This window comes from Coregonus clupeaformis, chromosome 35, assembly GCF_020615455.1.
Source record: "Coregonus clupeaformis isolate EN_2021a chromosome 35, ASM2061545v1, whole genome shotgun sequence".
In the NCBI taxonomy this organism is placed as follows: domain Eukaryota; kingdom Metazoa; phylum Chordata; class Actinopteri; order Salmoniformes; family Salmonidae; genus Coregonus; species Coregonus clupeaformis.
In genome coordinates, this window is record NC_059226.1 from 21,333,708 (window position 1) to 21,477,886 (window position 144,179).

The 144,179-nt window shown below is 45.0% G+C and overlaps 3 protein-coding genes and 1 pseudogene across 3 annotated transcripts; 1 reads left to right on the forward strand and 3 right to left on the reverse strand.

Annotated features, from left to right (window-relative positions):
• The first annotated feature begins 9,233 nt into the window (after positions 1-9,233).
• On the forward strand, positions 9,234-10,207 carry LOC123482678. The gene is made up of 2 exons (XM_045211159.1): positions 9,234-9,341; positions 9,555-10,207. Exon 2 carries the CDS (start codon positions 9,572-9,574, stop codon positions 10,205-10,207), a length of 636 nt encoding a protein of 211 aa, XP_045067094.1. The 5' UTR covers positions 9,234-9,341; positions 9,555-9,571.
• Positions 10,208-10,720: 513 nt separating this feature from the next.
• LOC121551793 lies at positions 10,721-12,392 on the reverse strand (annotated as a pseudogene).
• Positions 12,393-19,960: 7,568 nt separating this feature from the next.
• Positions 19,961-87,051, reverse strand: LOC121551148 (phospholipid-transporting ATPase ABCA3-like). Its single transcript, XM_045210921.1, has 31 exons — positions 86,824-87,051; positions 82,895-82,989; positions 78,863-79,124; positions 76,154-76,281; positions 67,822-67,987; positions 64,949-65,208; positions 64,752-64,868; positions 64,199-64,319; positions 53,559-53,732; positions 53,186-53,367; positions 49,911-50,048; positions 48,314-48,443; positions 47,966-48,120; positions 47,141-47,296; positions 44,840-45,050; positions 44,370-44,520; positions 43,754-43,852; positions 31,518-31,716; positions 30,982-31,288; positions 30,484-30,757; positions 29,163-29,367; positions 28,769-28,988; positions 28,021-28,179; positions 27,260-27,432; positions 26,796-26,930; positions 25,208-25,402; positions 24,532-24,719; positions 23,926-24,096; positions 23,488-23,684; positions 21,639-21,712; positions 19,961-21,070 (listed from the first exon to the last, which is right to left on the reverse strand). Exons 2-31 carry the CDS (start codon positions 82,946-82,948, stop codon positions 20,948-20,950), a joined length of 5,124 nt encoding a protein of 1,707 aa, XP_045066856.1. The 5' UTR covers positions 82,949-82,989; positions 86,824-87,051; the 3' UTR covers positions 19,961-20,947.
• A 682-nt stretch (positions 87,052-87,733) lies between these two features.
• On the reverse strand, positions 87,734-112,906 carry LOC121551794 (cyclin-F-like). Its single transcript, XM_045210922.1, has 17 exons — positions 112,643-112,906; positions 111,506-111,660; positions 110,961-111,067; positions 110,761-110,828; positions 110,438-110,634; positions 109,507-109,560; positions 108,993-109,097; positions 107,243-107,320; positions 106,662-106,816; positions 103,582-103,746; positions 103,044-103,167; positions 102,642-102,822; positions 101,511-101,598; positions 95,428-95,527; positions 93,944-94,077; positions 91,651-91,832; positions 87,734-90,659 (listed from the first exon to the last, which is right to left on the reverse strand). The coding sequence occupies exons 1-17, from the start codon at positions 112,653-112,655 to the stop codon at positions 90,178-90,180; spliced, it is 2,388 nt and encodes a 795-aa protein (XP_045066857.1). The 5' UTR covers positions 112,656-112,906; the 3' UTR covers positions 87,734-90,177.
• Positions 112,907-144,179: the final 31,273 nt, after the last annotated feature.

Genomic DNA, 144,179 nt, shown 5'->3' on the forward strand with positions numbered 1-144,179 from the left:
TTAATGTACTCGTTTCCACTGAAAGTAGAACTGTAACTGAGTAATCAGTGGATTTGTCATGTGTCATCCCAGTACTTGGGAGGTGAAGCTGTGTTAACTATTTCTAAATGTCCTTTTGACACAAAGATCCTGATCAAATGTGGGATGATTCAGTTCTCAGTAAGTGGGGGTCTGACTCTTGTAGTTTAAAAACGTTTCTGTGGATAGGAACCATGGAGAGCAAATTAGGCAGCTTGGGAGATTTCATAAAGATTAGAACATAAAGGAAAATATTCCATTGAGAGCAAGCATGGAGAGCAAATTAGGCAGTTTGGGAGATTTCAAAAAGATTAGAACATAAAGGAAAAGATTCCATTCCCACTGAAAGGTGACTTCCGAGCTGTGTGATATTACATGAAGTAATACAAAAATCAGCTGTTTTTATAAAGGCATTTTAACCTCGGCAGTTGTCACTAACTGCTTTACAGATACCCAGCCTAAAAGCAAGCAATGCGGTATCAGAAACTCACTAGACAGAAGGAACCTACACAGCAAATTAGCAAGTGTTAAAATCCTGGTGTTAATGTAAAAAGTGTTATATCTGAGTGTTGGTTGTAGTGGGGTTAACACCAGTGGGATTGATATTGACACCACATGTGGTGAATAAATTAACTGTTATTTGAATCACAGTGTAATCAACACATTTTTACATTTCAGTCATTTAGCAGACGCTCTCATCCAGAGCGACTTACAGTTGGTGAGTGCATACATAAAAACATTTTTATTTTATTTTTAATACTGGCCCCCCGTGGGAAATGAACCCACAACCTTGGCGTTGCAAACGCCATGCTCTACCAACTGAGCCAAATCCCTGCCGGCCATTCCCTCCCCTACCCTGGACGACGCTGGACCAATTGTGCGCCGCCCCATGGGTCTCCCGGTTGCTGCCGGCTACGACAGAGCCTGGATTCAAACCAGGATCTCTAGTGGCACAGCTAGCACTGCGATGCAGTGCCTTAGACCACTGCAAATCAAAATATATTTTATATTTAAAGTAGCCCCCCTTTGCACACTCTTGGCATTCTCTCAACCACCTTCACCTGGAATGCTTTTCCAACAGTCTTGAAGGAGTTCCCACATTTGCTGAGCCCTTGTTGGCTGCTTTTCCTTCACTCTGCGGCCCAACTCATCCCAAACCATCTCAATTGGGTTGAGGTCGGGTGATTGTGGAGGCCAGGTCATCTGATGCAGCACTCCATCACTCTCCTTCTTGGTCAAATAGCCCTTACACAGCCTGGAGGTGTGTTGGGTCGTTGTCCTGTTGAAAAACAAATGATAGTCCCACTAAGCGCAAACCAGATGGGATGGCGTATCGCTGCAGAATGCTGTGGTAGCCATGCTGGATAAGTGTGCCTTGAATTCTAAATAAATCACTGACAGTGTCACCAGCAAAGCACCCCCACACCATCACACCTCCTCCTCCATGCTTCACGGTGGGAACCACACACCCTACTCTGCATCTCACAAAGACATGGCGGTTGGAACCAAAAATCTCAAATTTGGACTCATCAGACCAAAGGACATATTTCCACCGGTCTAATGGCCATTGCTCGTGTTTCTTGGTCCAAGCAAGTCTCTTCTTCTTATTGGTGTTCTTTAGTAGTGGTTTCTTTGCAGCAATTCGACCATGAAGGCCTGATTCACGCAGTCTCCTCTGAACAGTTGATGTTGAGATGTGTCTGTTACTTGAACTCTGTGAAGCATTTTTTTGGGCTGCAATTTCTTAGGCTGGTAACTCTAATGAACTTATCCTCTGCAGCAGAAGTAACTCTGGGTCTTCCTTTCCTGTGGCGGTCCTCATGAGAGCCAGTTTCATCATAGCGCCTGGTGTTTTTTGCGACTGCACTGGAAGAAACGTTCAAAGTTCTTGAAATTTACCGGATTGACTGACCTTCATGTCTTAAAGTAATGATGGACTGTCGTTTCTCTTTGCTTATTTGAGCTGTTTTTGCCATAATATGGACTTGGTATTTTACCAAATAGGGCTATCTTCTGTATACCACCCCTACCTTGTCACAACACAACTGATTTGCACAAACACATTAAGGAAAGAAATTCCACAAATTACCTTTTAACAAGGCACACCTGTTAATTGTAATGCATTCCAGGTGACTACCTCGTGAAGCTGGTTGAGAGAATGCCAAGAGTGTGCAAAGCTGTCATCAAGGCAAAGGGTGGCTGTTTAAAGAATCACAAATATAAAATATATTTTGATTTATTTAACACTTTTTATGGTTACTACATGATTCCATATGTGTTATTTCATAGTTTTGATGTCTTCACTATTATTCTACAATGTAGAAAATAGTAAAAATAAAGACAAAAACTTGAATGATTAATTGTGTCCGAACTTTTGACTGGAACTGTATTTTAAAAGTAATCTGGGTTGATAAATTACTTCATTTTTGTAATCTGATTACGTAATACCTGTAACATGTAATCCATTACTACCCAACCCTGCAGTTTCCTGTGCATCGTGGTTACTGTCATATATAAGTCCCAGACTCACTGGACGGCTGTCAAATTGAGACAGTGGTAGACCATGGAGATATCTGGGGACAATGTTTATCTCAATGAAGACGGTATGGGAAAACAATCACCAGGAGCGAAACACTCTGGTAATGTATAAAGCTATACCGCTATTTATATATACACACACACACACACACAACAAACAAACACACACACACACTTATTATCCATGCTTGTATCACTTGTGTCATGCACATTATTTGGTGTGTTTGCACTCAGATGTTTAGGCAGTTAATGCAAAAATGATTGTAGGTTATAGAAACACCTTCTCTTTTCAGAATCTAAGAGCCCGGGGAGAAGATCCCCCGTAGCTGCTGTAGTGTGTCTGGGGCTGCTGTGTGCTTTCCTGCTGGCTGGGATCATACGCCTGTGTGTCCACTGTAAGTTTAATTTGGTATTTGAAAAACAACAAAGCAGTCACCCCGCCACATTCGTAAAACCATTTTATAAATCGAATCTTATACTCAAAGTTTGAAATCTAAGTACATTTTAATAAAAGAGGCCCCAGGTACTCTATAATAATTTTCCCACTTAATTTTTGATGCTTACTGTCGCTTTACGTCACAAAACAGAATAATTTTGCATTCTGATTATTTAATATCTTTCTAGTCTATCTGATATAATGTCTTTTTATACAGTATTTGTTAATGTCTTTGATCTTATGAGCTGCATGGGATTGAGAGGATAAGGACATTCCATGTAGTTATTTCTGTCACTGATGGGTGCCAGAAGGTCTGCGTGCCAAGGTGGTCCTCTGTAGCTCAGCTGGTAGAGCACGGCGCTTGTAACGCCAAGGTAGTGGGTTCGATCCCCAGGACCACCCATACACACAAAAAAAAATGTCGGGTGATTGTGGAGGCCTGACTGTAAGTCGCTTTGGATAAAAGCGTCTGCTAAATGGCATGTTATTATAGCTTGGGGGCCACTTGTGTTAATCTTAGAATGAGTACGTGATGGAATATCCTTATTAGGGTGCAAAATGGAATTAGCTTGCAAAGCCGTATATAAACAGAGAGATTTTGTATGCCTATCATTCAGATGACAATAGGCTACACCCGTACCACTTGTCATGTGAATCCAGTACTGTAATATTAAATAACTCTGAACCAACTCTCCATCTAAGTGTTTAACTATTCTCTTACATCCTGAAGTACTAGATACCAGAGAAACTCATCATAAAACTATCCAACTGAAAGAATTATAGCGAAATCTTTACGTTTCGGAGAAAGTTACTGTTGATCTAACCACATAACATTTTATTTTTACATCAGAAATACTGCTCAATCTAACTGTCTCTGTTGTCTGGGTAAGGGATTCCGCTATAGAATGTAAGTTACAGCCCCAGAGCCCAGGAGCCAAAACCCAGGAGCTGCAAAGAAATCAGAGGCAACAATGGTGAGTATTAAATGTATGATTAGTCTGTTGGAAAAAACCAGTGAAACTGACGTACGATGACTAATATGATGTCCTCATACACACCCAGGCAACTGTGGCATGCCACTGGTTTATAAAATCTGAGTCTACTCTAGGGCTAAATCATATTTAACAATCTACATTTGATAAACCTGACTATCTGACTCCATTACATATTATAGTTAAAATGTGCAATCAAGTATTATGAGTTTAGCTGACTAAGATCAAGGAATGGTCATGAGAAGCGAATTCACATAAAAGTTACAGGGCAATACTGATATTAGCATAGCCAGCGGTGTAAAGTACCTAAGTAAAAATACTTTAAAGTACTACTTAAGTAATCTTTTGGGTATCTGTACTTGACTATTTCTATTTTTTACTAGTTTTACTCCACTACATTCCTAAAGAAAATAATGTACTTTTTACTCCATGCTCATGTTCCAATTATTTCTGATGAGTTCAAGTCCATATGTGAAGAGGAGTTTTCTATAGTAGAGATTAGAGATGCTCTTAAATCTATGAAGAAGGGCAAAGCACCTGGAACAGATGGTCTTTCTGTGGAATTCTATTTACACTTTTGGGAACATTTAGAGCGACCAGTATTCAACATGTTCCAAGAATGCCTAGCTAAGGCTGAGATGATTACTACCATGAAACAAGGGGTTATTTCCTTAATACCAAAACCTGATAAAGATCCCCTTTTCATATATAATTGGAGACCTATTACATGATTAAATACAGATTACAGATTACAAAAAGATTAGCATATGCTAATAGACTTAAAATGGGCCTAAACCACCTTATTAATGAAACCCAAACTGGTTTCAAGAAAGGTCGCCATATCATCTGTAACATTAGGTTAGTTTTAGACTTGATTGATTACGCCGATTCAGTTGACTCCGAGGCTATTATTTTATTCTTTGACTTTTGTAAAGCATTTGATACAATTGAACACTAGTCCCTAATACGTTCGTTGTACACTTTTGGTTTCGGGACTAGCTTTGTCTCTGTTATCAATATGTTTTATAAAGATATTAATAGTTATATTATGATTAATCGTAACACATCTAAAATATTTAATATTCACCGTAGTGTACACCAGGGTTGCCCTATGTCAGCTTTCTTATCCCTTTTAGTTGTAGAATTCCTATCTATTAGCATTTTAAACAACCCTGTATTAAAAGGTATTTCAATATTTGGAAAATATATACAAATATCTTAATTAGCAGACGATACAGCTCTGTTTCTAAAAGACAAGGATCAAGTTGTTATTGCACTTAATATGATCAAATCATTCTCTTCTGCTTCTGGTCTGGAACTTAACTTAAATAAATGCTAAATATTGTCCCTGCATAACTCAAATGACCAATCTGTTGAGAATATTCCAGTGAAAGATAATCTGAAATATTTAGGGGTGCACATGGCGAAAAACCATATTGTCTGTCAACATCTCAATTTCTCTCAGAGTTTAAAGGAAACAATATCCACAATAACTGGCTCCAGCGTGACCTCTATATTATTGGAAGGGTTTTATTGTCCAAAGCAGAGGGTCTGTCACGTTTTGTCTACCCTGCTCTATCCCTATTTGTAGCTGATCAAACCAGCAAGGATATCAACAAAACTTTCCTAGACTTTATATGGAAAAATAAACAACGCAAACTGAATTAGTCTGTAATATCAAACCAAAGAGCTGATAGTGGGCTTCGGGTACTAGATTTCAACAATGCCTTTAAAGTAAACTGGATAAAAAATATGTATGCTTAGCTCTGAATCTATATGGTACTTCATTCCCTGTCATATTTTTATGAAATTGGGTGTTCTTCAATTTTTGTGGAAGTGCAACTATTCTCTGGCAAAATTACCCATCAAACTGTCAAAATTTCATGAACAAGCCCTTTCAGCCTGGAAACTATGTTATGTCCACAACTTCTCCCACACAAGGCACTTCTGTGGAACAACAACAATATTGTTGTTAAAAACAAGTATTTGTTCTTCCCTAAGTGGTTTGAAATAAATATTATTTACATTTACATTTAAGTCATTTAGCAGACGCTCTTATCCAGAGCGACTTACAGGAGCAATTAGGGTTAAGTGCCTTGCTTAAGGGCACATCGACAGATTTTTCACCTTGTGCTTGATTTATTTGATAAAGAAGGAAATATACTTTCTTCTAGAAAGTTCTTAGAAACATATAACTTCCCAATACATTATAAATAATGTAATTCTATATGCAAAGCATTACTCAATTAATGAAATCTCATCTGTGTTTTGGAGAACATGTCAAGCTAGATGCACAATTTATGTTAGGAGGTTGCCCCCTGCTGGATAAGAAATGTAATAATACATTCATAAGATAACTTTAACTCCAAGAACAAGATCTCTTCTAGAGGGAAATTCTTCTGAAATGCATATATTACTGAAATTGAATGGAAGAAAGCTTGGTTGCTCCCTCACACATTTTGTATATAAAACAAGGTGGAAGAAATTCGCTTTAAAATCTTGCACAAAATATACCCTTGCAATAACTTGTCTAAATTCATGGACTTAGAAGACATATGCCTTTTGTGACAAAGAAGGGGAAACTATTATACGATTTTTTTTATGTGTGACTCTGTGAAGTTATTTTGGAGCGAGTTAAGCATTTACATTTTTTTATTTCATCAATAAGACCCATGTATTTACAATGAAAGATGTAATATGTTGTTATTCAAATGAAAACAAAACTACTGAATTAGTCGTTAATTTTTTCATTCGCTCTGATAAATGTTATATACACAAAAACAAATATTTGAAATCTGTCCCCAAATGCAATATATATTTTACTTGAAATCCAATATTTAATAAAATCTCTAGAATTAGTCAATAACAGAAAAAAACACTGTATTCTTACAACTATCATAGGTTTGTACAACTCTAACCCCTGACCTTATTTCATTTATTTTATTTTAGATACTTTAAATCTTTTGAAAGTCAATTCTTTTTTTGCTTTAATGTTATTTTATGTTTCTTCAGAGAAAATATACGTGTAGTGATGTCCTAGGGTTTTTTGTTATTGGTATTGTAATTAGAAATTGTATATATATTTTTTTTAAGTCATCATTATGAATCAAGTCGACAATCTACTGGCAAATACTTTTTAATCCTAGTGATATAAAGATAAATAATAAAGAGAAATTATAGATAAAATGTATCGATGCTCATCGGCCATTGGACATAAACATTACACAACAAGTTGGAAATTGCAAATTCAACAATGGAATCAGTGGCTAACTGCAAGCATTGCAAAGCAATCACTAGCCTGCTATTCAGTGGAGTGGGTGTGTGGTCCCAAGTCTGGATTTAAGGGTCTCTTTTCCAAGTTTAAAATGATAAACATTCAGCATTAGCCATGCTGTCAATCAAGCATGATTTCTGCTGCGCTCAAAACAACTGAACTTGGAACTGGGAAATCTGATTTCAGTGAGTTCAAGACAACTGGGAACTCGGGAAAAAACGAGCTCCGACTGGGAAAATACGTTTTGAACGGTCATCCAACTCGGAATTGTAAATCGGGAATTCGGGCCTCTTTCTTGAGCTACGACCTGAAGATCACTGACGTCATCATGATTCGACCTTATTTTTTTCAGAGTTCCCAGTTGTCTTGAAAGCACCATAAATCCAGAGAACACCAGACTTTGATGACAAAGTTTTATGACAAAATTTGTTCAGGAAGGACCGCCGCGCCACCTTCCTGTTCAAGTGAGCACAGCACAACAAGGTGAGTCCAAAAATGTATTGTATGCTGCTGCATAAATTATGTAATATGCCAGGGAGATATGTATACTGTAGCTAAGAAAGTAATACTAAGTGTATGTTGTGTAGTAAGCTGTTAGTAGCCCATGTGCCTCATTTGGTCTATTTTCCCCTCTTTAATTTCGCCTACTGTTCTGACTTGGTGGTGCACATGTAGCCTATAACCTGTTTTAGAGAAATGTAATCATTAAATATTGTAAGAGCTTACATTGTCTGCTTATATGTGCCCTTTATTTATCCTACGGTTCTGACTTGGTGTACAGGGAGAATACTGTAAGAACGGCCCATGTTCAGAATTCTGTCGCTGTACATTTCAAAAGTGTTATATTGACTACGTCTATCCTAGCTCGCTCATTAATGTTTTAATCGAAATTACGGATTTCCTCTTATCCGCTTGTCGTCCCCTTATGCCATAGTTTGTACATCTCAATTGTCAGTAGGAACCACATTTGTTTAAGCAAGTCAGCCATATCAGCTATATATTTTTTAAAGGTAGTAAATGAGGCTGAATGAACTGTTTCGCTGCCAGACAAGGCTCCGCTGATAGCCAGGTGTAGCAGTGGTAAGGAGTTGGGACTGCTGTTTGGACTCTGCTGTTGGGACAGCTTCAGGCCCGAACAGTTTGTGGGCACAATTTGTCACCATTATAGTGCAATTAATGTATTGTTTAGTGTTGTGTTGTGTAGTGGCTTTGCTGGCATGCATATATTTTTTGCCCCACCAAGATTGACATGCTAAAATTGCCACTGGATAGGATAGTGTGTAAAATAATGAATTTGAATAATTTATCTGCTCTGTATTATTGTTAGCTAGCTAGCCAGCCAGTTTTAGTGGAAGAATTCCATACATTTTTCAAATTAACTGCCAATATGAAATTCCATTCAAACAATGCAGTCAATCCACAGCCATACAATGGGTGAAATCAGTTGATGATATTAATTGGACTAGTTGTAAATGCAACAAGTACTGATATTGTATCATATAATAGCACTCAAAGCATTCCAATAAAACAATAAGACATTTATGGTCTGTTTACATATACTGTATTTTAAAGGCTATTTATACAGAAAATTGATATAAAATCTGTATGAACAGTATTTGTAATTATATGACAACACTTCAGGTTGACAATTCTATTACACATTTTGTGATATATCAAGCCTTAATGTTATTTTCCTGCAGAAGTAAAATCAGGATTATGCCTCTACTGCCATTTATTCCAATTAGACTGGTAGGATTTCTCCCTGACCAATATGGCTGCCATTATCAACACATTCTGGAATGTTGAGGGTTTATGACATAGGCCCTCTAGTAATTGAATATTGTAATTTGGAATGTTCTATCAACTAATGCTGGATTTCCATGGGAACATAGAATGTTCATTCAAATGATGCAGAGTAAAGCACAGCAGCTCATGCCATAGAATAGAATGCATTGTTTGTAATGTCAACATTACAGTAAAGCACAACATTTTATACTGAGTTTCCTGCGCTTATCTTCCTTGTTTACTCCGGTGGGTACGCTCAATATTGTCCACCGGGCCACACATCACATTTCCCTATCAGGTGAGGATTTTGATTGTATCCATTTAGGCCTAGTTAGTATTTGGTTAACTACTGGTTTTACTTCATTTCGACCTCGAGTTCTTACTAATGCTATATAAGCTGTCTCATACAGCAGCACTGAGATAGAATAGTAATAACTTCCACACTTCATTTGTAAAAAAACAGGTGAAACTCAATTGTTTGCTTATACTGTTGCCATGGTGTCTCTTTCAGAAGGGACAACAGGAAGTATGCTGAGGGTTTTGAAAGAATCAAATCTCTATCAAAATTGGCACAAGATCATTGGTGACAAATATGCGTATGCACTATCTTACAACACTGAATGGGTCCATGAATGCTCCCCGTCCTCCCCACTTATTAGTAGTGGAAGCTTCAACACTGGAGGCTCAGGAGTAGAGTCCTCTGACCAATGGGACCAGTGGGAACCAATTGTCCATGGGGTCTCATCGGCCTACCAACACCTCATGGTGGACCAACTCATAGAGGACCTTGACTCCACCACAGGAGATATTCCAGTCACTGTCACCCCACAGACTGGCAAACATGGTGGAAGCTTCCTCTGTAAAAGCCCAGAGGGAAAGCTCCCTGACTCCAACAAATGGCAACCCCTGGCGCGCAGATATTTAACTGCCACCATCCAACTCCTCCTGGCCAGGGAGGATGTCAACATCCCTACCTCAGAGATTGAGCCAAACAGTGATGCCCACTCTACTGATATTAATTTAGCGGTCACCAAGGACTGCAGCAAAGTTTTGACTGAACCTGATAATGATGACAAGCACTCTATGGCCCTTGATCAAGTGCAGATCCATATTACTGAGGTGTCGTCCAATGACAAGGAATTCTCAACATTCAATTACATTTAATACACTTTATTTGTCCCCATGGGGCATTTTCTTAAAAGTAAATGTCTTGTTTTTCCTTATAATTATTGTAATCCCCAATAAGGGCATCACAGGAAGTAGAACTAGCAACCACAATAGAAATGCTGTGCAGATGAACGGTTAAAAGCACTATATTGCCTCTGACCTGATCATCAGCTGAACGGTTAAAGCACTATATTGCCTCTGACCTGATCATCAGCTGTAATGTTCTGTTAATTTCTTAATGATTCAACATGTTAAAATCGTCAACATTCATCAACACCCAACAGGTGAACTACTACACATTATCGATATTTATTATAATAATAATAATATGCCATTTAGCAGACGCTTTTATCCAAAGCGACTTACAGTCATGCGTGCATAAATTTTTGTGTATGGGTGGTCCCGGGGATCAAACCCACTACCTTGGCGTTACAAGCGCCGTGCTCTACCAGCTGAGCTACAGAGTCCTTTATGTGCATTGGGCCGAGATTCACTCCTCAAATTCTCTCCTCAGACCCGGCTGACAGCACACAGCTGGTGAGGTGAAGGATTGAGGGTGAACCCCACGGATGGTGTGAGGTCCAGATCATCCTCTGTTACTCCAGGGGGAGGAGAGAAACTAAAGTGCTGCAGGAGGGAGGTGAAGAAGAGGAAGAGCTCCATCCTGGCCAGACCCTCCCCCAGACACACCCTATGACCTGGAAGAGAAAGAGATGGGAGATAACATAAAGTCTGTCCAATAGATTATTCTAGAACTACTTCCTGCCTCGTGCTACAAAGGTACATTGAAGGAGTTATTAATACCTGCAGAAAAGGCCATGAAGGTGGCCCTCTTGATGAATCGCCCCTGCTCATCCAGAAAGTGGGCGGGGTTAAAGGTGAGGGGGCTCTCCCATTCGCTTTTGTCCTGCAGGACGGAGGTCAGCAGAGGAAACACAGACGACCCTTACAATCAATAGAATTAGAGACAAATCCAGAGTATAAGAGATGATTGACATCAACATTACAACACTTGCTAAAAGATGGGTTTACTTACAGAGCAATTCAATGATCTCTAATTGTATAAATGTTTTAAACATTACAGATTCAAATCAGATATCTGGTATGACAGTGCAGTTAGTATGACATCTAGTATGACAGTGCAGTTTCAGTGTAAGAGATTTGTCTCTACAATAACCAATACATTATAGTCATGGAAATGTACATGCAAATGTATGATGAAAACCAGGTATCTAACCTTTTTGATTAAGTATCCCTGGAAGGTGACGTCTCAGCTGGTGGTGTAAGTGATGGACATGGGTACAACGTTGGCCAGTCTCTGGATCTCATGGATCACTGCATCAGTGTAGGGCAGGTTCTTCCTGTCCTCTACCAAGGGCTGATGACTTCCTATAACCCTGCTGATCTCCTCCTGGACCCGGTCTGAGACAGAAAGAAGGGAGGACCAAAGTTACTATAAAGTTAAACCTCAACCTCAAGGGACCTTCAAACAAGAACTAGGAAGGTCTGTGAAATTCTAAAGCAGAACAACATAGGTAAAGCTACACAGAAATGTGTTTTGTTGTATGTGACAGAAATGTTATTTGTCGTAGTTACGCATGATCATCAGTCTGTATCTGTATCTGGCTGTATCTATTGGTCCTTACACTGTATGTGGGTCATGAGCAGCAGCGCCCATCGAAGGGTTGTCTCTGTGGTGCCGGTACCAGCAGCAAACAGATTCATCACAGAATACATGAGGTTATCGTTGTGGTAGAAGGAGTCCATGGGGCCTGCATCCTGACAGACACAGACCCACAAATAACATATAGAAGTCACATGGCTGATTCAAAGAACACACATGATGATGACAACTCCAAGGTTATTATAGTAAACTAAAACTAGCTAGTAAACGGAAATAATTATAAAAACTGAAACTGAAATCTTTGGCTCTGAAACTAAAATATGAAACTAAAAGTGAAACTAGGCAATATGTGATGCCACTGATGAAAGTTACTGCGTTAACTCTCCATACCTCCGGGGTCTGCTTTCGGACAAGGAACAAGTCCACAAAGCCACTACACATCTCAGGGTTGCGAGTCTCATTCAGGCCCTTGATCAACTCTTTTATCTCCTTCTTGTTGATGTCAACATAAGTTTCCACTTTTTCAGCTCCATCTCCCGATACAGAAAAGAAAAGCATGAGCTTACACTGCCTTCAAAAGGATTCAGACCCCTTGACTTTTTCCACATTTTGTTAGGTTACAGCCTTATTCTAAAATTGATTAAATTTTTTTTTTTTCTCATCAATCTACACACAATACCCCATAATGACAAAGCAAAAACAGTATTACATAAGTATTCAGACCCTTTACTCAGTACTTTGTTGAAGCACCTTTGGCAGCAATTACAGCCTTGAGTCTTCTTGGGTATGACTCTACAAGCGTGGCACACCTGTATTTAGGGAGTTTCTCCCATTCTTCTCTGCAGATCCTCTCAAGCTCTGTCAGGTGGATGGGGAACGTCACTGCACAGCTACAGTTGAAGTCGGAAGTTTACATACACCTTAGCCAAATACATTTAAACTCAGTTTTTCACAATTCCTGACATTTAATCAAAGTAAAAATTCCCTGTTTTAGGTCAGTTAGGATCACCACTTTATTTTAAGAATATGAAATGTCATAATAATAGTAGAGAGTGATTTATTTCAGCTTTTATTTATTTCATCACATTCCCAGTGGGTCAGAAGTTTACATACACTCAATTAGTATTTGGTAGCATTGTCTTTAAATTGTTTAACTTGGGTCAAACGTTTAGGGTAGCCTTCCACAAGCTTCCCACAATAAGTTGGGTGAATTTTGGCCCATTCCTCCTGACAGAGCTGGTGTAACTGAGTCAGGTTTGTAGGCCTCCTTGCTCGCACACGCTTTTTCAGTTCTGCCCACACATTTTCTATAGGATTGAGGTCAGGGCTTATTGACGGCCACTCCAATACCTTGACTTTGTTGTCCTTAAGCCATTTTGCCACAACTCTGGAAGTATGCTTGGGGTCATTGTCCGTTTGGAAGACCCATTGCGACCAAGCTTTAACATCCTGACTGATGTCTTGAGATGTTGCTTCAATATAGCCACATAATTTTCCTTCCTCATGATGCCATCTATTTTGTGAAGTGCACAGTCCCTCCTGCAGCAAAGCACCCCCACAGCATGATGCTGCCACCCCCGTGCTTCACGGTTGGGATGGTGTTCTTCGGTTCGCAAGCCCCCCCCTTTCCTCCAAACATAACGATGGTCATTATGGCCAAACTGTTCTATTTTTGTTTCATCAGACCAGAGGACATTTCTCCAAAAAGTATGATCTTTGTCCCCATGTGCAGATGCAAACCGTAGCCTTGCTGAGCGGCCTTTCAGGTTATGTCGATATAGGACTCGTTTTACTGTGGATATAGATACTTTTGTACCCGTTTCCTCCAGCATCTTCACAAGGTCCTTTGCTGTTGTTCTGGGATTGATTTGCACTTTTCGCACCAAAGTACGTTCATCTCTAGGAGACAGAATGCGTCTCCTTCCTGAGCGTTATGACAGCTGCGTTGTCCCATGGTGTTTATACTTGCGTACTATTGTTTGTTCAGATGAACGTGGTACCTTCAGGCGTTTGGAATTTGCTCCCAAGGATGAACCAGACTTGTGGAGGTCTAAAAAAAAAATTCTGAGGTCTCTGCTGATTTCTTTTGATTTTCCCATGATGTCAAGCAAATATGCACTGAGTTTGAAGGTAGGCCTTGAAATACATCCACAGGTACACCTCCAGTTGACTCAAATGATGTCAATTAGCCTATCAGAAACTTCTAAAGCCATGACATAATTTTCTGGAATTTTCCAAGCTGTTTAAAGGCACAGTCAACTTAGTGAATGTAAACTTCTGACCCACTGGAATTGTGATACAGTAAATTATAAGTGAAATAATCTGTCTGTAAACAATTGTTGGAAAAATTACTTGTCATGCACAAAGTAGATGTCCTAACCGACTTGCCAAAACTATAGTTTGTTAACAAGAAATTTGTGGAGAGCTTGAAAAACGAGTTTTAATGACTCCAACCTAAATGTATGTAAACTTCCGACTTCAACTGTATTTTCAGGTCTCTCCAGAGATGTTCGACCAGGTTCAAGTCTGAGCTCTGGCTGGGCCACTCAAGGACATTCAGAGACTTGTCCCGAAGCCACTTCTGCGTTGTCTTGGCTGTGTGCTTATGGTCGTTGTCTGAGGTCCTGAGCAGGTTTTCATCAAGGATCTCTCTGTACTTTGCTCCATTCATCTTTCCCTCATTCCTGACTAGTCTCTCAGTTCCTGCCGCTGAAAAACATCCCCACAGCATGATGCTGCCACCACCATGCTTCACCGTAGGGATGGTGCCAGGTTTCCTCCGGACGTGAAGCTTGGGATTCAGGCCAAAGAGTTGAATCTTGGTTTCATCAGACCAGAGAATCTTGTTTCTCATGGACTGAGAGTATTTAGGTGCCTTTTGGCAAACTCCAAGTGGGCTGTCATGTGCCTTTTACTGAGGAGTGGCTTCCGTCTGGTCACTCTACCATAAAGGCCTGATTGGTGGTGCTACAGAGATGGTTGTCCTTCTGGAAGGAACTCCCATCTCCACAGAGGAACTCTAGAGGACCATCAGATTATTGGTCACCTCCCTGACCAAGGCCCTTCTCCCCCGATTGCTCAGTTTGGCTGGGCGGCCAACTCTAGGAAGAGTCTTGGTGGTTCCAAACTGCTTCCATTTAAGAATGATTGAGGCCACTGTGTTCTTGGGGACCTTCAATGCTGCAGGAATTTTTTGGTACCCTTCCCCAGATCTGTGCTTCGACACAATCCTGTCATCTCGGAGCTCTACGTACAATTCCTTTCGACCTCATGGCTTGTTTTTTGCTCTGACGTGTACTGTCAACTGTGGGACCTTATCTAGACAGGTGTCTCTCTGTGTGCCTTTCCAAATCATGTCCAATCAATTTAATTTACCACAGGTGGACACCAATCAAGTTGTAGAAACATCTCAAGGATGATCAATTGAAACAGGATGCACCGGAGCTCAATTTCGAGTCTCATAGCAAAGGGTTTTAATACGTTTGCAAAAATTCTAAAAAACAGTTTTTGCTTTTTCATTCTGGTGTATTGTGTGTAGACAGACTGCTGAGGATTTTTATTAATTTAATCCATTTTAGAATAAGGCTGTAACATAACAAAATGTGGGAAAGAGTCAAGGGGTCTGAATACTTTCCGAAGGCACTGTATATGCTGACCATATTGCTCAACATAACGGAACAGCCTCTCAACAGAATTTAGAACATGGATATCACGTCGATATCATTATCTGTCATTATCTCATTTAGTTATCCGTCTATACTGAGAAACAGAGAACACACTGATTAAATGTAATCACAAAACGGAATAAGAGGAAGTAGCAATACAGGTTCATCTTGATTGTCTTTTAGGTCTGAATGTGTTTCACACTTTCTGAAGAAGCAATTAGCAGATTGTGAGAAAGGCACGTCACGACAACATGAACAAAGAACTGACACAATTCCCTCTCACAACTATTAAATACTTTTCTCCACGCTTCCTGGTAATACGAATGTCTTTGACCAACCCCTACTTTTCTATTCAGGGGAGTGAAATAATAACCCAAGCCCAATAAAGGTTGTAGGACATAGGTCGGTTTCCCAGACACAGATTTAGCATAGTCCTAGACAAAAAATTATCCATTAGACATGCTATTAAGTCCAGGACTAGGCTTAACCTGTGTCTGGGAAACCGGCCCATAGGTTCCAGGTTGTATGACATACGCTAATCTGGCAATACAGCAAGGAATAGGGAGGTCAGATAACTGGTCCTGCAAGATTTCTTTCCCTAGTCAAAGTTTCTGTGCCTTCCCCTCTGAAAACACCAGAGAAATAAATGGGTTGTAACTACTGAGGGTATATAGACGGGTCATGTTCTGATTAGCAAACCAAGCATATAGGTGTTAACATAGTATATATGACCACAGTGTACTCCTGGCTGAGTCCAGCTGGTCCAGTTTTATAAGGTTATAGAACCGCTGTCTTAAAATGAGAAATACCTCATCATTGATCATGTATAATGGGAGTATGGTGTTTCTAAAGTAAAGGAATACTTGTTTTTGCTTCTATTTGCATAGAGCAAATTTAATTAAAAAATAATAGCAGTAATTATACAGTAGACAAGGTTAGTTCCATGATACAGTACATACGATTTCAATGATGAAGATTCCCTTTTTTAAATATGATACATTGTATTTTATCCTAATCATTTGCATCATCATCACAATGTTTTCAAGTTCTCTTTAACTTAACTCAAAATGTGACATTTGGGTTGATTCTCAAGAAGTAGCTGTAAGACATGTCCATATAGGTGAACTGTGCATCTATATGATATGTAGAAACGTAACAAAAACATCATTTGTCAGGACAGAGCCCTGTATAATCAATAAGCCCTATTTTTTTGTCTTCCAAGCATGAACGTCTGCCTCTAGTTAAGTGTTGTCTGTAACCACTTGCCTATCAGTTAGTCAACTATCAGTTTGTCAACTATCCTACGCAGTGCTTAAGTTTAACCATCCCAGAAACAGCTACTGTTGCAGAGGTTCACTTCAAGAGTGCTTTTAAAAAATACATAGAGTCAACTCGTTAGATTGAGTGAGCTATGAGTAGGAATGTCACCTTCAGCAATACATAGGTGTTTGTTAACAATAACATCAGTTCAGAAAGCAATACAAGACCATGGTCGTTTCTTCACATGTTACAATGACCCTCACATGTGTGAGGCTGTTTTACAGTCAGTTGCATTGATAAGTTAACCATTATCAGAAACATTATTTTAAAGGGACAGTTCACTTTTTTAAAAGTTAAAACGTCAACAAAAAAAAGTCAACTGACGTTTACACTATTCTCCCATGATTACTGTTGATAGTTCAGATACATAACCACATCGACCAGTGTAGCATTGGGAGAACATAGGAGAGTTAGCATGTCTAGGCACAAGAGGAGTAAATATTGGACTAGGCCTAATCATTTTTCACAAAGCAAAAAAATTAAATAAATGGAATGCTGGGACAAGAAGAAGCAGGAATTCTCTGTCTGGACAGAAATACTTTCATTCCAGTGGAAGCTACTGTCTTTAAACCTCGCATTCGCTTCATTCAATTACATTAAGAAAGGCTTTGCAAATGAAAAGAACAACAGCCAATGGACGGAAAAAGGTGACTGGTTTGTTGAGTGGACGGTGTGTTATTTTACTCTATAGTAAAGTACTCTAAGCTCTATATTAAGAGGATGTAACAGTGCATTGGTCCATAGCTGTAATGCATCTACACATTCATAAGCAAAAACGTCATTTTGTTTCAGCCTTCAGGAATAACATTGTAGTACTGTAGTAGTATAATTGACAGCAGTCAAGGGACAGCACACAAACAAATAAAGTTAACATGGAATGCTTAAGCTGCAGTTAAATTTGTGTGGGTAAACAAACCAAAATATGCCTCACTTTAAGGGATAGTTCAGCGATTTCACATTTTACAAAGTCGTTGACCTATCCCTTAAAGTCAAATAATTACCGTAACTGTTATAGGTCAGGAATGACAACATGTTCACCAATATAACATATATGGAACTCAACAGGTGGATTTAGTGATTCTGTATCTATGTCCACTGCTATAGTCAGTGGACAGACCCAATGCTAAGCATTGGAACCAAACAGTCCAACATGCCCAAATCCTTCGAGATACTTTTTTTCCTTTGTGAATCTTGCAATTAGGAATTTTGATGATGGTTTGAGGGCATCTCAATACCTAGCACGGTTTTTTTGTGCAATGCAATGCAGTGCAGAGAGGTTGTTGTTATTTCAGATATGCATTTGTTAGCTAACGTTCCTGCAACGTTTCTGCAAACCAATCTAATGATTTCCTACAGGAAGTGGCTTCAGTACCATGAATCTATTACATACAGTGGGGAAAAAAGGATTTAGTCAGCCACCAATTGTGCAAGTTCTCCCACTTAAAAAGATGAGAGAGGCCTGTAATTTTCATCATAGGTACACGTCAACTATGACAGACAAATTGAGAATTTTTTTTCCTGAAAATCACATTGTAGGATTTTTTATTAATTTATTTGCAAATTATGGTGGAAAATAAGTATTTGGTCACCTACAAACAAGCAAGATTTCTGGCTCTCACAGACCTGTAACTTCTTCTTTAAGAGGCTCCTCTGTCCTCCACTCGTTACCTGTATTAATGGCACCTGTTTGAACTTGTTATCAGTATAAAAGACACCTGTCCACAACCTCAAACAGTCACACTCCAAACTCCACTATGGCCAAGACCAAAGAGCTGTCAAAGGACACCAGAAACAAAATTGTAGACCTGCACCAGGCTGGGAAGACTGAATCTGCAATAGGTAAGCAACTTGGTTTGAAGAAATCAACTGTGGGAGCAATTATTAGGAAATGGAAGACATACAAGACCACTGATAATCTCCCTCGATCTGGGGCTCCACGCAAGATCTCACCCCGTGGGGTCAAAATGATCACAAGAACGGTGAGCAAAAATCCTAGAACCACACGGGGGACCTAGTGAATGACCTGCAGAGAGCTGGGACCAAAGTAACAAAGCCTACCATCAGTAACACACTACGCCGCCAGGGACTCAAATCCTGCAGTGCCAGACGTGTCCCCCTGCTTAAGCCAGTACATGTCCAGGCCCGTCTGAAGTTTGCTAGAGTGCATTTGGATGATCCAGAAGAGGATTGGGAGAATGTCATATGGTCAGATGAAACCAAAATATAACTTTTTGGTAAAAACTCAACTCGTCGTGTTTGGAGGACAAAGAATGCTGAGTTGCATCCAAAGAACACCATACCTACTGTGAAGCATGGGGGTGGAAACATCATGCTTTGGGGCTGTTTTTTCTGCAAAGGGACCAGGACGACTGATCCGTGTAAAGGAAAGAATGAATGGGGCCATGTATCGTGAGATTTTGAGTGAAAACCTCCTTCCATTAGCAAGGGCATTGAAGATGAAACGTGGCTGGGTCTTTCGGCATGACAATGATCCCAAACACACCGCCCGGGCAACGAAGGAGTGGCTTCGTAAGAAGCATTTCAAGGTCCTGGAGTGGCCTAGCCAGTCTCCAGATCTCAACCCCATAGAAAATCTTTGGAGGGAGTTGAAAGTCTGTGTTGCCCAGCGACAGCCCCAAAACATCACTGCTCTAGAAAAGATCTGCATGGAGGAATGGGCCAAAATACCAGCAACAGTGTGTGAAAACCTTGTGAAGACTTACAGAAAACGTTTGACCTGTGTCATTGCCAACAAAGGGTATATAACAAAGTATTGAGAAACTTTTGTTATTGACCAAATACTTATTTTCCACCATAATTTGCAAATAAATTCATTAAAAATCCTACAATGTGATTTTATGGATTTTTTTTTCTCATTTTGTCTGTCATAGTTGACGTGTACCTATGATGAAAATTACAGGCCTCTCTCATCTTTTTAAGTGGGAGAACTTGCACAATTGGTGGCTGACTAAATACTTTTTTCCCCCACTGTAATTTACATCCGACCAAAAAGGATGAGCAAGCGTTAGCGCATGGCATTAGCATGGCATTTAACCCAGTAAAAAAAAAAAAAAGTCCACCCTTTCAATCGTTTCTGATAAGGCTATAAGGGCTACTACCATTGTGTTGATTTGTTTTACAATTGCCTCACTTGAAGTGCTTCATTGTATATTTCAATCATATCAGTGACAAACAATACCCACTGGGCACAATTCTTTAGGACCAAAGAAAGAATCATATGAGGAGACCAAAATCATAAATAACACAAAGAATGCTGCATACACATGCACAAAAGGAGGCAACCCTGTCTGTCACACATTCACAACCCTGTCTGTCACACAGTAGCCTCGCAGTAGACCACAGAGTCACAGTAGACTCGCAGTAGACCACAGAGTCACAGTAGACTCTCAGTAGACCACAGAGTCACAGTAGACTCGCAGTAGACCACAGAGTCACAGTAGACTCTCAGTAGACCACAGAGTCACAGTAGACTCGCAGTAGACCACAGAGTCACAGTAGACTCTCAGTAGACCACAGAGTCACAGTAGACTCTCAGTAGACCACAGAGTCACAGTAGACTCGCAGTAGACCACAGAGTCACAGTAGACTCGCAGTAGACCACTCATATCCAGTGGTATCCAGTGGTAAACATGGTCTTTAAACGTCAAAGACAAGAAATATGTAACATCTAAGATTGGTTACTTGGTCATATAGCAGACCCCCCCCCCCTAAACCAAACTCCCTAACCTTCCCTCTGGACTGGCCTAAATGTCCAACACACACAAACTGATTGAACAGAAGAGAAAGGAGTGGTTGATGGTTAAGACCCAGGCTTGGATCAACGTGTCCAGTCTCTGTGGCGGTCCAAGAACACGGCCACGTTGAAGTCCAGGGGTCCAGGGATTCAACCTCTGCTCCATCACTGCACAGTGTCTGTCTGTCTGTGTATATGTATGTAAGTGTGTGTAGATCAAGAGCTGAGCATAGCTCAGTGGCGCGTCACATAGTCGAGTCCATGTACACAGGTCATCCACACAGAGTGGAGAGATGCACACGACGGATGGACAGAGAGAAAGAGAGAGAAACAGAGAGATGGAGCTCCCCCCCTCTTCTTCCTCCTCGCTCCATCTATTTCCTGCTGCAGTGCTGGAACTGGGCGAAGCTGAGGAACACCTGTTCCAGGGAGATCTGGCTCACAGCATAGTCGTCGATGTTGTACTTCTCTTTGGCTGCCTCCAGGGTGCCAAACACCTGGGGGAGAATGGGGGGGATAAAGAGAGGGGAGAGAAAGAGGGGGAACATGGGGGAGTAACATACGGTGAGTCACATAGGGTGAGTCACATAGGGTGAGTCACATAGGGTGAGTCACATAGGGTGAGTCAGTGCTTAGACTGAAATCACAAGCTGTTTCTGACAACTTCAATAGTCTGGAGTAGTCAGACACAAATCAATTGCAAATACACTTAGTGCCAAGAGTCATTACACTCTTCGTATTTTTTAAACTTTTATTTAACAAGGCAATTCAGTTAAGAACTAATTCTTATTTACAATGACGGCCTACACCAGCCAAACCCGGACAACGCTGGGCCAATTGTGCGCCGCCCTATGGGACTCCCAATCACGGCCGGTTGTGATACAGCCTGGAATCGAACCAGGGGGTCTGTAGTGACGCCTCAAGCACTGAGATGCAGTGCCTTAGACCGCTGTGCCACTCGGGAGCCCTATCTAAAATCTAAAAAGGCAGTTTGGCTGACATGTTAGGGCCAAGGAGAAGGGTTAAGGAGTGAATAGGGACCGGCTGAGAAAGAGAGATAGTTACCTGTGCCCAGGTGAGAGTCTTGTCAGTCAAGTGGTAGTGCACCATACCCTGGTGTTCATCTGCCAGTAGACTTCCTGTGGAGAGAAGGAAGTGATGTCATGTTAGACCAACCCCCTAAACCATTGACAGTCATACATCTTGGATCGCCTCGGGGGGTGGGGTGAGTGCGTGCGTGCGTGCGTGTAGTGCCTTCGGAAAGTATTCAGTCCCCTTGACTTTTTCCACATTTTGTTACGTTACAGCCTTATTCTAAAATTGATTAAATACGTTTTTCCCCTCATCAATCTACACACAATACCCCATAATGACAAAGCAAAAACTGTTTTTTAGAAATATTTGCAAATGTAAAAAAAACAAACAAAAAAAACAGAAATACCTTTTAATAAGTATTCAGATCCTTTGCTACGAGACTCGAAATTGAGCTCAGGTGCATCGTGTTTTCATTAGTTATCCTTGCGATGTTTCTACAACTTGATTGGAGTCCACATGTGGTCAATTCAATTGATTGGACAGGATTTGGAAAGGCACACACCTGTCTATATAAGGTCCCACAGTTGACAGTGCATGTCAGAGCAAAAACCAAGTCATGAGGTCGAAGGAATTGTCCGTAGAGCTCCGAGACAGAATTGTGTTGAGGCACAGATCTGGGGAAGGGTACCAAAAAATTTCTGCAGCATTGAATGTCCCCAAGAACACATTGGCCTCCATCATTCTTAAATGGAAGAAGTTTGGTACCACCAAGACTCTTCCTAGAGTTGGCCGCCAAGCCAAACTGAGCAATCAGGGGAGAAGGGCCTTGGTCAGGGAAGTGACCAAGAACCCGATGGTCACTCTAACAGAGCTCTAGAGTTCCTCTGTAGAGAAGGACAACCATCTCTGCAGCACTCCACCAATCAGGCTTTTATGGTAGTGGCCAGACGGAAGCCACTCTTCAGTAAAAGGCACATGACAGCATGCTTGGAGTTTGCCAAAAGGCGCCTAAAGACTCTCAGACCATGAGAAACAAGATTCTTGGGTCTGATGTGCCTCCCGAGTTGCGCAGTGGTCTAAGGCACTGCATCGCAGTGCTAGCTGTGCCACTAGAGATAATGTATGCACTCAATAACTAAGTCGCTCTGGATAAGAGCGTCTGCTAAATGACTAAAATGTAAATGTAAATGATGTAACCAAGATTGAACTCTTTGTTCTGTTTGGAGGAAACCTGGCACCATCCCTACGGTGAAGCATGGTGGTGGCAACATCATGCTGTGGGGATGTTTTTCAGCGGCAGGTACTGGGAGACTAGTCAGGATCGAGGGAAAGATGAACGGAACAAAGTACAGAGAGATCCTTGATGAAAACCTGCTCCAGAGCGCTTAGGACCTCAGACTGGGGTGAAGGTTCACCTTCCAACAGGACAACGACCCTAAGCACACAGCCAAGACAACGCAGGAGTGGCTTCAGGACAAGTCTCTGAATGTCCTTGAGTGGCCCAGCCAGAGCCCGGACTTGAACCAGATCTCTGGAGAGGCCTGGAAATAGCTGTGCAGCAACGCTCCCCATCCAACCTGACAGAGCTTGAAAGGATCTGCAGAGAAGAATGGGAGAAACTCCCCAAATACAGGTGTGCCAAGCTTGTAGAGTCATACCCAAGAAGACTTGATGCTGTAATCGCTGCCAAAGGTGCTTCAACAAATTACTGAGTAAAGGGTCTGAATACTTTCATAAAAAAAAAAAATGTTTGTTAGCAAACATCATGGGGTATTGTGTGTAGATTGATGAGGGGAAAAAACTATGTAATACATTTTAGAATAAGGCTGTAACGTAACTAAATGTGGAAAAAGTGTGTGTGTGTGTGTTTGTCTCTGACCTGGGAAGGTGCTCTCGATGAAGTCCTTGAAGAGTTGCAGGTCGCTGTCCTCCACCTCCTTGTCGACTCGTACTTTAGCCAGCAGTGTGTAGCCGCTGCCAAACTTACTCTTCAGGTGCTGGGGACTGCCCAGACACTTAAACTGACCGTTCACCATCACAGCCAGCCTGGTGCACAGGGCCTCGCATTCCTCCATACTACAGCAGAGAGAGCAAGACAGAAGGGGAAGAACAGTGGGAAAAAGAGAGGAGAGGGAGAAAGATTGAGAGAGATAAAAAGAAGATACCAAGCATGACAACATCTATTTCAATCTCTGAGTCTCTCTGTTCCTTCCTGAAACAAAGTAATGGCTGTACTGGAAGGTGGAAGATGATGAAGAAATGAGGATGATCATGTTAGCGATGAAGAGGACGGTGTGTGTGTGCGCGCTATGTTCACCTGTGAGAAGTGATGATGATGGCCTTTCCAGACTCTCGGGTGCGCGTCACGGCGTCCCACAGCAGACGCCTAGCAACCGGGTCCATGCCGGTGGATGGCTCGTCCAGGAAGATGACCGGGGGTCCACCAATCAGAGCCACAGCCGCACTCAGCTTCCTCTTATTGCCCCCACTGCAGGGAGAGAGAAAGAGGTGAAGGAGGGAAAAAGAGAGAGGGATAGGAAGGGATGGGGAGGGGGAGGGAGAGGGAGAGGGAGGGGGGCAAGATGGAGAGATGTATGTAGGAGGGAGGAAGGAAGGAGGAAAGGGAGTGTGTTTGTACTCAGCAATCTCTTGACATTCGTGAGCTATGTCTAGAGGAACAGAAGGAGTAGTGTACACTATAGGACAAGCTATGTCTAGAGGAACAGAAGGAGTAGTGTACACTATAGGACAAGCTATGTCTAGAGGGACAGAAGGAGCACAACAAATATAGAGCAAGAAAAGGACTCTGTGACCAGCAACTGCCCCACACACACTCACACACACACACTCTGTCCCCCACCTCCAAGCCAACACACACACACACCCAACCCCTTCCCCCCTACTCTCTCCCCTGAATGCTTACCTGTAGCTGCGGCACAGTTTGTCAGCATGGGGATCTAGTAGTAAGGACCGTAGCACGTTCTCCACGCAGCCCGACACGTATTTCTCTGGTATCCCCCGGAGCCTAGCGTACATGCACAGCGTTTCTCTTCCTGTCATGTGATCCAGGACAGCGTCGAACTGCGGGCAGTAGCCAATCCTCTGCTGTACCTACGACACATGGGAGAGAGGGTGGTGTCATGCAAGGTGATTTTGTGAGTTTCATTGTATATTAGAACTGGTTCGTGTTCAGGAGGCACAAAGCGTAAGAAAACAGCCCCTATTGAGAATGTCCTATCTGTATGTGTTCAAAAGGAAATGCTAGTTTTTGTTTTCTGTTGCAAAATGCTTTGCTACGGTGTGCCCTAATGAACTTTCAAGTAAGGGCGGCAGTTAGCTTAGAGGTTTGAGTATTCCCGAGCCGACAAGATGAAAAATCTGCAGATGTGCCCTTGAGCAAGGTAGTTATCCCTAATTTGCTCAAGGGATGCCATACTACTATGGCTGACCCTGTAAAACAACACATTTCACTGCACCTATCCGGTGTATGTGACAAAAACAATTTTAATAATTTTTCAAAAGTGCTAATTTCCCCCTCCCTCTCTCCCTCCCTCCCTCCCCCCTCTCTCCCTCTCCTTACCTCCCTCTCGCTCTCCTACCTTCTTGACATCCCTCAGGATGCTGTAGCCGTCAATGTAGGCATCACCAGAGGTGACGGTCTCGTCCCCTGTGAGCATCTTGAAGGTGGTGGTCTTCCCTGCTCCATTGAAACCCAGCAGGCCAAAACACTCTCCTTTCCCCACTGCTAGAGAGAGTCTGTCTACCGCCAATACTGTTTCACCACTGCTGTAGACCTGGGGGGAGGGAGAGGAGAGGGTGGGAGATCACTGCTGTAGACCTGGGGGGAGGGAGAGGAGAGGGTGGGAGATCACTGCTGTAGACCTGGGGGGAGGGAGAGGAGAGGGTGGGAGATCACTGCTGTAGACCTGGGGGGAGGAGAGGAGAGGGTGGGAGATCACTGCTGTAGACCTGGGGGGAGGGAGAGGAGAGGGTGGGAGATCACTGCTGTAGACCTGGGGGGGGGGAGAGGAGAGGGTGGGAGATCACTGCTGTAGACCTGGAGGGAGGGAGAGGAGAGGGTGGGAGATCACTGCTGTAGACCTGGGGGAGGGAGAGGAGAGGGTGGGAGATCACTGCTGTAGACCTGGGGGGGAGGAGAGGAGAGGGTGGGAGATCACTGCTGTAGACCTGGGGGAGGGAGAGGAGAGGGTGGGAGATCACTGCTGTAGACCTGGGGGAGGGAGAGGAGAGGGGTGGGAGATCACTGCTGTAGACCTGGGGGGAGGGAGAGGAGAGGGTGGGAGATCACTGCTGTAGACCTGGGGGGAGGGAGAGGAGAGGGTGGGAGATCACTGCTGTAGACCTGGGGGAGGGAGAGGAGAGGGTGGGAGATCACTGCTGTAGACCTGGGGGAGGAGAGGAGAGGGTGGGAGATCACTGCTGTAGACCTGGGGGAGGGAGAGGGAGAGGGTGGGAGATCACTGCTGTAGACCTGGGGGAGGGAGAGGAGAGGGTGGGAGATCACTGCTGTAGACCTGGGGGAGGGAGAGGAGAGGGTGGGAGATCACTGCTGTAGACCTGGGGGGAGGAGAGGAGAGGGTGGGAGATCACTGCTGTAGACCTGGGGGAGGGAGAGGGAGAGGGTGGGAGATCACTGCTGTAGACCTGGGGGAGGGGAGAGGAGAGGGTGGGGAGATCACTGCTGTAGACCTGGGGGAGGGAGAGGAGAGGGTGGGAGATCACTGCTGTAGACCTGGAGGGAGGGAGAGGAGAGGGTGGGAGATCACTGCTGTAGACCTGGGGGGAGGGAGAGGAGAGGGTGGGAGATCACTGCTGTAGACCTGGGGGGAGGGAGAGGAGAGGGTGGGAGATCACTGCTGTAGACCTGGAGGGAGGGAGAGGGTGGGAGATCACTGCTGTAGACCTGGGGGGAGGGAGAGGAGAGGGTGGGAGATCACTGCTGTAGACCTGGGGGGAGGGAGAGGAGAGGGTGGGAGATCACTGCTGTAGACCTGGGGGAGGAGAGGAGAGGGTGGGAGATCACTGCTGTAGACCTGGAGGGAGAGGAGAGAAAGAGACACAGAGAGAACGACAGAGAGAGAGACAGACAGACAGAGAGAGAGAGACCCTCACCACTACTGAATGCCTCTGGGAGGGAGAACAGACTAACAGACACGTGTGCTGTACCTTGCTGAGGTCCTGCAGTATGAGAGGGCTCCCCACCATAGACTCTACTATGGGCTGACACTCCAGAACCCTCTTCCTCTCCTCCGCTACGTCCCTGTCCTCCGGCAGTAGGGCCACATCCCCTATCAGAGGCAGCTAGGAGACACATACAGACTATTACTATCAATGGGCTCTTTTTATACTACTGGCATAATACAGCTGTAAGAATTTGCAACAGGGAACATTATGTTGAATTTTGTACCCAACCACAGAAATCAGAAATTCTTCAAAGAAATGTGTATAATTTCCTCTTGTATACAGCACTACAGAAACAAAGGGGGCATTAGTTTCATCTCGCTCAGGGCACCAGGTTGGCGGAGTATGCACATTTTCGACAATTCCATAGGTCATAAAGTGAAAACTCCACCCACCTGGGGCATGAGGCAGCACCCTATGGTCAATTCTCTGGCCCCTCCCCTGCTGACCTGTTTACGTCTCCTGGCGAGGTGGGTGAGGAAGCGGCAGAGGGTTTTGACACACTGCATCTCGATGATGAAGAGGAGGGTGATGAAGACTACACCCTGCAGGGACAGGGCCACGAGGAAACGGCCCACCCCCGGCTCCGACATGGAGAAGTAGTTCTCCTGGTACGTGATGTCTGGAGGAGGGAGGAGCAACAAGACCAGTCAGGGCTACAAAGGGTTAACTAGAAAATGGCAGGACAGGTTCTTCATCATACTCATTACCATCGTCGTAGTCAGAATCATTCTCATCAACATTATTGTGATCATCATCATCAACACAATATTCCTACAACTACATATCATGTAACACAGTGGTACTCAAACTTTTTCAGCGGGGACCCCATTATTTATTTTTTACGCAGGAATTTCTGGAGACTCCTTTTTTTTTTTTTTTTTTTTTTGTGGCGACCCCACCCCACCCCAAATCTATTTTCACATCAACAAATATCAACAAACAACCTTTTACTCATTACATTTGTATCTCTCCTATCAAAATTAAGAGAACCAATACATATATTTACACAATAACATTACATTTTCCAAATTATCTTTCTCAATAACATTTGTATATTGTTCCATAAAATAATACTCTACATTTTTGGTCCCCACCCCACTCCCCAAAAAACGACTAATACGATAGGTAGTCCTACTGAACTACGGACACAGTGATACAGCTACGGTTTCTCTCTCCCTGCTGTAGCAGAGAATCGTGCACTACTCACTCAAGAAACGGCAGAAGCCCGTGGCCATGGGGTTGGAGGTGCAGAAGGTGATGAACTGGTAGTTCTGGTAGAACTGGCTGAAGGACATGCCCAGGCAGTAGTTAGGGAAGAGCAGGAACACTTTGTCCAGGATACGAGACAGGTCCTGTAGCTTTAGCTCTGAGAGGGGGAGAAGAGAGGAGGAGAGGAGGGAGAAGGGGAGAGGGAGAGGAGGGGAAACAGGAGGAGAGGAGAGGGAGAGGAAGGGAAACAGGAGGAGGAGAGGGAGAGGAAGAGGAGGGGAAACAGGAGGAGGAGAGGAGGGAAGGAGGGGAGAGGGAGAGGAGGGGAAACAGGAGGAGAGGAGGGAGGAGGGGAGAGGAGAGAGGGAGAGGAGGAGAAACAGGAGGAGGAGAGGAGGGGAGAGGGAGAGGAGGGGAAACAGGAGGAGGAGAGGGAGAGGGAGAGGAGGGGAAACAGGAGTAGGAGAGGAGAGAGGGAGAGGAGAGGGGAAACAGGAGGAGGAGAAGGAGGAGAGGTAATGAGAAAAGATAATCAAGGTAAGGGAAATTCATCAAATGTATTTCCACAGCGTATTTTGCCAGCCTAATCCCCAGTTGTGAAGCAAATAAGAGCACCAGGCTGGCACTGGCTACGCATCCCCACAGTAGCTGGCCCATCCTGAAAATATCAGAGCCGGCACAGTTTGGTTTGGGTCGGCACGATAGTGTGAAACGCTAGTATCTAGTATCCTGGCCTTGGCTCTCACCTGGGATGGTCATGATGGTGACGGTGAGGAAGGTGGCGGTGCCGCTGATGATGTTGAAAATGGTGAGGCGGGTGTAAGCGGAGGCGGCAGTGGAGAACAGGAAGCTGAGCAGGTACATGAGGGGGACGACGGCCCAGCCGTATAGCAGCAGGAGTAACAACACGTCAACCAGGTGGTTGTCCGCTACGAAGGCCTTGACCGCAAACACCCGGAACACCACCTGTTGGGAGGGAGGGATGTTTGGGGGGGATAGCCGATATTTTTCAGTTTCCTTTTGAGCATTTTCATTTGAAACAATCACAGTAATGTACTTAATTGTTACCCAGAAATGATTTGATATTGATATAAAAACAGCTGCATTGTGCCTTTAAGTAAATCCAGATGGTATACTGACCAGCATGAGCACGCAGGGCAGGAAGAAGTTGACCAGGTCCCAGAGCAGTGCAGAGAACCAGAAGTTGGAGAGGTAGACGCCGCTGACCTGCTGCACGTGCTTGGATTTGATTGAGCGCTCGGTGACCAGGAGCAGGGCGAAGGTGCTGGACAGGGACGCCATACCGTACATCAGGTTGATGGCGATGGCGAATCCCGTCTGACCTCTGTGTCGAGGAGGGAAGGAGTGAGAGAGAGAGAGGGGGGGGATTACTATTTATTATTAAAACTGTCCCTAAAGCAAAAAAGCAATTTGAATTGAATTGAGAGAGTGAGGGGGAGAGAGGGAGAGAAAGAGAGAGCGAGCGAAAGAGAGAGCGCAATGAAAGAGAGAGGAGGGTAAACAAGTGTGAAAGAGACGGGAGGAAAAGAAAGAAGGGGATGGAGCTGGGAGGAGTGACAGAAAAAGAGAAAGAAAAGTAAGGGAGGAAGCAAATTATTTATTGAGTGGTGAGGTAGGCAGACAGAGGGGAAAAGGAGAGAGAGATGGAGGAGTATTATGAAACTAGAAATATTCATCTTCATCAGACCTCTATCCTCTCATCCTTCTCTCACTCAGTCCTTCCTCCCATCAATATAACTTCGCTGACCGAACCACTACCACTCTCTCTTTATCCTCTCACCTCTAAAAAACCTCCTGATGAATGATGTTGGTCAATATCTCCCCCTCAGACCCTAACTTATCATCAACCTCTGTTGCTTCCCCATCGATCCAGCCAGCAGGGCCGGGAGCTCATTGACTGGGCCTACATCCCAAATGGCACCCTATTCCCTACATAGTGCACTACGTTTGACCAGAGCCCTATGGACCATGGTGAAAAGTAGTGCACTCTATAAGGAATAGGGTGCCATTTGGGACGTAGCCTGGTTTAATTGGGATTTAGTGGCTGTAACGGATGTGTGGACCGCAGGTGTTTAAAGGAGAGACCATAATAGGGACCCAAAACAAGGTGGTTGATGGAAAAGTCAACTTCTATCTAACAACAATAAGGAAGATAAATCGACTGAGTCAGAGTGACTCATGCAGAGTACCCAACTAAACATTCACCCCTCTTCTCAAATGTGTTAAAGATAACACCTGTGTTCCTTCCATACCCTCTTTTCCGTCCCTACAACTTCTCTCCTTTTTTTTTCATCCATTCTCCCTTCCTTTCCCATCCCCTCTCCTCTTTTCATAACAGCCGCTCCACTTCCATTCCCCCATCCCTCCCTCCCTCCCCCCTTCCTCTCTCCCTTCCTCCCCTATATCCCTGCCATCCTCCCCATTCCCCACCTCCACTCACTCTGTCAGCTGACTCTGAGCGCTCTCGGAGACGTTGCGGGGCATTGGCATGTTTCCCGTCATAATCGAGGCGTTGGGCCCGGCCAGCATCTTGAACAGGGTATTGTCCACCATCATCAGGGCCGTGGCGGCCGTGTGGTAGCCCTGGTTATTGAAGTAGGCCGTGACCTCGGCGAACTTCCCCGTGCCGCCACAGAACGATGCACCCACCACGCAGCGCTCGTTGAATGCCCCGCCCTCCTCCTCGGTCTTGGTGAGCACGTACTCAGTGAAGTCTAAGGAAAAGGAGCAGGGGATAGGGTGGATCAGTAAAGATAAGCTTTTTCCATGGGTGCATCTCTATGGTCTAAAGCCTGAAGTAGATTCCACCATGCGTGTTTGAGATTGACTAGATTGCAGACAGGCTGCACAGAATCACTGATCTACAAATGACCTTGCATCTCAAATAACTACTCATTATGTGATCATCCGATCCCTTCCAACATGCTGACACGCTTACCGCTAATACTGACATCCTGGGCTTTCTGGCCGGCCAATTGCGAGGAATACACCTGTGCCAGGGCGATTGCCAGAGGTCCCTTGCCGGGCTCCAGGGCCACGGGTACGGTGGTGGGCCCGTAGCGGCCCAGTGCCAGCCTCAACTGCGGTGAGTCGTGGCGCCCGGGGAAGGTCTTCGCCACCACCAGGGCCAGCACGGTGAACACCAGGGGCACCAGGAACTGGGCAACAATCACCTTCCAGTTCCTCCAGCTATAGAGCGCCCGCTTCAGGAACATGGCATAGAACTGCTGCATGTACAGTCTGGCCTAGAGAGACAGAGACAGAGACACAGACAGAGACACAGACAGACAGACATTATTTTCATATCATCTGTGATTTAATACAGTATGTTCCTATATTTTGTAAGCTCCTAAACTTTCCTATTAATAAACCATATTGATGACAGAAAGAGAAGATGTGTTAACAGGCAACCTTCTATATTGACATTCAGCTTACTTTCTGCCTGAATCCACACCAAAAACTATCCTCTCTCACCCCTGTGTTGAGCTTGATGTTGGAGCAGTCCTCGGAGATGAGCGTGCCGCTGTCAGTGAAGTCGGTAACGTCGGTCATGGCGCTGTAGCTGCTGGCGTCGTCCAAGGTCCAGTCGTGGGAGCGTCTCTCGTGTTGGTACTGCAGCGCCGGCAGCTGGATGGCCTGGATGTCCAGGCTAGAATCCACCAGCTTCCCCACTCTGGGAATACACAGGAATGTACAGCTTAGTACAGTAGCATTATATCTAACCCTAACCCTGGATGTCCAGGCTAGAGACCAACAGCTTCCCCACTCTGAGGACACACACAAGGAAATACAAACATTATAATATGGTTGATGTTGTATCTATTACTTATCTTCACCATTCTGACAGTACACAGGGACATATGCAACTCAGTGCACTTCTCTAGCCTGACAGTACACAGGGACATATGCAACTCAGTGCACTTCTCTAGCCTGACAGTACACAGGGACATATGCAACTCAGTGCACTTCTCTAGCCTGACAGTACACAGGGACATATGCAACTCAGTGCACTTCTCTAGCCTGACAGTACACAGGGACATATGCAACTCAGTGCACTTCTCTAGCCTGACAGTACACAGGGACATATGCAACTCAGTGCACTTCTCTAGCCTGACAGTACACAGGGACATATGCAACTCAGTGCACTTCTCTAGCCTGACAGTACACAGGGACATATGCAACTCAGTGCACTTCTCTAGCCTGACAGTACACAGGGACATATGCAACTCAGTGCACTTCTCTAGCCTGACAGTACAAAGGGACATACAGTAACTTTGGAAAGTATTCAGACCACTTGACTATTTCCACATTTTGTTACGTTACAGCCTTATTCTAAAATGGATTAAATTGTTTTATTCCCTCATCAATCTCCACACAATACCCCATAATGACAAAGCAAAAACATGTTTTTTTAAATGTTGGCTAATTTAGTAAAAATGAAAAAATGAAATATCACATTTACATAAGTATTCAGATCGTTTACTTTTATTTTATTTCACCTTTATTTAACCAGGTAAACCAGTTGAGAATAAGTTCTCATTTACAACTGCGACCTGGCCAAGATAAAGCAAAGCAGTGCGATAAAAACAACAACACAGAGTTACATATGGGGTAAAACAAAACAAAGTCAAAAATACAACAGAAATAAATATATATACAGTGTGTGCAAATGTAGCATGTTATGGAGGTAAGGCAATAAATAGGCTATAGTGCAAAATAATTACAATTAGTATTAACACTGGAATGATAGATGTGCAAGAGATGATGTGCAAATAGAGATACTGGGGTACAAATTAGCAAAATAAATAACATATATAGGGATGAGGTAGTTGGGCGGAGCTAATTTCAGATGGGCATGTGTACAGGTGCAGTGATCGGTAAGGTGCTCTGACAACTGATGCTTAAAGTTAGTGAGGGAGATAAGTGTCTCCAGCTTCAGAGATTTTTGCAATTTGTTCCAGTCATTGGCAGCAGAGAACTGGAAGGAATGGCGGCCAAAAGGAGGTGTTGGCTTTGGGGATGACCAGTGAGATATACCTGCTGGGAGCGCAGACTACGGGTGGGTGTTGCTATGGTGACCAATGAGCTAAGATAAGGCGGGGATTTGCTAGCAGTGATTTATAGATGGCCTGGAGCCAGTGGGTTTTGGCGACGAATATGTAGTGAGGACCAGCCAACAAGAGCGTACAGGTCACAGTGGTGGGTAGTATATGGGGCTTTGGAGACAAAACGGATGGCACTGTGATAGACTACATCCAATTTGCTGAGTAGAGTGTTGGAGGCTATTTTGTAAATGACATCGCCTGAAGTCAAGGATCGATGAGATAGTCGGTTTTTACGAGGGCATGTTTGGCAGCATGAGTGAAGGAGGCTTTGTTGCGAAATAGGAAACCGATTCTAGATTTAACTTTGGATTGGAGATCCTTAATGTGAGTCTGGAAGGAGAGTTTACAGTCTAACCAGACACCTAGATATTTGTAGTTGTCCACATACTGCAGGTCAGACCCGTCAGAGTAGTGATTCTAGTCGGGTGGGCGGGTGCAAGCAGCGTTCGGTTGAAGAGCATGCATTTAGTTTTACTAGTGTTTAAGAGCAGTTGGAGGCTACTGAAGGAGTGTTGTATGGCATTGAAGCTTCGTTTGGAGGTTTGTTAACACAGTGTCCAATGAAGGGCCAGATGTATACAAAAATGGTGTCGTCTGCGTAGAGGTGGATCTGAGAGTCACCAGCAGCAAGAGCTGACGTCATTGATATACACAGAGAAAAGAGTCGGCCCAAGAATTGAACCTGTGGCACCCCCCATAGAGACTGCCATAGGTCCAGACAACAGGCCCTCCGATTTGACACATTGAACTCTATCTGAGAAGTAGTTGGTGAACCAGGCGAGGCAGTCATTTGAGAAACCAAGGCTATTTAGTCTGCCAATAAGAATGCGGTGGTTGACAGAGTCGAAAGCCTTGGCCAGGTCAATGAAAACGGCTGCACAGTACTGTCTATTATCGATCGCGGTTATAATATCGTTTAGGACCTTGAGCGTGGCTGAAGTGCACCCACGACCAGCTCGAAACCGGATTGCATAGCGGAGAAGGTACGGTGGGATTCGAAATGGTCGGTGATCTGTTTGTTGACTTGGCTTTCAAAAACTTTTGAAAGGCAGGGCAGGATGGATATGGGTCTGTAACAGTTTGGATCTAGAGTGTCACCCCCTTTGAATCCGTAAACAGCTAGCTAGCTGCAACCTGTTGTTGGCTAATTACCATTGCCCTATAGCAAGCACCAGTTAGCCTTGAGCTAGCCTCAGGCCCATCTCCCGGCTATCTACCTCTCTGTCAACCGGACGGGACCTCCTAGTGTTGACACTGAGCCCCGCCGATCCAACACGACTGGTTTGCCGACGAAATCGTCTGATGTGGTTTCAACAGGCTTCCCATTGCGACGACTCACGAAGATCCATCTGCCAGCCCCGGCCCGCTAGCACACGCCAAACTACAACTCTGCTCCCTGCTAGCTGTGCTGAAGCACCAATTTGAACTGCTCTCGGACTCACATATTGCTGTTCACTGGACCTTACGATCACTCAGCTGCACAGCTGATGCCTGCTGGACTGTTCCTTTACACGGTACCCTGTCCTGTTTATTCTGTTTAGCCTTAGCCCAAACGTTATCGCTATTACCAGTTGTTGTCTTAGCTCTCTCTAATAACACCTGTGACTGCTTTATGCCTCTCTCCCATGTCAATTATGCCTTGCCTATTGCTGTTTGGGTTAGTTCTTATTATAAAATTTCACTGTAGAACCCCTAGTCCCTCTCAAACTGCCTCAAATAGTTTCTTTGTTCCACCCCCCCTCATACACGCCGAGACCGGCTCAATCGGGTGCCTCAGTGATGATCTCTTTCATTGTTACCCAACGATTAGGGTTACCTGAACTGTACTCATATCCTTCCATATCCTTTTCTGTACATAATGCCCTGAATCTCTTCTACAACGCCCGGAGAACTGCCCCCTTTATTCTATGTACCCAACGCACTAGAAGACCAGTTCTTAAAGCCTTTAGTCGTATCCTTATTCTAGTCCTCCTCTGTTCCTCTGGTGATGTAGAGGCTAACCCAGGCCCTGCAGCCCCCAGTATCACTCCTACTCCCCAGGAGCTATCATTTGTTGACTTCTGTAACCGTAAAAGTCTTGGTTTTCTGCACGTAAATATCAGAAGCCTCCTTCCTAAGTTTGAGTTATTCACTGCGTTAGCACACTCCGCCAACCCTGATGTTCTAGCAGTGTCTGAATCCTGGCTTAGGAAGGCCACCAAAAATTCTGAAATTTCCATCCCCAACTATAACATTTTCCGTCTAGATAGAACTGCCAAAGGGGGTGGAGTTGCAATCTACTGTAGAGATAGCCTGCAGAGGTCTATCACACTATCCAGGTCTGTGCCCAAACAGTTTGAGCTTCTACTTCAAAAATCCACCTTTCCAGAAATAAATCTCTCACTGTTGCCGCTTGCTACAGACCCCCCTCAGCCCCCAGCTGTGCCCTGGACACCATATGTGAATTGATTGCCCCCCATCTATCCTCAGAGTTCGTACTGCTTGGTGACCTAAATTGGGATATGCTTAACACCCCGGCCATCCTACAATCTAAACTAGATGCCCTCAATCTCACACAAATTATCAACGAACCTACCAGGTTTTTTATTTTTTTATTTTTTTTCACCTTTTATTTAACCAGGTAAACCAGTTGAGAACAAGTTCTCATTTACAACTGCGACCTGGCCAAGATAAAGCAAAGCAGTGCGATAAAAACAACAACACAGAGTTACATATGGGGTAAAACAAAACAAAGTCAAAAATACAACAGAAATACATATAATATACAGTGTGCAAATTTAGCAAGTTATGGAGGTAAGGCAATAAAATAGGCTTTCCGGCAGAAAATCCAATAAGCTCTGGGTCGATAGCACGCTGTGCAGACTGGCCGACGAATTGTCCAGGCTAGAGCTAGAGCTGGCTGGTGGATAGTGTAGGCCACGGACAATGGTGAAGACGCGAACGGTGACTAATAGCAAGTAGCCATTCAGTTGCAGCTACACTAGTTTCAGCTTAAGGTTCTTGATGAAAGTTATAAAGAAATAATATAATCCTTTCCACGTTGGGTGAGGAGGGTGGCAGGAAAGTATATTAAGTTAAAGAATTAAAAGTAAAAATTGAGAAATATATACAAAATAGACAAAAAAAACAAGAAACGGGATATTTACACAAGGACAATGAATAAAAGCGACCGCACTACTACGCCATCTTGGATACTTTGTTGAAGCACCTTTGGCAGCGATTACAGCATTGAGTCTTCTTGGGTATGATGCTACAAGCTTGGCACACCTGTATTTGGGGAGTTTCTTCCATTCTTCTCTGCAGATCCTCTCAAGCTCTGTCAGGTTGGATGGGGAGCGTTGCTGCACAGCTATTTTCAGGTCTCTCCAGAAATCTTCGATCGGGTTCAAGTCCGGGCTCTGGCTGGGCCACTCAAGGACATTCAGAGACTTGTCCCGAAGCCACTCCTGCGTTGTCTTGGCTGTGTGCTTAGGGTCGTTGTCCTGTTGGAAGGTGAACCTTCACCCCAGTCTGAGGTCCTAAGCGCTCTGGAGCAGGTTTTCATCAAGGATCTCTCTGTACTTTGTTCTGTTCATCTTTGCCTCGATCCTGACTAGTCTCCCAGTCCCTGCCGCTGAAAAACATCCCCACAGCATGACACTGCCACCACCATGCTTCACCGTAGGAATGGTGCCAGGTTTCCTCCAGACATGACGCTTGGCATTCAGGCCAAAGAGTTCAATCTTGTTTTCATCAGACCAGAGAATCTTGTTTCTCATGGTCTGAGAGTCTTTAGGTGCATTTTGGCAAACTCCAAGCGGGCTGTCATGTGCCTTTTACTGAGGACTGGCTTCTATCTGGCCACTCTACCATAAAGGCCTGATTGGTGGAGTGCTGCAGAGATGGTTGTCCTTCTGGAAAATTCTCCCATCTCCACAGAGGAACTCTAGAGCTCTGTCAGAGTGAACATCGGGTTCTTGGTCACCTCCCTGACCAAGGCCCTTCTCCCCTTATTGCTCAGTTTGGCCGGGCGGCCAGCTCTAGGAAGAGTCTTGGTGGTTCCAAACTTCTTCCATTTAAGAATGATGGAGGCCACTGTGTTCTTGGGGACCTTTATTTAATCCATTTTAGAATAAGGCTGTAACGTAACAAAATGTGGAAACAGTCAAGGGGTCAGAATACTTTCCCAAGGCACTGTATGCAACTTAGTGCACTTCTCTAGTCTGACAGTACACAGGGACGAATACAACTTAGTTATAACAATTTTACTGAGCTACCCTACAGAACTGAGCTTTATCATGACAACATATAAGGAAATATACAATTTAGAGTAGTTAGATACCTAGTGTTAAATTATGAGATTATGACAATTTAATTCAGCTGTAAATTAAATTAACTATGCTGAGTTTTTCCAGAACATGTGATCTGACCAGGAAACTAGTTTTTCCTAATCATGTCAGGTGGTCCGGAAGAACGTAGGACCCTTTCTTTGTACTGTATGACATCTTGACAGTTTGTACAAAACGTATTTATAGACATGAAACATTAATTCATAATTGGATGAATCATCGTGTTCAGGAAGTGGCTTGTGGAGAGAGCACTCTGTGCGAATCAGATGGGATTTTGATGCTGAAATCTCTTCACAGGACTCAGGAACACACCCCAGGGGGGTGTCTATTGTACACAAAACAAAGGAGCACATCGGAGAGTACTTAATAAGTGTGTGTTATTGGTGATGGTGAGCATTTTATGTAATTCCAGCCCTGCTAACTCTCTTGCCTTCTCCCTCTCAGAGGGGATGGACAGGAGCTTGGACAACCACAATAGCCAGAACACAATTTCTGTTCGTTACAAATCTATGATGAATTCAGCCAGCCAATCTCCACTCCCACAATGCCTGACAGACATCTGTCTGTTTCAACAGGCAGACAAAGAAGACAGGTAGAGGAGAGAGACGGAGCGGCAACATTTGATTCCATCTACAGCTAAATTCTCAAGGAGCTTCATCTAACAGTTCTATAAGAGATCAGCAATGAAAATGGACTAGGGGCCTCTGCAGTAGCTCTATGAAATTGATAATGGCCATGAGACCACATATGTAGTAAGATGAAAAGAAGCAGAAATTACTAAGCCAAGGTAAGAACAGTCTGAACAGGTGTTAAATTAGGTAGCTTTCAGCATATGTGAACAGAAACTGAAATGACAGGACTAATGTAGATGGTCCACCCCTTCAAAGAGCAGGGTGGGAATAAAGCTGAATGAAATTAATAATGGAAAGAGGCTGTATGTTGTAGGGCTAAGGCTTTAGCTACAGCATGTACAAGCCAGGGTATGTACAGACTGAACACGTGTTAAGATGGCGGCTTTTAGTGTAGTTAAAAATAAACACTAATGATAGGATTAATTTAGATGGTGTTACACCTTCAGCTACAGTATGTACCAGTGTGAACAGATTGAACATGTGTTAAGATGGTGGCTTTTAGTGTAGTTGAAAACAAATAGACTAATGAGGCTTTTGTATACGGTTAATGACTGAGACACTCACTGATAGACCCACAGCATTATGTAAAAATAATGACGCCTGAAATTAGACATTTTGGAGGTAATTGCTACATCCTGTTTAGAGCCTTTACAGCTGTGTCCTACTGAAAGAACACGTGCCTACAAGAACGTGTGCACGCACACAAACTGTACTAACAGACAGTAACACAAACTGTACTAAACCCCCCCCCCAAAACACACACAGACAAACAGGCTTTAAACACACAGGCAGAAATAATTGCTCAGAAGTAGGCTGAAGCAGCTGGCTGGTGATGCGGAGTAATTGAGCGGAAGATGAGAACTGGAATAAGTGTGGGTGTCAGTGGAGGCTCTTCAGAGGAGGAAGGGGAGGACCATCCTCCTCTGTGAATTTCATACAAATAAACATTGTAAAACATAAAAAAAGTTATCCTTTTTAGATGCAAATACACAAAGTATATTCACGTCACCAAATAATTGATAAAAACACTTTTTTGCAATGAAGGTCTACAGTAGCCTCAACAGCACTCTGTAGGGTAGCACCATGGTGGAGCCAGAGGACAGCTAGCTTCCGTCCTCCTCTGGGTCCATTGACTTCAATACAAAACCTAGGAGGCTCATGGTTCTCACCCCTTTCCACAGACTTACACAGTAATTATGACAACTTCCGGAGGATGTCCTCTAATCTATCAGAGCTTTCGCAGCATGAACTGACATGTTGTCCACCCAATCAAAGGATCAGAGAATGAATCTAGTACTGAAAGCATAAGCTACAGCTAGCTAGCACTGCAGTGCATAAAATGTGGTGAGTAGTTGACTCAAAGAGAGAGAAAGATGAAGGAGAAGCAAGAGAGAGATAGAGATTGTCATTTTGTTTTTTTACTTTCAGTTTCACTTACTTAGCTAGCAAATGCAGCTAGCTAGTTAAGCCTACTCAAACACCCTGCTCAAATAGAGGGATGATATGTTAGCTAGCTGGCTATGACTATCCAAAACAACACTGGAACTCTTCCAAGTCAAGGTAAGCTTTTGGTTTTACTAATTTATTGCCACCGGGGCCCGCCGGTGCAAGTACTAAACTGCTTACTGACTGTACACTGTAACGTTACTGCATGATTGTAGCTACAGTTGAGGTCGGAAGTTTACATACACTTAGGTTGGAGTCATTAAAACTCGTTTTTCAACCACTCCTCAAATTTCTTGTTAACAAACTATATTTACATTTACATTTTAGTCATTTAGCAGACTATATTTTAGGATAGTCGGTTAGGACATCTACTTTGTGCATGACACAAGTAATTTTTCCAACAATTGTTTACAGACAGATTATTTCACTTACAATTCACTGTATCACAATTCCAGTGGGTCAGAAGTTTACATACACTAAGTTGACTGTGCCTTTAAACTGCTTGGAAAATTCCAGAAAATGATGTCATGGCTTTAGGCTAATTGACATCATTTGAGTCAATTGGAGGTGTACCTGTGGATGTATTTCAAGGCCTACCTTCAAACTCAGTGCCTCTTTGCTTGACATCATGGGAAAATGAAACGAAATCAGCCAAGACCTCGGAAAAAAATGTGTAGACCTCCACAAGTCTGGTTCATCCTTGGGAGCAATTGCCAAACGCCTGAAGGTACCACGTTCATCTGTACAAACAATAGTATGCAAGTATAAACACCATGGGACCACGCAGCCGTCATACCGCTCAGGAAGGAGACGCGTTCTATCTCCTAGAGATGAACGTACTTTGGTGCGAAAAGTGCAAATCAATCCCAGAACAACAGCAAAGGACCTTGTGAAGATGCTGGAGGAAACACGTACAAAAGTATCTATATCCACAGTAAAATGAGTCCTATATCGACATAACCTGAAAGGCCGCTCAGCAAGGAAGAAGCCACTGCTCCAAAACCGCCCCAAAAAAAACAGACTACGGTTTGCAACTGCACATGGGGACAAAGATCGTACTTTTTGGAGAAATGTCCTCTGGTCTGATGAAACAAAAATAGAACTGTTTGGCCATCATTATGTTTGGAGGAAAAAGGGGAGACTTGCAAGCCGAAGAACACAATCCCAACCGTGAAGCACGGGGGTGACAGCATCATGCTGTTGGGGTGCTTTGCTGCCGGCGGGACTGGTGCACTTCACAAAATAGATGGCATCATGAGGAAGGAAAATTATGTGGATATATTGAAGCAACATCTCAATACATGAGTCAGGAAGTTAAAGCTTGGTCGCAAATGGGTCTTCCAAATGGACAATGACCCCAAGCATACTTCCAAAGTTGTGGCAAAATGGCTTAAGGACATACCTGAATTTGTTCAATAGAAACTCTTGTTTGCAACTGTTAGACTAATGATTACACCCTAGATCAGCTAGATGCAGGCAAGAGTGTGCAAGGCGGTATTGAATGTGTCACTGTCTGTCACCTTAAATGTTTCTCTCGACCTGCGTGCATCTATGTTGTAAACGTTCATTCATAAGCTAGGTTGTAGCAAACTCATGATGGGTATAGGGACATTTTTTGTATCACGTAGTAGCCTAAACCTATCGCTGTTACATTGAACTGGGTGAATGGAATATGAATGACAGTCATCCAATATGCTGTAATAGAAATAATCATCCACCCTCATCTTAGACGGCACCGACCGCCACTGGTGTGTGTGTGTATGTTTGTGTGTGTGTGTCCACTTAAAAGCCTGCAGGTACATACAGTGGGGAGAACAAGTATTTGATACACTGCCGATTTTGCAGGTTTTCCTACTTACAAAGCATGTAGAGGTCTGTAATTTTTATCATAGGTACACTTCAACTGTGAGAGACGGAATCTAAAACAAAAATCCAGAAAATCACATTGTATGATTTTTAAGTAATTAATTTGCATTTTATTGCATGACATAAGTATTTGATCACCTACCAACCAGTAAGAATTCCGGCTCTCACAGACCTGTTAGTTTTTCTTTAAGGCCCTCCTGTTCTCCACTCATTACCTGTATTAACTGCACCTGTTTGAACTCGTTACCTGTACAAAAGACACCTGTCCACACACTCAATCAAACAGACTCCAACCTCTCCACAATGGCCAAGACCAGAGAGCTGTGTAAGGACATCAGGGATAAAATTGTAGACCTGCACAAGGCTGGGATGGGCTACAGGACAATAGGCAAGCAGCTTGGTGAGAAGGCAACAACTGTTGGCGCAATTATTAGAAAATGGAAGAAGTTCAAGATTACGGTCAATCACCCTCGGTCTGGGGCTCCATGCAAGATCTCACCTCGTGGGGGCATCAATGATCATGAGGAAGGTGAGGGATCAGCCCAGAACTACACGGCAGGACCTGGTCAATGACCTGAAGAGAGCTGGGACCACAGTCTCAAAGAAAACCATTAGTAACACACTACGACGTCATGGATTAAAATCCTGCAGCGCACGCAAGGTCCCCCTGCTCCGAGCCAGCGCATGTCCAGGCCCGTCTGAAGTTTGCCAATTACCATCTGGATGATCCAGAGGAGGAATGGGAGAAGGTCATGTGGTCTGATGAGACAAAAATAGAGCTTTTTGGTCTAAACTCCACTCGCCGTGTTTGGAGGAAGAAGAAGGATGAGTACAACCCCAAGAACACCATCCCAACCGTGAAGCATGGAGGTGGAAACATCATTCTTTGGGGATGCTTTTCTGCAAAGGGGACAGGACGACTGCACCGTATTGAGGGGAGGATGGATGGGGCCATGTATCGCGAGATCTTGGCCAACAACCTCCTTCCCTCAGTAAGAGCATTGAAGATGGGTCGTGGCTGGGTCTTCCAGCATGACAACGACCCAAAACACACAGCCAGGGCAACTAAGGAGTGGCTCCGTAAGAAGCATCTCAAGGTCCTGGAGTGGCCTAGCCAGTCTCCAGACTTGAACCCATTAGAAAATCTTTGGAGGGAGCTGAAAGTCCGTATTGCCCAGCGACAGCCCCGAAACCTGAAGGATCTGGAGAAGGTCTGTATGGAGGAGTGGGACAAAATCCCTGCTGCAGTGTATGCAAACCTGGTCAAGACCTACAGGAAACGTATGATCTCTGTAATTGCAAACAAAGGTTTCTGTCCCAAATATTAAGTTCTGCTTTTCTGATGTATCAAATACTTATGTCATGCAATAAAATGCAAATGAATTACTTAAAAATCATACAATGTGATTTTCTGGATTTTTGTTTTAGATTCCGTCTCTCACAGTTGAAGTGTACCTATGATCAAAATGACAGACCTCTACATGCTTTGTAAGTAGGAAAACCTGCAAAATCGGCAGTGTATCAAATACTTGTTCTCCCCACTGTACATTGAGGGAAAAAAGTATTTGATCCCCTGCTGATTTTGTACGTTTGCCCACTGACAAAGAAATGATCAGTCTATAATTGTAATGGTAGGTTTATTTGAACAGTGAGAGACAGAATAACAACAAAATAATCCAGAAAAACGCATGTCAAAAATGTTATAAATTGATTTGCATTTTAATGAGGGAAATAAGTATTTGACCCCTCTGCAAAACATGACTTAGTACTTGGTGGCAAAACCCTTGTTGGCAATCACAGAGGTCAGACGTAGCTGGTACTCTCCCTGGGAGCTGTGGTGAGAGATCCAGACATAGCTGGTACTCTCCCTGGGAGCTGTGGTGAGAGATCCAGACATAGCTGGTACTCTCCCTGGGAGCTGTGGTGAGAGATCCAGACATAGCTGGTACTCTCCCTGGGAGCTGTGGTGAGAGATCCAGACATAGCTCGTACTCTCCCCTGGGAGCTGTGGTGAGAGATCCAGACATAGCTGGTACTCTCCCTGGGGAGCTGTGGTGAGAGATCCAGACACAGCTGGTACTCTCCCTGGGGAGCTGTGGTGAGAGATCCAGACATAGCTGGTACTCTCCCTGTGAGCTGTGGTGAGAGATCCAGACATAGCTGGTACTCTCCCTGGGAGCTGTGGTGAGAGATCCAGACTTAGCTGGTATTCTCCCTGGGAGCTGTGGTGAGAGATCCAGACATAGCTGGTACTCTCCCTGGGAGCTGTGTTGAGAGATCCAGACTTAGCTGGTATTCTCCCTGGGAGCTGTGATGAGTGTGTGGTCCCATACCTGAGGAAGACCTCCTCCATGGTGGTGACAGAGGCTCCATAGCTGGCGATGCCTAGCTCCTCTCTGTTCATCTCCAGCTCTGCAAACAGCAGCTCAAACCTGGAGAGGTAAACACATTGATCCATCAGAGATCAATCAGACCCGGGTCTAAAACAGTCTTGTGTAATGGGGGAGCTATGGATACATCTCAGGCCGTTAAACCACCTCTTAACAGTCACTCAATACAGATAAAACCAACAACTATGGCTGTGACCAAAATGGCACCCTATTCCCTTTTCAGTGCACTACTTTTCACCAGGTCAAAAGTGATCAAAAGTAGTGCACTAAATAGGGAATAGGGTGCCATTTGGGACGTCAGCTATATATATCTACTTGAAATATCACCCTCACCTCTAGAAGTAGAGGTCTCTGTAATCATACTGTAGCAAGTAGCAACACCCTCAGATTGGACCCAACTTGGGCTCATCAAAATAGACTGACAGAAATAGTATGTCACACTAAACTCAGAGCTGTGGCCATCGGCACTGATAGCCTGTGTGAGATTGGGTATTGATTTTAGGTTGGGAGGGAATGAGAGACATACAGGTGTGTGTGTGTGTGTGTGTGTATGTCTTACCTGTTGGTGCTCTCTTTGGGCAGTATGTATGAGAGCTCAGCCCCGGCACTGCTCTCCAGCGTGGCATTGGGAACGTACATGTGGACCAGCCGTGTGATCTCAGACACGTTGCACAGCGTGTCCTTCACGATCACCATGTGGTAGCCAGCACCTGAGACGCAGGAGAAGGAAGATGAAGTTAGATCTCTGAAACATTCTCTTATCACCTCAAGACATTCTACAACTACTAGTTATTCACACTATTCACATTCAGCACGTTCTGTATTGTATTCTTCACTCCGCACTCTTCCACTTCTCACCCATTCTGTCCAACCCATTTCCTTTCACCACTCCATTCCACCTCTTTTCTCTTCTCTCACTTTCTACAACCTCTCCATCACACCTGTTCATTTTACCTTCCCTCCTCTCTTCCCTTTGCCCCATCCTTTATCCTCTCTACCATGCCTCTTTTTCTCACTCTTTTCTCTCACCGTATTTGTTCTTGAGAAACAGCGGCGACCCGCAGCACTGCAGCTCTCCCCCAGCCATGATGGCTATTCGGTCCCCCAGCAGGTCGGCCTCGTCCATGAAGTGCGTAGTCAGCAGGATGGTGCGCCCGCGTTTCTCGCCCTGGAGCAGGTCCCAGGTGGCCCGTCGCGCCGACGGGTCCATGCCCGACGTGGGCTCATCCAGCATCACCACCTGGAGGGGAGGGGTCGTGAGATGGAGGGATGGATGGACAGAGATTGAGAGAGGGAGGGGGTGGAAGGGAAGGGACAGAAAAAGTGCCAGAGGGGTAAAATGTGTTGAAATAGCCTTGTGTGTTGCACATACAGTGTCTTCAGAAAGTATTCATATCCCTTGACTTATCCCACATTCTGTTGTGTTACAGCCCAAATTCAAAATGGATTACATAGATTTCTCACCCATCTACACACAATACCCTATACTGACAAAGTGAAAACATGTTTTTAGAAATGTTTGCAAATGTATTGAAAATGAAATACAGAAAAGTATAATTTACATAAGTATTCACACCCGAGTCAATACCTTGTAGAAGCACAATTGGCAGCGATTACAGCTGTGAGTCTTTCTGGGTAAGTCTCTAAGAGCTTTCTACACCTGGATTGTGCAACATTTGCCCAATATTCTTTTCAAAATTCTTCAAGCTCTGTCAAATTGGTTGTTGATCATTGCGAGACAAACATTTTCAGGTCTTGCCATAGATTTTCAAGCAGATTTAATTCAAAACTGTAACTCGGACACTCAGGAACATTCACTTCTTCTTGGTAAGCAACTCCAGTGTAGATTTGGCCTTGTGTTTTAGGTTATTGTCCTGCTGAAAGGTGAATTCATCTCCTAGTTTCTGGTAGAAAGCAGACTGAACCAGGTTTTCCTCTAGGATTTTGCCTGTGCTTAGCTCCATAACGTTTCCTTTTTATCCTGAAAAACTCCTCAGTCCTTAACGATTACAAGCATACCCATAACATGATGCAGCCACCTCTGTGCTTGAAAATATGAGAGTGGTACTCAGTAATGTGTTGTATTGGATTTGCCCCAAACATGACACTTGATATTCAGGACAAAAGGTTAATTTCTTTGCCAGATTTTTTGCAATATCACTTTAGTACCTTGTTGCAAACAGGATGCCTGTTTTGGAATATTTTTATTCTGTATAGGTTTCCTTCTTTTCACTCTGTCAATTAGGTTAGTATTGTGGACTAACTACATTGTTGTTGATCCATTCTCAGTTTTCTCATATCACAGCCATTAAACACTGTAACTGTTTTAAAGTCACCATTGGCCTTGTGGTGAAATCCGATAAGTTTCCTTTCTCTCCGGCAACTGAGTTAGAAAGGATTAATTTTTAATTTAAATTTAATATGCCATTTAGCAGACGCTTTTATCCAAAGCGACTTACATTGTGTGCATATTTTTTTTTATTTTTTTGTGTATGGGTGGTCCCGGGGATCGAACCCACTACCTTGGCGTTACAAGCGCCGTGCTCTACCAGCTGAGCTACAGAGGACCACGGATGCAAAGGATGCCTGTATATTTGTAGTGACTGGGTGTATTAATACACCATCCAAAGTGTAATTAATAACCTCACCATGCTCCAAGGGATATTCAATGTCTGCTTTTTTTTTTTACCCATCTACCAATAGGTGCCCTTCTTTGTGAGGCATTGGAAAACCTCCCTGGTCTTTGTGGTTGAATCTGTGTTTGAAATTCACTGCTCGACCGAGGGACCTTACAGATAATTGTATGTGTTGGGTACAGAGATGAGGTAGTCATTCAAAAATCCCGTTAAACACTATTATTGTACACCGAGTGAATCCATGCAACTTATTATGTGACTTGTTAAGCACATTTTTTCTCCTGAACGTATTTAGGCTTGCCATAACAAAGGGGTTGAACACTTATTGACTCAAGATATTTCAGCTTTGAGTTTTTATTAATTTGTACAGATTTTTAAAAAAAACATAATTCCACTGACATTATGGTGTATAATGTGTAGGCCAGTGACAAACATTTCAATTGAATCCATTTTAAATTCTGGCAAAATGTGGAAAAAGTCAAGGGGTGTGAATACTTTCTGAAGGCACTGTGCATGTGTATATGTATTTATTCATGGAATTATTGTATGCTTGTACACTGACAATGCCATGCTACCTACCCCTCTGGGATAAATAAAGTCATTTTGAATTGAGTGACGAGACAATACCTTTGGGTCAATAGTAGTGCACTGAATAGGGAAATGGGTGCCATTTGGGACGCAGACCAATACTGACCTTGGAGTCTCCGATGAGGCCGATGCCGATGGATAGTTTCCTCTTCATCCCACCTGACAGCGTCTTGGAGTGGGAATGCCGTTTGTCCTCCAGGTTCAGGATCCTGATGATCCGGTCCACTTCCGCCGGAATCTTCTCCTGGGAATACCCCTTCAGCTGGGGACGAGAGAGAGAGACATAAGGAACACCCCTTCAGCTGAAGACGAGAGAGAGAGACATAAGGAATACCCCTTCAGCTGAAGAAGAGAGAGAGAGACATAAGGAATACCCCTTCAGCTGAAGAAGAGAGAGAGAGACATAAGGAATACCCCTTCAGCTGGAGACGCACAAGAGAGAGCGCATAAGAGAGAGAGCGCAAGAGTGGTACTCAGTAATGTAGTCCCCTGTAGCTCAGTTGGTAGAGCATGGCGCTTGCAACGCCAGGGTTGTGGGTTCATTTCCCACGGGGGGCCAGTATGAAAATATATGCACTCACTAACTGTAAGTCGCTCTGGATAAGAGCGTTTGCTAAAATGACCAAAAAAAAGAGCGCAAGAGCGCAAGAGAGAGGGAAGAAGGGAAGTATGGAATGTGAGGAAAAGTTAAAGCGTGGGGAAGTGAAAATGAGAAAGTAAACTTAGAAGGAACGATAAGAGGACAGAAGATAAGGAACGTAGAGGGGAAAGGAATGGTGTCTGTCTGACTGTCTCTGTGCCTGTCTGTCTCTGCGCCTGTCTGTCTCTGCGCCTGTCTGTCTCTGTGCCTGTTTGTCTCTGCCCCTGTCTGTCTCTGTGCCTGTCTGTCTCTGCGCCTGTCTGTGCCTGCGTGCGTGTTTGCATGTCTTACCTGTGCGTAGAAAAGCAGGTGCTCCCGGACAGTGAGGTTGTCAAAGAGCACGTCGTGCTGCGGACACAGGCCCAGGCTGTGGCGAATCAGAGCCATGTCCTGACAGATGTCATAGCCGTTAATGTAGGCCCTGCCACTGCTGGGAGGAAACAGACCTGGAGGATACAGAGAGAAACATAAGGAGTGAGTTATACAATACAAAGCCTATTGTGAGTTTGGTTTGAGAGTGAAAACACTGGACTGTCTATGCTTTTGGTTCTGTTAGCATCATCACTGTTTTCAATTCCGTCTGTAGATTGTACAAGGGAAAAGTAGCAATGTGTATGGCTGTGTGTGCGTGTGTCCCACCTGTCAGCATGGACAGTGTTGTGGTCTTTCCGGCTCCATTGTGCCCCAGCAGAACCGTGATCTGGCCCTCGAACATGTTCACCGTCAGGTCCTTGACAGCCTGCCGCGTCTTGTTACCCACTTTGAACTCCTGGCAGGATTAAAATCATTACATATAAATGACTACAATGGCCTACCTATCCCTGGATTCAAGTCATTACATATAAATGATTACAATGGCCAGCCTATCCCTGGATTAAAGTCATTACATATAAATGATTACAATGACCAACCTATCCCTGGATTAAAAGCATTACATATAAATGATTACAATGACCACCTATCCCTGGATTAAGCATTACATATAAATATTACAATGGCCATCCTATCCCTGGATTAAAAGCATTACATATAAATGATTACAATGGCCAGCCTATCCCTGGATTAAAATCATTACATATAAATGATTACAATGGCCAACCTATCCCTGGATTAAAAGCATTACATATAAATGATTACAATGGCCATCCTATCCCTGGATTAAAATCATTACATATAAATGATTACAATGGCCAACCTATCCCTGGATTAAAAGCATTACATATAAATGATTACAATGGCCAACCTATCCCTGGATTAAAATCATTACATATAAATGATTACAATGGCCAACCTATCCCTGGATTAAAAGCATTACATATAAATGATTACAATGGCCAACCTATCCCTGGATTAAAAGCATTACATATAAATGATTACAATGGCCAACCTATCCCTGGATTAAAAGCATTACATATAAATGATTACAATGACCAACCTATCCCTGGATTAAAATCATTACATATAAATGATTACAATGGCCAACCTATCCCTGGATTAAAAGCATTACATATAAATGATTACAATGACCAACCTATCCCTGGATTAAAAGCATTACATATAAATGATTACAATGACCAACCTATCCCTGGATTAAAAGCATTACATATAAATGATTACAATGACCAACCTATCCCTGGATTAAAAGCATTACATATAAATGATTACAATGACCAACCTATCCCTGGGGGAAGTCATTATTATGGTCTTTATTGTCCATCTCCACCCCTGGGTCTAAGGGCCCAGCATCATAATCACCTTCTCCTCATCTCCTTCTCCCAAATGTAGCCACGTTTTTTATCCACCCAGCCCTGGGTTGTGTTCATTAATCTTCAAACGGAAGAAAATTTACTAAAAATTTACTAAAAATCTCCTCCTGCCTAGTTCAAAATTATCATTACATAACAATATGAAATGAGATGCTCTTTTACATGTTGAGGACCACTTTGAAATAAACACACACTCCCATAATGGTAAAGCTACAAGGGGGTTTCTTTCTTTATTTTTTTAACGTGTTCTACCACTTGATGTCTCAGTCCCAATGCGCTCCCAACTCCTTGGCCCTAACCTTCTATACTTAGGGAACTGAAGGGTCTGGACAGTATAAGCAGTGTAGTGGAGGAGCTGCCACCGTGTTGCTTCCACCTTACAGATCTAAAGACATCATAGGGTTACAGCCAAGGGGAGGGGTAGGGATCGATTTTGGGACTGGGTGGACAGTTTGCATTTAAGACCTTGCCTTGTTCAGGTGTTTGATCTTGACTCCTGAGACCAGGCCGGCTGGCTCCTCCTCGATGAACTCTCCCTTCAGTGCCTTCTCCACGTCCTCCTCTTCCTTCTCCATGGCCATGCGGGGGCTACTGCACCAGTAGGATGGCTGGGGGGAGAGGGAGGAGGGAGGAGAGAGAGAGAGAGAGAGAGAGAGAGAGAGAGAGAGAGAGAGAGAGAGAGAGAGAGAGAGAGAGAGAGAGAGAGAGAGAGAGAGAGAGAGAGAGAGAGAGAGAGAGAGAGAGAGAGAGAGAGAGAGAGAGAGAGAGAGAGAGAGAGAGAGAGAGAGAGAGAGAGAGAGAGAGAGAGAGAGAGAGAGAGAGAGAGAGAGAGAGAGAGAGAGAGAGAGAGAGAGAGAGAGAGAGAGAGAGAGAGAGAGAGAGAGAGAGAGAGAGAGAGAGAGAGAGAGAGAGAGAGAGAGAGAGAGAGAGAGAGAGAGAGAGAGAGAGAGAGAGAGAGAGAGAGAGAGAGAGAGAGAGAGAGAGAGAGAGAGAGAGAGAGAGAGAGAGAGAGAGAGAGAGAGAGAGAGAGAGAGAGAGAGAGAGAGAGAGAGAGAGAGAGAGAGAGAGAGAGAGAGAGAGAGAGAGAGAGAGAGAGAGAGAGAGAGAGAGAGAGAGAGAGAGAGAGAGAGAGAGAGAGAGAGAGAGAGAGAGAGAGAGAGAGAGAGAGAGAGAGAGAGAGAGAGAGAGAGAGAGAGAGAGAGAGAGAGAGAGAGAGAGAGAGAGAGAGAGAGAGAGAGAGAGAGAGAGAGAGAGAGAGAGAGAGAGAGAGAGAGAGAGAGAGAGAGAGAGAGAGAGAGAGAGAGAGAGAGAATCAGTGGAATGCTTCTCTTTCCTCAGCTCGTACCCTTATGGTCAGTATCAGAAAGATGCCTCTATCAAAGGTCTTGTCTATGGAGTAAACCTTGACCTAGTCAGGGATGGGTAACTCCAGTCCTCGGGGGCCGGAGTGGTGTCACACTTTTTCCACATCCCTAGCAAACACAGCTGATTAAACTAATTGCATTCTAAACTGAAGATCATGATTAGTTGGTTATTGGAGTCAGGTGTGATAGCAGGGACTTTGGATCGAAAACAATTCAGTGAGACCCAAACTAAGGTCAATGGCAATGCATCCAAAACAAAACAAAACCACCCTATACAGCCGCTAATGGGGAAGTAATTGAGTTGTTAGAAAAACTGTCTGTCTGTCTCTTTGCTCCTTATCAAGACACTACACCAGCGTTTCCCAAACTCGGTCCTCGGGACCCCAAGGGGTGCACGTTTTGGTTTTTGCCCTAACACTACACAGCGGATTCCAATTATCAAAGCTGGATGATTTGTTTATTATTTGAATCAGCTGTGTAGTGTTAGGGCAAAAAAATAAATGTGCACCCCTTGGGGTCCCGAAGACCGAGTTTGGAAACACACACACACACCAAACTAAATCAACAAAAAGTCCCTCTTGAAAGAGAACAACAGCTGTGACTGTAAATTAAGGTTGGGATGTGGGTGGGCTGTTTTATGCTTAATTAATTAGTTATCCATCCCATTCTTGTTAAGCAGTTCGCATATCAATTACAATAATCTAAAGGACTCTATGGAATGGTTAATTGAGTAGGGAGGGAATAAGCACTATTGCTGCAAAGTATTGCTGACCTCACAAAATGAATTTCCATGGAAATGGACAATACAAGCATTGCATTGTATAGTTGTCTAGAGTCATTTCCTTGTCTATTCTCGTCTCTCTCTCTCTATCAAGCCAACTCATGCTGACTAAGACTATTGTTCATTACTGGATGCAACGTCAGCAAATTAAATACGTTTCCCTTCCAGCAGAGAGTCAATGAAAATGTGATCATCTTAGTCTATTTTACTGGTAGTCAATCTAAGTCATCCTAGTCTGGCCTGTTTAATGCTAAGTGGCTATTAAGAACATCTCCCTCCCCTCTTAAAGGAACCATCAGACATTCTCCTAACTCTAGTGGACCTTAAAGGAACCATCAGACATTCTCCTAACTCTAGTGGACCTTAAAGAAACCATCAGACATTCTCCTAACTCTAGTGGACCTTAAAGGAACCATCAAAGTCATCCATCTAACCATAGCCCTACTTTTGTATACTTTTTAGCCAGTAGTTCTGAAAGTAGCACTCATGGTCCCTGAAAATTGCATTCTACGTCACATATGAGCAGATATGTGCACCATGTCATTGCTCTCTCTCTCTCACTCTGCTGTGTGTGCGCCTCTTGCTAGCTGTCACTCTGAAGCTCATTGGTTGAACTCAAATTGCTAGGGGGCTGGCCCACGTCGGGGAAAATGTAGGGAAAATGGCGCAGCACAGCTTCTAGAAAAACAGTTTCTTTCAAACTAGGGATTTCACGGCTAATTGAGGTAAGACAGTAATTCTGTGCATAGATTATGCATGTATGAACTACACATTGACACCTCCAGCCCAAAGCGGGAGGTTTAAAAAATACTTAGTAGTCGCCAAAGTACTGGAGCATGTCTTTAAAGGAACCATCAAATATATCTGTCTAACCCTAACCCTAGTGGAACTTAAAGGAACCATCAAAGACATCCGCCTAACCCTAATGCAGGGGTTCTCAAACTTTATTGGGCTGAGGACCCCTTTTGTGATAGCAAATTCATTGCAAAACATTTTGGGTTTCCAGTCCTCATACACAGCCAGCCAGTCAGCCTGACTCACTCTCACTGTCTGACACAACATACACTTCCTGATACTTCTTGCTAATAAAAATACTTGGGTCATTCTGCATTCCTCTCAGACTACGGGTCAACGGCCAAAGCTCTAATGCGCATGTGTCAAACTCATTGCACAGAGGGCCGAGTGTCTGCAGGTTTTCACTTCTCCCTTGAACTTGATTGATGAACTAAGGTCACTAATCAGTTAGGAATTCCCACACCTGTTTCTTTAGGGCTTAATTTAAAAGGGGGGGAAAAAAACCCGCAGACACTCAGCGCTCCATGGAATGAGTTTGACACCCCTGCTCTAATGGCTCTAGTAAATAAATTCAGAGCATGCAGGTCATAAAACACTATTTCTGGCCCAGTAGTCCTTTTGATTGTTATTGTATGTGAATATAATTGAAAAGAGATAAGTTCTCTTCTCATGTCTTAAGTAGATATTACTCCCCTGGGAACACTGCCTTCCTGTACACACACACACACACACACACACACACACACACACCAATCCCCCCACCCCCACCCAGACCCAGACCAAACCTACACCCACCCCTACGTACCAGTAGGAAGAAGTAGCAGGGCAGGGGGACTCCGTACTCCCCTGGGAACACAGCCTCCACGTACCAGGCCACCAGACCATAGAGCAGGGCATCCAGCAGCAGCAGCCCCAGCACCTGGGCCAGGGAGAAGTCATCGTCCACTGTCACCGGCTCAAACAGGTTACACCACTGGATCCCCGTGCCTGAGGGAAGGGGGGAGATGGACGGGAGGGGAGAGAGTGAATAAAGTTGGGTAGAGAAAAGTGAAATGCATAAACTGTGAAGACTCATAATTGGAGTGTTGGTATTTAAACACAACATTGGTATGAGGGAATTGGTGTGTCTCTCTGTGTGTATGTGGCTGCATGTGTGTTAACATGTAACCATGGCTCACCTTTGCCCTCAAACATGCCCAGTAGCTGCGCTCCCATGGCCATGGCCACATTGGAGATGAGGCAGGCGGACACCTTCTGGGCGTGGCTAAGCAGGTCGTAGCGAGGCCACAGGAACAGGTACGGCAGGTAGGACAGGAAGTAGATGAAGCCTCCCGCCGCCGCCGCCACGTTGGCTGGAGAGGGAGAGAGACGGAGTGTGCTTGAGATAGATTATAGCAGTCGGACTGCACAGAATCACTGATCTACAAATCACCTTGCATACCAAATAACTACTCATTATGTGATAAAGATTAGTGATTTTGCAGCTGGCCTTGATCAAACTGATCTCCTTAAACAAGCTGAGAGGGAAAGGTCAGGAGGGGGGGGGGAAACAGTGTAGATGCAAAATGGATGCCAAATCAATAGACAGTCTGTGGGAAATGCTCAACACTTTATGAATAACAAAAGTATGTGGTACTTGTGGCTTTTATACAGTGGGGAAAAAAAGTATTTAGTCAGCCACCAATTGTGCAAGTTCTCCCACTTAAAAAGATGAGAGAGGCCTGTAATAAAAAATCCAGAAAATCACATTGTAGGATTTTTAATGAATTTATTTGCAAATTATGGTGGAAAATAAGTATTTGGTCAATAACAAAAGTTTCTCAATACTTTGTTATATACCTTTTGTTGGCAATGACACAGGTCAAACATTTTCTGTAAGTCTTCACAAGGTTTTCACACACTGTTGCTGGTATTTTGGCCCATTCCTCCATGCAGATCTCCTCTAGAGTAGTGATGTTTTGGGGCTGTCGCTGGGCAACACGGACTTTCAACTCCCTCCAAAGATTTTCTATGGGGTTGAGATCTGGAGACTGGCTAGGCCACTCCAGGACCTTGAAATGCTTCTTACGAAGCCACTCCTTCGTTGCCCGGGCGGTGTGTTTGGGATCATTGTCATGCTGAAAGACCCAGCCACGTTTCATCTTCAATGCCCTTGCTGATGGAAGGAGGTTTTCACTCAAAATCTCACGATACATGGCCCCATTCATTCTTTCCTTTTCACGGATCAGTCGTCCTGGTCCCTTTGCAGAAAAACAGCCCCAAAGCATGATGTTTCCACCCCCATGCTTCACAGTAGGTATGGTGTTCTCTGGATGCAACTCAGCATTCTTTGTCCTCCAAACACGACGAGTTGAGTTTTTACCAAAAAGTTATATTTTGGTTTCTTCTGACCATATGACATTCTCCCAATCCTCTTCTGGATCATCCAAATGCACTCTAGCAAACTTCAGACGGGCCTGGACATGTACTGGCTTAAGCAGGGGGACACGTCTGGCACTGCAGAATTTGAGTCCCTGGTGTCGTAGTGTGTTACTGATGGTAGACTTTGTTACTTTGGTCCCAGCTCTCTGCCGGTCATTCACTAGGTCCCCCCGTGTGGTTCTGGGATTTTTGCTCACCGTTCTTGTGATGATTTTGACCCCACGGGGTGAGATCTTGCGTGGAGCCCCAGATCGAGGGAGATTATCAGTGGTCTTGTATGTCTTCCATTTCCTAATAATTGCTCCCACAGTTGATTTCTTCAAACCAAGCTGCTTACCTATTGCAGATTCAGTCTTCCCAGCCTGGTGCAGGTCTACAATTTTGTTTCTGGTGTCCTTTGACAGCTCTTTGGTCTTGGCCATAGTGGAGTTTGGAGTGTGACTGTTTGAGGTTGTGGACAGGTGTCTTTTATACTGATAACAAGTTCAAACAGGTGCCATTAATACAGGTAACAAGTGGAGGACAGAGGAGCCTCTTAAAGAAGAAGTTACAGGTCTGTGAGAGCCAGAAATCTTGCTTGTTTGTAGGTGACCAAATACTTATTTTCCACCATAATTTGCAAATAAATTCATTAAAAATCCTACAATGTGATTTTCTGGATTTTCTTTTCTCAATTTGTCTGTCATAGTTGACGTGTACCTATGATGAAAATTACAGGCCTCTCTCATCTTTTTAAGTGGGAGAACTTGCACAATTGGTGGCTGACTAAATACTTTTTTCCCCCACTGTAGCTCCTGTCGTCACACTAGTCATCCATGTCAGAGGCAACATCTCGGCAGGCACACATCAACCACACACACACACACACACACACAAAGAGGTGTGAGAAGCATGAGGATGTGTGATGACGGGTACATAAAGTGTGAATTAACACTTCTCTTCAGCTTCACCGACATCCAGGCAATTACTCTAATGACCCCACAGGCACAGCCTTGAGAAGGTCTGTATACGAATGGTCTGCATGCTTAGAAAAGTCTGTATGATAATAGTCTACACCGATAGGATTCTCGAAAAGTTGTGACACGCCGCAACGTCGGGAGAGCTATAGTCACAACGCATGGGTCCACTGCACCATCAGTGTTTTCTAAAGCTACTGTCAAACTTTTTTGTCGTTGGCTCGTCAGCTTCTACAGAACCTTCAGACAAGAAGACAGTAAAGGACGGGGGAAACGGTTGGAGAAAGGGAGGAGAGAAAACAGAGAGGAGAGATGCATTGTGCAAGAAGAGAAATCACTCAACACGTTCATCTTGCTCCTCATTGTTCATGTGAAAGATGGGCCCTGTGAAAACCCACTGGCGGCTGACAATGTGCTGCTTTAGGCCTGAATGGAGCCAACCTACAGAGAAACTATTACGTCTCCATTATCTGTTCCTTTGGAGAACGAGAAAGAGAGAGAAGAGAAAAATAACCTCCTCCATCCTTTCAGATTAGATGTGAAGGCAGTATTTAGCCTCTGTTCACCCATCAACTCCTTTCATCTCTATCTAGTCTGGCACCTAACCTCAACCCATTACTATCTAGTTTGGCACCTAACCTCAACCCATTACTATCTAGTCTGGCACCTAATCCCAACCCATAACTATCTAGTCTGGCACCTAATCCACACCCATAACTATCTAGTCTGGCACCTAACCTCAACCCATTACTATCTAGTCTGGCACCTAACCTCAACCCATTACTATCTAGTCTGGCACCTAATCCCAACCCATAACTATCTAGTCTGGCACCTAATCCCAACCCATAACTATCTAGTCTGGCACCTAATCCCAACCCATAACTATCTAGTCTGGCACCTAATCCACACCCATAACTATCTAGTCTGGCACCTAATCCCAACCCATAACTATCTAGTCTGGCACCTAATCCCAACCCATAACTATCTAGTCTGGCACCTAATCCCAACCCATAACTATCTAGTCTGGCACCTAATCCCAACCCATAACTATCTAGTCTGGCACCTAATCCACACCCATAACTATCTAGTCTGGCACCTAATCCCAACCCATAACTATCTAGTCTGGCACCTAATCCCAACCCATAACTATCTAGTCTGGCACCTAATCCCAACCCATAACTATCTAGTCTGGCACCTAATCCACACCCATAACTATCTAGTCTGGCACCTAATCCCAACCCATAACTATCTAGTCTGGCACCTAATCCCAACCCATAACTTCACTGTACCGTAAAACTTAAATTAAACGCTGAGTCTCAAATATCCGCCTGTCCCTTTTAATAGCCGGGCACCGGCACATGTCAGCAAATAAACGTCTGTTTCAAATAAATGCCGGGTCTAAATTAATTGTTTACACGGTTACCATGGACATAGCTCATATTCCCACGGTCATTTTTTATTTTTTTATTCTGTCAACGTTGCTAGCCATGGTACCATCAATAAGAAAACACGACATCAAAATCAAGCTAGCAGTGATCAAATTCGCAGAGCAAAATTCGGCCCAGGCAACAGCCAGGCATTTTGGGATTGATCCAAAACGAGAGACAGAATGGCAAAGTCAAAAAGTTGAACTTCAAGGTTTGTCTGAGGTGGATCAGAAGAAGATTGGGGGAGGAAAAGGGTTAGTAAGGAAATAGACGCCTGGCTTAAATAGAAGCCTGTCTAGTAAGCGCTTGTTGTGTTTAGTTATTGAAGCAAATAAACACTGGACTATTAATTAATCTTTATAATATGGCGCCGACAGATATGGCAGCTCTGCTTCTAGCTCCTAAGCAACTTTGCAGTATTTTGTTTTTTTGTGTGTTATTTCTTCCATTTTTAGCCCAGGAATTTGTTTGTGTTATTACATACAGCTGGAAATAACTTTTGGATAACAGAGCGGTGCTAACTCACCAGCATTTCGACCAGGAATACGACTTTCCCGAATTGGATCCTTTGTTCGTACCCTCCAGGGCAATTGAACTTATTCCAGAGGCTGCTCCAAAAGGTATTCGGAGTGGACTTCTAGTCCGACTCAGGAGGCGTGCACACCATCCACCGCTTCCGAGTATATTACTCGTTAATGTTCAGTCTCTGGATAATAAAGTAGATGAGCTCAGGGCGAGGATCTCCTTCCAGAGAGACATCAGGGATTGTTACATACTCTGTTTCACGGAAACATGGCTCTCTCGGGATATACTGTCCCCGTCCATACAGCCAGCTGGTTTCTCAGTACATCACACAGACAGGAATAAAGAACTCTCCGGGAAGAAGAAAGGCGGGGGTGTATGTTTCAAGATTAACTACTCATGGTGTGATTGTGATAACATACAGAAACTCAAATCCTTTTGTTCACCCGACCTAGAATACCTCACAATCAAATGACGACCGTATTACCTCCCAAGAGAATTCTCTTCGGTTGTAGTCACAGCCATGTATATTCCCCCTCAAGCCGATACCACGACAGCCCTCAAAGAACTACACTGGACTTTATGCAAACTGAAAACCACATATCCTGAGGCCGCATTTATTGTACAGTAGAAGTCGGAATTCTACATACACCTTAGCCAAATACATTTAAACTCAGTTTTTCACAATTCCTGACATTTAATCCTAGTAAAAATTCCATGTCTTAAGTCAGTTAGGATCACCACTTTATTTTAAGAATGTGAAATGTCAGAATAATAGTAGCGAGAATGAATTATTTCAGCTTTTCTTTCTTTCATCACATTCCCAGTGGGTCAGAAGTTTACATACACTCAATTAGTATTTGGTAGCATTGCCTTTAAATTGTTTAACTTGGGTCAAACTTTTTGGGTAGCCTTCCACAAGCTTGCCACAATAAGTTGGGTGAATTTTGGCCCATTCCTCCTGACAGAGCTGGCGTAACTGAGTCAGGTTTGTAGGCCTCCTTGCTCGCACACACTTTTTCAGTTCTGCCCACACATTTTCTATAGGATTGAGGTCAGGGCTTCGTGATGACCACTCCAATACCTTGACTTTGTTGTCCTTAAGCCATTTTGCCACAACTTTGGAAGTATGCTTGGGGTCATTGTCCATTTGGAAGACCCATTTGCGACCAAGCTGTAACTTCCTGACTGATGTCTTGAGATGTTGCTTCAATATATCCACATAATTTTCCTTCCGCATGATGCCATCTATTTTGTGAAGTGCACCAGTCCCTCCTGCAGCAAAGCACCCCCACAGCATGATGCTGCCACCCCCATGCTTCACGGTTGGGATGGTGTTCTTCGGCTTGCAAGCCACCCCCTTTTTCCTCCAAACATAACAATGTCATTATAGCCAAACAGTTCTATTTTTGTTTCATCAGACCAGAGGACATTTCTCAAAAAAGTACAATCTTTGTCCCCATGTGCAGTTGCAAACCGTAGTCTGGCTTTTATGGCGGTTTTGGAGCAGTGGCTTCTTCCTTGCTGAGCGGCCTTTCAGGTTATGTCGATATAGGACACATTTTACTGTGGATATAGATACTTTTGTACCTGTTTCCTCCAGCATCTTCACAAGGTCCTTTGCTGTTGTTCTGGGATTGATTTGCACTTTTCGCACCAAAGTACATTCATCTCTAGGAGACAGAACACGTCTCCTTCCTGAGCGGTATGACGGCAGCGTGGTCCATGGTGTTTATACTTGCGTACTATTGTTTGCACAGATGAACGTGGTACCTTCAGGCGCTTGGAAATTGCTCACAAGGATGAACCAGACTTGTGGCGATCTACCATTTTTTTTCTGAGGTCTTGGCTGATTTCTTTTGATTTTCCCATGATGTCAAGCAAAGAGGCACTGAGTTTGAAGGTAGGCCTTGAAATACATCCACAGGTACACCTCCAATTGACTCAAATGATGTCAATTAGCCTATTAGAAGCTTCTAAAGCCATGACATCATTTTCTAGAATTTTCCAAGCTGTTTAAAGGCACAGTCAACTTAGTGTATGTAAACAGTGAAATAATCTGTCTGTAAACAATGTCCTAACGACTTGCCAAAACTATAGTTTGTTAACAAGAAATTTGTGGAGTGGTTGAAAACCGAGTTTTAATGACTCCAACCTAAGTGTATGTAAACTTACGACTTCAACTATAGCTGGGGATTTTAACAAAGCAAATTTGAGGAAAACGCTACCGAAGTTCTACCAACACATTGACTGTAGCACTCGCTCTGGGAAAACATTGGACCACTGCTACTCAACTTTTCGAATTGCCTACAAGGCCCTCCCCCGCCCTCACTTCAGCAAATCTGATCAAGACTCCATTTTGCTCCTCCCTTCCGATAGGCAGAAACTCAAACAGGAAGTACCCGTGCTAAGGTCTATTCAACACTGGTCTGACCAATTGGAATCCATGCTTCAAGATTGTTTTGATCATGTGGACTGGAATATGTTCTGGGTAGCCTCTGAGAATAACATTGACGAATACACGGATACGGTGACTGAGTTCATCAGACATATTCAATCTCTCCCTATCCCAGTCTGTGTCCCCACTTGCTTCAATATGTCCACCATTGTTCCTGTATCCAAGAAAGCAAAGGTAACTGAACTAAATGACTATCGCCCCGTAGCACTCACTTCTGTCATCATGAAGTGCTTTGAGAGGCTAGTTAAGGATCATATCACCTCCACCTTACCTGACACCCTAGACCCACATCAATTAACTTACCGCCCCAATAGAGCCACAGACGATGCAATCGCCATCATACTGCAAACTACCCTATCCCACCTGGACAAGAGGAATACCTATGTAAGAATGCTGTTCATTGACTATAGCTCAGCATTCAACACCATAGTACCCTCCAAGCTTATCATTAAGCTCAGGGCCCTGGGTCTGAACCCCGCCCTATGCAACTGGGTCCTGGACTTCCTGACGGGCCGCCCCCAGGTGGTGAAGGTAGGAAACACCACCTCCACTTCATTGATCCTCAACACAGGGGCCCCACAAGGGTGCGTGCTCAGCCCCCTCCTGTACTCCCTGTTCAGCCATGACTGCGTGGCCACGCACACCTCCAACTCAATCATCAAGTTTGCAGACGACACAACAGTAGTAGGCCTGATTACCAACAACAAACGAGACAGCCTACAGGGAGGAGGTGAGGGCCCTGGGAGAGTGGTGCCAGGAAAATAACCTCTCACTCAACGTCAACAAAACAAGGAGCTGATCGTGGACTTCAGGAAACAGCAGAGGGAGCACGCCCCTATCCACATCGATGGGACCACAGTGGAGAAGGTGGAAAGCTTCAAGTCCCTCGGCGTACACATCACTGACGATCTAAAATGGTCCACCCACACAGACAGTGTGGTGAAGAAGGCGCAACAGAGCCTCTTCAACCTCAGGAGGCTGAATAATATTGTCTTGGCCCCTAAAACCCTCACAATCTTTTACAGATGCACAATTGAGAGCATCATTTTGGGCTGTATCACCGCCTGGTACGGTAACTGCACCGCCCGCAACCGCAGGGCTCTCCAGAGGGTGGTGCGGTCTGCCCAATGCATCACCGGGGGCAAACTACCAAGACACCTACAGCACCCGATGTCACAGGAAGGCCAAAAAGATCAACCACCCAAGCCACGGCCTGTTCACCCCACTATCATCCAGAAGGTGAGGTCAGTACAGGTGCATCAAAGCTGGGACAGAGAGACTGAAAAACAGCTTCTATCTCAAAGCCATCAGACTGTTAAATAGCCATCACTAGCCAGCTTCCACCCAGTTACGCAACCCTGCACCTTAGAGGCTGCTGCCCTATATACATAGACTTGGAATCACTGGCCACTTTAATAATGGCTCACTAGTCACTTTAATAATGTTTACATACTGCTTTACTCATCTCATATGTATATACTGTATTCTATTCTACTGTATTTTAGTCAATGCCACTCCGACATTGCTCAATCTAATATTTATATATTTCTTAATTCCATTCTTTTACTTTTAGATGTGTGTATTGTTGTGAATTGTTAGATACTACTGCACTGTTGGGAACACAAGTATTTCGCTACACCCGCAATAACATCTGCTAAATATGTGTATGTGACCAATCAAATTAGATTTGATTTGATAATTGAAGTTTTACAAAATTACATAGAAGACAACTCTGGGCCAGGGAGAGGTAGTTAGAACAGGGGATTCATTGGTCCTCTGTGTGCAATGCCAGGGTCGAAGATTCATCTTAAGATAACTGGATATATTTATTCTGTGCCCGTCTGCTGAACAAGAGCTAGGCTATCTGTATTTGTTATCTGTGATTCTTTCAACCTTTATTTATCAAGGTTAGCCTTGTTGAGATAAAATATCTTCTTCAAGAGAGACCGAGAGAAAGTTTCACAGTCTGACACAAAAGACACTTCCTGATAATATACAAGGCCTTCGTCATTCTGCATTCCTTTCAGACTAGCACTCACGGACACACACATTCAGAGAGAGACAGAGAGAGAGAGTGAGTGAGCGAGCGAGTGAGAGAGAGACAGAGCGAGAGTGAGTGAGTGAGAGAGAGAGAGAGAAAGAGAGAAACATTACTCACAGAAAACATTCATCATCTTGAATCCTATTCCACCTGCTTTCCCACCTAGGGACATGAATAATTCAGTCCCCAGAGAGCCCAGGGTGCCTACCTGACAGTAGGAGAGGGAGAAAGAGAGAGGAGAGGTGGAGAGAGAAGGGGATATGAGCTACTCTACCTTTTCCTGACAAATGGGGGAGAGTGGTAGCAAATATAAATAAATTAGGCGAGAGCGAGTGCGGAGACAGAGACAGGGAGAAAGAAAGACAAAGGAAGAAATGCCTCATCTCTAAACGCAAGACACTAAAAACCTCAGACTCTACAGCCCACAAAGGGGCGCTCCTTCCATATCAGCCCCTGATCCAGTCCCCAGTGGACCCCAACGTTCAGGCCTGGTTGATTCCTCCATTACTACCAGCAAGAAGCAAAAAGCAATTAAGAAATAATGTTTCAGTTTGCTTCCTGAATTTAAATGAAGCACTCTTTGCCAAGTCATGCTGAGGAGCCTGTCTGAATGGGAGTACCCACTCACCTAACCAGCTAAAAGCCCTTTCTCACTCTACTCTAATAATGACATCATACTGTATGTCACACACCCAACCAATAGGCTCAAAGAAGATACATATAATTTACACTGCAATCAGACGCAATTTCAAGATTTTAATTAGCTAAGCTTTCAGCTACTCTTTTAAAAGCCAAACCCTGACAGAAATTGTATGACTGCTGGGAGTAAATAACAGCTTGCCTGATTACACCAGAGTCCAAAATGGCCTTGAACACAATCACAGATCATTTTAATCTCTATCTGCACTCTTTTGTTAAAGAACGATTTGGAGAAATTGGAGGGTCTGGACTGGACTTTTTTGTTCGAAAAGATAAGAAAGTATAGAAGGAGAAATGATAAAGGACTATCAAGTGTAATCAACTGAAGGCCACTTAATAAATCACAATTTCCTTTTTGTGTGAGGGTATTATATTAGCAATAACCAAATGAGCCGGTGTGTGATTGGCTGTGTGTGATTGGCTGTGCTTTAATCCTCGGTCGTGTTCAGTAGGCACAAAACAGAAGAAAACCTCCCCAAACTGAGTGAAATGAGGAGGTACCATCTGAACTTGTCCAATAAGAAACACATATTTTTGTTTTACGTTTTGAAACGTTTTGCTACAGTGTGCCTTTCTGGACCCTGACAACGGTGGACATAAACAACCAAACAGCCTCTGTAAAAGTCAGTACGTAGACTTGTTGACATGACTGTCTGCTGACCTCACAAGTCATCATTACAGTACAGCACAACTCTGACCACACCAGCAGGGCTAAGAAATCAACATCCGCATTGTGCCGAGCCTACATTAGCTCAAGACCCAGGATGTGTAGAACTGGAAATGTAATGTATCATATAGCATCAATCGCCTTAGATTATAACATAAATAATTCATTCTTCTAAAACGCCCAAGCAAGCGTATTCGCTGCAAAACACAAACATGTTCACATACATGTTTTTCACCACATCTCCTCTCCCCTTTGTTCCAGTTCGTCACGCTGACTGATTGTTCTATTATTCCATGAAGCTGAAATGACATTTGATTGACCATCTTCCAGGCTCCAATGATTGATGGAGCTGGTTTACTGCTGTTCACTCAGAGAGGAAAGACTAACAACCACAGGAGAGTCAAATAATATGACCTACAGTACATTGAACAGAACATACTATACACAATGGTGCATCTCTCAGATAGCAGAGAACAGCTAAGGTTTTAGAAAACCATGAATAAACAGACAGACAGAAGAATGGATAGACAGACAGACATCTTGAGACACACACTAACAAACCTCGAGACACACACACACACCTCTTGAGACACACACTATCAAACCTCTTGAGACACACACACACACCTCTTGAGAAGAAGGCACTGATCATGAAGCTGAAGTTGATGGTTGCCACGGCGAAGACGAGCAGGAAGACTAATACCAGGGTGGGGTCACTATAGGTCAACACAGCTCCATTAGGGCTGACCTAGAAAAGGCCAGGACAGGAAGGAACATCATTATCATCATCAATACTAAACACACTGTATTTGACACCGACACCTTGGTTTGGGTTCATTAGGGCACACTGTAGCAAAACGTAGGAAAACCTTTTGCAACACAAAACGAAAACAAGCATTTCTTATTGGACAATTTCAGGTAGTCCTTCCATGTTTCAGATGGTTTTCTTTCGTTTAGTGCCTAATGAACACATTAGCTTTATTATATCAACCTTATTCAGACAGGTACTGCTAGTCAGAGACATTCTCTTGATTGACGTGACCTCGTTAGTCAAGAGGTGAACAGTTGAAAAAACAATTGACAATTTAGAATCATGCCCCTTCTCTAAGCAATAGAAAGAAAAAAACTAGTGAAGTGTTTTTGTTTTGTAACATAACAGTTATGTAAAGTGTAAACTCACCTTGATGCAGAAGAGCAGCGTGACGAAGAACATGGAGATGGAGAGGAAGAGGAAGAACATGAGGAACCAGGCCATCCAGTGCAGCCAGTTACTGAGGCCCATCATCCGCATGTACTCCTGTAGAGAGTGAGTAGAGTGAGATTAACAGTTTGCTTGATTGACAGACAGGTAATCCACCACCTCACCCCTTCACCCACCTTGAGCTTCCTCTCCTTCTCCTGCACCACGGCCCTCACGATGTTCAGGGAGGTGTAGGTGAGGCTGAGCACCAGGAGGAGGGGCAGCTGGTTCTGGATGGCCAGTATGAACACGTCGTAGATGAACGGTGGGAAGGGGAACCGGCGGAGGACCACCCGGGTGCGGGAGAGGAGCCAGGCTGCTCCCGTGCTGTTATAGGAACGCATGATGGCCCGGTTGACCGCATGCTGCACCGCCAGGAAGCCCTCGCGGAAGTAACCTATGGAGAGGAGCCAGGTTATGTTAGAATAACTGCGTCTCAATTCTAACAATGTGGGCCCTTGTGCATTCCTTCCTATGGATCAGTGCAAGCATGGGCTGGAGCCTAGGGAGTTTCTTTCATCAGTCTCCTGACAATGTTGTCAAACACAAGTCATGATGACACTGACAAGCCATGACGACACGGACACAAGTCATGACGACACGGACACAAGTCATGGCGACACGGACACAAGTCATGGCGACACGGACACAAGTCATGGCGACACGGACACAAGTCATGACGACACTGACAAGCCATGACGACACGGACACAAGTCATGACGACACGGACACAAGTCATGACGACACTGACAAGCCATGACGACACGGACACAAGTCATGGCGACACGGACACAAGTCATGATGACACGGACACAAGTTTTTCCTGACCACGTGACTTGACCTGGCAAAACTCGGAGCCCTAGTTAGAGCCTATCCCTAGGGCCTATTGTTTTTCCTGTTCATGTCATATTTTGGTGGGAAAAAACATCTGGTTCTAAGTATGACACTCTTCCATTACCATGGAGATAAACAGGAAATTATGACTCATTATCTGACCTTTTTACCAGATCATTCCTTCACCCCACCAAAAGTTCATATTAACATATGCTGATCTGAAAATGATGACAACAGCTATTCACTGAACAATCTGAACTGATGAAGGGATAACTGGCATTAAGAGGCAGGAGCTAGGCCTCAGTAATGATGAACCCTTTTTAAATTGTATCTATATTTAAAAATCATGTATTCTGACTGAAACTCTTTGTGGTAATTATCATGTAGACTGGAATGGTGTCCTCTAGGCGAGCCTTGGGCCATGTTCATTAAGCACACACAAAAAAAAGATTTAAAAAAAGATAAAAACACTGAAACACCAATAAGAATGGAACATTTTCATAAACGTTTTCCATTGTGTGCTTTAATGAACATGACCCTGATATCTCCCATTAGAGACACATTAACACAGCCACTTAATTTTAGATCAAAGGTCTGGCTCAGTAGAGGACACCAGAACGCCATCTCTCCTGTTCTCATCCCTCGTTAATCATCTCTTCCTCTTCCGGGAGTCAGAATATGGACATAGCTTCAAAGAGGAAGGAGGAAGGGCATCAAAAGGCCAGGATCAAAGATGGAGGACCTGGAGCCATGAGCAGAGAGATGGGGCAAATCTCAAATGGCATCCTATTCTCTATATAATACACTACTTGTTATGCAACCACCACCATTGTTTCTGGAAAAGATCTAAAAACAAATACCTGAGCCATCACTATCACCATTTATCAGAGAGAACTAAGTGCATCCATGTGGATGGACAAAAAAAACTAACATCTAGTTTCCTGATGATAAAGGCAAAGCTGTGAAAAATACAGTTTGGGTCAGAAAGGTAGTGTGACAAGGGGGTATCACTAGATTACAGGGCTCAGCCAAACCCTGTGGCCCTGTGACACAAAGCCAGGGTTGCCATGGGAACAAGGAGGGAGCAGGGAGGAAAGGTTATCTTTCAAGGGGCTGTACAAATAGCTAAAGCTCTCCCATCGAGTGGGTGATCTGTGAACACAAGAGATAATGACAGTGCACCTGACTGCGGCAGTTGGTTAAACCCACCTGTGTAGGAGTACAGAATTTGACATTTTATATAGTATATGCCACTTAGGAGACACTTTTATGCAAAGTAGAGTTGCGTTTAATAAAAAATAAAAAAAAGTGTTTGTCATGCTTCAGACAGCTACTGTCTCTCCACACACACAAACTCATTCCTCTCGTATCTGGCTCTGATCCACTGTTCCCGAAGGAGCCTGCAGAAACAGTTGGTGTTGTTTACTATATTTACTGTGTTTATGCTTGAAAAGATTCACTGTCAATAATGTCTCATTAACCAACATGGATGACAGATCAGGGTGGTGTTCATTAGGGCACACAACTGAAAATGTTTTGCAATGGAAAACAAAAAGGAGAATTTCTTATTGGACCAGTCCAGATAGTTCCTCCCTGTTTCAGTCCGTTTGGTGCCTAATGAACACAAGTTCTCATCCAGTGAATGTATAATGCAGTACTTATCTTTTAAATATTATAAATATTATATTGCTCCTCTGCCCTGTCAAATAATCAGGATTGCCAAGTCAAAATATTTTTACTACAGAAATGATTGGAATGGACAATCACCCATAAACATATGTTAACACACTTCTCTCCAATTCCCTCTGACTCGCTCTGAATTTATCACTCATTCCACGTCTTCTTCCCTCCCTCCCTCCCTCCATCCCCACCCTTGTCTTTCAACACTTTCCCTCACTATCTCTCTCTCTTCGCTCTGTCTGTCTTATCAGTAATCCGTCTTAACATGCACACAGGCAATATGAACAGACAAACACAAACGTATAAATCCTGAGACTGTGTGTGTGTGTGTGTATTTTTATCCTTGTGGGTACCGGAAATCCCTGAAAGTCCCGACAAGGATAGTAAAACAAGGAAAATTATCCATCGTGGGGACATTTCCCACTTCCCCACGAGTACAAAGGCCATGTTAAACTTAGGGGATAGGTTTAGGGTTACAATTAGGGTTAGGGCTCACCGGGCGTGCCCCCCTGGAGGTCGTACTGCTCCCTGGGACCGGGAAGTTGGAAGAGGGGGAACAGGTTAAGGGTGTGCCAGTCAAAGTCATTGTTGATGTTTAGCTCAGACTTCTCCTTGGCCGGGGCATTACGGGGACTAAAGGTGAACCGCAGGTGGTAGCTGACCTGTAGGGTATAAGAGGAGGAGGAGAGGAAGAGAGGGAGGGAGGGAGAGTAAAAAAGAGAAAGACATTATGAACAACTGGTAGAGTATATTTTCTTTTTGTAGATGTGAAAGGTCAGTTGATGTACACTACCGTTCAAAAGTTTGGGGTCAATTAGAAATGTCCTTGTTTTACATGAAAACATACATGAAATGAGTTTGAATTGGAAATAATGATTTTTAATAGAAATAATAATGGTCCTTCAAACTTTGCTTTCGTCAAAGAATCCTCCATTTGCAGCAATTACAGCCTTGTAGACCTTTGGCATTCTAGTTGTCAATTTGTTGAGGTAATCTGAAGAGATTTCCCCCCATGCTTCCTGAAGCACCTCCCACAAGTTGGATTGACTTGATGGGCACTTCTTACATACCATACGGTCAAGCTGCACCCACAACAGCTCAATAGGGTTGAGATCCGGTAACTGTGCTGGCCACTCCATTATAGAAAGAACACCAGCTGACTGATTCTTCCCTAAATAGTTCTTGCATAGTTTGGAGCTGTGCTTTAGGTCATTGTCTTGTTGTAGGAGGAAATTGGCTCCAATCAAGCGCCATCCACAGGGTATTGCATGTCGTTGCAAAATGGAGTGATAGCCTTCCTTCTTCAAGATCCCTTTTACCCTGTACAAATCTCCCACTTTACCACCACCAAAGCACCCCCAGACCATCACATTGCCTCCACCATGCTTGACAGATGGCATCAAGCACTCCTCCAGCATCTTTTCATTTGGTCTGCGTCTCACAAATATTGTTTTTTGTGATCCGAACACCTCAAACTTCGATTTGTCTGTCCATAACACTTTTTTTCCCCCAATCTTCCTCTGTCCAGTGTCTGTGTTCTTTTGCCCATCTTAATCTTTTATTTTTATTGGCCAGTCTGAGATATGGCTTTTTCTTTGCAAATCTGCCTAGAAGGTCAGCATCCCAAAGTCGCCTCTTCACTGTCGGCGTTGAGACTGGCGTTTTTGCGGGTACTATTTAATGAAGCTGCCAGTTGAGGACCTGTGAGGCATCTGTTTCTCAAACTAGACATTCTAATGCAGGGGTGTCAAACTCATTTTAGCTCAGGGGCCACATGGAGGAAAATCTATTCCCAAGTGGGCCGGACCGGAAAAAATCATGGTATATATAACTTAAAAACAACAACTTCAGATTGTTTTCTTTGTTTTAATACGATCAACATACAACATAAAGCTGGAGCCTGAGGACAGTGTGTCCAAAATAGTACAAGCACAACATCACTATTAATCATAAAACACGTCAAGTTTATTTGAAAATTCTAAAGAAAAAGAACACACAAACACACAATCCCTCAGTGATTAACAGAACTGTTTCACAGATCTATATCAGGGTGTCATTTCTCAGGCAGAAATGTAGATAAAAATAATGAAATCCTGTTCCCCAAACAAGTGCAAGAACCACAGAGTCAAGAATAGGTTAAATATACAAATAAAATAAAATCAATTAAAAACAATAGCACATCAACATAAAAACATATAAACATAAAGCTGGAGCCTGAGGACAGTGTCCAAAAGCACAAGATCACTATTAATCATAAAACACCTCAAGTTATTTGAAAGTTCTGAGGACAAAGAACACACAATGCCTCAGTGATTAACAGAACTGTTTCACAGATCACAGAACTATTGCTATTGCGCCATCCAGTGGACGCAATTGGAACAGCAGTTTATTTTATTGAAAAATTGCAGCGCATTTTTATACTTTACAAAATTATTTTTTTACTCCCACTCCTCTTTCGATTCTGGTTAGAGCCAGTTTGCGCTGTTCTGTGAAGGGAGTAGTACACAGCGTTGTACGAGATCTTCAGTTTCTTGGTAATTTCTCGCATGGAATAGCCTTAATTTCTCAGAACAAGAATAGACTGACGAGTTTCAGAAGAAAGTTCTTTGTTTTTGGCCATTTTGATCCTGTAATCGAACCCATAATTGCTGATGCTCCAGATGCTCAGCTAGTCTCAAGAAGGCCAGTTTTATTGCTTCTTTAATCAGCACAACAGTTTTCAGCTGTGCTAACATAATTGCAAAAGGGTTTTCTAATGATCAATTAGCCTTTTAAAATGATAAACTTGGATTAGCAAACACAACGTGCCATTGGAACACAGGACTGATGGTTGCTGATAATGGGCCTCTGTAGATATTCCATTAAAAATCATCAGTTTCCAGCTACAATAGCCATTCACAACATTAACAATGTCTACACTGTATTTCTGATCAATTTGATGTTATTTTAATGGACAAAAAAATTGCTTTTCTTTCGAAAACAAGGACATTTCTAAGTGACCCCAAACTTTTGAACAGTAGTGTATATTGATCCACCACCATCTACCTCTCTGCCCACCCCACACCTAAGCACCACCACATTCCACTATGACACAGACAGACAGACACACCCTCTCTCGTACTCCCAGACAACAACAACAACAAAACGACAGACACACCCTCTCTCTGACTCCTCAACACACAACAGACAGACAGACACAGACAACACACCCTCTCTCTGTACTCCTCAGACAGACAGACAGACAGACAGACAACAGACACCCCCTTTGTCAGACAGACAGACAGACAGACAGACAGACAGACGCTGGGCCTGAGATCACCAAGCTATCAGCTCAGTCTGCCCATGACTGACTGACCACAGGTCTCGCTAAAAGACAGATGAAAAGAGGCAGAGAGAGAGGGAGAATGAGAGAGAGAAAAGAAGACAAGACACACTGCAATTAATCTCCCAACGGGCCCTGGTCTAAAGTAGTGCACTATATAGGGAATAGGGTGCCATTTTGGGACACAACCAAGCTCTCCATCCACCCATCAGAGCGGGCTGTGAGTGAGACTCTCTCAGGTTAAACATGGTCCATCCACCCCTCAGAGCGGGCTGTGAGTGAGCCTCTCTCAGGTTAAACATGGTCCATCCACCCCCTCAGAGCGGGCTGTGAGTGAGCCTCTCTCAGGTTAAACATGGTCCATCCACCCCTCAGAGCGGGCTGTGAGTGAGCCTCTCTCAGGTTAAACATGGTCCATCCACCCCTCAGAGCGGGCTGTGAGTGAGCCTCTCTCAGGTTAAACATGGTCCATCCACCCCTCAGAGCGGGCTGTGAGTGAGCCTCTCTCAGGTTAAACATGGTCCATCCACCCCTCAGAGCGGGCTGTGAGTGAGCCTCTCTCAGGTTAAACATGGTCCATCCACCCCTCAGAGCGGGCTGTGAGTGAGCCTCTCTCAGGTTAAACATGGTCCATCCACCCCTCAGAGCGGGCTGTGAGTGAGCCTCTCTCAGGTTAAACATGGTCCATCCACCCCTCAGAGCGGGCTGTGAGTGAGCCTCTCTCAGGTTAAACATGGTCCATCCACCCCTCAGAGCGGGCTGTGAGTGAGCCTCTCTCAGGTTAAACATGGTCCATCCACCCATCAGAGCGGGCTGTGAGTGAGCCTCTCTCAGGTTAAACATGGTCCATCCACCCCTCAGAGCGGGCTGTGAGTGAGCCTCTCTCAGGTTAAACATGGTCCATCCACCCCTCAGAGCGGGCTGTGAGTGAGCCTCTCTCAGGTTAAACATGGTCCAGCTTCATAAACCTGTCAGTCAGACTAACTGCTTCAGATAAGCAATAGAGTGTGATTGGTCTGCACTCAAAAAGACGTTGCATAAAGCTTACTTCATTTTTCTATTTTTGTTTTTACTGCATCAGGATAGCATACACAGAGCGTTTTACTCATCAACCGAACTTTTGGGAGAGCGCGATAGACTTACTGTTTCAGACAGACACCATCCTCCCTATGCAGATTTAACAGTATCAACCCAGCCAGGGAATTCTGTTGTCTCTTTTTCCTGATTTCCTTCCAGCAGGACATTCCTGCTGCACAGGTTAAAAATACACTGTGGAACTTTAGCTTTTGGTGCACCTAAATGGGTGTGACGAGGTCTGCCGCTTTCTGTCCAATGAGGTCATTTCTGTAGAATATTTCTGTCTCTATAGGGGACCCCTTTTGGCTCAAGAGCACCCCCAGAGGCAAAACTTCTGTATAGCCTCTTCAACCAGGAGGAAATACTAAGTGTGGTTAAATGTTAGCACGTCAAGGACTTGGCTGGACTGCAGGTGACTCCAGGATTAAAGTATTTGAATGAGTGGCAATAATACTGTCAGTGAGAACCAGATGCTTTCATTTGTAAACAAAGAGCTGATTCAGGGTTCAAGATTCAAGTAGGGTAACCACATGTACCGGATCGTTAACTACTTACAAAAAGTGTGCGTGCATCTAACGAAGAGCTACAAAAGTAAGTAAATAGCCATATTAGACTGAAAGATATAAGGTCATTTTGTCAAACTTGTGAGGCTCTTCATGCTCATTAGTTGCTCAACATATTTGCTACTACTTCACTCAATCCCATTTTAAAAGTCTCTCCTCCTAACTGTTTTACATTTCCTGAGACCAACCTGAAATGTTTCCTTGACCATATATTCCCAGATTTCCATAAAACTGCCATGCAAGTGGTCTCTCGTTTATGCATCACAACATTTTGCTTGAGGAAAAACAGTAGGCAAGGTACACTTCAATTAGCTCGCTCCGTAGCCCGCGGTGCTCTCGCCTCTACTTCTTGGTATTACTGCTCGGTGCAGCAGTAGGGAGATTTGTGTGCGTGTAACTTGGGAAAAACTATTCAAGTGTAGGCTACACTGTCCCACGAATGACCCGCAAAATCATACCGTTGTCCCGCATTTGGGCATTTTAAATGTGGTCACCCTAGGTTCAAGTACAGTGAAGCTGTCCAGCCAGTGTGACTGGTCACTAACATACTGTAATAAATGCATGTGTTCCCTGTCTATCAACCCCACATCCACGTGGTTCAGAGGGTAGGTCTTCCCCCTCTATCCAGCAAGGACAGGATTCAGATAAGAGACTTTCCCAATTCCCCCAAATACGCTCACTGCCATGAATCTCCTCCACCCCATCCCCTCTACCTTCTTGCCCGTTTCCTCACCCCTTCCCTTCCCAGTCTTGAAGCCTGCATATCTCCTTCATCAATGATGAATGAACAAACTAAGACACAGTTTATTGGTTTGTTAGGAAACGGGCAGGCATACAGTGCAAAATGTAGGGCTGTCCCAGACTAAAAAACATCTTAGTCGACCGAAAGTAGTCTGTTCTTTTGACCAATCGATTGTATTTTTCTATATATAGACACACCGTATGTGTTTGAATAAAATCAACTATATACAGTCGTGGTCAAAAGTTTTGAGAATGACACAAGTATTGGTCTTCACAAAGTTCGCTGCTTCAGTGTTTTTAGATATTTTTGTCAGATGTTACTATGGTATACTGAAGTATAATTACAAGTATTCCATAAGTGTCAAAGGCTTTTATTGACCATTACATTAAGTTTATGCAAAGAGTTCATATTTGCAGTGTTGACCCTTCTTTTTCAAGACCTCTGCAATCCGCCCTGGCATGCTGTCAATTAACTTCTAGGCCACATTCTGACTGATGGCAGCCCATTCTTGCATAATCAATGCTTGGAGTTTGTGGGTTTTTGTTTGTCCACCCACCTCTTGAGGATTGACCACAAGTTCTCAATGGGATTAAGGTCTGGGGAGTTTCCTGGCCATAGACCCAAAATGTCAATGTTTTGTTCCCCGAGCCAGTTAGTCATCACTTTTGCCTTATGGCAAGGTGCTCCATCATGCTGGAAAAGACATTGTTCGTCACCAAACTGTTCTTGGATGGTTGGGAGAAGTTGCTCTCGGAGGATGTGTTGGTACCATTCTTTATTCATGGCTGTGTTCTTAGGCAAAATTATGAGTGAGCCCACTCCCTTGGCTGAGAAGCAACCCCACACATGAATGGTCTCAGGATGCTTTACTGTTGGCATGACACAGGACTGATGGTAGCGCTCACCTTGTCTTCTCCGGACAAGCTTTTTTCCGGATGCCCTAAACAATCAGAAAGGGGATTCATCAGAGAAAATGACTTTACCCCAGTCTTCAGCAGTCCAATCCCTGTACCTTTTGCAGAATATCAGTCTGTCCCTGATGTTTTTCCTGGAGAGAAGTGGCTTCCTCGCTGCCCTTCTTGACACCAGGCCATCCTCCAAAAGTCTTTGCCTCACTGTGCGTGCGATGCACTCACACCTGCCTGCTGCCATTCCAGAGCAAGCTCTGCACTGGTGGTGCCCCGATCCCACAGCTGAATCAACTTTAGGAGAAGGTCCTGGCGCTTGCTGGAATTTCTTGGGCGCCCTGAAGCCTTCTTCACAACAATTGAACCTCTCTCCTTGAAGTTCTTGATGATCCGATAAATGGTTGATTTAGGTGCAATCTTACTAGCAGCAATATCCTTGCCTGTGAAGCCCTTTTTGTGCAAAGCAATGATGATGGCACGTGTTTCCTTTCAGGTAACCATGGTTAACAGAGGAATAACAATGATTTCAAGCACCACCCTTCCAGTCTGTTATTCTAACTCAATCAGCATGACAGAGTGATCTCCAGCCTTGTCCTCGTCAACACTCTCACCTGTGTTAACGAGAGAATCACTGACATGATGTCAGCTGGTCCTTTTGTGGCAGGGCTGAAATGCAGTGGAAATGTTTTTTTGGGATTAAGTTCATTTTCATGGCAAAGAGGGACTTTGCAATTAATTGCAATTAATCTGATCACTCTTCATAACATTCTGGAGTATATGCAAATTGCCATCATAAAAACTGAGGAAGCAGACTTTGTGAAAATGTATATTTGTGTCATTCTCAAAACTTTTGACCACGACTGTACATTGAGCTTGTCTGATGCTTTAAGCACACTTTGATGAAATAAGACACAACTTACTCAAGAGGGAGCAAGACATCAAGATAAAAAAGAAGAAAAAAAACGTAACCTGACCATCCTCCTCCCACTACTGCTGGCTTTCGCAGATTCTGCCCTTACTCTCCTGAAGTTTCCGGTAATAGTCTACACAAGGAATTGGTAACCTTTCTCATGTGGAATGACAATTTATCTTACTATTTCTACCAATCTGCATGCCAGTTATGGTTTACAACTATTAACTTGGGACTGGCCCGAAGCTAGCAAACTTGCAATTTTGTATAAAATATTCTGGGCCCTCAGAGTTTCCTGCCCCAGGGAGCTCGGGACAGACACAGCTGTAGGCTATTTGCAGGCTATTTGCGCAAGGGATAAGAAGTAACCAGGTAAGCCTATTTTATGACATTTCCACTGGATCAGAACATTACATTTTTCCCTTTCACACAGTGATTATTGAAAGGGATAGAGCTGGAACAATTTTTCAAATACATCGAGGAACTATTTTCATTCTCAATGGATGTAGAAATTGACTTTGTTCGCTTGCTGTTTGAGGTGAAGTAAACATAACTTTGAGTGTTAAGCCAATCAGAAATAATATCAGATCCCCAAATGAGCACATTTGTCTGCCTACACTTGCGCGCAGGCCAGGTAGCCTATAGTCCTACTTCTATGCGTAATCAGGTGCGCGTCCTTACTCCACATTGACTGGAGAGCTCCAAACAAAAGACAATGACTAAATTGACAAAACTCATAAATAGAATTAAATAAACCAAAACTTGTAGCATAGGTTGTGTGCTCTGCAAACATCCGACAATGAGAATGGTAATAGACTGGAATAATTATATATTGAATCCATTAACATAAATTACTGTAACCAAACAAACATTGTAGATTAGAAATTTTAGGAATTAACGGTAAATGTACTACTGGTGATATATGTAATGGGGGCTTGATAGACACTAACAATCAAAGGCAAACAATTCACACAATGAAGTTATGAAACAATGAATGTGCACAAATTGGAGGGAGAGAGCACATTCTGGAGAGAGACGTGCATTGTGCATCTTAGCGACACTCCCCTTCTTCTTGAACTGCGCCATTCCCGCGGCCTCCGCAATGGACTAGTCTCTGCCTCCGCAATGGATTATTTCACTGAGATGGGCGCGAATAAGACAGGTGCCTCATGTGCCATAAGAAATATATATAATTTATATTTGCTACAGCTCAACAAAAAAAAATCGACCAAATAATCGACCAGTCGACTAATTGGGGTCAGCCGTAAGTGCAATACAAACTATATGAATACACTGTTAAACCAACCTGTTGGGGCAGAGACTCGTCATCGTGAGTAAAGGAGTGCTCAAACACCACAGCAGCCAGAACCTTCCGAGACAGAGGGTCCTTCCTCACAAAGTCCTCAAACTGCTCCTCCGTCTCAAACCCACGCACTGTTGGGGCAAACAGAGAGAGAGATTGACATTAGTTGAAGTGAGAAATTCCCATGACATGTCTACCCACACCGGACTCTCCCTTTAACCTTGTGAATTCTACCAGTTGACATCGAGAGAGAGAGAGAGACACACACACACACTCTGTACTACCCTGATATGAAAGCCAGCTGAACACACAACAGGCTGATATAACAGTGGTATGATATAGACACAGTGAAGTGTTGAAATAAGCCTCAATTTCACCCCGTGTTCCAGTTATGGAAAACAAACAATATCACATCTTCAGCTCAAACAATCTTTTCCATTTATTTATAAATTTGTCTACCTATCCCATAGATTTCAACTTACTCTGTTTACCTTATCTTGAGCATTGATATTCAGGCCCACACGCACATACAAGCGCTCTCATTTTAAAACAGTTCAATGAAAGCTGCTGCCAAACCACACCAGTGTAAACAAGCACTCTATGGGAGCAGCTCAGCCTAGATGCACTTCCATTGTGTGTGTGTGTTGATGTGTCCTGCGGGACCAGACGGGGTGAGCTCCTCTCCGTCTCCCCCGCCTCCCCATCTGACAGTGAAGAGATTGGCAGGGCTGGCCCTTACATGTTGCCTGAGGACTCAGGAAACGTTTCTGGAAGAACCAGAATTCTCAGGTCAGCTGAGGCAGTTATGTGAGCCTACAATAACACCAGGGCAGTGGTACACGCTATACTAGCACAACAACATTCAGCCATATTTCATAGATGAGCCTACAGGTAACAGGAAACACCAACATAAAGTGTCTTAATAGGGTGTTGGGCCACCACGAGCCAGAACAGCTTCAATGTGCCTTGGCATCCATTCTACAAGTGTCTGGAACTCTATTAGAGGGATGCGACACCATTCTTCCACAAGAAATTCCATCATTTGTAGTTTTGTTGATGGTGGTGGAAAACACTGTCTCAAGCGCTGATCCAGAATCTCCCATAAGTGTTCTATTGGGTTGAGATCTGGTGACTGAGACGGCCATGGCATATGGTTTACATCGTTTTCATGCTCATCAAACCATTCAGTGACCACTCGTGCCCTGTGGATGGGGGCATTGTCATCCTATGGAGGCATAGCCATGCTATCCAAAATAACGGCTACAGAGCCCACTATAACAGGCTACAGGCCTACTATAACAGGTTACAGGACCACTATAACAGGTTACAGGCCCACTATAACAGGCTACAGGCCCACTATAACAGGCTACAGAGCCCACTATAACAGGCTACAGGCCCTACTATAACAGGCTACAGGCCCACTATAACAGGCTACAGGCCCACTATAACAGGCTACAGGCCCACTATAACAGGCTACAGGTCCACTATAACAGGCTACAGGCCCACTATAACTGGCTACAGGCCCACTATAACAGGCTACAGGCCCACTATAACAGGCTACAGGCCCCACTATAACAGGCTACAGGCCCTACTATAACAGGCTACAGGCCCCACTATAACAAAATTTGTAGATTCCTATTGAATAGATCAGCCTACAACAGTACAACAACATACAAGGCAGTGACACAGGCTTAACTATAACATAGTAGATTCCTATTGAATAGATTTGCCTTTACAGTATCAAAGCTGTGCCACTGGTCACAGAAACTTCCACCCATAATGCCTAGCATAGAGTGTAATTGGCAAAATGTATGCCACAGGAAGAGATCATTGACCTACAGTGGCACTGGGACAAAAGTGTGATTCAATCTAGTAATTCAATGAATGGCAATGTGGGCTTTGCTTTGCAGGGAAAATGGGGTCATTACAGTAACAGTATTGTATGTGACGGGCTTTCTTTAACACTATAGCCAATGATCTTTACAGGTCCATGCTTATAGAATCTCACAAATCTGCACTTAAGTGATAATAAAATGATTGTCCTGATGTTGTGTATGGCCATACAACCTTCCTCTGAACAGCTAAGGGGTTCATCTTTCACAGGTCAGGATGCAGTAACAAGCTTTCACGCACACACAGGCAAGCTGTAAGTAACCCCAAATGAAATTGAACTCAACAAAGGCAATAATGTTCTCTGTTCGAGACAATGACACACTGACTACACCTGGGCAACCCAAACTAAACTGTGACATTTGCATTAGGGTTTGCATTACATTTTCCATCAATTTTTGTATCCATTATAAGATACAACTCCATGCAGGACAGTGACCAGCACAGAGATTAGGTCCCAGTCACCTCACAGCACAACACAGACACAGGCTGGACAGACAGACGGAGCCTCTGATCCAAACCGCTACAAAGACTTGGTAGACCAGTCCCATCTTCTCTCTATGAGATGGCCTCTCACTGTAGGATGCACTTAAACTGGCAGAAATGAGCTTGTTTTCATGATAAGACAGTATTGTTTTTTCCAGCAGAGGATCATCTTGTGTTCTGAGGTTTTAGTCATACTCAACATCATCATCATCAATCATCATCAGATCATCAGAACCATATGGCTACAACCATGGTTAAAAGCTCCACTCTGCCACGTCCTCGTCACCATTCTATTTCTAGGCTCTCCACAGCCCTCACACTCTCTCCTTTACTCACCTGAACTGATGGCGGGGCCTAGGCTGCGCTGCACGTCCTCCGCCACCCGCCGCACCACACTGGCGTTGCCCGGCACGTAGGCCAACTGGTAGTGATGGTAGAACTGGTCCAGCGGGTTGGGCAGGCCATCCACAGAGAAGCTCTGGTAGAGGGTGGCGTTGGGGTAGTCCTTGAAGGGCACGCGCTGACGCAGTACAATGAGGATGCCCGCGAAGAACAGGGGCAGGGCGATCTCCACGAGAGTCACCAGGATCTGACGCTTCTGTAGGGGGGAGAGAACAACTACAGTGGTAGAGGAACATTGGCAAAGGTTTTAGAAAGAGAGAAGAGAGGGAGAGCGAGAGAGCAAGCGAAAGAGAGCGCAAGAGAGAGAGAGAGCGAGAATGCGAGAGCAAATGAGAGAGAGAGAGAGAGAGCGAGCGAGAGAGATGAGTGAGCTGTAAATGACAGAACATTCGTCATCTAAATCAAACGCTTGGACTCAGTAGACAGTAAATCACAGTGATTACTATGGCATAGGAATTTTCTCAATGACCTCCTCTGACACACCGGAGGTGGCTCAGACTGAAAAAGCCAATCCATTTGAAGTACTGTAATGTACATTCCCATAGCTTCAGAAAACAATGGGGGATTTAACAATGTTGGATGAAATGTCCAAGCTGCCATTTGACCAGATGAGTCGAGACATCAATTATTTGAATGCTCATAGGAGAGATATGGTGCATTTCACAAGTTCCTCTGCTCATAAGATATGTGAACGCCACCCCTTGTACAGTGACTGGAGAAAGCAACAGCTTGGACAGTGTTCAGTAATCACAGTGGAGCTGCTCTCATCTCACTCTCACAGGTCAGGGCTGAACCTAAACAGACATTTCTGAGACATTGCCATACAGAGTGTACAGTAGAGAAAAACAGTATCCAAGAGACAGTTTCATGGGGCCACTGAGTCCCCTTGGTGATGGTACTGGGGTCACAGGACTAAGATCGAATCCTACTACGCCGGCTCTGACGCTCCTCGGATGTGGCAGGGCTTGCAAACTATCATGGATTACAAAGGGAAACCCAGCCGCGAGCTGCCCAGTAACGTCAGCAAGAAAAAGGAGCTGATCGTGGACTAAAAGGAAACAGAGGGCCGAGCACTACCCCATCCACATCAACATGGCTGTTGTGGAGCAGGTCGAGAACTTCAAGTTCCTCTGTGTCCACATTACTGAGGAATTTTCAGGGTCCACACACACCCACACAGTCGTGAAGAAGGCACGACAACGCTTCTTCCCCCGCATAAGGCTGAAAAGATTTGGTATGGGCCCTCAGATCCTCAAAAAGTTATACAGCTGCACCATTGAGAGTATCTTGACTGGCTGCATCACCGCTTGGTATGGTAACTGCTCGGCATCCGACCTCAAGGCGCTACAGAGGGTAGCGCGTACGGCCCAGTACATCACTGGGGCCGAGCTCCCTGCCATCCAGGACCTCTATACCAAGCGGTGTCAAAGACTCCAACCACCCAAGTCATGCACTGTTCACTCTGCTACCGCATGGCAAGTGGTACAGAAGTCTGGAACGAACAGGACCCTGAACAGCTTCTACCCCCAAGCCATAAGACTGCTAAATAGTTAACCAATTGCTACCCGGACTATCTGCATTGACCCTTTATGCACTGACTAATCGCATATGTTGCTGCTACTGTTAATGATCTATCCTGTTGCCTAGTAACGTTATTCCTAGTTATATGTACATACAGTATCTACCTCAATTACCTCGTAATCCTGCACATCGACCCGGTACTAGTACCCTGTGTAAATAGCCAAGTTATCGTTAATCATTGTGTATTTATTCCTTGTGATATTATTTTTCCATAAATGTTCTATTTTTTCTCCTCTCTGAATTGTTGGGAAGGGCCTGTAAGTAAGTATTTCACTGTTAGTCTACATCTGATGTTTACAAAAAAATTGACAAATAAAATGTGATATGAACTCTGGTCCACAGGGATCACTGCACAACCAGTTGAACAAGATACGAGCTATACAGCCTGCTACAGTACAGCTAGCGTCTAATGTCTAGGTCTGGGTTGTGTACATTCAGGAGTAAACAGAAAAAACTGATTGAAACAGGAAAGGACTACCTGAACTGGTCCAGTAAGAAGAGTTTGTTTTCCGTTGCACAATATTTTGAACACAACCCTGGCGAAACATGAAGGGGAAACAAACCATCTACTGATACAAGGAAGACCATGTGTAATCTCAGAACACCTACAGTGTGATACACATACAGTATACGGTCTAAAAGAGAAATCCAAAATAATGGAAGGTTAAAAGTTTCTGAAAATAAATAACATCCCCATGCGCTTTATAGTGAGGGATCAATACCCAAAACAAACAAGATCAAACCTAGATTGAATTCTAGGCCATATAGAAATTCTTCTTAAATGTCATCTATGATTGAATTCAAATGGATTTACCCCTACCAATTTATTTATTTTTGGATGCGAAAAGAACATGAGCAAACTTTCAAGCAATGTATCCATTTATACTCTTACATCATAGACTTCCAAACTTGTGCTAATATAGAATCAGTTTAGCCTTTTAGATAAAAATGAATACTATTACCTGGACAGGGTTTTACCTGATCCTAGATCAGCACTCTCCTACTACTCCACCTACTCTTAGATTGTTTTTCAATACAGACTGACGCTCACAGATCAGTTCTCTCTGGGTCAATCTCTGGTTGCCTGGTATAAACCTCACATGCACTCTGCAGTGTCTCTGTGATGGGGCCAAGATAGACACACTCTTCCTGCCTGGGCTCAATGGAGTGTCCTAGCAACCACAACTGGAGCAGCAGGAGTGTGGGTTAAGGGTAAAGCAACAATCTTAAAGAGAGGCGTAAAGCAGAAAATGGAAGCAGCTACACACACACTAACACAAGGAACTGTGGTGCGATGTTGTTGTGTGTGTGTGTGTGTGCGCGTGTGTGCGTGCTTCGTTGTGCAACCACCCTCCCAGATTTGTGAAGGGGTTTGACTAAGTCTTCGTATACTAACCCCAATCTCACCCCTTACCCCAAACAGGCTTCGTATACTAACCCCAATCTCGCCCCTTACCCCTAACAGGCTTTGTATACTAACCCCAATCTCGCCCCTTACCCCTAACAGGCTTCGTATACTAACCCCAATCTCGCCCCTTAACCTAAACAGGCTTCGTATACTAACCCCAATCTCGCCCCTTAACCTAAACCGGGTTCGTATCCAAATCCCAACCCTACCCTACACATACACTGATACATCACACTCTTTCCCTTCTTTGAGCACACCCCTCTCTTTATTCATGTTTCTGTTTAGTCTGATGTTCTGACTACTGTTCTGTTGTTTTTCTTTTCATTTCTATAATTGTAAAGCTACTTTGGGTCCTTGAAAAGCACCATATAAGTCCCATGTATTATTATTATTAACAATAATTATAATAGTACTGTACACATTTCACTCTCTGCAAAGTACAACTCACAATAAAGTTATAGATCGTATTCAGATGGATAACTGTAGCATCCCCCTGAACATTTATATTCATATCCCCTACACCCCCCACCTGCTGAAGGTGGTTCTCCATACACCACTCACCTGCTGAAGTTAGTTCTCCATACACCCCCCACCTGCTGAAGGTAGTTCTCCATACACCACTCACCTAATGAAGGTAGTTCTCCATACACCTCTCACCTGCTGAAGGTAGTTCTCCATACACCACTCACCTAATGAAGGTAGTTCTCCATACACCTCTCACCTGCTGAAGGTAGTTCTCCATACACCACTCACCTAATGAAGGTAGTTCTCCATACACCACTCACCTAATGAAGGTAGTTTTCCATACACCACTCACCTAATGAAGGTAGTTCTCCATACACCACCCACCTGCTGAAGGTAGTTCTCCATACACCACCCACCTGCTGAAGTCAGTTCTCCCTACACCACCCACCTGCTGAAGTCAGTTCTCCCTACACCACCCACCTGCTGAAGTCAGTTCTCCCTACACCACCCACCTGCTGAAGGTAGTTCTTCCACAGGAGTAATCCAAACTGGCGTGCTATCGCCATTTAGAGAGGAGACTGGAGACTGACCAGAACTACGGCAGGACCTGGACAGACAAAAAGAGAAATGTTCAGTTACTACATTTATCTGGTTCTGAACTATGCCTATTGATGCATTTGGTGTGTTTAGGGACATTTGATACTACATTTATCTGGTTCTGAACTATGCCTATTGATGCATTTGGTGTGTTTAGGGACATTTGATAGTGCCTGTACTTGAGCTATCCTACCAAACACAGTAGGTCCACAGAGGCTTTTCACCTCCAGATAACCATCATTTCACAATACAAACAAAGAAAATCAAACAAGCAAAAAAGAAAGAACTGAAACTGGTTGTTGGCTAGTTTCCCAGCTGGGTATTTGTATAGACTGTACATGTCAAACACAATCAGAAAACCTAATTCCGGGTTCTACAAAAGGAATTTGAAGTGGGGGAAGAGAAACACCATGTCTGAGTCTGACAACTGGGGAATGATGCCACTGAGCTCAATGGAGGACATGGAGAAACATGTGGGATGGAGCCAAACAAGGGAAGAGAGGGTGAGAAGAAAACAATACTAAGCTATAAGTATACTGTTGATAATCGCTCACCAAAGCAGTTGAACCTAGTTTGTTTAGTGAGTGTTGACAGGACATGCTTGTTTAAATGTTTTTGGACTGCCTCCACAGAGTAGGCCTATGACAGGCAGACAGACAGGAAAAAGGTTATAATAGACCAATTTGATAATTGGGCCGAATTAGACGTGTTCAGACGACCGTTAAGAAGAAGAAAACCCCCACACACCATATCACACCCGTCTAAAATAACCTGTCTTTATCCCTTCGACGGGGCTGTAGTGGAGCGGGTCGAGAGTTCCTCCGTGTCCAAATCTCTAAGGAATTAACATTGTGCACACACAGCAACACAGTCGTGAAGAAGGCACGACAACGCCACTTCCCCCTCAGGAGGCTGAAAAGATTTGGCATGGGCCCTCAGATCCATAAAAAGTTATACAGCTGCACCATTGAGAGCATCTTGACTGGCTGCATCACTGCTTGGCATCCAACCGCAAGGTGCTACAGAGGATAGTGTGGACGGCCTAGTACATCATTGGGGCCAAGCTCCCTGCCATCCAGAACCTCTATACCAGGCGGTGTCAGAGGAAGGCCCTGGAAATTGTCAAAGACTCCAGCCACCCAAGCCATAGACTTCACTCTGCTACCGCACGGCAAGCAGTATTGGAGCGCCAAGTCTGTGACCAAAAGGCTCCTGAACAGCTTCTACCCACAAGCCATAAGACTGCTGAACAGTCAGTCAAATGGCTACCCGGACTATTTGTATTGACCCTGTTTTGCACGGACTCCCTTGCAGTGACTCTATGCACACTCAAACACACACACGCTGCTGCTACTCTGTTTATTATCTATCCTGACTGCCTAGTCACTTTTACCCCTACCCACATGTACATACGGTATTACCTCAATTACCTCAACTACCTCATAACCCTGCACATTGACTCAGTACCAGTACTCCTTGTATATATCCTCGTTATTGTTATTTATTGTGTTACCATTCTTTTTTTCTTCTTCTAATTCTCTTACATTTTAACTCTGCATTGTTGGGAAAGGGCTCGTAAGTAAGCATTTCAGGGTAAAGTCTACACCTGTTGTATTCGGCACGTGACAAATAACATTTGATTGGATTTCATTCTGGTGTTTGGCCGTCCTTAGCTATTATACCGTTTTCATACTATCGTGACCTGAACCGCACTGTTCTGGCAACTACACTATACATACAAAAGTATGTAGACATCCCTTCAAATTAGTGGATTTGGCTATTTTAGTCACACCCGTTGCTGACAGGTGTATAAAATCGAGCACACCACCATGCAATCTCCATAGACAAACATTGGCAGTAGAATGGCCTTACTGAAGAGCTCATTGACTTTCAACGTTGCACCATCATAGGATGCCACCTTTCCAACAAGTCAGTTCGTCAAATTTCTGCACTGCTAGAGCTGCCCCGGTCAACTGTACGTGCTGTTATTGTGAAGTGGAAACCTCTAGGAGCAACAACGGCTCAGCCACGAAGTGGTAGGCCACACAAGCTCACAGAACGGGACCGCCAAGTGCTGAAGCGCTAAAAAAATTGTCTGTCCTCGGTTGCAACACTCACTACCGAGTTCCAAACGTCAGCACAAGAACTGTTCGTCAGGAGCTTCATGAAATGTGTTTCCATGGCCAAGCAGCCGCACACAAGCTTAAGATCACCATGTGCAATGGCAAGCGTCGACTGGAGTGGTGTAAAGCTCATCGCCATTGGACTCTGGAGCAGTGGAAATGCGTTTTTTGGAGTGATGAATCACGCTTCACCATCTGGCAGTCCGACAGACAAATCTGGTTTTGGCAGATGCCAGGAGAACGCTACCTGCCCCAATGCATAGAACTTGACCCCATCGAACACCTTTGGGATGAATTGGAACGCCGACTGCGAGCCAGGCCTAATCACCCAACATCAGTGCCCGACCTCACTAATGCTCTTGTGACTGAATGAAAGCAAGTCCCCGCAGCAATGTTCCAACATCTAGTGGAAAGCCTTCCCAGAAGAGTGGAGGCTGTTATAGCAGCAAAGGGGGGACCAACTCCATATTAATGCCCATGATTTTGGAATGAGATGTTCGACGAGCAGGTGTCCACATACTTCTGGTCATGTAGTGTATGTTTGATGCAGAACTGGGCCAGTGCAGTACAGCTCGGCTCAGCCCGGCTGCACTCGAGGGGTGTAAAAAGGTTATTATCCAGTTGTGAGCCATACTCTTTCCTGTCATTCTACTTCAATGGCCCCGACACTGTGTTTCAACAGCCTTGGAGAGCAACAATAAACTGTCTGCTGCGGACAGATGACAACCGCCTGTCATATCATTCACCACCACCAAGACCTATATCACCACTACATTCACTGTGTGTGAAGGCAAGGCAGGTCATTTCCTTTTGAAATATAAGGCATCTTTATCCTCAGTTGCTATAAATCCGATAACGTCTTTCTGTTTAGACAAAGGGCCTGCTGTTGTGACTGGCCTCAAAGAAATAGGGTCCCTCTGTGAAAGGGTAGTTATAAACAAGAATCAACCTTTGTGCTTCTTGCCAATGGTCAGTGTGTCTGCTTGTGTCACATGCGGAGGGTCACACCAGAATACTACTACTACTACTACTACTAATAATAATAATAATAATTGTTAACTGGGTGAGGAAGGTAGGGAATAAAACTGTCTCAGAGGCAGTGTCTTCATGCTAAAGTGCATGTGCTGTAGAGCTAATTAAAGACGAATGTACGATAGAAAAAGCAGTGTCATTAATCTCAAAGATGAATGCATCTCTTTCATGACCTAATATTAGGCCCAAATTCATTTAATCAACAAATACTCTGTCTAAGGACTAGAATTAAGCTATTAATGTTTTATTTTAAATCATTGTATAGGGGATAGATAAAGGGCATTAACTACATGCATTTACAAATGCAATGCTGATGCAGTTAGATTATATACGATTTGTCGTTTATGTGAAATTTGAACGTCAGTTGCTGACTAAACTAAGCTAAACATCCAAGTGATGATGTTGGTCTTGATATGAACATCATAGATGTAACGCAAATAATACGTCTGTATTTTTCATAGATATTACGCCCTCCTGTCTTCACGGTTATTGGTCCAACCGAATTATTTGGCCTAAATGACAGGACAAACGACCCCCAATCCCTAATACTGACGAAGCAGGTCCAAAACAAATAATTCCCTAAAATAACGTTTGCTTTCTGATATTTCATTTATTTCAGTCTCAGAACAACTATTAAATACAGTTTTATGAAACCTAATTGAATAATTCCAAATGCAAGGCAACCTTACCTTATAAAAGCAAGGTTCGGTATGTTAACTTCATGGGCTGTCCTTAGTCGGCGTATAAAATTCCTCCTTTATTAAAACGATGGCTTCACATTTCCTCTCCGTTTACTTTTGCCTAAACACCCGAAGTTACATTCGTTAGCCTGGGGATGTGTTGTTGACAGCCCTGTGTATTTTTGCTCAGTAAATGCCAGTTACTGAAGTGATGACATTGCACCAGACACCGTTCAAGGCCGAATTCATTGTGCAAATGCAGATACAATCGTCAACAGATGCAATCACGTGACCTGATCCTGTCAACCATCACGTGACCTCGCACCAGCCGTGTGCGGGTTTTGTCTGGGTCCTCCATCCGGAAGTCCCAAAGATCCTGAATAACGTTAACCGTTTTGGCCGCCTGTTCCCTTTTCTTTCCAAATACAGAAGTCATTTGGGTACATTAAACATGTATGGCTCTGGGTATTCTGTAGATAGGGTGCTTTCGTATAATCAATTAAACTTGTGACAATTGCATTGTCCAATAACTCTATAAACAACAATACTTGAATTCTACCAGTATGTGATAATATTATTTCAGGAGAAAGAAACCATTTGTCATTAGTGCAACTCTCTGCACATAATTTCGTGTGCATACATACTGTATGTTCACGTGCAAGTACTCTCCTGGTGGTTGTACTGCTCCCCTGCAGGGCAGTTGGAAGAGGTGGAGGGTGTGGCAGTCAAAGTTGATATTTACATTTTTTACATTTTAGTCATTTAGTAGACGCTCTTATCCAGAGCGACTTACAGTTAGTGAGTGCATACATTATTTTTTTTATTTTTTATACTGGAATCGAACCCACAACCCTGGCGTTGCAAATGCCATGCTCTACCAACTGAGCTACATCCATATTCAACTCAGAAGACACACAGGCAGACTTGCAGATGTTTGTTTTAATAGAAATTGATACATGGTGCACAGAAATATCTTCACACAAGTCACTTGACGGTACAATGTAGAAAAAACAAGTCAAAAGTCAACCTTTATGTAGAAAAAGGCAGTTTACTTGTCCTTTTTGGAATGAAACCAAAACAAAACATCCAATTTCAAGTAAAAGGCATGTTGTCACAGTTCTTTCTTTTCCCCCTATACATTTACATATGTACATAACAGACAAGGGATATAAAACAGTCTGATCTAAGAGTTAAAACATTTACAGTCAGTCACAATAATTTGTGCACAATGGTTCCCTCTGAAATGGCACCCTATTCCCTATATAGCGCACTACTTTTGACCAGAGACCAACCAGAGAGGTCAAAAGAAGTGCACTACATATGGAATAGGGTGCCATTTCAGACAGACACAAAGGACTCCTCTGTGTCCTGAACTAGGCATACAGTACTTATCTACAATACATCAAGTAATCATTTGCCTTGTAGTGTCTTTACTTCCATTTCTCCAAAAGGAGGCAATGCAACTCCACTTACACCATCTGAATAACACTAGTAGTTGATTGTTCAAGCGTAGAAAATGTTACTGTGAAAAACAAAAACACTTCTCATTCAGCAGAAGTGCTAGACTTCATTCAAGATGAACCCATTGGGAGAAGCGAGTGCTAGACTTCATTCAAGATGAACCCATTGGGAAAGACGGTGGGCAAAACGAAGACTTGCTTTGACAAAACTTGTTAGATGTTCTGTACTTCAAATTTAATGTCGCTCTGTGCACCTCTTAGTTACTAAACTGTGACCCCATTGGTCAATGTTCATGGCTCTAAATGTTCGGATGACATCACTGATGATTCACCCATAGAAATAAAATCTATATAAATCTATTATATTTCTACGGCATCAACTTTAGTGGTTTCTAACAGACAGATGAAATCATGTGCTCTCACCAATGGAATTAGCTGTTATGGGGTCAAAGGTTAGGAGTGGTGGGGATGACTGAAATATTCTCCTTTTACAAAATGTTATGCTGTTTTCAAATGAAACAATACCTTGCTCTTGTTAAAGCTTGTAGAATTGATTTGTTTCTATATTATAGGTTATCTCCTGTGCTCCAACTCTAAACAGTAACAGGGTACAGTAGATGCAGCACAAACCGCATATTGTATTGGTAATGTCTCAGTACATACAAAACTGTAGCTAATAATGTATTTCCGTACACTTGAATTACTATCATATCAGTCTTCACAGGTAAAAGCTATTTACCCACCAATAGTCACCTCAATTAAGTTTTAAAGTACCTTTGGCATGTGAACAGACAAATGACAAAAATGGATCAGAGAAAATTCATACAATCAAAATAAGGCTTTAGACTTCACAATCGTAGATATCTAAAGAACAGATTGAACCTGGAATCCAAACTGAATATGGCTTTGTTTCACTACTCTGTTTGGACCCCAGGCTAGTACAGAGTAGCCAAATCCTGACCATTCTGTACAGGCAGTGCATATCAGAATCTCTTCACTGGTATAAACGGTGATTCATGAAACTCCCAACATTAGGAGAGTTGCAGAGAGCAAAACAAAACTGTTGCATTGATTAATAATTGTAATCAATTATAGTCAATACAGTCACAATAACGCAGGTTGTGGTTCTTTTCACATGAGAAAGTCTTCATACAGACATATTTCAAAATGGTCCATGAGGTCTTTTTTTTTAGGTGGTAGCTGCAATCCTTTGACATCTGAGATAGGTTGTTGTGTGAGACCAGCGCAGAACACAATCTGGATCAATGCAATGTAACAAAGTCCTGAGGTGGAGAGTGAAGTGTTGTTCCAGTGGTTTTCAGGCTGATGATGAAGTGTCTGTCACAAATAACGCCCTATTCCCCATGTAGTGCACTACTTTTGACCAGGGCTCGTAGGAATCTGGTCAAAAGTAGTGCACTACATAAGGAATAGGGTGTAATTTGGGACGCTTCCAAAGTCAGTGAAAGATGAGAGGGAGCCACCTTATCTTTCTCAAGCAGAAGATGTCTATTGTTTACTCGTGTGAAATGTGAGGAATGAAAGAAGAAAAGGCAGGATTCTGGTATGACCGTTTGAGTTGACGTGTTCTCCTTTCCCTTTATCGTCTTAAAGCTTACAATAGGTATTTGTGATCTTATGGCATTCCGGGAACCAGTGCAGATTTCAGGTCTTTATGGAGTGAAGAAGAGTATCGTCAACAACGACAAGACAGTGCTCCTGGGTTGTGTTCATTAGGGCAGGAACGTTTAAAAACGTTTTACAACAGGTAGTCCCTCTCCTTTTGGGTCTGTTTGTCTTCAGTTTGGTGCCTAATGAACACGACCATGGCAAAAGAGGGTGAAGTTAAGGCAAGGTGGTAGAAAAACATCAGGATCCATTCAACTGTCAGTTAAGTCAGTTCTTATAGGCTTAGGAAACCTACACTTGAGGCATATACCACCTCTTCATCTTCATCCTCCCCTTCCCTCTCCATCTCTCCTCCGCTGTGTGCTGCTGCGTTCTTCCTCTTCACCTGTCTGCGAGCTGCAGCCGCTGCAGCCCGGGGTCTTTGCACCGGCACCAGGAGGCGGAACCCGGGCAGAGCCACCGTGGCGCTGGAGGCAGAGTCTGGCGTGGGGGGCACCGCCGTGAAGGTGCAGGGCATCAGGAGGGAAGAGGAGTTGGAGCAAGGACTGACACTCTGGACAGAGGAGTAGCCCGAGCTGTGGAGGTCGGTTGTGATGAAGGAGGAGAGGGGCTCTTGCGGTCGGCTCATGGCGCTCCCCTCCCCTTCCTCTTTGTCCCCCTCACAGAAACTGTCATCGTCGCTGGAGAGGGCTCTGCAGTGCAGTTTGGAGTCCTCGGGCTCTGTTGCTAGCTCCAGTGTCATGGCCAGAACGGAGGCTGCACAGAAGAAGAGACCGTTAGCTTGCCGGCATATCATAGTGAGTGTATTGACTTACTGTGAACAAAAATCCAACCCATGTCAATTATTAGGGCTGTGAATTGCCAAGGACCTCACGATACACGATTCTATATGTATTACGATTCTCAACGTATTGCGATTTGATACTGCAATTATATTACGATTTGATGTTACCAACATATTGCTCACTGTCTGCTGCAGAGAGACAAGAGAACATAAGAAAACGAGTTTTGATCAGTCACGGAAATAAGTGCTGAAAATATGTCTCTATTTAAAAAGATTGAGAACAAGCTATAGGACGACAAATACCGGAGATTTGGCGCCAGTACAGCCGACTAGCGCTAGCTACAGTAGATTTATTTTCTATTTATTTTTACAAATCAATATGTGGGAGTCAAATATCTATATAATAATCGTCCAAAAATATTGCGATATGCAACTATCGATTCTCCCCCCCATCACTATCAATTATGGATGCCTTAAAAGAAAACTCCACACAAAAACTCTAGGTATTTGTTTCATTAGTCCATTGTTGATATAGTCACAAAATGTTGTGCATGTCAGCAATACACTTTCAAAATACAGAAATACAGCCTGTACGATGCATTTTGCATCATATGATGCTGCGTTTTGCATGTGTGTCTGCCTCTGAGCAGTCTGGTCTGTACCCCACATCAGGACAATCATGTCTGACTAAGTTTTCCAGTACATAGTGATGTCACTACATCTAGTAAACCAGTTGGAATGGCCAGCATGACACACTCGTCTTCCATTAACCCCCCATCTATAGATAGGCCTGGGGTGTATTCATTAGTGCAAGTTTTGCAATGGAAAACAGGCGTTTCTTATTGGACACATTTCAGGTAGGTCCCTGCCCATTTTTGCCCGTTTGGTTCCTAGTGAATACACCCCTGGTATAGAGGTGATCATAAATGATCAGAACTCATGTAGTTGATTCCCTCCACTCACTCTCTCCCTCCTTGGCCTCCTTCTCTCCTTCGCTCTCCTGGTCCCCCTCGTATCCGGAGCAGGAGGTGTCCAGGCTCCAGTCCAGCATGTCCCCCAACAGGGTCTCTTCCTGAGTGGACAGCTCAGCCGTGGGTGTGGCCACAAAGCTGCCTCGGTACACAGGCAAGGACTCCTCCCGTCTCCTGGGGGAGAGAAACACAGCAGATTGCAGTGAGTCAGTAACCACAACAGCTGTGATGGAAACAGGAAGTTTCGTTACAATTTGATAAATGCCGACAGATAATTTGTTCTTTTGACACGGTGGGATCTTCTTGTGATGGTAAAATTAATTATGAAAGAAATGGCGGCGGAAACACCAATATGCGCAAATATTGATATAATACCCATCATATCGAAGTAAACTTGGAGTCACGCGATATGGTGTGTGGTCCTCTCATTACGACTTGGGAAACCATGCAGTTTATTAGGCTACAGAAGAATGTTATGATGAACGTCACAGGGTGGGGAAAGTGCACGATGATGAGCTTGATGCTCCTTTCCAATAAATATTGAGGGTCTTATTCTATTGACATGACGATCGATGCTTGACAAATAAAAATATTCTCGCTCTTCTCTATAATAATCTCATCATGTAGACTAGCCTACCCGCACTGCAGGCTGTTGGCTAGAGCGCACGTGCCAAGACCAGAGTAGGCATATTTTCTATTTAACCTCTAAAGCTTAAATTCTTATTAATCTATCTACACTGTCCAATTTACAGTAGCTATTACAGTGAAAAAATACCATGCTATTGTTTGAGGAGAATGCACAATAACAAAAAACGTATCACGGTAACTGGTTTGATACATTCACCTCTGAAGGTAAATAATCTACTTACATTCAGTAATATTGCTCTGATTTGTCATCCTAAGGGTCCCAGAGATAAAATGTAGCATAGTTTTGTTTGATAAAATCCATCTTTATATTCAAATGTAGGAACTGGGTTCTACAGTTTGAACCCTGCTCTCTCTGGCTCAACACCCACCCCGCCCGGCCATCTAGATGTGTGAAAGTTAGTGTATAAGCTAATGATCCATCATATATGACATTCCTGGGAGTGTGTAAACTTACATTTTGTATTACCATATAATTTTAGTATGTTCTCTATAGTTATGTACTTGAAAATGTATCAATTGACCAATTCGGCACACTTGGGCAGACTTAATACAAAATAGTCCAGTATTGCAATGCTTCACTGGATCAATCTGAAACTTCGCACACACTGCTGCCATCTAGTGGCCAAAATCTAAATTGTGCCTAAACTGCAATATTATATTGTGGCCTTTCTCTTGCATTTCAAAGATGGATCCAAAATAAATAGAAAACGCATGTTTTTTTGTTTGTATTATCTTTTACCAGATCTAATGTGTTATATTCTCCTACATTAATTTCACATTTCCACAAACTTCAAAGTGTTTCCTTTCAAATGGTATCAAGAATACGCATATCCTTGCTACAGGCAGTTAGATTTGGGTATGTCATTTTAGGCAGAAATTGAAATAAAGGGTCCGATCCTTAAGAGGTTAACAGTTTGTGACAAAACTATCAGTAGAGTTGAAAACGTGACAAACGCATTGAATTTTAGATGTTTATTCGGTACATGAAAAGGTAAGCGAAAAAGTACATTGTGTGCACTACGTCATCACGCAGTCCGTTTGGTGGAAACAAATTGTGAGGGGGAAAAAAATAATTTTCTTTAAGCAGATTTTTAAATATTTGCATGAAAATCTGTCGCCAATTTGATGGAAACCTAGCTATTGAGTCTTCTTAGTTTAGTTTATTAACAATTTTTAAAAACCTTCATGAATAAAGTCATCAAGGGTGACACAAAAGTTTAATATTTATTTCCATTGTGGTCATCTAGTGGACAGATGGCAATTACTCGGTACAGCATAAACAAACAATTTGGGTATGAAAGCACTTTTTTGGATGAGACCAGCGCTGGACAGCCACCATAAAAGACTATGTGAGAGTGGTCATTGTTGCTCAATCACAAAGGAACCCTTAGCCTTTACCATCTGCCTAGACACTTGGCAATGATTGGACAGAGGAAAATCCTACCTGGTCTATAAGAGAACAAGGTGGAGCTAATCAATATATTGCTGACACCTATCCAATCCCTTCCGAGTGCCAACCTACACAAGTGTCTAGGTGAGGGGTAGTGGGGTCGATTTAGGTTAGGTTGAGTGAGCCACTGTGCTCTTTCCGTATGAATCCGATCTCACATTTGTGTGGCTTAACGGCAGTAACTCACCTCTTGCTGTTGCTAGAGGGGGAGGAGAGGAAGGTGTGGATGTCTGCTGGCTGGCCCGTGGGGCTGGGCAGCACCATGTGGGGCTCCACCTCCGGCACCTCCAGGATCTGACACAGCTCCTTGAAGTCAATCACCTGGGAGAGAGCGTGAGAGAACACAGGTACAGAAACGCACTGGTTAGGGTAGTGTTCAGTTGGCACGAAATGGAAGATAAAGCTCTTAAAACAGAGAGGTACTATCTGAACTTGTCCAATAAGACATTGTTGGACAACATTATATTGATACTTGGACTCCAAATACCGATTTGTAAAAATAATTATATATACACACACACACACACACACACACTACCGTTCAAAAGTTTGGGGTCACTTAGAAATGTCCTTGTTTTCGAAAGAAAAGCAATTTTTTGTTGTCCATTAAAATAACATCAAATTAATCAGAAATACAGTGTAGACATTGTTAATGTTGTAACTGGCTATTGTAGCTGAAAACGGCAGATTTTTTATGGAATATCTACATAGGCCCATTATCAGCAACCATCAGTCCTGTGTTCCAATGGCACGTTGTGTTTGCTAATCCAAGTTTATCATTTTAAAAGGCTAATTGATCATTAGAAAACCTTTTTGCAATTATGTTAGCACAGCTGAAAACTGTTGTGCTGATTAAAGAAGCAATACAGCTGGCCTTCTTGAGACTAGTTGAGTATCTGGAGCATCAGAAATTGTGGGTTCGATTACAGGATCAAATTGTATTGCTTCTTTAAATCATAATTGCAAAAGGGTTTTCTAATGATCAATTAGCCTTTTAAAATGATAAACTTGGATTAGCAAACAACGTGCCATTGGAACACAGGACTGATGGTTGCTGATAATGGGCCTCTGTACGCCTATGTAGATATTCCATTAAAAATCTGCCGTTTCCAGCTACAATAGCCATTCACAACATTAACAATGTCTACACTGTATTTCTGATCAATTTGATGTTATTTTAATAGACAAAAAAATAGCTTTTCTTTCGAAAAAAATGACATTTCTAAGTGACCCCAAACTTTTGAACGTTAATGTAGTGTATGTATGTATGTGTGTAGTGTATGTGTATAAATACATATATATCACACACACACACTTAGGTAACGACACTCCCATCTATTTCTTTTTTAGCACTTTTATTTCCCTGGCTAATCAAAACTCATTCTCTCTGTAGCAGACATATAGCGACCAATATATGTTAGGAACATCACGAACCGCCATACATAAAGAATCGTGAGAATCGCAATACATATCGTATCAGCACCAAAGTATCGTAATAATATCCTATTGCAATTCCCAGCCCTAGTTTTGCGACGGTGTCCTAATGAGCACAACACCGGTACAGCGAAAAAGGAGAATATCCGGGCCAGCAGCCCAGCACAGTGCACTTTGGGTCGACATACTAGTTTGAAAAGAGCAACAGTCCATGTCAGGAGGAGATGACAAGCTCACCTTTTCTTTGCTGATGTGTTGGTAGGCTTCATCCTCAAACCTCTGCTTGACACCTGTCAGAGACATGTGCCTGTAGTCTTTGGGTACATCCTTACTGAAGCTGTCAGAAAGAGAGCGAGAGGAGAAAGAGAGAGGTGAAAGAGAGCAAGAGGAGAAAGAGAGCGGTGAAAGAGAGCAAGAGGAGAAAGAGAGAGGTGAAAGAGAGCAAGAGGAGAAAGAGAGAGGTGAAAGAGAGCAAGAGGAGAAAGAGAGAGGTGAAAGAGAGCAAGAGGAGAAAGAGAGAGGTGAAAGAGAGCAAGAGGAGAAAGAGAGGTGAAAGAGAGCAAGAGGAGAAAGAGAGAGGTGAAAGAGAGCAAGAGGTGAAAGAGAGAGGTGAAAGAGAGCGAGAAAGAGGGAGAGAAGAACAAGAGGAGCGTGGTTAATCATCCAGTCTATATGTTCTCCAACTGTGTTATACCCATTTACATTTACGTCATTTAGCAGACGCTCTTATCCAGAGCGACTTACAGTTAGTGAGTGAAACCATCCCCACCGTCAAACATGGAGGTGGAAACATTATGCTTTGGGGGTGTTTTTCTGCTAAGGGGACAGGACAACTTCACCGCATCAAAGGGACGATGGACGGGGCCATGAACCGTCAAATCTTGGGTGAGAACCTCCTTCCCTCAGCCAGGGCATTGAAAATGGGTCGTGGATGGGTATTCCAGCATGACAATGACCCAAAACACACGGCCAAGGCAACAAAGGAGTGGCTCAAGAAGAAGCACATTAAGGTCCTGGAGTGGCCTAGCCAGTCTCTAGACCTTAATCTCATAGAAAATCTGTGGAGGGAGCTGAAGGTTCAAGTTGCCAAACGTCAGCCTCAAAACCTTAATGACTTGGAGAAGATCTGCAAAGAGGAGTGGGACAAAATCCCTCCTGAGTTGTGTGCAAACCTGGTGGCCAACTACAAGAAACGTCTGACCTCTGTGATTGCCAACAAGGGTTTTGCCACCAAGTACTAAGTCATGTTTTGCAGAGGGGTCAAATACTTATTTCCCTCATTAAAATGCAAATCAATCTATAACATTTTTGACATGCATTTTTCTGGATATTTTTGTTGTTATTCTGTCTCTCACTGTTCAAATAAACCTACCATTAAAATTATAGACTGATCATGTCTTTGTCAGTGGGCAAACGTACAAAATCAGCAGGGGATCAAATACTTTTTCCCCCTCACTGTATATGATATTACCTTCTGTTTGAAAATTGGACGTTGTCGATAAAGTGCAGTGCCTCTCACTAGTCTGACTCACACAAGTATGGTGCAGGATGAGTCATCCCCCCCCACACACACCCAAAGTCCAGCAGCCTCCCATATGCACATCCACCCTTACACCTAACCATCCCGCACACACACACCCCCTCCCTCCCTGCCACACACAAACCCTAGGTGCAGCTCCCTCCCAACACCCCACCCCTACAGCTCTCTGCATCCTGGTCACTGTGGCCCTTCGCTAATGACGATCTACATCGTGATTAATACGAGCAGATAAACAGTCTGCATCCCACTCCCTACACATTGCACTACCTTGGAAAACATCTGCACTAGAGAATAGGAGGCTATTTAGGACACAGCCACAACCAACCAACCTGATCTTCTAATCAATACCAATGTCCAATTTGTCTGTCTGCAGCGCTGGCTAGCAACAGTCCAAGACATCACCACACCACTTGGTTCATTTGTCTTTATAAGTATGTGACTTCATGTGATTTTCTACAGTGGCTGTGGAAATACAACGAGTGCTCAAAGAACTGCAGGAGGGAAAACGCAGAACGGTAAGAGCTGGCTTCTGTACGTGTGCGGTGAACGACAAAAAGCGGTCGGTGTATTTTACTGGCTTTATAATGAGACAGCAACAGACAGCCCTCCTGCCGGGGCCATGAAGGAGAGGGAGGTGGGGGGAGGTTGTGATTGGGCAGAGTCTTAACAACCTGCGAACACACAAGCACACACCGAGAACAACCCCAGTCTGATCAAAGGGCTAAGAGGACCAAAACACCACCTTTCACCTCTTCAAATAAAATCACTATAGAGATTGGCATTCCTCGCCTGCTGGAAATCACACTCGTATTGAAAAGAAGCAAGGCATTCATCAGAACTGCTACCTTTCTGACCTGCATGGGTCCCACAGTAATGGTGCCCAAAGAGCACTTCAGATGGTAATAATGAAATCTACTGTAGCGGTCATTTAAATAGCACTTCACATTGACTACCGTGTGTGGAAAATGAACCGAGGAACGAAAAAAACATCTCAGTAAGTTATATAAAGTTGTCTTTGCACAAACACGTTCTAAAGAACACAGCTGCATGTACGTTAACGTTGCCTTTTTCCCCTAATGAAGACTCCAAGTTAAGTATAAAAAAAAAAAAATCAAGCTAATGATTTGCTCTAATTGGCTAATTACTCAATAGGAGCTAAACGCCTGTTGCCTTCCCACCTGCCTGATCCTCCTATCCAACAGGCCCAGCTAATCAAACCCAGAGCAGCAGGTGATGAGCTGTCAAAGGGAACCTCCAGGAGAGGCTGTGGAGGGTTAGCAGTTAGCTGACAGCGCTAATTATCACCTAGTGAATTAGCACAACTAACCTCTGTCTTAGTCATTCCCCTATTGCTGCTTCCCCGAAAAAGAGTTGCCACTAGATAACACAGCCACAAAGTCAAAATTAGCTACATCGCAAAAAATAATTTACGGTTAGGATTGGGCACAAGGTTAGCAGTGTGGGTTAAGGTTAGGTTTATCTTCTTAAAATCTGATTACAAAAAAATTGAAATAGGCAGGGTTTATGGCTTTGTGGCTGTGTTAACTCAGCTGGTAGAGCACGGCACTTGTAACGCCAAGGTAGTGGGTTCGATCCCCGGGACCACCCATACACAAAAATGTATGCACGCATGACTGTAAGTCGCTTTGGATAAAAGCGTCTGCTAAATGGCATATTATATTATTATTATTATTAACTAGTAACAACCCGAAAAAGGGGGGAAATGCTAATTGCTAGAATACTAATTGCTAGCAGGATGGGCCTGCTGAGGAACAATGGGGATCTCCAGGAAGAGGGGCTATTGATACTCACCACAGCTAGCCTTGCATGCTAACAAGGTTGTTTACTACCACAACCACCAGACAAGCTTCAATAGAAACAGCTGGGTTTCAGTTGTAGTCAACAATGAATGGTCACAAAAGATCTCAGACTAAGGCTGGACGATGTGTAAACTTAATAAAACAAGCCATACTGGCAGTTGCAGTATGGAGGACTTTCTTTTCTCTATGTAATTGCTAACATCGTGGAACTATCTAGCCAATCAACTTTTACTATGTATTTGTAGCAGTGGGGTGAGGGTTGTGTGTTTTGCTTTCACAGCTAGCACTCCTATACACCCCCCCCCCCCCCCTCCCATGTTACTCTATCACCTAGGTAACACTCATCAGAACAGAGTCAAGCCAGCGAGCACCCCTTGCTTGTCAGACATTGGATTTACAAGGGAGAGAAATAGAGAAGGAATAAATGTTGGAGAAAGAACAGTACAAGAGAGAGGGGGACAAAGATGTACTAGAGGTAGTAGACTTTCTGGACTCTGACCCAGACTAACAGCCAGTGTATCTAGTATGTTTATAACATTGAATTCCATATATAACTGTTTTATAACCTGTAATAGTGATTTCTAAGATCTCCGTGGTATGTACCGTAATTTTCGGACTATAAGCCGCGCCTTTTTTCCCATTTTTCGACCCCTGCGGCTTATATAACGGTGCGGCTAATCTATGGATTTTTACAGCTAACGGCCACTCGAAGACCTCCTAAATCTATGGATTTTACAGGTTACAGTCCACCAACTTTAACTCTATGGGCTCTATGACCGGTCCGCACCCCCCACCTTTAAGCGGCGGGCTCCAGCAGGAAAAGCTGGAGGCCGGAAAAGAGTGAGACAGGTAGCGCGCAAAAGTAAAAGTGGAACCGAGAGTGGTACGAGAGACAGAACGAGAGACAGAACGAGAGCAAGACAGACAGACATTACGAGAGCGAGACAGTTTGTGCAAAGGAAGTTTTCATGCACAAACCCTCATTATGGAAAACAAACGTAGAAATGCATATGATGCAGCTTTTAAGTTAAAGGCAGTCAATCTGGCTGTAAAAGAAGGAAATAGAGCTGCTGCACGTAGCCTTGGCATCAATGAGTCAATGGTGAGACGTTGGAGACGCCAGCGGGAAGAACTGTCTCAATGCAAAAAGTCAAAAAAAGCTTTCAGAGGTAATAAAAGCAGATGGCCCGAACTTGAAGACTTTCTTGAAGATTGGGTGAACACACAGAGAGCAGACGGCCGAGGTGTTTCCACCGTGCAGATCCGACTGAAAGCTGAAACAGTCGCCACCGAAATGAACATTGAAAATTTTAGAGGTGGACCATCCTGGTGTTTCAGATTTATGAGATGAAAGGGACTCTCCATCAGGGCGCGGACGACTGTGTGTCAGCAACTCCCTCCCGACTACCAGGAAAAAATAACAAACTTCGGCGAATTCACACAAAGAATGATAGAGGAATATTCCATCGGACCGGACCAGATCATAAATATGGATGAAGTGCCTTTGACGTTTGACCTGCCTCTCACTGGGACTGTTAACAAGAAAGGTGAATCGTCCATCACGTTGAGAACCACTGGCCACGAGAGAACGAATTTCACTTGTGTTCTTGGCTGCACAGCATCTGGATTAAAGCTTCCGCCAATGGTGATTTTTAAGCGGATTACAATGCCAAAAGAAAAGATCCTGAACGGCATCTCCTTTAAAGTCAACAAGAAAGGGTGGATGATGGAAAGCGTAATGAATGAGTGGCTGAATGAGTGCTACGTCAAGCGCCCTGGAGGATTCTTTCGCCAAAAAAAAGCTTTGCTCGTTTTTTTCGGACAGCATGAGGGCCCATATAACGGATTATGTGAAAGCAGCCATCAAGAGCACAAACTCGATTCCAGCTGTGATTCCTGGGGGCACAACGAAGCATCTGCAGCCACTCGACATCAGTGTCAATCGTGCGTTCAAAGTGGCACTACGCGTTCAGTGGGAGGCGTGGATGACTAGCGGCGATAAATCATTCACCAAAACTGGTCGCATGCGAAAAGCAACTTTCGCTCAAGTTTGCGAGTGGATCCTGATAGCGTGGAGGAGTGTCAAAACATCCACGATCATTAACGGGTTCCGAAAGGCTGGACTGCTGCGTGATGAAGAGGAGGACGCCGCCATAGCTGAGGCCCTTCAGAGTCTGTTCGATTCCGACAGTGACGAAGAGGAGTTCGTTGGTTTTGAGAGCGTCAACGAAGGAGAGAGGAGAGTGGCTGACGAAGCCACCCTGAGCCTGTTCGTTTCCGACACTGAAGATGAGGACTTTGGTGGTTTTAGTACGCAGGAAGAAGACGGAGATGAGGATTAATGACTTGACTTTTCTGGTTACAGCCGTGTACTGCACCTTAGCCTAAAAGATGAAGACGAGGATTAATGACTTTTCTGGTAGGCTGATTACCGTATATTTTAAGCAGCCGTGTTGCTGCAACTTTAGGTTTACGCGCTTACTGTCGTGTTACAGGCACTTTATTTTGCACTTTAAAAAAAACACATTTAATTTAGCCATTGATATTGCCTCGTCAAGCGCTGTAAGCTTAGTTTTTTGTTATGGTACTACTGTAGGCTATAATGTAGATAAATATTCAAAGATGAGCACACTTTTTCAAGGTTTTTCAAAAATAACCAAAGTTAAGTGGTTAAATGATTGTGACGCTATTAACTAATTTTGCTGGAATACGTTATGCAAATATGCAACTTGTTTGTTGAAATGTTAATAAATGGGAGCTTCCTCAAGCAGCCATCTCTTTCCCGACAATCCCCTCTGTGCACGAACCCTTACATATGGTAATTAAACATTAAAACACCTGCGGCTTATAGTCCAGTGCGGCTTATATATGTACACATCATTCAATATCATTCAATTTAGCTGCTGCGGCTTATACTCCGGTGCGTCTTATAGTGCGGAAAATACGGTAGTATAACTTACCACTTGACATAGAGTAGTACAGCGCAGGGGACCAGGTCCTGCTTGGAGAAGCCTGTATACTCAGCCAGCTGCATGGGCCAGATGGGAGCTGCAATGCAGAGAGAGGAGGGGAAGAGCAGGGGTCAAGGCCATACACTAGAGCAGGAGTCAAGGCCATACACTAGAGCAGGGGTCAAGGCCATACACTAGAGCAGGGGTCAAGGCCATACACTAGAGCAGGGGTCATGGCCATACACTAGAGCAGGGGTCATGGCCATACACTAGAGCAGGGGTCAAGGCCATACACTAGAGCCGGGGTCATGGCCATACACTAGAGCAGGGGTCAAGGCCATACACTAGAGCAGGGGTCAAGGCCATACACTAGAGCAGGGGTCAAGGATATACACTAGAGCCGGGGTCAAGGCCATACACTAGAGCCGGGGTCAAGGATATAAACTAGAGCCGGGGTCAAGGCCATACACTAGAGCCGGGGTCAAGGCCATACACTAGAGCCGGGGTCAAGGATATAAACTAGAGCAGGGGTCAAGGATATAAACTAGAGCAGGGGTCAAGGATATAAACTAGAGCAGGGGTCAAGGATATAAACTAGAGCAGGGGTCAAGGATATAAACTACACTAGAGCATTAATACTGATATGACGTTCAGCAAATGATAAAAAAATGCCTCAGAAGTTTTAATGAGAAGCTGATGAACTACAGCTAGACTCTAGGACAGTGGTATTCAAAGTCAGGTCGCGGGGAACTGCAGTGGGGTCGGCAAAAAAATTGGGGTTGCGAGAAATTCTTTAGGAAAAAAAAGATTTCAATACCACTGCTCTAGGGGTGTTTGAAAACCTAGGTCAACGGTGTGTGTGTGTCATGTATGGTTGTTCAGCAACTCCCTTGGGACTGGGGATACAGCACTTAGATAACTCTCCATTTTGAAGACGCTCCCAGAAATATTTTTTTCTTGCACTTCAGCTCAAGTGAATACAGAAGTACATCATCGGGGCAGATTACATAACAGTTTGTAGACAAACAGACAGTGTGTAGAAGACAAACGGGTTGTGTCCCAAATGGCACCCCATTCACTATATAGTGCCCTATGTGCCATTTGGGACACAGCCGTAGACCGCGTGTTCGCCCGCCTTACCGTAGTGGTGCAGTGCCCGTGTGAGCAGCAGGGTGGCGTTGGCCAGGTGGGCTGAGGAGTATGTAGTGAGGGCTGAGTAGAGCAGGGTGAGCTCACACAAGTAGCTGAACAGGTGGATACTGAGCCTCTCTAGGGGTAACAGAGACAGCAGCACCTGGCCGTAGTCCAGCAGGGTGGGAGTCTGCAGAGGCACAACACCAAATGAGTTAAACCCATACAAATACAATGACTAGACAGGACTACAACAAGACTTCAACAGCCAAGACTTGTGAATTTTGAAAACCCCTCAGACAAAAGATTCTCACTTCAACAGAGGCCTTTAGCCCAAGCTGATGAAACGAATACAGAAGCCATCATTGGGGCAGATTATAAAATGTTTACAGAAGTGTCCACTCCACTTACCCTGATCTTGCCCTTCAGCACAGAGATGACCTCCCCCATCATGCGGACCAGGTCCTCATACTTGTAGGTGTTGTCTGTGAGCCACACCGCCTCCCGGATGGTCAGGATATCCTTACTGATGTACCTAGACAGAGAGACGTGGGTTGTATTCATTAGGCACCAAACTGAAGAAAAACAGACAAACACGGAGGGACTACCTGAACTAGTCCAATAAATAAAACGCTTGTTTCCGTACAGTCTCAGAACTCTGAATATTGAAAACCCCTCAGAAATACTTCTTATTGCACTTCAGCTCGAGCCTTTAGCCAAAGCTGATCAAGTGAATACAGAAGTACATCATCGGAGCAGATTACATAGAGGATCAAATACAGACTAGTTTGTATCATGCTTAGGGTTGCAAAATTCCAGTTACTTTCCCAAAATCAGGAAGGAATAAGCAGGAAAACCAGAATTCTCCAACCAGGATTTCTGGAAAATTGCAAGAATGTTGCAACCCTAATCATGCTACATCCACCTCCAGCGTTTTTCTGTCTCGTACCGCGTGCAGACGACCATGCAGGCGATGCCCAGCAGCTGCAGGCGGGCCTTGGGTACGGAGCGCAGGGCCAGGTAGCGGTCCACGCAGCCCACCGTCACGTGGAGGGTCAGGCTGGAGAAGTCCTTCATGGTGGTTACCTCCACCAGCCAGTCCACCAGGATGTATCTAGAGAGGTTGATGGGAGAGAGAGATGAATACTGTGTTATGTACCTAGAGAAGAGGGGGGGACACGAGAGAGAAACAGTTATGTACAGTGGCTTGCGAAAGTATTCACCCCCCTTGGCATTTTTCCTATTTTGTTGCCTTACAACCTGGAATTGAAATGGATTGTTTTTTTAGGGGGATTTGTATCATTTGATTTCCACAACATGCCTACCACTTTGAAGATGCAAAATATTTTTTTATTGTGAAACAAGAAATAAGACAAAAGAAACTGAAAACTTGAGCGTGAAAAAGATTTGGCATGGGTCCTCAGATCCTCAAAAAATTATACAGCTGCACCATCGAGAGCATCCTGACTGGTTGCATCACCGCCTGGTATGGCAACTGCTTGGCCTCCGACCGCAAGGCACTACAGAGGGTAGTGCGTACGGCCCAGTACATCACTGGGGCCAAGCTTCCTGCCATCCAGGACCTCTATACCAGGCGGTGTCAGAGGAAGGCCCTCAAAATTGTCAAAGACTCCAGCCACCCTAGTCATACACTGTTCTCTCTGCTACCGCACGGCAAGCGGTACCGGAGTGCCAAGTCTAGGTCCAAAAGACTTCTCAACAGCTTCTACCCCCAAGCCATAAGACTTCTGAACAGCTAATCATGGCTACCCGGACTATTTGCACTGCCCCCCCACCCCATCCTTTTACGCTGCTGCTACTCTGTTAATTATTTATGCATAGTCACTTTAACTCTGCCCACATGTACATATTACTTCAACTAGCCGGTGCCCCCGCACATTGACTCTGCACCGGTACCCCCCTGTATATATAGCCTCCCTACTGTAATTTATTTTACTTCTGTTCTTTTTTCCTCAAAACTTTTGTTGTTGTTTTTATTTTTACTTTTTTTGTTAAAAATAAATGCACTGTTGGTTAAGGGCTGTAAGTAAGCATTTCACTGTAATGTCTGCACCTGTTGTATTCGGCGCATGTGACCAATAAAATTTGATTTGATTTGAATGACTATTCACCCCCCCAAAGTCAATACTTTGTAGAGCCACCTTTTGCAGCAATTACAGCTGCAAGTCTCTTGGGGTATGTCTCTATGAGCTTGGCACATCTAGCCACTGGGATTTTGGCCCATTCTTCAAGGCAAAACTGCTCCAGCTCCTTCAAGTTGGATGGGTTCCGCTGGTGTACAGCAATCTTTAAGTCATACCACAGATTCTCAATTGGATTGAGGTCTGGGCTTTGACTAGGCCATTCCAAGACATTTAAATGTTTCCCCTTAAACCACTCGAGTGTTGCTTTAGCAGTATGCTTAGGGTCATTGTTCTGCTGGAAGGTGAACCTCCGTCCCAGTCTCAAATCTCTGGAAGACTGAAACAGGTTTCCCACAAGAATTTCCCTGTATTTAGCGCCATCCATCATTCCTTCAATTCTGACCAGTTTCCCAGTTCCTGCCAATGAAAAACATCCCCACAGCATGATGCTGCCACCACCATGCTTCACTGTGGGGATGGTGTTCTCTGGGTGATGACAGGTGTTGGGTTTGCGCCAGACATAGCATTTTCCTTGATGGTCAAAAAGCTCAATTTTATATAATAATAATATAAATAATTGGTCATTTAGCAGACGCTCTTATCCAGAGCGACTTACAGAGCAATTAGGGTTAAGTGCCTTGCTCAAGGGCACATCGACAGATTTTTCACCTAGTCGGCTCGGGGATTAGAACCAGCGACCTTTCGGTTACTGGCACAACGCTCTTAACCACTAAGCTACCTGCTAGATTTTAGTCTCATCTGACCAGAGTACCTTCTTCCATATGTTTGGGGAGTCTCCCACATGCCTTTTGGCGAACACCAAACGTGTTTGCTTATTTTTTTCTTTAAGCAATGGCTTTTTTCTGGCCACTCTTCCGTAAAGTCCAGCTCTGTGGAGTGTACGGCTTAAAGTGGTCCTATGGACAGATACTCCAATATCTGCTGTGGAGCTTTGCAGCTCCTTCAGGGTTATATTTGGTCTCTTTGTTGCCTCTCTGATTAATGCCCTCCTTGCCTAGGCCGTGAGTTTTGGTGTGCGGCCCTCTCTTGGCAGGTTTGTTGTGGTGCCATATTCTTTCCATTTTTTAATAATGGATTTAAAATGGTGCTCCGTGGGATGTTCAACGTTTCGGATATTTTTTTATAACACAACCCTGATTTGTACTTCTCCACAACTCTGTCCCTGACCTGTTTGGAGAGCTCCTTGGTCTTCATGGTGCTGCTTGCTTAGTGGTGTTGCAGACTATGGGGCCTTTCAGAACAGGTGTATATATACATACATGTGACAGATCATGTGACACACAGGTGGACTTTACTTAACTAATCATGTGACTTCTGAAGGTAATTGGTTGCACCAGATCTTATTTAGGGGCTTCATAGCACAGGGGGTGAATACATATGCACACACCACTTTTCCGTCAATAATTTTTTTGAATTATTTGAAACAAGTTATTTTTTCCATTTCACTTCACCAATTTGGACTATTTTGTGTATGTTCATTACATGAAATCCAAATAAAAATCTATTTAAATTACAGGTTGTAATGCAACAAAATAGGAAAAACGCCAAGGGGGATGAATACTTTTGCAAGGCACTGTACCTAGAGAGTGGAGAGGAGAGGGAGAGAGAGATTCCTACTGTTATGTACCTAGAGAGGGGAGAGGAGAGGGGTGGGAGAGAGAGACTCATACTGTTACGTACCTAGAAAAATGTGTGGTTATGGTAATAAATTGCATGAGAAAGAGTGCTTAGAATTTTGAAAGCCCCCTCAGACTAAGAATCTTCACCCTTAACTCGAGCCATTAACCAAAATTTATAAAACAACTCAATTGGTACAGAGTCAAGTGATCTTCAGCGTCAGTTCCAGACCAAACCGGTATGTTACCTCATAGTGTCATTGATGCCCTGTCGGAGCACCTCCTCTGCCCTGCGTTGGGGCACAGGGGGACAAGAGCGAAACAGCTGGGCCACAAGGTCGGCACAGGCCCTCTGCTCCAGACCCAGCGGATTGTCACTGCTGCACACCTTGGCCAGGGACAGCTGGACGCACACACACACACACACAGAGAGAGATAGAGAGGGTCAAAGGGCACAGGTCAAAAGTCATGCCAGGCTTGCCAAGCAAGCTGGACAGGAGGTCGAATGTAATTAAACACCACCTGTGCTCAGTAACATACTCAATGACTCATCCACTTTAATTGGTTGGGAGAATAAACAAAACCATAGATTTTGTTTGTGTGTGGATTTGGACTGCCTGTTACAGTCAATGGATACATTATCATGTCTATGCCATTGGATGAGTCTCTCTCCGTAAACACACACACCAAGACTGCGTTTACACAGACAGACCAATTCTGACCTTTTTCCACTAATTGGTCTTTTGACCAATCAGATCTTTTTTATTAAAGATCAGAATTTATCAGAATTGGCCTGCCTGTGTAAACGAACCCAAATAGACACACACACCTGTGCTTCCCAGCATCCTTTGGCTGCGTAGTCCCTGAGCGTGCGTATGAACTGTAGGTACCTGCCTGGGTCCGCCATCTGAGAAGAGAGACAGCACAGAACCACAGTAAGTTATGAGGTCGTTTTTTTTTACTTAACCGACACTTAGTGGGGAAAAAAAAGTATTTAGTCAGCCACCAATTGTGCAAGTTCTCCCACTTAAAAAGATGAGAGAGGCCTGTAATTTTTATCATAGGTACACGTCAAAAATGACAGACAAAATGAGAAAAAAAATTCCTGAAAATCACATTGTAGGATTTTTTATGAATTTATTTGCAAATTATGGTGGAAAATAAGTATTTGGTCAATAACAAAAGTTTCTCAATACTTTGTTATATACGCTTTGTTGGCAATGACACAGGTCAAATGTTTTCTGTAAGTCTTCACAAGGTTTTCCCACACTGTTGCTGGCATTTTGGCCCATTCCTCCATGCAGATCTCCTCTAGAGCAGTGATGTTTTGGGCCTGTCGCTGGGCAACACAGACTTTCAACTCCCTCCAAAGATTTTCTATGGGGTTGAGATCTGGAGACTGGCTAGGCCACTCCAGGACCTTGAAATGCTTCTTACGAAGCCACTCCTTCGTTGCCCGGGCGGTGTGTTTGGGAATCATTGTCATGCTGAAAGACCCAGCCACGTTTCATCTTCAATGCCCTTGCTGATGGAAGGAGGTTCACTCAAAATCTCACGATACATGGCCCCATTCATTCTTTCCTTTACACGGATCAGTCGTCCTGGTCCCTTTGCAGAAAAACAGCCCCAAAGCATGATGTTTCCACCCCCATGCTTCACAGTAGGTATGGTGTTCTTTGGATGCAACTCAGCATTCTTTGTCCTCCAAACACGACGAGTTGAGTTTTTACCAAAAGGTTCTATTTTGGTTTCATCTGACCATATGACATTCTCCCAATCCTCTTCTGGATCATCCAAATGCACTCTAGCAAACTTCAGACAGGCCTGGACATGTACTGGCTTAAGTAAGGGGACACGTCTGGCACTGCAGGATTTGAGTCCCTGGCGGCGTAGTGTGTTACTGATGGTAGGCTTTGTTACTTTGGTCCCAGCTCTCTGCAGGTCATTCACTAGTTCCCCCCGTGTGGTTCTGGGATTTTTGCTCACCGTTCTTGTGATCATTTTGACCCCACGGGGTGAGATCTTGCGTGGAGCCCCAGATCGAGGGAGATTATCAGTGATTTCCATTTTATCAGAGATTTCCATTTCCTAATAATTGCTCCCACAGCTGATTTTTTCAAACCAAGCTGCTTACCTATTGCAGATTCAGTCTTCCCAGCCTGGTGCAGGTCTACAATTTTGTTTCTGGTGTCCTTTGACAGCTCTTTGGTCTAGGCCATAGTGGAGTTTAGAGTGTGACTGTTTGAGGTTGTGGACAGGTGTCTTTTATACTGATAACAAGTTCAAACAGGTGCCATTAATACAGGTAACGAGTGGAGGACAGAGGAGCCTCTTAAAGAAGAAGTTACAGGTCTGTGAGAGCCAGAAATCTTGCTTGTTTGTAGGTGACCAAATACTTATTTTCCACCATAATTTGCAAATAAATTCATTAAAAATCCTACAATGTGATTTTCTGGAGAAAACATCAACACAACACATGGGTTTCCCATCACATTTTACAACCTTTAGCTACACAACATACATTGTAACATAATCAAAGCCTTTTGAGATGGGGACAACCAGAGAAGAGTGAAACTCACTGCGGTTTTACGGTTATGTTCCCACAGCAGGTAAGAGCTCTGTAGACAGCCCGACTGAGACGACTCTTCTAGTAATGTCAGGGCCTCGGAGCGCTTGTCATCCTCCTGAAACACACACACATTAAACCATGTTTTCAATATTGGATGTTTCACACAGCATACAGCACATTAAATACTCCTCTCTATCCAGCACAAGGCCTACTGAATATGTAACACAGGGTTCTGAGTATGCAGTATGTTAGTCAAGACCAGCCCATCATAATAATAATAAATATATATTTTGTGAGTGTGAATGTGTGTACGTATAGAACAACATTTATCCCATCTGGGCTGATGACTAGCAGGGCTGCCTACAGTGTGACGGTGCCTTCACAGCCTCATCAGAAACTAACTGGAACTGTGTGGTGGTTTGGTTACCATAGAAATGGAAGATGGATATTACTACAAAAATCACCACACTGCAACGCCTCTGCCTTTCTGGAAGACTCGCAGAGGTGTGTGTGTGTGCACTTACATCAAAAAGCTGGAGGACTCTGGCCAGACAGTGCAGCAACGGTCCCCTCCTCTCCTACAAAAAATTACAACGGCAAAATGTGAAAATGTTGCCTAATGAAAGAATTGTTAGAGCGCAACCATATCGTCTACAAAACATTTCACTCTTTTTATAGAAACACTGGAGTTTTCATTAAAGTCCATTCATTCCAATGAGCAAAGAAGACAGGCCCATCTATTTACAAAATCGCTGGACAAAACAGAGGTGATACATGCAGGGCACAACAAGAGAGGACAGGCAAAAACAGGCTATAAGGGATGGAACTTTCTGGCGGTGCCTGTTGGTCATAAATAAATGGGGGCCGAGACACACCGTTGCACAAAGCAGCATAACAGTCTCTCCCCATTTGTCTTCACTACCAAGGTCTAGTAGGCCTTCGGCAGACTATTTTTGGCAACATGTTTCCCAATCCATCTCGCCTTTCTTCCCATGCAGTATTAGATGCCTACATTTAAGTAATTTAGCAGACGTCTTACCCAGAGCGACTTATAGAAGCAATTAGGGTTAAGTGCCTTGCTCAAGGGCACATTCACCTAGACGGCTCAGGGATTCGAACCATCGACCTTTCGGTTACTGGCACAATGCTCTTAAATGCTAGGCTACCTGCCAGCTTTACACATCTTAATTAGTGTTGATAATGGATGGCTAGACGATGGACAGTTCTGAGTGAATGAACCAGGAAGGTACAACCATAGAAACAGAATCAACATTCCTCATTATATTTCTATGGGTAAAACAGCCCTCTAATTTGTATCCAGGATATTAGACTAAACTTGTGTTTATCCAATAGGAACCAAGGGAGATGACAGTGATGGTTGCTGAGGTTGGCTGTGTCTATGGCTGCCCATCTCCCCAGCCAAGCTCAACCAGGCTTAGCCTGGTAACCACTTACCACATTGGTTTCACACTCGGCCTTGAGCCTATCGAACACCACAGCCTTGCAGCAGCTCCCAGTGGGGGACCAGGGTGGACGGATGAACACCCAGATGAAGGGGTCGGCGGTAGGGGAACGCAGGCTCTCCGCCAGGCTGAAGAACTGTGATGCCTTCCGGCCGCACACGTCGGCCCGCCCTTCGTCACTCAGCAACGCTGGGACAGAGAAGAGGGTGATTATTATACAGGAATTAATTAAGTGATTTGGTCAATGTCAATCAGTGATCAACCTCATAACCAATTCAGTGAGCAACAATGGAAGACAAGTGCAGTGAGACTTACGTCCTTCATTGTACAAATATGCAATCCCTAGTTTCACAGCTGCCTCAAAGTTTCCCTTCTCTGCGGCCCTGAAAGAGGAGACAGAAACCGAGAAACGTATTAGGGTATGCAGACCTTCAGTCTCCCTGATGTGAAACTAACATATTGGAAGACGTACAGAGTCGAGGGCATGGTTAGGGTGTGGGAGGAGTCTATCCTACCTCTCAAAGAGCCAGACTGTGTTGGGGGATGGCCAGGTATCCCTGAAACTGACCCGGGCCCAAACACTGGAGTGGTTATCAATGATGTCACGGAGCTGAGAGTGTACCTGGGAGATAACAACCAAATGCCTCAGTTAGCCTCCAACAAGGCAATCCTCTATGCATGTTCTTCTTCCTTTCAATAACTGAGTAAACATAACATTCCTTATACATGCTAAAGGAGGTGTATATAGGAGGAGAATGACACACATTGTTTTTCACCAATTCGGGTGGTGACAAGATGTTCAGAAGAGACTTGCTCAAACGATATGTGTACTCCAGAGGCTGTTCAATTGTTTTAGTGTGTGTGAGTGTGTTTTAGGTGTGTGTTTGTGTGTGTGGACGTGTTTAACTATACTTGTGGGGACCAGAAGTCACCACAAGAATAGTAAAACAAACAAACATTTGGATTTCAGGTTAATGTTAGGGAAAATGGGATTTTGAATGGGACTGAATTGTATGTCCCCACAAGGTTAGTTAAACAAGACTGTGTTTGTATGACTCACAGCTCTGACAGCCAACAGGTCCTCAGCAGAGAGGCATTGGAGCACACACAGAAGCACCTCTTCGGGTAGAGACAGCAGTGTCAGGCCTGGAACACGCTTACGGATCCGCTTCCGTGCTGGAACCGTGAAGCATTTGGAACAACGACAGTGTAGCACTAAAGAAGAAAGGAAAAAGAGGGAGAAATAAAAAATAAAATCACTGTCCATTTTAGATACAGATAACCATCAAATGCAAAAAACGTCCCTCTTTCCTACTCAACTGACTCTCCAACTAAACTGACTCTTACTCACAGTGCCCCCATACATTTAGTCTTCATCCTAACTGTGGGACACCGTTTACTACTAACAATGTTTCAGACACTGTTTATTCAATAGTATTTGTTTACAGTTCTCATCTATGTGCTGCACCAGAAACAGTAATTCCAACCTGAATGTCAGTTAACGTTTGCTTTGTTTGGTTGGGACAGCTTGCTGGCTCAAACTAAATCAAAACAGGCAAAAGTGACCCAGTTAGATATAATTAATAATTGCGTGATATATCGGTAGTTATAACCAATGGAATCTATTTTGACTAATTAAGTTAGCTGGCCGAGTTCTGCCTAATGTTTGAGCTCAGTTTAACTCAGCGCCCAAATTTCCCTCCTCAAACCTAAGTTCACTTACAAGCTACTGTAAAGCTTCTTATTTCAGTCAAATCCAAAAACGTGAATTATCTATTTGCGTCGCTTTCAAAACCACACAAAGGTAATGAATTTACAACGTAGCTAACTATGATATAAATGTTACGAATGCTTTATTTTCAAATAAGGCACATTTATAACGTTAGCCACTGAATTAACTACTGGCTCTAGTACTGGCACCAAGCTGGGTACCAGTAGTAGCTAGCTAACTAGCCAGCCATCATTACATTAGCAAACCAGAATAGATAGCTAGCTAGCAGGCTAGTTAGCGGCTAACGTGACCAAGTCAGTTAGCTACTGTAGCTATAAACTGTTCATGCTATTCACTCTTACACAGTGCAAGTTCTCTAACCTAAATTGTATAAGCTGAAACCGGTTTCTGACTAAAACGTTTAAATGTTTATCTAGATAGATAGCACATTCACACGCTAGCTAATTGAGTCCGATAGATACTTACCGGCCGCTTTCATTTCGTGGAGATCACCTTAATTATGGCAAGCTCCCTAGCTTTAAAGTTGTGCAACCACAAAGCTGACAGTGTGAACAAAATACGAGTAAATATAACTTGTGTTATAAACTATGGCAATTCCAATGAATTATCAATTTGTCTAATTCTAAAACACAGCCTGAGAGCGCTGTCTAGCTTGTTGGGATGTTGTGAAATTGATAGCTTGAATTCAAATCCATGCATGCATCCCTCTCAACTTTTGAGATCCTCCCAAAATTGGCTAAGAACCGCCTGCGCGCAGAGTTTAAACATCAACTTCGATTTTATTGGCGGAAAATGAGTAAGCCCAGCTATTATCTAGCGAGCTTCCGATTCGTCTAGGAGAAGAGCGACAACTTCGATTGGTTTGTCGTTACAAATAATTAAATAAAGACCACTGATTGGATAACATCAAACCATTTTCGAAGTACGCGCTTCCAAATAGATGCATTTGATTGGTCAAAGGGGTTAGTAAAAACGATGACGTGGCCCCGCCTCTTGGATTGAATTTTGGGATATGTAGTAGTCACAATTTACGTTTTAAACGTGCCATATTTAAAGAGATATTAAAAATAAAATAGGGTATCGCTCAAGATAATTAATTGAATAAAAACATATTTCTTAAATGTGTTAATGGTATAATTTTTATTAATGACAATTTTACACAGCTAAGGGAGCGTCGAAATTTACAGAATTGTTACCTGGAGGAAAATGGGGGAGAGTCATGCTTTTTCAATTCCAGTAAGGGGGAGGGTTTAGTATTTGTTTATTTAGTCCAGGGGAGGGTCGTGTCATTTGTAATCGATTAAATATCATATTGCTCAGTGTTTGAGAATTAGTTGCTTATTATATCTCGATGTGTGCCTGATGCTGCCCCTCATCCCTGATTCTCTGCTGGGCGCACAATATCAAGGGTCACCTAGTGTGGTCTCAATCAAATTATCCATAGCCTATACTATAGGCAATAGGCTATACGAAGAGCATGCTCGGAGAAGTACAGGGCAAATTTATATTTCTAAGAAAATGTGCTTCCTTCACGATTTTTTCCGCTGCTGGGATGGTGCATATAAAACTAGGCAACACTGCATTACACACTGTAATGGATAGGCTATTCCAACCATAAGCCCTGCACTTGCTGATGTAAACCCTTGTGTGCTGCCTAACCAATGGCTCCTCACTGTACAGTGGCACTTGAGGAGCCGAGTCAAAGGCTTCTTCCGGAAAAATAATATTAGTTAAAAAAAATATCTGTGCGGGCAGACTAGGACTACTGATGTCCTGTTCAGTTTGAAAGGGAGAGCCAAAGATGAAAAGGAGGACCGGAGGTAAGCTTGCTACTGCTATAATTGTTTTGAATAAAAACAAAATGTTTCATTGCCCATAATGAAGCTATTTATCAGAGTTATTGACCTCACAATAAGGCATATTCGAGTAATTTGCATAACTTACATTACTATGAAGCGGCAGCCGTGGAGATGGACAGTGCATGGGTGCTGAAAGTAGGCTTGTCACGGTTTACTAAGCCAGAACCCAGAAGCAGACCAGGACAAGGTGAGTTGAACGAAGGTGAGTATTTATTTAACAGATTCAAAAAACGATGTAGAATAATCCAGGGGACAGAGCGGACGGCGGAGACGAGTTGGTGGAGGTGCAGTGGTAGATCCAAGAATGGCTCGGCAGCCGCCGACAACCAGGCAGGGGTTGGGTGAAGGTTCCGGGAGATTGACTGCAGATAGAAACAAAACGGAGGTATGTACACGGCAAGCCAACAAGGTGCAAAACAACAAAACTAACGCTAGAAACTCCAAGGCTGATACACTGACAAACATACTGTTCATGGCTAACGATCCGGCAGGGAATGGATGTCAGGTCAGGGCTTAAGAAGGGTGATGATCAGGACCAGGTGTACAGACCGCTGATGAGATGCAGGTGCGGTTAATCGGGGAGATCTCCCGCCTAGCAACGCCGCCCGGCAACCAGGCCGGGAGCGTTCACGAACCCTCAGGAAACTGGAGATTCCGAGCAGAAAAAAGGCAACACAGGCAGGAACCGACTCAGGATGCAGGGTTCATGACAGTACCCCCCTCCGACTGAACGCCACCGGGCGGACTACCCGGAGCGCCAGGATGGAGGCGGTAGAAGTCACGAAGGAGGTCAGCATCAAGGATCTGGCGCCGAGGAATCCAACTCCTCTCTTCAGGACCATACCCCTCCCAGTCCACGAGATACTGGGAAACCCCGGCCCCGCCGTCTGGAATCCATAATGCGGCGCACCGTGTAGGCAGGACCACCTCCGATCATCCGAGGGGGAGGAGGAGGAGGCGGAGGGGGTAACAGAGGACTGAGGAGAACAGGCTTGAGGCAGGAGACATGAAAGGTGGGATGGACTCTGAGCGTTCTAGGTAACTTGAGTCGAACCGCAACAGGATTGATCACCTTCTCCACCACAAACGGACCAATGAAATTCGGTGACAGTTTCTTAGACTCAGTCCGCAGAGGAAGATCCCGTGTGGCCAACCAGACCCTATCTCCGATGGTATAGGTGGGGGGCGGGAATCCGGCGACGATTCGCCTGGAGCTGATACCGGTCAGAAACTCTAAGGAGGGCCTTTCTGGCCCGATGCCAGGTCCGGTGGCAACGACGAATGTGGGCCTGAACAGAGGGCACTGAGAGATCCTTCTCCTGAGAAGGAAACAAGGGAGGTTGGTAGCCATACAGGCACTGGAAGGGAGACATCCCAGTGGCAGATGTAGGGAGAGTATTGTGAGCATACTCAACCCAAGGCAACTGAGAGACCCAGGAGGTGGGGTTGGAGGAGACAAGGCAGCGTAGCGTGGATTCCATCTTCTGGTTGGCTCTCTCCGCCTGACCATTAGATTGGGGGTGAAAACCAGATGTGAGACTGACTGTAGCTCCAATGGCCAAACAGAAAGACTTCCAGACAGCAGAGGTAAACTGAGGGCCACGGTCGGAAACTATGTCACTGGGCAACCCGTGGACCCTGAAAACCTCCCTAACCAGGATCTCGGATGTCTCAGAGGCCGAGGGAAGCTTGGAAATGGGCACAAAGTGGGCGAAATTGCTGAATCTGTCCACGATAGTCAGAATGACCGTGTTCCCCTCAGAAGAGGGCAACCCAGTGACAAAGTCCAGGGCCAGATGCGACCATGGTCGCCGGGAATAGGGAGGGGGGTGAAGTAGTCCAGAGCTGGGCCGGTTGGCACTCTTATTCTGCGCACACACTGGACAGGCAGCAACAAACCTCCGAGTATCTTCTCCCATGGCCGGCCACCAAAATCGTCTGCGAAGTAACGCCATCGTCCGGGCCACGCCAGGGTGACAAGCCATCTTGCTGGCGTGGGACCATTGGAGGACAGCAGAACGAACCGACTCAGGCACAAACAAATGACCGGGTGGACCGTTACCGGGACCGGGCTGCGTCCGAAGGGCCGCCATAACCTCCTCCTCAATCCTCCACATAACTGCTCCCACGACACAGTTTCGGGGAAGAATCGTCTCGGTCTTGGCCCCACTCTCCTCCGTCTTGGAGAAAATCCGGGACAAGGCGTCCGCCTTGCCGTTCTTAGACCCAGGTCGGAACGTCAGGGAAAAATTAAAGCGTCCGAAAAACAAAGCCCACCTGGCCTGACGGGAGTTGAGACGTCTAGCCGATTGCACGTAAGCAAGATTCTTGTGGTCGGTCCAGACAATAAACGGTTGCTCCGCCCCCTCCAACCAGTGGCGCCACTCCTCCAAGGCAAGCTTCACCGCGAGAAGCTCCCGGTTACCCACATCGTAGTTCTTCTCTGCAGACGAAAGACGACGAGAGTAGTAGGCGCAGGGATGGAGTTTCCCGTCAGTGGAGCATCGCTGGGACAGGATGGCACCAACCCCCACATCAGACGCATCCACTTCCACGACGAACTGACGGGCCGTGTCAGGTTGAGAGAGAATCGGTGCGTTGGTGAATCGCCTCTTCAAATCCAGGAACGCTCGGTCCGCCTCAGGGTTCCAACTGAAGGTCCTGGTACTGGAAGTCAGGGCAGTTAAAGGAGCGGCCACACGGCTGTAATCCCGGATGAATCTGCGATAGAAATTCGCAAACCCCAGAAACCTCTGGAGCTGCAATCTCGTACCGGGCTGGGCCCATTCCAGAACCACCCTAACCTTCTCCTGGTCCATCATAATCTCTCCCCTGGAGATGATGTACCTGAGGATGGATGTAGTGTGGGCGTGAAATTCGCACTTCTCGGCCTTCACGAACAGGCGATTCTCCAACAATCGCTGCAGAACCTGCCTGACATGCTGGACTTGGCTGGAAGGTTCCTTCGAGAAGATAAGAATGTCATCCAGGTAAACAAACACAAAGAGTCCGATCATATCTCTCAAGACGTCATTCACCATACTCTGGAACACTGCTGGAGCATTGGTCAGTCCAAACGGCATCACCTGATACTCGAAGTGACCCATCGGTGTATTGAAACCCGTCAACCACTCGTCCCCCTCTCTGATCCGGACCAGGTGATACGCATTGCGTAGGTCTAGCTTGGTGAACACAGTAGCACCCTGTAAGGAGTCGAAGGCAGAGCTCATCAAGGGCAGGGGATACTTGTTCTTGACCGTGATATCATTCAACCCCCCGATAATCAATACACGGTCGAAGAGAGCCATCCTTCTTACCCACAAAGAAGAATCCTGCCCCCAGGGGTGATGATGAGGGACGAATGAGACCAGCCGCTAGGGACTCCTTGATGTAGGTCTCCAAAGCCTCACGTTCAGGTCAGGAGATGCTGTATAACCGTCCCTTGGGATAGACAGCTCCAGGGAACAGGTTTATGGCACAGTCATATGGTCGGTGGGGAGGGAGTGACAGAGCCCTCTGCTTACTGAACACTTCCCCCAAATCGTGATATGTCTCGGGAACCAGGGACAGATCTGGGGGTCTAGCCTCAATCACCTGACTGGGAACAGAATGGGAACAGGCAGTCTTGAGGCAGTTAGCATGACACTCAAGGCTCCAACTAGTTACCTTGCCAGTCACCCAATCGAACGTGGGATTGTGTTCTTTCAGCCAGGGGTAACCAAGGACCAGAGGAACATGGGAAGAAGGCAGAATGAAGAATGAGATCACCTCAGAATGATTCCCTGACAACAGCATCTTAACCGGTTCAGTCCTCATTGTGATACGTGCCAGACTACTGCCGTTCAGAGTGGTAGCTTCAATGGCTTCCGGTAATTGCTCCTTGGAAAGCCCCAGCTGTTCCACCACTTCGGCATCAATAAAGCTTCCATCGGCACCTGAATCGACGAAAGCGTTAATCGCTAGACTCTGATTCCTGTTCATGAGGGTAGCCGGGAAACGGGGTCTGACAGAGGTATTGAGAGGTTGAAACTGGCTCGCTAAAAGTCCTCCCAACTTTAGCGAGCCGAGCAGTTTGAAGACCGCCGGGAACAAGTGGACGGGCCCCATTGCTTCTCCCTCCTTCTCTCTCGAACTCGGTTATCCACCCGAATAGACAAGGCTACCAAGCTGTCCAGGTCACTAGGCTCCGGATAGGAGATCAACTCATCCTTGAGCTGCTCCGACAGCCCCTGGTAAAAGGCCGCTTGCAGAGACTCCTCATTCCACCCACTCTCCACAGCCAAAGTCCTGAACTCGATCACGAAGTCGGCAACGCTGCGAGTTCCTTGGCGAAGCGAAAACAGGCCCCTAGCTGCGTCCATACCTCGGACGGGATGGTCAAATAGCCTCCTCATCTCGGCTGTGAACTCCTGGTATGAGGCCATGCAGGTGTCCTGTTGTTCCCAAACGGCTGAAGCCCACTCCAGAGCTCGACCACGCAGCAACTCAATGACAAAGGCTATCCTAGCCTTGTCTGTGGCATAAGAGTGGGGCTGTAGATCGAACACTAATCCACACTGCATAAGGAAAGAACGGCATCTTCCCAACTCCCCTCATATTTATCAGGCGTCGGAACCTTGGGCTCACGGAAGGGCACAGCTCCAGAAGCGGCAGGCGAGATGGGTGAAACCGGTCGTGGATTCTCCACCGGCAAACTGAGCTGAGCCTGGATCTTCGTCAGACGGGTAGAAAAGTTCAGAACGGACAAAGCTATCTCCTGTAGCGCCGTGCTATGTTGTCCCAACATCTTCTCCTGATGGGTAATGGCATGGCGAACAGAGTCCAGGTCCGCTGGGTTCATTTCTGGCCGGATCGTTCTGTCACGGTTTACTAAGCCAGAACCCAGAAGCAGACCAGGACAAGGTGAGTTGAACGAAGGTGAGTATTTATTTAACAGATTCAAAAAACGATGTAGAATAATCCAGGGGACAGAGCGGACGGCGGAGACGAGTTGGTGGAGGTGCAGTGGTAGATCCAAGAATGGCTCTGCAGCCGCCGACAACCAGGCAGGGGTTGGGTGAAGGTTCCGGGAGATTGACTGCAGATAGAAACAAAACGGAGGTAAGTACACGGCAAGCCAACAAGGTGCAAAACAACAAAACTAACGCTAGAAACTCCAAGGCTGATACACTGACAAACATACTGTTCATGGCTAACGATCCGGCAGGGAATGGATGTCAGGTCAGGGCTTAAGAAGGGTGATGATCAGGACCAGGTGTGCAGACCGCTGATGAGATGCAGGTGCGGTTAATCGGGAGATCTCCCGCCTAGCAACGTCGCCCGGCAACCAGGCCGGGAGCGTTCACGAACCCTCAGGAAACTGGAGATTCCGAGCAGAAAAAAGGCAACACAGGCAGGAACCGACTCAGGATGCAGGGTTCATGACAAGGCTAATTTGAAAAGGCCTAATTCATTTAAACAGTTAATTTTAATTTGACTTTAGGCTACTGACAACAAGAGGGCTTTGTGTTGAAGCCTATTTCTTCCTATTCAAGAAATAAGAGGTAGGCCTACCTGTTTGACAAAAAAATTATAGTCATTTTGTCAGCCAATTCTTTCAGTCACCATGCACTCCTTAAATATCTCAGTGAAGGGCTTGGTGTGTTAAGTTAAAACCAGGGCTCGAATTGAGGGGGTATGTGAAAGCATGTGAGGGTATTGGGGCTTTAAAAAAAAGAAAATGGCTAAAAGCAGAGGCCTACCCCTTGTTAGCTTAAAATAAAAATATCTACAAAATGATGGACCTGATTATATAAAGCCATCTATAACAAGGCTTTAGTCCGCAATGCTTTATGCTACAAACAAGCTGTAAAATGCTGGGGAAAGACGTGACTCCGATGCATAAGGGATATCTTTGGTTTGTCTCTATGACATTCAGAGGCTGTACTACATCCTTCTATAGTCAAGGAGACAAAGAATGTACTTTGCTTGGGAAGTAATGTGTGATTCTGTCACTATCAATTGACATTCAACATTTCAACAGGCTATTAAACAATACACTAACTCAAAATCAGTCAGGAGCAAGCCAGCTAGCCTAAGAAGGAACAAAAATGAATTATTTAGGCTATATTATTATTATTTCAAGGCTATAGACAAGTTTTTGAGCCGTTTCCGCTCTACTTCCTGAACTCCTCCCGTCGATGCAATCCAGTTCCGTTCTGCCGGGCTGGGTTTGTTTTGCTAGCTAGCTCCGTTGTGCCGACAAAGCACTGATATCGCAGTGACAAAGAGGATATAAAAATTACAATTACAACATGAAGAAAAGTGGTTCGGGAACGACGTGTGCGGTAGTTGGTTGCAAAAACTCGAGAAAGCACCTGAACGAGTGGTTAGATAGAGAGTGCTATGACCACAAACCAGCTACAAAGAGGCAATGTCCATGCGCTCCATTGTTTAAATTTTTTCGCAAGCCTGATACCAACTCGGAATCAAGGACCTGGCTGAAGGCATTGAATCTAAAGAAACCACCCCTCAACGTTTTTGTTTGTTCCTCTCACTTTGTTGACCAAAAACCTACCAAGGATAATCCTTTCCCAGAGTTGTGGTTGGGATACAATCGCCCTCCCCAGCCAAATAGGCGTCAACTCACCCAGCGGACCACTGTGTCAGGGCGTGTGTAGGTGTAGTGTAGGAAATCAAATGCAGGACGCCGACTGTAGGTTCCAAATGCTGTATTTCTGGCCCAACACAGGCAACAGGACAACTAAGCCCAAACAGCTAAACTACGCACAAGGCGAAAAGGCAAATGCGCACAAACAGGTGCGACAAACGAAGTGGTGCACGAACAAGTGCAACTGTGCTCCAGCGCAGTGGAGAAAATATGCTCAACCGAGCAAACACAACACTGACGAAAAACAATCATACACAACACATGACAAACACAACGAGAAACTTATAGGACACTAATTACGTAAAACAGAAACAGGTGTGACACAAACAGACAAAAGCAAACGAACATGAAACATCTATCGGTGGCAGCTAGAATTCGAGACGACGAGCGCCGAAGCCTGCCCGAACAAGGAGGAGAGGCAGCCTCGGCCGAAACCGTGACAGTACCCCCCCCTTGACGCGCGGCTCCAGACGCGCGCCGACTCCGGCCTCGGGGACGGCCAGGGGGACGCGGCGCAGGGCGCGTCGGATGCCTCCGATGGAACTCCGTCAGGAGCGACGGGTCCAACACGTCTCTCCTCGGCACCCAGCACCGCTCCTCCGGCCCGTACCCCTCCCACTCCACTAGATACTGGAGACCCCCCATCCGACGTCTCGAATCCAAGATGGATCTCACGGAGTACGCCGGTGCCCCCTCGATGTCCAACGGGGGCGGAGGAGTCTCCAAGATCTCATCTTCTTGGAGTGGGCCCGCTACCACCGGCCTGAGAAGGGACACATGGAACGAGGGGTTAATACACTTATACTCCACAGGAAGCTGTAATCTATAACAAACCTCGTTCAACCTCCTCAGGACTTTAAATGGCCCTACAAACCGCCGACCCAGTTTCCGACAGGGCAGGCGGAGGGGCAGGTTTCTGGTAGAGAGCCAGACTCGATCACCAGGTGCGTACACCGGTGCCTCACTGCGGTGGAGATCAGCGCTCGCCTTCTGACGTCGGAGGGCCCGCTGCAGGTGGACGTGTGCAGCGTTCCAAGTCTCCTCCGAGCGCCGCGCCCACTCATCCACCGCAGGAGCCTCGATCTGGCTCTGCTGCCAGGGTGCCAGAACCGGCTGGTAACCTAACACACATTGAAATGGGGTTAGGTTCGTGGAGGAATGGCGTAGGGAATTCTGGGCCATCTCGGCCCAGGGAACGTACCTTGACCACTCCTCCGGCCGGTCCCGGCAGTATGTTCTGAGAAACCTACCCACATCCTGGTTTACGCTGCTCCACCTGCCCATTGCTCTCCGGGTGGTAGCCCGAGGTGAGGCTCACCGAGACCCCCAACCGCTCCATAAACGCTCTCCAGACCCTGGAGGTGAATTGGGGACCCCGATCAGCCACAATGTCCTCGGGCACCCCGTAGTGCCGGAACACATGGGTAAACAGTGCCTCGGCAGTTTGCAGGGCCGTAGGGAAGACCCGGCATGGGGAGCAAACGACAGGCCTTAGAGAACCGGTCCACAACGACCAGGATGGTAGTATTCCCTTGGGAGAGGGGAAGGTCAGTTATAAAATCCACCGAGAGGTGGGACCATGGTCGTTGTGGAACGGGCAGGGGCAGTAACTTACCCCTAGGCAGATGTCTAGGCGCCTTACACTGGGCGCACACCGAGCAGGAGGAAACATAAACCCTCACATCCCTGGCCAACGTGGGCCACCAATATTTGGCACTAAGACAGTGCACTGTCCGGCCGATACCCGGGTGTCCAGAGGAGGGTGACGTGTGAGCCCAATAGATCAATCGATCCCGACACTCGAGCGGAACATACTTCCGACCCTCCGGGCATTGTGGTGGACTAGGGTCGGGTGCGTAATGCCCGCTCGAGCTCAGAATCGAGCTCCCACACCACCGGTGCCACTAGACACGACTCCGGCAGTATGGGAGTGGGCTCCACGAACCTCTCCTCCCCGTCATACAGCCGAGACAGCGCATCTGCCTTCCCGTTTTGTGACCCAGGGATGTAGGTGATCTTAAAAGAGAAACGGGTCAAAAACATACTCCATCTAGCCTGCCGAGGGTTCAGCCTCCTCGCTGCCCGGATGTACTCCAGGTTACGGTGGTCCGTCAAAATGAGGAAAGGGTGTTGAGCCCCCTCAAGCCAGTGCCTCCACACCTTAAGGGCCTGTACCACAGCTAACAGCTCCCTGTCCCCTATGTCATAATTTCGCTCCGCCGGGCTGAGCTTCTTGGAATAGAAGGCACAGGGGCGGAGTTTAGGTGGCGCGCCTGACCGTTGTGAAAGCACGGCGCCAATACCGGCCTCAGACGCGTCCACCTCTACCTGAAATGGTAAAGAGGGATCCGGATGCGCCAGCACCGGAGCCGAGGTAAACAGGTCCTTCAGCCTCCCAAACGCCCTGTCCGCCTCGACTGACCACTGCAGACGCACCGGACCCCCTTCAAGAGAGACGTGATGGGAGCTGCCACTTGCCCAAAACCCCCGGATAAACCTCCGGTAGTAATTCGCAAACCCCAAAAACTGCTGCACCTCTTTCACAGTGGTTGGTGTTTGCCAATTACGCACGGCCGACGCTCGGTCTACCTCCATCTTCACCCCTGACGCTGACAACTGATACCCCAAAAAGGAGATCGACTCCTGGAAAAACAGACACTTCTCTGCCTTCACATACAGGTCGTGCTCCACCAGCCTCCGCAACACTCTGCGCACCAGGGCCACATGCTCGACACGGGTAGGTGAGTACACGAGAATGTCATCTATGTACACAACGACTCCCTGTCCCTGCATGTCCCTGAAGATCTCATCCACAAATGATTGGAAAACCGACGGAGCATTCATCAACCCGTATGGCATGACTAGATACTCGTAATGGCCCGAGGTGGTACTAAAGGCTGTTTTCCATTCATCATCCTTCTTGATGCGCACCAAGTTGTACGCGCTCCTGAGATCTAATTTCGTGAAGAAACGCGCCCCATGCAACGACTCAGTCATGGTCGCAATCAGCGGGAGTGGATAACTATACTTCACCGTAATCTGATTGAGACCACGGTAATCGATGCACGGACGCAAACCACCATCCTTCTTCTTCACGAAAAAGAAACTCGAGGACGCGGGGAAGTGGACGGCCGTATGTATCCTTGTCTCAGCGATTCGTCTATGTAAATCTCCATAGCTTTCTTCTCCTCCTGAGACAGAGGATACACATGACTCCGTGGGAGCGCAGCTCCTGCCTGAAGGTTTATCGCACAATCCCCCTGCCTATGGGGTGGCAACCGCGTCGCCCTCGCCTTACTAAACGCGATAGCCAAATCCCCATACTCAGGTGGAATGTGCAATGCGGGCACCTGGTTTGGACTCTCCACCAAGGTAGCCCCTACGGAAACGCCCAAACATCTACCCACACACTGAGCAGACCACTCCATCAGAGCCCTCTCCTGCCACGAAATCACTGGGTTATGGGTACTCAACCAGGGCATGCCCAGCACCACCGGATACGCAGGAGAGTCAATCAGGAACAGCTGAATCATCTCCTGATGATCCCCCCTGCGCACACATCCTAAGTGGCGCCGTGACCTCCCTGATCAAGCCCGTACCCAACGGACGACTATCTAGGGCGTGAACGGGAAAAGGAACATCAACAGGAATGAGGGGAATCCCTAACGCTAAACAAAACTTTTTATCAATAAAATTCCCAGCTGCGCCTGAATCTACCAGCGCCTTATGCTGGGCATGAGGTGCTACCTGTGGAAAACATACAGGCATACAGAAATGGGCAACAGAGAGCTCTGGGTGAGTGGGGCGCCTACTCACCTGGAAGGAATCCCCAGTGCGGGGCCTGTCGTCATCTCCCCTAGGAGGCCATCCCCAGCACCTAGCCGCGGTGTGTCCTCCCCGACCACAGTTGGTGCAGTGGATGGACCCCCTAGCCTGCCGACCCCTCCTCTCTCTAGCGCCAGCGCCCCGAGCTCCATGGGACAAGGCTCGGAGGCGCTGGAGGGTGGAATGGACGGACCCTCCGCAAGACGTCCGCGGGTAGCCAGCAGGTTATCCAGCCTGATGGACATATCCACCAGCTGGTCGAAAGTGAGACTGGTGTCCCTGCACGCCAGCTCCCGACGGACGTCCTCACGTAGGCTGCATCGGTATAGATCGATGAGGGCCCGATCATTCCACCCTGCATCTGCCGCCAGAGTACGGAATTCGAGCGCGAATTCCTGGGCACTTCTCCTCCCCTGTCGGAGGAAGACCAGACGCTCTCCCCCGCCGCGCCTCCGGGGATGGTCAAACACCGCCCTGAAGCGGCGGGAGAACTCGGGTACGTGATGGTCGTGGCGTCGATCTTCCTCCACTCCGCGTTGGCCCACTCCAACGCTTTTCCGGCCAGGCAGGAGATCAGGGCGGACACGCTCTCATGCCCTGAAGGTGCCGGGTGCACGGTGGCCAGGTATAGCTCTACCTGGAGCAGGAATCCTTGACACCCAGCCGCTGTCCCGTCGTAAGCCCTCGGGAGAGATAGTCGGACTCCTCGAGGTTCCGGCGCTGGAATGGGCGGGCTGGCCGATGGTGCTGGCAGGGCGGGCGGTGGTGGAGGCGAACCCCAGCCTCGGAGTGTGGTAATCACCTCCTGCAGGGCGTTCCCCATCTGCAGGAGTTGCTCTTGCTGGTCCCGAACCTGGGCTTCCAGTCTTGTCTGGGCTGCTTCGGCTCCTGCTGATTCCATGACTGGTGTATGATTCTGTCAGGGCGTGTGTAGGTGTAGTGTAGGAAATCAAATGCAGGACGCCGACTGTAGGTTCCAAATGCTGTATTTCTGGCCCAACACAGGCAACAGGACAACTAAGCCCAAACAGCTAAACTACGCACAAGGCGAAAAGGCAAATGCGCACAAACAGGTGCGACAAACGAAGTGGTGCACGAACAAGTGCAACTGTGCTCCAGCGCAGTGGAGAAAATATGCTCAACCGAGCAAACACAACACTGACGAAAAACAATCATACACAACACATGACAAACACAACGAGAAACTTATAGGACACTAATTACGTAAAACAGAAACAGGTGTGACACAAACAGACAAAAGCAAACGAACATGAAACATCTATCGGTGGCAGCTAGAATTCCGGAGACGACGAGCGCCGAAGCCTGCCCGAACAAGGAGGAGAGGCAGCCTCGGCCGAAACCGTGACACACTGCCTCCTCCCAGATAAAGACACGCAGACTTGAATCTGAGGGTAAGTTCAGCAACTTTAGCTATGAAGCTGACAGTACTGTTAATTATGAAGAAGTTGTCATACATTAACATTGCTACCGGTATTTTGCTAAGGCAGTTGATTGTTTTGGAGATGGGACAAACAATGCACACGATAGCTACATCATTAATTGTGTGTGTGTGTGTGTGTGCCTGCCTGCGTGTGCCTTAGTCTACATCATAAATACAATGCAAGATGGCAGGCTGTTGTGATGATGATTGTGTGTGTGCGTGTGAGTGCAATGTTGTAGTACACATTTTTCCATTGTGATGTTTGTAGTGAGAGGACTCTATGCCTGCATTAATTTTGCTCCATCCATGTTTTCTCTTCCCCTTTTTAGATGCTCCAGAAACCTGTCAGCCTGTCTGTGAGGCCGAGCATGCTACACCAAAATTTCGAGATGCCCAGACCCAATGGGAGGATCAGTCACATATTGATCACATTTACTGTTCAACACAGTCTGTTAAAGTAGACAAGGCCACACAGTGCGAGGCAGAAATGGGTCCTACTGTGACCAGCACCACGGTCATTGATGATGCTAGGTCCCGGCTGTATACAGGAGTGCTTATGGTTCAATTCTTCACCCTGGTGACGGTGTTGTTGCCTTTCAGTAAGCCATCAATTACCCTTCCTGTTGTTGACCAAATACTTATGACGTTGATGAAACTAAAACTAAACCTAATATTAGGAGATATTGCTCACCGCTTCAATGTGTCTACATCCATGGCAAGCATTGTGATTAGTCACTGGATTGACGTGATGGGTGAACAGTTCAAAGTCCTGATCCCCTGGCTTCCAAGAGAGACCATTCGTGCCACCATGCCCTTGTCGTTTCAGAGGAACTACCCTCGAACCACCTGCATCATTGACTGTGCCATCTGTGCTGGCCTAGTTAACCTGAAGAGTCCACTGATCAGTGAGGTTTAGAATCTTGCCCTGTGTCCCTGTCTACCAACACCCAGCCATGTTGTTCATTAAATACAGATAAACACAACAAATACTGCGTGCATTGTATTTTTTAATATTATATATGAATATTTTCATAGTGATGTAATTGTGTGGGCTGCTTTTGTATTTTACTTTTTAATACCTGTTAAGATTAAACACGCAATCTTTCTTGTTGAAGCCATTTGTTTAGTTTCCTCAAAACAATTAATTAATCCAGTGTTATTTATATACAGTATGACCTTACTATGAATTATGAACTGTGTTAAAATAAATTGTAGCACTCTAAGGATTGAAATTACATCAAACTTTATTTTCACTCAAACAGTAGGCACACTGATATATTGCACAGCATAAAGAGATCATGTAAACAATGGACATCTGTTGGCTCCTGTGGGCATGACCTAAATAAGGCAGTTTATTTTGGTTTTAAAATGCTGAGATATTTACTGCAGAACTGTAACCTTCCCTCAACAAAATCATCAACAATTTTCGGGAGCATGTGGGCAAAGTAGAATGTGCGCAGCCTTATGATATGCCCCTGGACAAAGCCTTGGTCGTAGGGTACTTGATTTCTAGGTGCTCAGTTTTGTTCCAGATCACCAACTTGGAGTGCTGAAGCCCTGTGCAGTGCATCCCAATTTGTACCTGCATGTAGTAGCCTTTTGGACCATTGCAGGCAATATGGTAATCTACCCTATCTCCGTTTGCCACAGTTGTGATTTCGCAGTTCTTTGTTGCCAAAAATTCTGCAAGTGACTTGTTTCCCATCACAGGTGATTTGATCTCCAACAGAATGTCGTTGTTTATCACTCCATCGGGAGATGCTGCAAGCCACGGTTCCTTTTCGCACACCACTAAGCCTTTGGTTTCAATGCTGTTGCCCAGAGTTTCCAAATAGTCCCTTGCAAGTTCCTCCCCCTCCGCTCCTTGACGGGTTGCGGCATTGCCACGGAAGGATGGGTGTAAGTGTTCTGACAAAAGCTTGTCAGGCGCCGTGGTTGAGCGAATGGGCACCTTTCTAGCTGTGCTCGCTGTGATAGAACCGTGTTCCCAAGCTAGCGTCGACATCGCTGTGTTTACACCGGCAGACGTTGTGCCAACAACTTCCGGCGGAAATGAAATGCATTTGTGTAGAGTTATGGCGCCACCCGGGATACAGCGCGTAAACTTGTCTATAGCCTGCCATTTAAGAAATCAATTGTGAAGCATTTGTGACACGCTGGCATGAGCGCTCAGCATTTCAACAACACATCAACAACAGAACCTAACAACATACCTATACATTTCGTATTTAGGCTGTATAAAATGAAATTAATTACTTAAAATTAAATAATAATGAAACAAAAAATGCCTTATTAGGCTGTACAATAATTCTACAGTGCCTTTTGAATTCACTTTTAGAAACACAAGTTTGGCCAGTCTTTGGTTTGAAGATCATGCAGTGAGCTATGCATGCCTAGCTTGTTAATTTAGCCATAGCCGATGCTCTTATATTCCCATGCCCTAATCACAGACAACAGGAATCTATTTTGTAACAACAATATCATGGAATAAAATATAATAAATTAGAAAATGATAGTTTCCCAAATGAAAAAAAAGTGCATATAGCCCTACCTGATGATATGCGGCTGCTGTATTAAAAAATGAATGTATTTTTCTCAAAATCATTGATGATCAGATACTTCAGTCGTAACTGGTTCTGTTGAGCTCCATTTTTACAGTTGATAGACAACTTTAGCACTGTTCCAAACTTAGACTATCCCCTTTCTTAACAATTGCTGCATAGATATCAAAAGGTCTCCGGTGCTGCAGCATGCGCTCATTCCTTGTCATGCTCTGTTGTGGTATTAAAAAAGACTCTGCTTGTCTCCAGTCATGTAAAATGACGGATAATTGCATGAAATGTGTTTATAAAGAGTTTGGGGAATGGTTTCTCTTTCCAATTTGTGGCCTATCAGACCTTAGTTACTCAGATGATAGTCTACAGTCTAACTCAGTGTGAAAGAGTATCACTAGCCGGCATGTGATTTACAGCATGGTAAAGGCAAGGTTAGTGCTAACCGGGATCCTTGGGACGTCCCTAGCCTAAACCCTAAGCTTAACCCCTACCCTAACCATAACCATAACCCTTACCTAACCCTAACCCTAACATTAACCCTTAGCTTAACCATTTTACATTTCAACTTCAATGGGGTAGGGACGTCCAGGCCAGCAAGGACCGTAAAGACAAACGCATTGCTCTGACCCAGTTCTGTTCTCTTCAGTGGAGTTCAATCTCTTAAAAATGTCTGTCACAACATGCTCCAGTCATCCAAACCACCAGGACAGATCTATTGAAGGCAATTCTGACAGTTTCATCCCAGGATAGATTTTATGAAGCAATGTTTACAGATAGGCCTACGTCTCTGTTGAAACTCTTTTCAGAAACCCAGACAGGATGCTTATTAAATGGGTCTTATGGGGCAGGAAAGGAGGGGTAGGAAATAACCAGAAAAATTAGGGGGGAAAGCCAGATAAACTGTGACTGACTCAAACCAATCTTTTCCAAAATGATGAGCTTCAAACTTGAATAAGCCCAGTCAATCCAAGACGGAAAGAAGTGAAACTGGCTCTGAGGAGGAAGATGGAAAGATGATTGCCCGATTGTTTGTTTTTGTTTCATCATCTCAGGCAAAACTTCTATAGAAGTTGATTGGCTTGGTGTTTGATTACCGGTAGGCCTATGTGTGATTGACAGGTCAAATCAAATCTAAGTGAAGTTTTTAAATCATTCCACATTGAAGAACAGGCCTACGTATCATTTAAGTCCCAAGGGACATGACTGGGTTGGGGTTCCTCTGAAAAGTCTACAACTCAGAAGGTCACAGTCAGCTGCGATTATTACAGATATGGGTCTTGTCAAGCAACCGTGATTTTTTTTATCTTAATAATGGTTTTCTTCACAATTTCCCCACCATGCCATATACTTTTTATAATGACTCATGTCTTGTAACAATGTGTGAATAATGTGAATATTATATTAATATTCTGAATATTTTCCTCCTTGTCAGAACTTCATTACTAAAAATAGAAGCCATCTTTACCATTTAAAATCAGTGCAGTCAGAATTTCCCCTCACATTGCAACCTCACATTCTCAGAAGATCCTAAATATCTCCTGATCTATCTTAGTGGAGTCACATCCGTGACAGGAAGTGATGAACCTGAATACTAAATGGTGGACTTGAATGAAATGGGATGCATAGATTAACCTTTGCAGACAGCTTCTCATCATAGAGACGGGAGACGAGGAGGCAAGGACACATTCATTAGTTATCATGGAACGGATGGCGGAAATATAGCACCATGGTGGTCAAAGACTGTAATAAGACGCTAGACAAAGAATGAGCAAATGAGAAATACCATGACGTAGAGGGAAATGTAGATAGTTGTATTATGGATGAGCAGCCATGCATCAGCGTCATTCATTTGTCCTCCCTATAATCAAACACCACAATAAAGAATCAATACAGGCATCGTATGAAGTCATTTTCATCCTCAAGCACACACACACATGTTCCAGACCCTTCTCCATCACACACACACAAACATGAATCATAATCAGGGGTGATGATGCAGACTGGTAGTTGGCAGAGGCAGAGGCAGAGATTGGATGTTTACCCTAAGTGAGACAGCAGCTGCTGTGTCTGTGGACATGATGTGATGGTTAGGTCTACTCTGTTCCCCATGAAAATAAAGAGGGCAATGGTATTTCCAATAATAGTAGCTCCCTTTGATCGCTGACCACTTGAATGTCACCAAAGCGAGCACAGTGCAGCTGAACCACCACAGACAATGTGGTCCTTATGTTCTTCCTGGCTCTCTCTTTAGTGACCTCACCTTCATCTTCTTCTGTAAGGTGAATTCTGAAAAAGTGGGACACTTTTTGCATTTCCGTCTTCTGTAACCTCTTTCGACATCTATCCAACATGTTAGCCCAACACATGATACATTTCTGAAACCCTCAAGATGTTTCCTAATCACACACACACAAAAAAATCATGATAGCATATTCACAGGAGGCATGACACCCATTTGTGTACACTGAGTCAAAATCATATTTTCAGTTCGCATTTGGTAGACTGGGACAGTAGAATATATAAACTGGGACACCCTTATTATAGTCTTAATTGTACCCCAATGACAATTCAATTCAATTTTGTGTTATTAGGAAACATCTGAGATTTTCAGAAATGTATCATGTGTTGGGCTAATATGTTGGATAGATGTCTGAAGAGGTTACAGAGGATGGAAATGCAAAAAGTGTCCCATTTATTCTGATTTCACTCAAATAACAGAACTAATAACAGTAGTAATAACAGTACTACAATAACATTATTTTACAGGATATAGTACTAGAAGAACCAGAGCCCTGCCTAACCTAAGTACAGGGGGTACCCAATGTAAACGGGATCTCTTTCCTCCATTGGAAAAGCCTATAAGACTGTCCCACTTTAGCTACTAAATTCTGTACTACTTTAGCTAGCTATGGTTGGCAAACCAAAAAAAATTACTGAATTACAAAATTGAAACATAATATTGGCAACTTCTTTTATGTATTTTGATGCACAAGTTCATAGTATGCACATTTACATCACAATTTGGCACAGTGCATTATTTATGACAGTTTTGTAACCTTAAAATCGAAACAGAAAAAAAGCTATGTCACTGATCTTACCGTGTGCTTTGTGGGGTGAGCTTCCTGTTTGAAGCTTGCTCTGCCCCCCTCTAGGATATAACAACAATGAAGTTATGTGATTTTGATAATGTGGTTTCTTTGCAAGGGCTTATCTTTGATTTTCTCTTGTCAGACCAATAAATAAACGTGTCAGGATTAAGCTTTCCCAGTTTATATGATGTCCCACTCTTTCCGAATTCACCCTACCTCACCCTTAACCTTTCCTTTATCCCTAGTTCTCTCTCTATATTTATCTTGTATTTTTCCTCCAGTCATCTTCAGTTCCTGAACCAACATTTGCCAGGCCGTCATTGTAAATACGAATTTGTTGACCTATCTGGGTAAAATATCCCATATAGGACAGCCACAGACAGAAGCCTAATCCTTATTTTCTCCCTAGTTCATCATTTAATCTTCAGTACCTGACCCAAGATACCCTCACATCCTTCCACCACCCCCCACAACACCCACCACTACCACCACCATCACCACCACCACTACCACCACCACCACCAACATCCACCACCACCACCACTACCACCACCACTACCACTACCATTACAAATCAAATAAATCAAATAAAATCAAATTGTATTTGTCATGCTTCGTAAACAACAGCTGTAGACTAACAGTGAAATGTTTACTTATGGACCCTTTCCAACAATGCAGAGTGAGAAAAAAGAGAAATTGTAGAAAAATAGAAAAATAAGGAATAAATACATAACGATAACTTGAACTAGAACAAGCAGCTATAGTCACCATAGACAGTAGCCTTCCTTTCTCCCTAGCTCACTCTATGTCCACCATTCATCCCCCTCTCATCCTGATCCTGCCAACACCCCCACAACACCCACCACCACCCCCACCACTACCAACCATACATCAGAAGACTCCTACTGTAGAATTCTGTGGCTAGCCTCTTACAGCAGATATATTAGGTGGTGTAATCCCAGGTAAAACATGGAAACTGTGACTGAAAAGCTCAATTTTGGCTCTAGATGGCTCACGGAATAACGCCACACTGCATCACAGTCATGCCATAAACCTGCCACTGCTGTGTGTGTGTGTGTGCGCGTGTGTATTTGTGCGTGCGTGCGTCTGTGTGTGTGCGTGCGTGCGTCTGTGTGTGTGCGTGCGTGTGTGGCTGTGATATCTGAGAGTTAGGGCTGGGCCACTGAGAGTGGTAGCGTGCTAGAAAGGTTCAGGCTAAGTATGAGAGACATCATCAGTTATATCAGATCAATGCTTGGTGCTGTCATTTTCTCTCTGCCACACAATTTATCTGTCATTCCCCCGGAAAAGGGGAATTACCTATGTAATGTAAAGGGGAATTACCTATGTAATATAAAGGGGAATTACCTATGTAGTGAAAAGGGGAATGACCTATGTAATGTAAAGGGGAATTACCTATGTAATGTAAAGAGGAATTACCTATGTAATGAAAAGGGGAATTACCTATGTAATGTAAAGGGGAATTACCTATGTAATATAAAGGGGAATTACCTATGTAGTGAAAAGGGGAATTACCTATGTAATGTAAAGGGGAATTACCTATGTAGTGAAAAGGGGAATTACCTATGTAATGTAAAGGGGAATTACCTATGTGGTGAAAAGGGGAATCACCTATGTAGTGAAAAGGGGAATTACCTATGTAATGGAAATGGAAATTACCTATGTAGTGAAAAGGGGAATGACCTATGTAGTGAAAAGGGGAATTACCTATGTAATGTAAAGGGGAATTACCTATGTAATGTAAAGGGGAATTACTTATGTAATGAAAAGGGGAATTACCTATGTAATGTAAAGGGGAATTACCTATGTAGTGAAAAGGGTAATGACCTATGTAGTGGAAAGGGGAATGACCTATGTAATGTAAAGGGGAATTACCTATGTAATGTAAAGGGGAATTACCTATGTAGTGAAAATGGGAATTACCTATGTAATGTAAAGGGGAATTACCTATGTCATGAAAAGGGGAATTACCTATGTAATGTAAAGGGGAATTACCTATGTAATGTAAAGGGGAATTATCTATGTAATGTAAAGGGGAATTACCTATGTAATGTAAAGGGGAATTACCTATGTAATGTAAAGGGGAATTACCTATGTCATGAAAAGGGGAATTACCTATGTAATGTAAAGGGGAATTACCTATGTAATGTAAAGGGGAATTACTTATGCAATGTAAAGGGGAATTACCTATGTAATGTAAAGGGGAATTACCTATGTAATGTAAAGGGGGTTGTAATGTAATGTACATTGCATGTACATATTACAACTGTACCACTCTTCATGGTAAGAGAAAGTTAACCCGTCTTGGTGTTTGTGTAGGCTACACAGGCATGTTTGTTTGAAATTGTAAACAGATTTTTGTGGTTGGTGAGTGACCTATGAGATTTCATCTATATTATGACCCATTTACTGTTTCCAAAGCAACTCCTCAGGGTTAAAATAAGGTGAGATAGGCATATGATAAGCAATCTGGTTGGATGAGTTGTATTCTCCAGTGCAGTCCAAAGCATACATTTATGGTGTTTACTGCAAAAGAACAGTTCTATTGTCCCCAGACTAGGCTTATTTCTAAAAGTACGGCTATGTTCATACTTTGTAGCATGTTGATTAGTTATTCCACTGACGTTACATCTCCATTTAATTGCATTCTGGAGTGAGAACAAACATTGTTGCTTAGTGGGAATTATTACTCTCTCTGGAGAATCTGCATGCAATATTTAGCTGTTCTTTTGGTAATACAATTTAACAGACTGTGTCATTCAGGTTGCTTTACAAACATACATTTGCTCTCAAAAAGTGTAATTTCTATAAAAAGCCATGGTTGGTGGAAGAGATGAGTGGCATACACACTATCAGAAGCTATAATTCTACCTGTTCAGAGAAATTACTACAGATGGAAGAGCAATTTACCACACACAGGCTCTCTCGGCCAATTCAGATGTAGCCAGGTATTCAGTAGAGTGTGTGATCTATTCAGGTTTCCCTGACTAAAAGCTTTCAGGAGAGAATAGGACATACTGGATGTACCAACGAGAGAGAGGGGGGAGGTGAGGAGGGAGGAGAGAGAGAGAGAGAGAGAGAGAGAGAGAGAGAGAGAGAGAGAGTGTCACGGTTCAGACAGACGACCAGAGGACCACAATTGCGTCACACCAGAAAGTTTATTAAACTTAAGGGAAAAAGGGAAGTAGGGAGTGAATGAAGGCTCAGGGGGTAACAGGGATCCCGTCCAATGCGCTGGGTCTGTGCCCCCCAGTGGCAGCGATGCGTCCTATGAAGCCGGTGGTGGGTGGTCCAGAAGTCCTGGGGGGAGACACAGACACAACAGGGCGGAATGAAACCAGGCAGCAGTACAGTTCAAGGGAAATCCAAAATACGTAGTAGCAAGGCAGAAGGCTGGTCAGAGTTACCGGGATTGAAGAGTAGTCAGGAGTCGTAATGGCAGAAGCAGGTCTGGATCTCCTGAGGCAGAAGAGTATCCAAAAACAGGCAGGTCCGGGGTCACAAAACCAGGGTGAGCCAGAAGCGCGAGCAAACAGGTTCCGGGTGTGAGCTTTGCAGACGATCTGACACCGGAGAGCTGAAAGACAGGGCCTAAATACTGGGAGAGGGTTAGTGGGTAATGCAGCGCAGCTGGCAGAGTAATTAGAGCCGAGCAGAGCAGGGACAGGTGGAGCTAGTTAGGCTGAGTAGAGAGAGGGAGGTGAGCAGAGTGGAAGATAGTGGAAACAAATTAAGGTGGTAACCCGGTGGAGTGAGAGGGCTCATGACAGAACCCCCCAAGGGACGGCCCCAGAAGTCCCAAGAGCAACACCACGCCGGGCGGGAGGAGGGGAGCCGGAGGAGGGCTAGAACTCCTCCGAACGGTCCGAGTGAACGTCCCTCATCCTCGGAGGAAGCCGGAGGGCCGTGGTCGGGAGATGGGACAGGTCCCGAGACAGGATCAGGCACAGGACAGGAAGCCGAGCGGGCCGGACGGTTAGGGACCCTCTGGGGCGGCCCCTACGGATTGCAGGTTGATCAGGATGCCGTTGGTGGAAAGCGGTGATGAGAGTCCTATCCACAATCCGACTAGCTGGCACCCAGGTCCTTTCCTCAGGTCCATAGCCCTCCCAGTCAATGAGGTACTGGAGACCCCCTACCCCTCCGTCTGGACCGAAGCAGGCGGCGGACGGTGTAAACCAGACCACCATCGACTGAGCCGTGGAGGAGGAGGACCAGGCGCAGCAGGGACCAGCGGACTCTCATGGATGGGCTTAATCTTAGACACATGGAAAGTGGGGTGCACCCTCAGGGAATTAGGCAGTTGGAGCCGGACAGCAGTTGGGCTAATCACTCTTATGATAGGGAATGGGCCAATGAACCGAGGTGCCAGCTTCTGCGACTCCACCCTGAGTGGCAGGTTCTTCGATGACAACCACACCCTTTGACCAACATGGTAGGTGGGAGCAGGAATTCTCCGACGGTTGGCCCCGGTAGTGTAGCTGGCAACGGACCTGAGGAGTGTGGCTAAAAGCAAGTGCAGATGGGCAAGTAACCTCCTCCTCCTGGCTGGCAAATAGAGGAGGCTGGTATCCATAAACACATTGGAAAGGGGACATACCGATGGCAGAGCAGGTCAGAGAATTGTGTGCGTACTCCACCCATGTCAATTGCTGCGACCAGGAGTGGGGGTTGCGTGAAGTCATGCATCGCAGTGCCTTCTCGAGCTCCTGATTAGCCCGCTCTGACTGCCCATTGGATTGGGGATGGAATCCGGAAGTCAGACTGACTGTGGCTCCCAGCAGGTGACAGAACTCCTTCCAAAAAGCGGAGGAGAATTGTGGACCACGGTCAGAAACAACATCCCTTGGCAGTCCGTGGATCCGGAAGACGTGTTCCAGGACCACCTGGGCGGTCTCCTTGGCGGTTGGGAGCTTGGGGAGGGGAATGAAGTGTGCCATCTTGCTGAAACGGTCAACGATGGTGAGAATGACGGTCATGCCACTTGAAGGGGGCAGCCCGTGACAAAGTCAAGGGCGATGTGAGACCAGGGACGTCTGGGCACAGGCAGGGGCTGCAGCAATCCGGCTGGGGGGCTGGCAGGACGACTTGTGTTGGTTGCAGATGGGGCAGGCTTGGACGAATTCCCGTGACATCCTTCCTCAGAGAGGGCCACCAGAACCTCTGGGCGAGCAGGTTGTAAGTGCGGGTGGAGCCAGGGTGACAAGCTAGGCGGGAGTCATGTCCCCACTGAATGACCTGGGACCTCAGGTCTTCGGGGACAAAAAGGCGGTCAGCTGGGCAAGTGCTGGGACCTGGCTGGTTACGGAGAGCCTCCAGCACCTGTTCCTCAACAGCCCAGGTCAGAGCTGCAACGATGCAGGGACTTGGGCAGAATCGACACAGGGTCCTTGGAGGGGGTGTCATCCTTCTGGAATTGACGGAGAGGGCGTCTGGCTTGGTGTTGCGTGATCCAGGCCGGTATGACAGAGTGAAATTAAACCTGGTGAAGAACAGGGCCCAGCGGGACTGCCTGGAGTTCAACCGTTTGGCCGTGCGGATGTACTCCAAGTTCTTATGATCGGTCCAAACGAAAATGGAATGGTGGACCCCTCCAGCCAGTGACGCCACTCCTCCAAGGCAAGCTTCACAGCCAGCAGCTCACGGTTCCCTATGTCGTAATTGCACTCAGAGGGGGACAACCGACGTGAGAGAAAAGGCACAGGGATGGAGCTTCCTATCCTCCGCAGCCCACTGAGAAATCACAGCACCAACTCCCACATCCGAGGCGTCCACCTCCACAATGAATTGCCGGTCCACATCAGGCATCTGGAGGATGGGAGCGGAGGTGAACCTCACCTTGAGGGTACTGAAGGCTTTGTCGGCTGCTGGGGTCCAGGTGAAGGGTTGCTTGGTGCTGGTTAGAGCAGTGAGAGGGGCAGCAACGGTACTGTAGTTCCGGATAAACTTCCTATAGAAGTTAGCAAACCCCAGAAACTGTTGCAGCTTCTTTCTGTTCTCCGGAACTGGCCATGAAGTGACTGCTGATACCTTGGCAGGATCCATTTGGATACTTCCTTCTGCCACTATGTACCCCAGGAAGGCCACTGTCTTGACGTGAAACTCACATTTCTCTGCCTTGGCGTAGAGGGAATTCTCCAGAAGACGATGAAGGACTTGCTGGACATGGCGGGTGTGTTCAGACAGGTTTCTGGAGTAAATTAAGATGTCATCCAGGTAAACGAAGACAAACTTGTTTAACATGTCCCGCAGTACATCATTCACTAGAGCCTGGAACACAGCAGGAGCATTGGTGAGGCCAAAAGGCATAACCAGATACTCGTAGTGGCCTGTTGGTGTATTGAATGCGGTTTTCCATTCATCTCCCTCCCGGATCCGCACTAGGTGGTAAGCGTTTCTGAGATCCAACTTGGTAAAAACAGTGGCTCCCTGGAGCAACTCAAAAGCAGAGGTGAGCAGAGGCAGAGGGTAACGGTTTTTCACTGTGATGTCGTTGAGTCCCCTGTAGTCGATGCAGGGGCGAAGAGATCCGTCCTTCTTCCCCACAAAGAAGAAGCCAGCACCAGCAGGAGATGAAGATGAACGGATTAATCCTGCGGACAGAGAGCCATTGATGTAGTCCTCCATGGACTTTCTTTCAGGAGCAGACAACGAATAAAGACGACCCCTTGGAGGAGCTGTTCCAGGGAGGAGGTCGATGGCACAGTCGTACGGTCGGTGAGGGGGCAGAGATGTGGCTCTTGCTTTGTTAAACACCTCTCTGAGACCATGGTAGCATTCTGGGACATTGGAGAGGTCAGGAGCGGAGTTAGTAGGTACTGGCCGAGGGGTAGTGCGGCAGCAAGCAGGCAGGTTCGGTGGCAGTCCTCTCCCCACTCCCTGATCACCCCGGTCACCCAGTCGAGCTGAGGGTTGTGCCAGGCGGAGCCATGGGTAACCCAGGATGAGGTTGGCCTGGAGAGGGGAGCAGGTGAAACTGGATAGTTTCTTGATGGTTTCCGGACAGACCCATCGAGACCGGGGCCGTGACATGAGTGACCGATCCGAGTAAGTGTCCGTCCAGTGCCCGGGCAGGAATAGGAGGTGTCAAACGGAGGTTCTCCAGTCCCAGTTGGCGTGCCAGCTTGATGTCCATTATGTTGGCTTCGGCGCCAGAATCCACCAGAGCAGCCAAGGTGTGAGTTGAGTCAGAGAGGCGGAGGTGAACTTGCAGCAGGGGTTTGCGGTCGGAGGACTGGATGGTCATTGAACTCAACCGGACTCCCCTACGCCCGGTGAGCTTCGGCCCCTTTAAAGGGCAGGTTACCACACGATGTCCATCACCTCCACAATAGAGGCAGAGGTTTGAGGTGAGCGGCGCTGGCGCTCTGCAGGAGTGAGGGAGGCTCGCCCAATCTCCATAGGCTCAGACTGATCAAGCTGACCTGGGTGAGTGGCAGTAGATGACAGGAGCCCAGTCGGATCTCTCCGAATGCCGGTAGTAGGTGGACCTTGGCGCCCCCTCTCACGACGACGGGTCTGTATCCTTCTGTCGATCCTGACAGTCAGTGCGATGGCTTCATCAAGAGTGGAAGGCAGTTCATGGGAGACCAACTCGTCCTTGATATAGTCAGCCAAACTATGGAAGAACGCGTCCACCAACGATGGTGTGTTCCAAGAACTTCGTCTAGCCAGGGTTCGGAAGTCGATGGAATGGTCTGCGACTGTACGTCTGCCTTGTCGAATACTGAACAGTTCACGAGACGCCTGCGGTGGGTGAATCCAGGTCAAACACCTTCAGCATCTCCTCAGCAAACAGGTCGAAGGTTGCACATGCGGGGGTTTGACGTTCGAACTCTGCTGTTCCCCAGAGTCGAGCTCGGCCCGTCAGGTGAGTGATGGCATACCCAACTTTAGCCCCCTCCGTGGCGAAGGTCCTTGGCTGCAAGGAGAACTGAAGTCGGCAGCTAGTCAGGAATGGCCGGGACCTGGGTTGAATCGCCGTTGAACCGCTTCGGGGTTTCCAATCTTGGGTTCCGAGCAGCGGCTGCAATGACCGGGGCAGGTAACTCGGGGCTGGGCTGGTGGGCAGACTGGCTGGGGTAAGGTTGGTGAGGAGTTGAATGATCATGGCGAGTTGTTGTTGCTGCTGCTGGAACTGCTGCTCATGCTCATCGGTTTCCATGTCGGGGAAAGTGTGCGCTGAGTCCATAATGGTCAGATCGTACTGTCACGATTCAGACAGACGACCAGAGGACCACAATTGCGTCACACCAGAAAGTTTATTAAACTTAAGGAAAAGGGAAGTAGGGAGTGAATGAAGGCTCCAGGGGGTAACAGGGATCCCCGTCCAATGCGCTGGGTCTGTGCCCCCCAGTGGCAGCGATGCGTCCTATGAAGCCGGTGGTGGGTGGTCCAGAAGTCCTGGGGGGAGACACAGACACAACAGGGCGGAATGAAACCAGGCAGCAGTACAGTTCAAGGGAAATCCAAAATACGTAGTAGCAAGGCAGAAGGCTGGTCAGAGTTACCGGGATTGAAGAGTAGTCAGGAGTCGTAATGGCAGAAGCAGGTCTGGATCTCCTGAGGCAGAAGAGTATCCAAAAAACAGGCAGGTCCGGGGGTCACAAAACCAGGGTGAGCCAGAAGCGCGAGCAAACAGGTTCCGGGGTGTGAGCTTTGCAGACGATCTGACACCGGAGAGCTGAAAGACAGGGCCTAAATACTGGGAGAGGTTAGTGGGTAATGCAGCGCAGCTGGCAGAGTAATTAGAGCCGAGCAGAGCAGGGACAGGTGGAGCTAGTTAGGCTGAGTAGAGAGAGGGAGGTGAGCAGAGTGGAAGATAGTGAGAAACAAATTAAGGTGGTAACCCGGTGGAGTGAGAGGGCTCATGACAGAGAGAGAGAGAGAGAGAGAGAGAGAGAGAAAGAGGGAAAGAAGCAACACAATTAGACCCAACCAAATCATGAGAAAACAAAAATATAATTACTTGACACATTGGAAAGAATTAACAAAAAAACAGAGCAAACTAGAATGATATTTGGCCCTAAACAGAGAGTACACAGTGACAGAATATCTGACCACTGTGACTGACCCAAAATTAAGGAAATCTTTGACTATGTACAGACTCAGTGAGCATAGCCTTGCTATTGAGAAAGGCTGCCGAATGCAGACCTGGCTCTCAAGAGAAGACAGGCTATGTGCACACTGCCCACAAAATGAGGTGGAAACTGAGCTGCACTTCCTAACTTCCTGACAAATGTATGACCATATTAGAGACACATATTTCCCTCAGATTACCCAGACCCACAAAGAATTCGAAAACAAATCCAATTTTGATAAACTCCCATATCTACTGGGTGAAATACCACAGTGTGCAATCACAGCAGCAAGATTTGTGACCTGTTGCCACAAGAAAAGGGCAACCAGTGAAGAACAAACACCATTGTAAATACAACCTATATTTATGTATATTTATTTTCCCTTTTGTACTTTTGCACATCATTACAACACTATATATATACACTGCTCAAAAAAATAAAGGGAACACTAAAATAACACATCCTAGATCTGAATGAATGAAATAATCTTATTAAATACTTTTTTCTTTACATAGTTGAATGTGCTGACAACAAAATCACACAAAAATTATCAATGGAAATCAAATTTATCAACCCATGGAGGTCTGGATTTGGAGTCACCCTCAAAATGAAAGTGGAAAACCACACTACAGGCTGATCCAACTTTGATGTAATGTCCTTAAAACAAGTCAAAATGAGGCTCAGTAGTGTGTGTGGCCTCCATGTGCCTGTATGACCTCCCTACAACGCCTGGGCATGCTCCTGATGAGGTGGCGGATGGTCTCCTGAGGGATCTCCTCCCAGACCTGGACTAAAGCATCCGCCAACTCCTGGACAGTCTGTGGTGCAACGTGGCGTTGGTGGATGGAGCGAGACATGATGTCCCAGATGTGCTCAATTGGATTCAGGTCTGGGGAACGGGCGGGCCAGTCCATAGCATCAATGCCTTCCTCTTGCAGGAACTGCTGACACACTCCAGCCACATGAGGTCTAGCATTGTCTTGCATTAGGAGGAACCCAGGGCCAACCGCACCAGCATATGGTCTCACAAGGGGTCTGAGGATCTCATCTCGGTACCTAATGGCAGTCAGGCTACCTCTGGCGAGCACATGGAGGGCTGTGCGGCCCCAAAAGAAATGCCACCTCACACCATGACTGACCCACCGCCAAACCGGTCATGCTGGAGGATGTTGCAGGCAGCAGAACGTTCTCCACGGCGTCTCCAGACTCTGTCACGTCTGTCACGTGCTCAGTGTGAACCTGCTTTCATCTGTGAAGAGCACAGGGCGCCAGTGGTGAATTTGCCAATCTTGGTGTTCTCTGGCAAATGCCAAATGTCCTGCACGGTGTTGGGCTGTAAGCACAACCCCCACCTGTGGACGTCGGGCCCTCATACCACCCTCATTGAGTCTGTTTCTGACCGTTTAAGCAGACACATGCACATTTGTGGCCTGCCGGAGGTCATTTTGCAGGGCTCTGGCAGTGCTCCACCTGCTCCTCCTTGCACAAAGGCGGAGGTAGCAGTCCTGCTGCTGGGTTGTTGCCCTCCTACGGCCTCCTCCACGTCTCCTGATGTACTGGCCTGTCTCCTGGTAGCGCCTCCATGCTCTGGACACTACGCTGACAGACACAGCAAACCTTCTTGCCACAGCTCGCATTGATGTGCCATCCTGGATGAGCTGCACTACCTGAGCCACTTGTGTGGGTTGTAGACTCCGTCTCATGCTACCACTAGAGTGAAAGCACCGCCAGCATTAAAAAGTGACCAAAACATCAGCCAGGAAGCATAGGAACTGAGAAGTGGTCTGTGGTCACCACTTGCAAAACCAGTCCTTTATTGGGGGTGTCTTGCTAATTGCCTATAATTTCCACCTGTTGTCTATTCCATTTGCACAACAGCATGTGAAATGTATTGTCAATCAGTGTTTCTTCCTAAGTGGACAGTTTGATTTCACAGAAGTGTAATTGACTTGGAGTTACATTGTGTTGTTTAAGTGTTCCCTTTATTTTTTTGAGCAGTGTACATAATATGACACTTTTGGAACTTTTGTGAGTGTAATGTTTGTTTTGTTTTGTTTATTTCACTTTTGTTTATTATTTATTTCACTTGCTTTGGCAATGTAAACATATGTTTCCCATGCCAATAAAGCCCCTTAAACTGAAATTGAATTTAGAGAGAGAGAGAGAGAGAGCACCCATGTTTGTGGTTACAGTGCTCAATTTTGTCAACTAGAGTGGATAACACCAAGACAGAGTAAGTAGACTGTGATTAATGTTGCAGCTTTTTTCTTAATCTGTGATGTTCATCCAAACTATGCTGTTTGTTTAGTACTTGTTTTCTGACCTGCTCCATCATCATCATCTTCATCACCACCATCACCATCAACACCTCCACCATCATCAACATACAGTATGAACAAAGCAGCAGAGAGGCAGTGAGTCATCAGCACTGAGAAATAATTGTCCTTTTTTAATTTCCCCTACCAGGCATTGTTGGATATCTCCCAAACAAAGAGAGAGATGATCGTAGTAATTTACACTCAACAATGCTGCTCAGTACAGCTGTGTCTGGAGCATAGAGATCCTGTTCAATTACTATTCACAATTCCTCATTCTATGGTCTGGAGTGCATTATCACGCACAGCGCTGCTTCTGAATTAATTATCTTTCATTCAGGGCCCATATTCATGAAGCTTCAGAGTAGGAATGCTGATCTAGGATAAGGTCCTCACTGTCCATGTAATCATATTCATGATGATCTAAAAGGCAAGACTGATCCCAGATTAGCACTCCTATTCTGAGACGCCTTATGAATATGGGCCCTGATGTCTCAGAGCGTTTGCCAGAATAGAACACTGACAGTATGCCAGAATAGAACACTGACAGTATGTCAGAATAGAACACTGACAGTATGTCAGAATAGAACACTGACAGTATGCCAGAATAGAACAATGACAGTATGCCTGTCACGTTTGTTGAGTACAGGATTGGACCAAGGTGCAGCGTGGAATGCATACATGTTTATTCACTAAGTTAACACACGACAAAACAACAAAAGCAATGTAACATGAAGCTCACAATGGCTACACACAAACAAGCCAAACAAGAGTCAAGATCCCACAACATAGGTAGGCAAAATTGCTACCTAAGTATGATCCCCAATCAGAGACAACGATCGACAGCTGCCTCTGATTGGGAACCACACCCGGCCAACATAGAAATATACAATCTAGATCTACACATAGATACCTAGATATTCACATGATAACCTCTAGATCCCTTCACCCCTTTCCACCCCTCCGCTCCACCCCTCTACTCCACCCTCCCTCCACCCAACCCCAAACACACTCCCCCAGTCCCTACATCCACACCCGTTTCCCATCACCACTGACTACTAGGCCATCTGTACCTTACAATAAGAGCATTATATGGCATCTATTTGGTACAGAGCTTTCGGTTGATGTGAATGCCACCTGACATCTATAACCTATTTCACGTTAGTCA

Excerpts from the sequence above, each read along its gene's own strand:
- LOC123482678 (XM_045211159.1), top strand. The coding sequence starts at position 9,572 with ATGCTGAGGGTTTTGAAAGAATCAAATCTCTATCAAAATTGGCACAAG.
- LOC121551794 (XM_045210922.1), bottom strand. Across the intron at positions 102,823-103,043 it reads TGCTGAAGGGCAAGATCAGG|ACTCCCACCCTGCTGGACTA; the intron begins GTAAGTGGAGTG and ends GTGCCTCTGCAG. Across the intron at positions 91,833-93,943 it reads CCCTCTAGCAACAGCAAGAG|GAGACGGGAGGAGTCCTTGC; the intron begins GTGAGTTACTGC and ends TCTCTCCCCCAG.
- LOC121551148 (XM_045210921.1), bottom strand. The coding sequence starts at position 82,948 with ATGGCGATAGCACGCCAGTTTGGATTACTCCTGTGGAAGAACTACCTT. Across the intron at positions 79,125-82,894 it reads GGAAGAACTACCTTCAGCAG|AAGCGTCAGATCCTGGTGAC; the intron begins GTGGGTGGTGTA and ends TCCCCCCTACAG. Across the intron at positions 44,521-44,839 it reads GTTTCTCAAGAACAAATACG|GTGCTGGCTACCACATGGTG; the intron begins GTGAGAGAAAAG and ends CCTGCGTCTCAG.